This window comes from Lissotriton vulgaris, chromosome 4_1 (genome assembly GCF_964263255.1).
Source record: "Lissotriton vulgaris chromosome 4_1, aLisVul1.2, whole genome shotgun sequence".
Classification (NCBI taxonomy): domain Eukaryota; kingdom Metazoa; phylum Chordata; class Amphibia; order Caudata; family Salamandridae; genus Lissotriton; species Lissotriton vulgaris.
The window spans coordinates 5,817,831-5,962,009 of record NC_141691.1 but is presented as its reverse complement, the minus strand read 5'-3'; positions in this window follow the sequence as shown (position 1 = coordinate 5,962,009).

The window sequence follows — 144,179 nt, the reverse complement described above, 5'->3', positions numbered from 1 at the left end:
AATCGAATAAAGGAATTATATATATACTGTACCAGTCCAGTACATGCAGGTGGTGAAGCTCTTACTTTTCTATTACGGGTAGCACTGAGAATACTCTGTTACAAGGGCTATTGCTCAATTAATTTAGCTTTCACCTTACAGTGCCAATGACTACTAGAAAAGGAAAATGAAGAAGATAAATAATATGATTAGCTATCCCATCACAGGATATGTATTTGCTTATAAATGGGATGACTTTAGGTGCTTTGTTTTTTATTGAGTGAACACTGATAGGCCACACATGAATGACAGAGTTGTACTAAAATTAATAACAGAGGTAGTGAGTGGCCCCCGTAATCGCCAGATATATGCTGTGATTGCAATACAAACTACTGCTACTATTCATGGTAGTATTCGGAAAAATTACAACTTCTTTTCCTTGCCTTTCCTACACTGGATCGGAAGTGCGGGTGCGGTGTTAAATGCTCTTCAAAGTAACACTTAGTTCATCCAGTGACCGTCTACTCTCTCTACATACAAATATGCTATCTATGAGTCAGATACTACCATGATCCAGGCATCCATCCATTCAAAGTAAATGTCAACCATTCTTCTTAATGTCTCAACTGGACAAACCTTACATTTTCTCACGGGAAAACAACATTTTCATTTTATTTTGGAAACCGCAAGCCATGCATCCGTGCTTGACTTGCATTTGAATTTCAACCAATGGATATATTGTGCACACATACAGTTTCTGTTTCACCCACCCACCCAGGCAGTCCTCTCTCCTTTCTCCTTTCACCCATCCTTGCTTCATCCTTCAACCGGCCATGCATCATATTCCCAGCCACCTCGGGCAGCATTCAAAAACACCTATCATTATTTGCCAGTCATCATTACTTTTAACTCGCTCGTCTTTCCACACTTACTTATACCCTTCTTTCCCTTTTCGTTCATTCCATCCATCAAGTTAATCTCTGATCTGACTTGGATTCTTGAAAAAACTTTCACAGCTGAGTTGAAGTCAATTTAGAGGAGGCTACTACCTGGTTGATAAAAACTTAGTTCTAAATGTGTAAGTATTCTTAACAGTATAGTATACTTGTACTGTACAACATATACACCCGTGCAGAGAGCACAGTCTGCAGTCTGCATTCTCAATAAGTAAGGAATATAATAGCTTACCACTGTCCTCCACTACCGTGGCATCCCCTACAGCAGTTTCCACTGGCTGTTGCACCGCCTTCGCCCCAGGAGTGCCCACCTCCGTGCTGGCCCCGGCACCTGTGGATGGTTGTGCCGATGTTCCGCCTAGAAAATACATTTCAGATTCTTAGATGCCATAGTATTTTGTCTAGGAATGAAAACATTTCACCACGACTACACAAACAAATTGAATAATTTGTGACTGTCTAGTCAAAACTAAAAATGTCCCTTTTTTCAGGGAAGGGTATTGTCTTGCTACACTTTTTGGCACAACTGATGAATGCTTGCTTTTTAACACGCACTATTTTTCTCATAACAGACTGAAGCTTCCCTTCTTAGAACAAGAGCAACATCAGATCATCATCACTAAGACGGAGTCAGCAACAATTTAGCACCTCAAAGAAGATTTGAAGTTCAAACCAGGTGAGGGCTCGCCCACAATTAATGTGTGAAATCACTAAGAACTTTTCCATTTTCAATCCACCGTTTATGTTGTATGATGAACTTGATTTTAATAAATGTTTTTACTTTTAATAAAGCTTTAAAACTTACATAGACTCTGTGGTTTTTGGTCATTAGTGAGTGAGGGAAAGGGTTTGCAATTTGAAGCATGAGTCCGTGGCTCTGATAGTTCTGGACTCTGACTCCGTTGTCTTATGTCCTGGGTTGGATAATCATCATTCGGGATCAATCATCGATGAATTAGGGAGGTAAATGACTCTGCCACACTAGCTAGTCAGTAATGAGATTGGTGGTTTAAATTCTGTTATGACTGAGGTATGTGGAAAGTCTAACTGCACCTATTATATTTGATAAACAATGCACTATTTAGTGTCCATAGTTCTGTTTGCGCAGAATTGTCGCTGCAACAATAGTAGTATGGATTGTCCTCCTATTCAATCAAAAAGTAAACTAGTATCTTATTCTTTCTTGGTGGTCATTGTCATTTTATTGTTGGGAATTGTCAAAGCATAAACATTTAGAAGACTTCAAAATACATTATGGACAACCCAGAGGACTGCACTCAGTGCATGGAGCTATTGCTGAATAGAATGGGAGTTTCGTTTAACACCTTTTTCCAACTGTGCAAGCTTAGTTAGCTACACAGACAGACTAATAATAATAATCTAGTAGTACCACAGGGAGTCATAGTAGAGGCAGGATAAGGATTTAGAAACAGTCTACAAGAAGATCAAAGACGATTTAGAAAAAATTGAATGAGGAACGTTAGTAAAAAATAGGTACTCTAAAAGATCTGGAAGTATAATTATTAATATTAACATGAAAACGTACTGGGGCCAGCCGAGGAGCCCTCGCCGGACCGATCCTGGCCTTCCTGTTCCTTTTCCGCCGTCGCCACTACCTCCTCCTCTGTCCACTTGCCCCTGGGGGGAGCTGATGTACAACATGAAAGAAAGACCCAAACATGGATGATTGTTGTCAACCAAATCAAACATTTCAAAAGAAATATAACAAATTATTTCAAGGAAATAGCAAATAGACAACAATTGCACTACGTGTATTGACCTATATGATGTGATCTACTAGGATACTAGTATTACTGGATTCACGGACCGTCGACTTGGAAAGTTATGTAACTCACTAAACCAACTACAAAAAGGTTCAACTAGGACTGGTAGGCAGCACTCCGCAGCATGCGAAGTGACAGACAAAGTCCATTGTGATTGCAGACCAGTGAGAACACTAAAAAGTAAGTTTCCTACTACATAACCAGTCATTAAAATACTCAAACTGTCAATCCACCACCACTATTTCTTCTTATTGCCAGGTGTAAAAAGGAAGGACTGGACTTGAGTCTCTAGGTGCAGATTTACAAGCCCCTTGCAGCTCTTTTTCTCCGTCGTTGAGTGACTTTTGTGACGCAGCAGCAGCGCAAAAGAGGCGCCATGGTGCGGGGTATTTTAACAACGTGACACATCTGGGAGATGCATCAGGTTGTACAGCCCTGCGCCATCAGGGGGCGTTCCAGCGCAAGGGAGGGCGTTCCTGCTCAGGAACGCATCCTAAAAGTGGCTGAGGGAAATCTACAAGATTTCACTCAGTCACTTTTAGGCCAATGCTGCGTCGCTCAAAACCCTGCGCCTGCTTGAAGCAGATGTACGGCTTGATGCAGCATTGGGGAGATACGGCACCCCAGAGCATTGCTGGAGCTGCATCGTGGTTGCGACACAACTCCAGCAATGCGCCGCCTTTAGGGCACAGATGCGTGACGCTTCCGTGTCATTTTTGCCCCATGGTGCACTGCATTGTAAATGCGGCGCACCTTTGGTGGTGGAGGCGTTGCGCACAATTACTGGCGCATCCCTGCTAATTTACAGGGATTCACCAGTAATTGTAAATATGCACCTTAGTGTCTAGCATTACGCAGTTCTGTAAAGCACACTCATACATAATTACTCAGGCCAATGAAATGAGCACAAAATCAAAAACAAATAAGCATAGTAGCACCGCCACTGAGCAGGAGAGCAGTGCACCTGAAATGCAATCACAGAAGATTTTGAAACATAATTTACCTACAATGTAATCGGCAGCATTATGTGTAGTAGTTACCAAGAAGGCTGAATAAAGGGCCTTCACTTTGAATTTGAATTAAAGAAGAATAATTGATAAACTTAGGCAAGAATGGTAGCAAGTAGATGTGTGTATTTGTGGTTGTTGTGTTGATTGAGTGGAAGATGACTAAGGTGAAAAATTAGAGAGGTTGCAGAGATGCAAACTTTCCATTTCTTTGTAAAGGAAGTGGACGTTTAGTTTTCCAGTGCATACATATATTCACTGAAAAACAGAGGTTTCAGGCACGTTATAGTTAGGAATTAGCATTTGAAAAACCTTAGAAATTCACTGAAAAAAACATAGGTTTCAGCCACGTTATATTTAGGAATTAGCATTTAAAAAACCTTAGAAATTCACTGAAAAGAACATAGGTTTCACCCATGTTATAGTTAGCTTGACATTTCTCTCATACAAAACCATTGAAATTCCCCCGTTATAGTTAGTTCAGCTAACTATATCTCGCGTGCCCGCAATGCACTGCTGATGACGTCACATATTACATCACTCATGACATGTTCAGTGATATCACTCATCACATCATTGGTGACATATCAAATGAAATCACTGATGACCTCACTGATGACATCATCCTTGTGAAAGAGTGGCAGACCTCCTCTCATCCTAATATAACTTTTGATACACACATTCAAAAATAGAAACTAAAATTTTCAAAAAAATGGAGATACCAATACCAGTTACAACAACCTATTAGGTAATTCCAACATCTACATACACATCCACTCCTTTAGCAACAGTTCTATATAGTCACTCATACATGTACTCACTCATCATATGTACTCATACACCTATACATCCTGTTACACACCGATACTCATCCATAGAGTTACTCCCACACATACCCAAACATCAAACATCCATGTACTTGCATATACAGCTATACACACACACCACTACACTTACTTCTACAGAAACTTACACATACTTACTCTCTTAAACAACCACTTATAGAAACACATACTTATTTATACAGGAACTCCTCCAATATCTCACTCTCACACATACTCACTTATATACATCAGTACTCACATATACTAGTTTAAAACATATGTAGTTACTCATAAAGATACTATTGAGACAGTGATTCACTCACTAACACACCCATACACACACTCATCCACCCATACAGTCCTGCACAGCAGCTGTCTTCAAAACACATACAAACAGTGAGTCAGTCATTCATTCATCTGTGCCCTAAGTAAGACCCCCCACCAAACCATACAAACACTCATTCTGATACTCAAAAAAACAACTAATAACCAATATAGACACTCATGTAGCTACTCACCAACCAATGCAGGGGGGAATTTCAATTGTTTTGTATGAGAGAAATATGAGAGCAATGTCCAGCTAACTATAATATGAGTGAAACCTAAGGTTTTTTCAGTGAATTTTTATGGTTTTTTAAATGCAAATTCCTAACTATAATGTGGCTGAAACTTATGGTTTTTTCAGTCAATATATATATATATAAAACATATTTAAACTTCACAGAAACACACAGTCACTGGATGATCTCATCAGTGATGTCATCAGTGATGTCATTTGAGATGTCATCAGTGATGACATCATTGATGTCACTGTCCATATCATGAATGATGTCAAATGTGACATCATCAGCAGTGCATTGCTGGGGCGCAAGTTATAGTTAGCCCAACTAACTATAACAGTGGAATTTGTATGGTTTTGTACAAGTGAAATGTTCAACTAACTATAACGTCCCTGAAACCCATGTTTTTTTCTGTGAATTTCAAAAAAAATTAAATGCTAATTTGTAACTATAACCTCCCTGAAACCTATGTTTTTTTCAGTGACTTTGAAAGGTTTTTTAAATGCCCAGTTCTAATTATAATCTTCTTTAAACAAAGGTTATTTCAGTGATTTTAAATTATCATTCCATTCTCAACCTAGAGAAAACAGCTGATATTTCCAGTTTTCCAGCAATTGCTTCAGCAAAAAAAAGCCTCAAATGTGATCAACAAGAATATGCAGAGTACGCGTTCCCGTTCAAAAATAACACAAAAACACCACTTTCCGATATTTTCAACGAGCAGCCAAATCTGGGGTGCAATCCAAAAACAGGCAATGCGCTGTGTTAGTAGTTAGAATCTAACATTTGCCTTTTACTGGTATAAACCAGGACGGCTACCTACCGTGTTAAAGGGAGCCCAGCCCAGATTCACATAAGAAGAACTACACATGTAATACATGTAATACATGTGTTGACCAACTCCCATGAAGGCCACAACACCCACTACCACCAGCCTCAGTACATCCCCAAAGGACCATCCCCCTCCCTACTACCACCAAGGCAGCGCACAACAGGACAGCGGACCTTCCATAAACGGCATGGTCCTTCAGCCACACAATAGCTGCACGTTGGGAGATATGGAAACCAAGTATGTGAGAAGGACGCAAGACACCCATCAATAATAATGCACACAATACCAAGTGTACCGATGATGTGCTGGACAGTCCTCACTATGCAGAGCACAAATCTATCCATGTTTACATATGCTGCTGGTGCTTGTAGTGTTGTGGACAATAGATGCAACCATGTTACCTCAGGCAGTGGGGAATGTAGCTGTGTCATGTAGCTGTGTTGTCCCCCCCGTAAGCAAAAGCACAGTGGTCTGGTCCAATGTATGCCACGTCAGCAAAGACGTGTGAAGAAATAGGTCAGGGTTCTGGGCGTGGTTCACTTGTGTGAAGGTCAATGCATCTGTCAGAGCGGCGGCCCTCACCCTGCCACATGGCTGCCACCATGACAGCCAGCCTTCTCAACACAGGCATCCTACCCACAAAGCGGCACAGCACCGCAGACTTATGTCTGTACAGACTTCTGCCTTTGATCTACACTGCGGACAGCAGCCCTCACAATTCAGATGGAGTGGTGATTGCAGATGACGCAGTCCAGTACGCAAGACACAGTGCTCCCAGCGCGGCCCCCGGACCACGAATCATCGCAGGGTGCGCTCACGCTGAGCACCAAAGGTACCACTAACTCAGTGAACTCAGTGAACTCGTGGAGAAGTGTGGCTCAATGGTTAGAGTGGCGGACCCTGATGCAGAGGTCTAGCCCGGGACCAGGGTTCAATTCCCCGTCTCGGCGGGTCCTGGGGTCAAAATTCCACGGACCTGATAATTTTCACCTCGGTGCCTATTCCACTCATGGAGTCCCACTCGGCAACTTTGGGCAATAGCATGCTTAATCTCCACAACGGCCCCCACAACGCTAAGGATGCCTGGCCTTCACCCTGGGGGTGCCCAGGAGTGGACGCCTCACAGGGAAAGCCACGACGGGTTCCACAGCGGTATTCGTACATGCGCCTTGTGACCCTTGCGGGTGAGTAGTGCGCTATACAAGTATCAATTTACATTTACAGTGAACCAGAAGTCAACGCTACGTGGCCTTATTAGGGCAGAATTCATTAGACAAAAGACATTGCTCCCAGTCTGGCCCACCCTGACCACGCATCATTTCAGGGTGCGCACACGCTGAGTGCATCAGGTGCCACTAACTCACTGCACCATAAATCATCACCACGTGGACTTATTAAGGCAGAATTCAATAGGCAAAAGACATTGCTCCCAGTGTGGCCCACCCTGACCACGCATCATTGCAGGGTGCACACACGCTGTGTGCTTCAGGTGCCACTAACTCAATGCACCACTAATCATCGCTGGCTGCACACACGCTGAATTGCCAATAACTGTGCAGTTCAATGCAATGCCACATGGCCCTTGCTGACTGCTGCCCCCTGCCTACACTGTGGTCATCAGGGCTCCCAATTAAAATTGAGTCTACATTCATTATACAGAGTGCAGTAGTCAACTAATTATAACGTCCCTCAAATCCACACAATATCCTTTTAGTACCCCTGCCTCAAGATCTTGTATTATATCAGTTATATCTTTACTACAATGACTAAATTCATCTTGCAAGTCCAACCGAACACTAAATGGCAGTCTACACTGCGGACAGCAGGGCTCACAATTCAGTTTGAGTCGCGATTATACATGATGCAGTCCAGTAGGCAAGATAAATTGCATCATCGCTGGCTGCACATACGCTGAGCGCCACACCTACCACTAACTCTATGCAGCTCAAGTCAATGCTACATGGCTTTGAGCCCTTCCTGACCGCTGCCTCCGGCCTAAACTATGTTAAGCAGTGCTCACAATTCAAATTCAGTTACGTAACTAACTATAACGTCCCTGAAACCTACATATTTTGACAGTGTATTCCATAAATGTTTCATCTTTTGTTCTATACATCTACACTGTGGTCACCAGAGCTCACAATTTAACTTGAGACATGATTTATTTATTGTAGAGAGAATTTTACTCTATGTCCTCAAATGTTGTCAAGAGGAAGTGACTAAAGCATTCCTCGATGTCTGTGCTGACTACTGCCTTTGATCTACACTGTGGTCACCAGAGCTCACAATTTAACTTGAGACATGATTTATTTATTGTAGAGAGAATTTTACTCTATGTCCTCAAATGTTGTCAAGAGGAAGTGACTAAAGCATTCCTCGATGTCTGTGCTGACTACTGCCTTTGATCTACACTGTGGATAGCAGGGCTCACAGTTCACTTTTTTTAAAAATTCTTTTTATTGGGAATCAAAATGCATCACAGAGATAAAAAACAATAATGAATTTGTCCGGACGTAAAAACATGAAATGATCAACAAGCTTGATGAATAAATATTTTCTACAGATGATACAAAAGGTTCAATGAATAAATATTTTCTACAAATTGTACAAAAAGGTGCATAAAACCTCCGACAGTGAGTTGTACAGGGCCTGAGTCAACTTATTCATAGTTCATATAGCAAGACTTAGCTAAAACCTAATGATAAAAAGAACAGGTAAAGTGCAACGTTGCGTCTCAAGCGCTTAGCTTGGTCTGCCTCCGATTTGTAACCGGAGCCCAAAACCTTCTTCCAAAATCCTGCGTTTTTAACCCCTTTCGTTCGTAGAGACATGTTTCAATGTTATGAATTCCAAGAAGCCTAGAGAGCCACATTTGAAAGGAAGGTGCTACAACGTCCTTCCAACCTGCTGAAATCAAAATCCTGAGCACACGGATATAAACACCAAAGCTTCTTCCTCTTTCCCCAGATTTAAATTAGAGTCTGTGCCCAAGATCATCAGGGTAGGGGATAGATCGATCTTATGACCTAGCAGCCCCTCCCAAAATTTTTCTGATCTCATTCTTTACTGGGGTCAGGAGTCTGCAGTTGGAAAAGATATGCCATAAATCAGCTTGTCCATCCGCACATCTTGGGCACGTGTCATCTGCTCTAACCCCCATGCGAATAATTTCGCTGCTGTGTAATACAGATTAAAAACCGTTTTATAATGCTGGGCTCTCAAATTTGTGGCTCTAAAGATCTTTTTATTCAATAACAGGGCCAAGTCGACATCTGTATCTGGATTTCCCAGATTTCTAGACCAAGCTATCTCAGTCTTGTCGACAATGTCTTGGATCTCTAGGATAAGAATGTTATAAAGGATCTTGATTTTTTTACAACCACTCGTCAAAGCTTCTAGAAGGGGCCTGTTATCGGGAGGAGGAGGTCTTGGTTTTATAGCCTTCAAGGAACGAGCCAGTTGGACATAAACATACCAATGATCGCTTGGGATTCCCAAACAGTTTTGTAAGGCCTCGAAGCTTATAATTCCTTCTCCATCCATTAATTCCCACAATGTCTTGATGCCCAGCCCATTCCAAACTTTTAAGGTCCCTTCTGCACTTAACCCTGAAAACAGGCTAGCATTATAGATATGATTATATGGATTGATTTTGGGGATGTTACACAGGTTTCTACAGGCCTTCCAAACCCTCCAAACACCGTCAATAATCTTATACCTTGCTTTTTTATAAAATCTTCGATCCACCTCACAAAGCAACCAGCCCATTGCCTTTCTACCTAGCAATAGCTCAAATATAGAAGGGGGCTGTTGTCATGAAGAGCACGGTCATTTGGGTCAAAAGGCATGTCCAATGATATAGTCTTAGATTAGGCAACGCTAATCTACCCCTTTCTCTTGGGAGAGACAAAAGGTTTGTGGAACGCCTTACCTTCCCAAATTGCCAAATAAATTTAATAAATATAGATTCTAGGTTCGAAATCATTTTCTCCTCTAAAAATAGTGGTATGGCCCACAAGAGGTATGACATCTTAGGGAACATCGTCATCTTGACAGCATTTACCCTTCCAATCAAAGAGAGATGTAGCCGGTCTCATCTTCTCAAATCGGTCTCTATTGATTTAATGAGTGGTACATAATTTCCTTCCACTTTCTTCTCGACTGCGGCATTAATGGTAACCCCTAAATATACAGCGGCATCCACATATCTTGAGTCTAGTTTGACCACATTTTGTGTGCAGATAATCTGGGTCTTTGCTTCATTTAATAAGTACCCCGAACTAGCACCAAATTGTTTTATCAACTCAGACAGGATAATCATTGCCTGTTGGGGATCATAGGAGAATACAGCAAGATCATCTGCATATGCTAGAATCTTGTTCTCAAACCCATTAATAACTGCTGGTCTTAGTCTAGGACACCCTAAGATAGCCTGACTAAGCGGATTGATATAAAGAGAGAAAAGAATTGGGGAGCATGGGCACCCTTGACGGGTTCCCCTCTTTATAGAGATCAGATCCGATTTCTTGCCCATAACCGTAACTCTAGTGACTGGGTCTTGATACATCGCTCTGAGCGCTCTAATAGTTTTCTGCCCAAATCCTCTTCCTGCCAAAACCCCCCAGAGAAAGCTCCAGACCACCCGATCCAAAGCTTTCTCTGCGTTGAGCAGTATCATGGCCATCCCGTCTCCCATGGCAGCATGGGCGTCAAATAGAGCAATTGCTCTACTGGTATGATCCGTCGTGCCACGGCCGGGGACAAACCCATGCTGCCAAGGGGAGACGAGACCGCCAATAATCCTGCCCAACCTCGGAGCCCAGATCTTCGAATAAAGCTTTGTATCAGAGTTAATCAATGAGATTGGTCGGTAAGACCCCGGATTCTCACTAGGTTTCCCTTTTTTAAGGAATATAATGATGTTCGTCTCTTTCCACAAATCCGGGGTCAGCCCAGTGCAAACAATCCCAGTAAAAAGATCTACCAGCAAAACAATAATTTCTGATTCAATGCGTTTATATACTTCCAAGGGAATGCCATCGGGTCCGGCGGCCTTCCCTGAGGCTAGCTCTTGAAGGGTAGTCTTTACTTCAAATTCGGAGATGTCCCTATTAAGTTCTTCCTGAATTGAGGCTTCAAGGCGTGGACTTGTATCATCTATATGTGTCTGCTGTGCTCCATCTCTTGTCTCCTCATCATATAGTCTCTGATAAAAGTCTCTAAACACCTGTAGAATCTCTTTTTACTTCTGTAAATTCCCTACCCCTTTCAACTATCTTCGAGATTACATTTTTAGACTGCTTTTGCCTAAGACGGAGAGCCAGGGCTCTACCAGCGTGTTCTCCAGTGTCATACCAATTAGTTCTTGTAGCCTGGTATTCCCCAATTGCCTTCTGAGTTATAATTTTCTGAAGGTCTGCCTTAATGGCCGTAAGCGTATTATGACTACTGCTAGCATCCCCGCCCGTAATGATAGCCTTAACATGCTCTTCTTTAATAATAGTAAGCTTATCTAATAATTGAGATTCTGACAACCTATCCTCTTTCCTCAATTTCGCTGAAAAACTAATAGTTTCACCTCTCACAGCTGCTTTAAAATAATCCCATACTATATTGCGGGATGAGCTATACCTATTAGCAGAGATAAAGTCATCAGACCAACTCTTAATATGGGTAACAAATCTAGCATCCTCCAATAATCTCCTCTCAAAGGACCATGGTGATCTCACCTTTTCGCCACACATCTTTTTTTTCAAAACCAGTTTTATTAGAGGTTCAAGCAAATGCAGGCACAGCCCTCCACAGTCAGGAGGGGACTGTCATTAATAATCACAACAAAAGCAAAAGCAAGGCATAGCATCAAACCTCTCATATGAAGAAATTTCTATCAAAAAAGAAAGGGAACATACCGCCATCCACCACCCCCCAGAACGACCCCCAACTCCCAGCCACAACCCACCCCTTATCCCTCCCTAACCCCGTGCACGTGATCATTAAACACCCAGGACAAAAGATGTACATAGATAGGGCCGGCCACCGGCCTAAGGCGTAGGGTCCATGTCGTGAGGCAGTGCATCATCCATGTCCACAGGGGGATCGAGGGGGAGGCCCCTATAGTCCGCCCACCGTTTCCAAATTTTAAAATGTTTGCGGGGGCATCCCCGAGCCTCGAAAACAGGCTGCTCCAATCCCATAACGAAATCCAGGCCCGCCTTCCAGGCTCCAAGAGGAGGGGCGCGCTCACTTTTCCAGGCCTGCGCCAGGTCCCTCTTTGCCACCACCAGTCCCAGCAGCAGCAGGTGGCGCTTGTAGATGTTGCCCCCAATATTTTCCAGCACATGCAGAAGGCCCAGCCGAGGCGTACGGGGCAGTTCCCATCCCAGCACCTCAGACAAGCAATCCCAAACCCCGGCCCAAAATCGAGTCAGCCGCTCACAAGACCACACAGTATGAAAAAGGGTGCCTCTCTCCGAACCACACCGCAGACATTCAGGGTTTGCAATCAGGCCCGCCCACCACAGTCGCTCCCTCGTAAAGTACGCGCGATGCAGATATTTGAATTGAATAAAGCGGAGGCGTACTGCAATGGCAGTCCCCCTAGGGGATTCCAGTGCTTCGCGCCAATCATCCTCGTCCAACGGGCCAACATCGGCCTCCCACTGGGCCTTCAGCGCCGAGAGCGAGGGGGAGCAGTGTGTGACTAGGGAGCGGTAGATCTGAGAGACTTTTTTGGCACCCAGGTCGCCCATAAACAGCTTCGCTTCTATGGGACTGAAGTCCGGGAGCTGCTCCAGCCCCACCAGGCTAGGAGCAAGGGCATGTCGGAATTGGAGGTAGCGGAAGAACTGGGACCTGGGCATGCTGAATTCGGTGCTAAGCTCCGGAGAGGACATGCCCTAAGGACGAAACCCCGATTGCGTCCCACCCATCAAAGCCCTGCAGCGACGCCAGCGCCGGTAGCAGGCCATTGCGCCACAGCGGGGTCTCCGCCGTCAGTCTACCCCACCCCCCCGTACGGTGAAGGGCCCTCCGCCAAACGGCAAACACTAGCTGGGTAACACGCGGGAGCGCTCGCCTCTTCCTGGCCGAGTAAAGCAGAGTGTGAATGGAGGCATCACCCATCAAAAGGTGTTCCAGGGCGTAGGCCGGATCGCCACGGTCCCCATACCACCACTCATTAAGCACCAGGAGATGGGAGGCCTGATAGTAGGACAGCATGTCCGCGGTAGCCAGGCCACCGCAGTAGGTAGAGAGGAAGCACGTCCGGAGCGCCACCCGAGAGGCACCCCCCGCCCACAAGAACCTTCCCAGCACCGAGTCGACACTGCGGAACCACTGCGGGTCAATCGGATAGGGGTGATTCTGCAGCTGGTAGAGAAGGCGGGGCAGAGCCCCCATTTTGAAAATGGCCGACCGGCCATAGATGTTAAGGGGCATACGAGTCCATGTCTTGATGTCCAACTGGACCCGGTCCCAGACCGGCTGGATGTTCCGGCCCCATGCCTCCGTAGGCGAGGCGGAGAGGAAGACCCCCAAGTATTTTACACCTGCCACCGCCATCCGAAGGGACGCTGCCCATGGAAGGTCCTCTGCACCACCGCCCAACACCCATAGAGTCGATTTGCGCGGGTTAAGATAGAGGCCCGACACCTGGCCGAAGCCCTGCATTAGCTCCAGGACCCGGGGGCCCGTAATCCGAAGGTCGGTCATAAAGAACAGCACGTCATCCGCGTAAAGAGCAATGCGGTCTGTGTGGGTCGCACTCCAGATGAAGCCTCGATACAGCGCATCAGCGCCGACCCTGGCAGCCAGCGGTTCCATGGCCAGCGCGAACAGGTAGGGAGAGAGTGGACAACCCTGCCGCGTGCCCCGAGTTACCGGGAAGCGCGCCGAGGTCGCCCCCGAGATCCGCACCGAGGCAGTAACCTCCGTGTAAAGCAGGCGGATGTAGGAGACAAAGACCGGGCCTAAGTTCAGCAGTGGCAGAAGCGTGAACAGGAAGGTCCAGCTGACTGAGTCGAAAGCGCTATCAATGTCGGCCAGCAATAACGCAGCCTGGTCCTCCGACACCCCAATAGCGTCAACCGCCGCCGGCGCCCGCCGTATGTTGTGCCGAGTCGCCCGGTGCGGCATAAAGCCGGCCTGATCAGGATGGACAAGGGCGGTGATGTGGGGAAGCAAGCGGTTCACGAGTGCTTTGGCCAAGAGCTTGGCCTCAAAATGAATAAGAGAGATGGGGCGGTAGGAGTCGTGCCGGTCCGGGGGCCTCCCCGGCTTCTGGAACACAACGATCTCGGCATGTCGCCAATCCGGTGGGAGGCGGCCCTGCCCACGCGCCATCTCCAACGCACGCAAGTAATGCGGCCCGAGCTGCAGGTGGAACTTTCTATAAAACTCACTGGGGAAGCCGCTCGGTCCAGGGGCTTTGCCCGCATTCAATTGACCCAGCGCATCTCCAAGCTCCTCTGCCGTCAGGGGGAGGTCAAGAGCATCACGCACCTCATCAGACACTGTAGCCGGGGGGACCGAGGCAAGATATTCAGCGATGGCAGCGGGAGCGACCTCCTCCCGGGAGGCGTACTGACACCTATAGTAATGCGCAAAGCTGGCAGCCAGCGCAGCCGGGTCCGTGATGGCAACACCCGCATCGTCCACCAGGCCAGGGAGCGTAAGGGGCTGCAGGGTCCGTTGACACAGCCGGTGAAGCATGGTACAAGACTTGTCGCCCCACTGATACACCCGGCTACGGGTGGCCAGCCACGCCTGTCGAGCCTCATTCAGTAGGACCGAGGAGTGCGTCTGTTGCGCCTGCAGGAGTTGCCTCAGTGTGAGGTCATCCGCCCGAGTTCTGTGGCGGGCCTCCAAATCCTCCACCCGCTCTGCCGCGGCGGCAATACCCTCCTATTGTGCCCGTCGAGCCGATGTGCACCAAGCCAGGTCGACACCTCGCAGAGTGGGTTTCATGGCCTCCCAGACTGTCACCGCATCCACCCCCACACCCAGGTTATCCTGCCAGTACTGGGCGATAGCGCCGCAAATATGCTGGGAGTAGTCAGGCCGCTGCAGATGCCACGTGGACATCCGCCAGCGGAAGGGTTGGCGCGGTTTATGCAGGTCTATCCGGACTGCGACCGGGGAATGGTCGGAGAGCCCGCGAGGCCGTATAACTGCCCCCTTCACCCTTGCAAGGTAGGCCCGTGGAACGAAGATGTAGTCTAGGCGCGAGAGAGAGCCATGAACCGCTGAGACGTACGTGTACTCGCGGCGCTCCGCATGCAAATGCCTCCAGACATCAGTCCAGCCTAACGCATCCAACATAGCGCCCAACTGCGTAGGAGGGGGGGCAGGCGCCACCCCTTGCCTCCGCTGCCGGTCCATAGCCACGTTCACAACATCATTCCAATCGCCACCAATCACCGCCAAGGAATCAGGGAGGTCAGCCCATAGAGCGAGTATACGTTCGGCTAATGCCCATTGCAGAGGGGGGGGAGCATACACACACCCAAACACCACCGGTTCCACACCCACTCTCCCTTGGATGAATACAAAGCGCCCCTGAGGGTCAAGCCACTGGCGCTCGTGCGTATACGCCAGGCGCCTATGAACAAGGATAGCCACCCCTCTAGAACCCCTGGCAAACCCAGCATGGAATACCTGGTGAAAACCAAAACGCTGGAGACTGAGGGCCTTCGTGCCAAGCATGTGTGTTTCCTGGAGCATGAGCACATCCACAAGATCTCTTTTGGCCCAGCGCAGGACCGCCCCCGCTTGATCTTATCCAAGAGACCCCGGACATTCCAGCTAAGAATATGCATAGTGGCGCTAGGAGGCGCCAAACGAGTTGCATCAGCCATCATCCCGACACAACAAACCCCACTGACCCCGGCCCGGAGCCCCAGTCCCAATCCACTTAGCAGCAGTATTCAGAGAGATCACGTGCACCCCAAGAAACAGTACCCCACTACCCTCACCCCCCACACTACCAGTCCCCCCAACACCCCAACAAGCCATCCCGGACCCCCCACCCCCACCCCAATACCTCAAAAAACAATGAAGTACCTGTCGCGGCATACGGTAGTTTAGGTGCCAAACGAAGCACCGAAAGGTAGGTATGCCAATGGATCCCACTCAACCCTTAAGGACTAACCAAGCACACACCCCAAAACAAGAACCTCCCCAACCCCAACAGCAGGAGGCAGCCCACGAAACATGCCCCCACCTCCCCCCCAAGTTAGCATCAGCAATAACAGTACAAATACAGTGCAATTGTTCACCAGAGTCCCAATGAGGCCCGTAATGGCCAAGCAATACTGCACCAGAACCGGCCTGGGCCGTTGAGCTGCAATCCGCCGTCACAGCAGGTGGCCCCAAACGAAAGGCAGAAATCAAGTGTCAGCCATGGGGAATCACGACCCCCCGTCGGATTGATCTGTCGCAGGCTGCGTGTCGCCCAAGAGAGGGTCTCGAGACAAGGATCGCCGCCTCGATCGGGACTTGCGGTGCCGCTTCCCGTTGGCACGCTGGTCGCCCCGCTCCTGGGAAGAGCTACGGGAGGCGCCGGAGTGGAGCCCCGGCTGAACATGAGGGCGAAGCCGGACCGCCTCATCGGTCCAAGCAAAGACGGCCTCCGGGGTATCGAAGAAGTGCGTCTTCGAGTTGAAGATGACCCGAAGGCGGGCCGGATACAACAGGGAGTACTGAAGTTTCAGACCCCGGAGCTTGGCCTTGGCCGCCAAGAAGGAGTGTCGCTGCTGTTGGACCAACTTAGTATAGTCAGGGAAAATCATGATTTTGCTGTTGTCGAACAGTAGAGTGTCCTTGAGCCTCGCCTCCCGAAGGATGACATCCCTGTCGTGATAGTTCAGGATCCGGGCTATGATCGGGCGAGGCCTCTCTCCAGTCGGGGGCTTCTGTATCAGGGCCCGATGGGCACGTTCCACCACGAAACAGCTCGATAAAACGTCCGGAGGCAACCAACTCTCCAGCCACCGGGAGAGGAAGACGTCCATGGGCCCCTTTTCGCAGTCCTCCGGAAAGCCCACAAAGCGGAGGTTATTGCGCCGCGCCCGTCCTTCAGCGTCCTCCACCCGGAGCGTCAGGCCCCGCTGCGTCTGTTCCAGATCGGCGACCCTCTTCTTCAGAGCATCGACATCACCCTCCACCGTCGTGACCCGGGTTTCAGCCTCTGTGATGCGGGCCACCGCATTGCGGAGATCCTGGCGCAGCAACATTACGTCGGCGCCCACCGCTCCGATCTTCGCGTCCAACATGTCTCTGGATTGTGTGATGGCCGTGAGTAGCGTTGCATTGTCCGGGCCTGCCGGTTGACTCCCCCCGGCCACTCCAGCACCATTCCCCGGGCCAGTGAATTTGTCGATGGGCCCCTTCGTGGTCGCAGTGAGGCCGCCTCTGCCCCGCGTCATGGCCGCCGATGAGTTGGGCCGGAGGAAGGGCTCCGCTGCAGGGCACCTCGCTGAAGCAGGCAGCCGGAGGGACGGACCCAGATGCGGGCCGTTCCGCGTCGCCGGGAAGGAATGCAGACCCCGGAGTAATGGAAGACTCTCCCCGCCTCCGCGGCGCTGGGGCCACCAAGCCTGGGCCCCACACCGGAACCTCCGTCCCGGGCACGCCACAGCCCCGCTAGAGGCAAGACAGGGCAATCAGGATACGCCGCGGGTCCCCTTCACTGGTGCGCTGGAACCTTCTCCTCGCAGGGCACGGTCACGAGCCCCTAGCTTCGACTCCGGTGACTCCGCCCCAATAGGCCGCACAAAGATGGCTGCGGCCCCGCCGGCCACCAGCGGGCGAATGGAAAATCGAGGCCCCGGCTCGCCACGCGGCAAGTAGGCCCAGAATGGACGGCCCTCAATGGTCGCGCCAGCGGGCGCCTGGAGCGCAAAGAAGCACACCACCGGGATCCTCAGGACTCCAGCAAACTCCCACACTAGCTGAGACGGGGGAAGAGGAGGTAAGGCCAGGATAAATTAGCGGATAAGGAACGGGCTGGCAGGAGCTCTACAGAGCCTCGAAGCCACGCCCCTCCCGCCACACATCTTTTGATAAATAATTAATAAGAGATTTTGATCCGAGAGCACCCTTGGTAGCTTAGATATGACAACTCTATTAATTTCGGAAGAGGAAATAAACAAATAGTCCAACTTTGAATATTTCTGGGCTGGGTTTGAAAAATAAGTAAAACCAGGGTTTTGGGGCTCCTTAGTACCTCAAACGTCCACTGATCCCAGTGATTCCATCAGCGCTTTAATCGCTCTAAAAATCTGGGGCTTCCGACCAACATACCTTACATTCTCGCCCCAGTTAGCTGATATATTTAAATCTCCACATATTATTACCGGTGTCAACCAGCCAGCTAATTCAACCTCCAGAAAATCGAAAATCTCTGGGTTGTCACCATTTGAGCCATACATTACGCATAGGGTAAGGCCCAATTCAAGTTCTGCTATCACCCATCTTCCACAACTGTCTGCCTTCACCCTTTTAACACATCCCAGAGACTTCCTAACCAAATTGGCTACCCCTCTGATCATTGAGGATTGTGATGAATAGATAGCCAAGTCGAACCCATTTAAAGACAGAAGGTTCCTCTTTGCCCAGGGGAGGTGCATCTCCTGGAGACAAAGAACATCAATTTTATTAAATTTAACAAAGTGGGCCAATCTTTGTCTTTTCCTCCAGTCATTTAGCCCCCCCACATTTACTGTACAGATTTTAATGTCTGACATCTTGGCTTTTAATTTGACATACTAGTATGCCCTGTACCTTACGTCTATCAGTAATTATCATCTGCTCCCTGTGTCCGAATATATTCAATACCAATGTGATGCATTTTAAACTCCCTTTTTTTTTGTTTTTCAGCTTTTCACACCCCTCCACTAGCACGTCCCCCCCACCCCTCAACCTCACCCCCTACTAACCAATCCCCCCCCACTCAGTGAGGCGCACAGATCTTGTCTGTGCACGTGATGAACGTGCAGTTTTTTGCGGTGAGGACAGCAAAAGAACTCTTCTTTAGTACCAAAGAGCCCATATAAAAAAAAAGGAAAAAACAGAAAGAATAGCCCCGCATTTGAGGCCTATTTCAACCCGTTTTTCTTTCCCATATAAGCCATGCTGGATAACCCCCAAGTGGTCAATCTATTGCCTGTGTCTATTTGCCCAGGCTATCAAGATACTCCTTGGCCTTGACTTCCGATGAAAAGTATATTGTTTTTCCTTCATTGATGACTTTTAACTGTGCAGGATTTATCAAATAAGCCTGTAGTTTCTTGTCTTGAAAGGTCTTTATAAACCCCCTAAGACGCCAGCGTCTTTCCACAGTCACGTGGCAAAAGTCTGGGCGGACAAAAAACGACACCCCATCTCTATTCCTCCTGGCATCCTGTCTTGCCCTCTCCGCTATTGCCTGCCTTTGTACAAAATTGCCCAGAAATATCAGCACCGCACAAGGTTTGTCCCCTTCCTTAGCTTTCCTTCTTAATTTAAAAGGGGTGCAGTGCACTCTTGTAGCTCTTTCTGCCAGTCCCAACTAAACAGCTCCGGGAAGGCTTGCTGGAAAAGTTTTATAATATAGGCTATAATGTCTGATCCTTCCACTCCCTCCGGAATACCTAAGACTCTCAGGTTATTTCTTCGAAGCCTATTTTCCATCTCCTCCAGCTTCCACTGGATATCTATCACTTGGGAACATTGAGCATCGACCTTGGATACAGCCTCTGCCATCTCGGTTTCAGTTGCCACCACCCGCTCTTACACATTTGATACTCTGTCCCCTGTGGTGGCATGAGCCTTAGAAAGCTCTCGCACTACTCCCTGCATTTTTCTCATCGCAGCCTGTGATTTCTGACTGTCTTGGCGTGTTTCTTCCCTATGTGCTAGGATCTCTTGGTATATTGTCTCAAGCAGGGACATTTGAACCTGTTCTTTCAAGGGGCTACCTAGGAGGGGCTGGGCTGAGGAATGGTCCCAGCTCAGTTCCCGCTGCACCAAATTTTGACCCCAAACAGCCTTTTTTGATTTCATGGCCGTGGCTGGCAAATCATCCTCGGGGTCGGTATCTGATCCCACACAGGAGCTATGTTCCTCATCCTCTTTGCACCACCCTGCCCCTGCATCTGAAACGGAGAAGAAGGCTTCGTTTGGATCATATTCTTTTTCACTGCCAACCCCTCCTGTTGCCCCATCCAGCACTACTTCTTCGGCTATTGGGGATTCTAATGCACCAGTTGGTTCTTCTGCTTCAACAGCGATGTTATTTTCCCCAGTCTGTTTAACCTGCTTGTACGAGGCTCTAGCGGGCTGTTCCATCCTAAGGGAGGGCACCGTAGCCTCTGAATTCTCATTGCTAGTTGGCGCGGGCTTTTCCACCTCTGTTAGGTCAACGGGTACATTCAAGGGTATTTCTTCATGTACTTGGGTCAGGAGGGGTATGGTATGAGCCCCTAAAACATGACCCTCATCTAAAACATTACCCTCTCCCATATCCTTAGATCCCTTCTCCTTACCCGCTTTGACCAGCATTTCAAAAATAGAGGCAGTTGCCAGCCGAGTCTTGGGGGCTCCTTGCTGTCTCTTTCTTTGCTGATCCAGTTGGGGAAGTTCATCCCCACGTGTAGTATCTAATGCTGCATTATCCGCTTCCTTCCTTGGTGCTTTTTTTTTTTAATTGCCCGTTTTCAATCCTGGGTTCTGTTTCAGTGCCATCCCTCCTTGGGACCTCTGGAGCCGATTCCTCTGCCAAAATGCAGGTCGGCTACAATCACCGGCAAACTCTGAGTGCAGCTTCTCCTCTCTCCTGTGGTTGCTGCAGGACCGTCGGCTCCGTGTTGAGCTCAGCGTCCGATTGGAGCGCTGGCTCCGCCCTCCACCTGGAACGTAACGGCCAGGAACGAAAGCCTCCAGAGCCTGCAGAACCACCCTCAGTATCCGCTTCGATGCACCGTGACGGGTAAATGCCACCAGCATTGCGCTTAATCACGCTTAAACACTCTGCCCCAGCACAATTGAAAACTCAAACACGGGTACGTTATCATCCGTGGTTGTTAAAGCAGCAGGCTCCATCATGCGGTAAACTTTTGGGCTCTCATCGGGTCAGGGTCCTCATTGCAGTTCTGCACCGGCCACTCAAGCGGGCGCCGTCTTGTCTGAAAAGGCTCACAGTTCACATTGAGTTGCGATTGCAGATGACGTAGTCCAGTAGGCAACAGACTTTGCTCCCAGTGCGGCTCTTTGACAGTGGGTGAAAAGTTTGGTAATGTAACTTTGTCTCGGTCATTGTACAAGTTTGTACATGGAGAATGGATTATTAGAGTACTGCAAGGAAAGTGTATATTGAATGTAAAAGTGCGTGGGGATTGGCGGAGTGATTATATAAGTACATATGTTGGCGCAGCTTAACTCCGACAACAAGTTTGTTTCTAATTGGCTCCCCTCCATTTGCCAAAAACTGAAATGTGGGCTTTGCATGGCCCTGTATTGCTACAGCTACAACACTCCACTGAATGTGCAATAAACATTTATATCCACGCAGATTTGTCATGTCCACCCTCTTTCTTGTGTGGAACTATGGCTGAATGTAGGGTCAGTGATTCCCCGTATCTTTCATGTTGGCCATGTTGTGGGATTTGGCTCACGGAGTGACACATTGGCGCTTGCGACCAGTGTGACGTCAGCACAACAACACAGACACCCACTTCTCTTGCCAGATTTTTTAAGCATTCTCTAGCCAAAGCTAACCAAAAAGTAGCCCAAAGTAGCCCAATATTGCTACTTTAAGAAAGAAGGGGCAGTGTCAAGAAGATGGTGGAATTGATGTTGCAGCAGGCTGCCAAGTACCTATTTGTCTAATAAAGCGCTTTAACATACTACTTTGCTGGATCACTGTATATATATTTATATTTCACTGAAAATGTTAGATTCCTGCTGCTAATGCAGCTTATTGCCTGTTTTTTGATTGCACCCCAAATTTGGCTGCCTGTTGAAAATATCGGGAAGTGGTGTTTTTGTGTTATTTTTGCACAGGAACGCCTATCTTCATGTTATTACTGTTAGCTGTTGCTCTCATTTGTGGCATTTTTTTTTGCGGAAGCTATCGCTCGAAAACTGGGGACATCAGCTGGTTTCTCCAGGTTGAGAATGGAATGGTAATTTAAAATCACTGAAAAAAACATTGGTTTTTATAGGTTTTAGACATGTTATAGTTAGAAATTCGCATTTAAAAAACATAGAAATTCACTGAAAAAAACATAGGTTTTAGAGGATTATAATTAGTTGGAAATTCCACTCGTACAAAACCATAGATATTCCCCCATTATAGTTAGTTCAGCGAACTATAACTTGTCCGCCCGCAATGCACGGATGATGATGTCACATAGTACATCACTCATGACAAGGTCAGTGATATCACTCATGATAGGGTAGTGTTTTAGGGTTCATGGCGGTGCAGTGGTGTTTGGGTAGTGTAGGGAGTAGTATTTTAGGGTTTAGGGTAGTGCAGTGGTGTTTGTGTCATATAGGGGGTCATGCTCTGGGTAGTGTTTCACAGATTAGGGTAGTGCAGTCATGTTTGTATAGTGTAGGGGGTTGTGTTTTAGGGTATAGGTTATTGCAGTGATGTTTGCATAGTGTAGGGGATAATGCTGGGGTAAAGTAAACTTATACGTAAATCAAATGAATTTTGTTGCATGCACTGCATCCCCAAATGCAATGCAGTGCATGCAACAAAATTTGTTTGATTTATTTATATGTTTACTTACCTGAAAACATCCATTACTAACCCCCACCCTGCCCCTCCCCCTCCCAACGTCACCGCCCGGCAGGTACTCCCCTACCGACCGCGGCTGTGCAGTGGTGTTTGTGTAGCGTATGGAGTCATGCTGGGGGAAGTGTTTTAGTGTTTAGGGTAGTGCAATGTTGTTTGTGTGCTGTAGGGCGTTGTGCTGGGTTCTATTGTGTTAGGGTTTAGGGTAGTGCAGTGGTCTTTGTGCAGTGTAAGGGTAGTATTTTAGGGTTTAGATTTATGCAGTGGTATTTGGGTAGTGTTAAGGTAGTGCAGTTGTGTTTAGGTAGTGAAGGGTGTCATGCTAGGGGTAGTTTTTTAGGGTTTAGGGTAGTGCAGTGGTGTTTGTGTAGTGTAGGGTGTTGTGCTGGGGGTAGAGTTTTAGGGTTTAAGGCAGTGCAGTGGAGTTTGTGTAGTGAAGGGGGTCGTGCTGGGGATAGTGTTTAGGGTTAAGGGTAATGCAGTGGTGTTTGTGTAGTGTAGGGGTTTGTGCTGGGGGTAGATGTAGGGTTTTGGGTAGTGCTGTGGTGTTTGGGTAGTGAAGGGAGTCATGCTGGTGGTAGTGATTGAGGGTCTAGGGTAGTGCAGTTATGATTAGGTAGTGTGGGGTGTCATGCTGGGGGTAGTATTTTAGGATTTAGGGTATTGCAGTGGTGTTTGGGTACTGAAGGGGGTAGTGTTTTAGGGTTTAGGGTAGAGCAGAGGTGTTTGGGTAGTGTAGGGAGTCATGCTGGTGGTAGTGTTTGAGGGTTTAGGGTAGTGCAGTTATGATTGGGTAGTGTAGGGTGTCATGCTGGGGGTTGTATTTTAGGGTGTAGGGTATTGATGTGGTGTTTGGGTAAGGAAGGGGGTAGTGTTTTAGGGATTAGGGTAATGCACCCAACCGGCCACAATATCCATGGACAAAGGGTATCCTGACTCTTTTGAACGCTCCGCCAATTGAATCATGTGGGTCAAGGCCCTACCACGTCCAACTCTTATGATCCCTTATATACTTGGAGAAAACTGAACATATTTTCTCATCAATTTCAGGCATGTGTGCAACTTTCCCTTTCAGTGAGGGCCTGGGGCATTCTCCCCTCATCCTATTCCTGACCTCCCTTTCAAGGGGTTGATGGATTTTCTCCACCACATACTCTGCCACTTTGGCGTCAGGGGTCCACTCCGCCGACACTGGATCGTAAATTTGGGTAGGCTCAAACTTGTCCACGTGGACCCCGTCCCCAACCTGGGACTGAGAGGAGTGGGTCTCTGGGTACCAGGGACTCCCCGAGTCCTTATCCTCATCGGAGAATAAATCATCCTCTGATAACTCTCTCCCTCTAAGGGAAACCCGCCGTCGGAGTCGACAATAGTGGTGATAGAATCGCAATTTTCTCCGGGCTCCTCCTCCTCCCGGCAGGGTGCATGTATTAGCGTTTGCGCACTCTTGAGGAAGGTCTCCGTAAGTTCATCAAATCCTACCATGTGCCCTGCATTATGCTTAACTGCCCTTTTATTCCTCATCTGGGAGCTACTAGGACCTGCCACCACCATATCTGTGTCACTGAACAACGCCAGCGTATCAAACTGATCCCTAAGAGGAGCCAGGGCTCTACAAATAGCTAGAGAGTGGGCTTGGTCTACTGCCCGAGGGGGAAGTTGGGGGGCATTCCTCCTCCACTTCCTGGTAGGAGGAATAAAAATGGTCTCCTTAATTGCAGAGGGTATGAGCACAGAACAAATCTCCTTAAAATCCTTTTGCAGGGATGGAAGTAGCTGCTTATTCCCATGCATAATTCTATTGGAATGTAAAGAGTTGGCGGACACTACAAGAATTGATGAAGAGGAAGGTGATATGTTTCGTAAGAGGCCACAAGTGATTTATTTTGAAGACTTATCCCTGTGTTTACCAAAGAGAAATTGATATAGTTCTAGGATGTTTCTGGAGACTACGCCTTGGTTAGAATAGTTGTTCTCTATTCATCCTTGTCCTGAGGAGGCCAAGATTCCTGGAGGGCGAAAATCCTCCGCGTCGACATGCCATTTTCGACAAGAGGAGTCTGTTGATATTGTTCACCTGATTGAACTGTTTGGTTGAACACAATCCGGAATTTTGAATCAGAACTTTGTAGAACCGATTGTGTTTGTACACGACTTTCTCTTAGTGGACCCCCTGATTGAATAGGGGAGCACTCTCTTTGATTTAATAGTATCCTTAGGATGAAAACAGAACTTCTTTTTTGTGATAGAATTTTTGTTATATTTGAATTTAAAAATGTGTATTTAGGTGTTTTGCTGAAATAGAGATGTATATATATATGTGCATTTGATATGATAAATAACAGTTTGTAAAAAAAGTACGATTACTTGTGAAGTACAGATTACTACAAATAAAATTAGTAATCACGATGATGACCAGGTATGTAATCATTATACATTAGTTTCAAAATATTCTTGAGAATTGTGTTCTCCCAGTTAGGGAATTGATTATCCCTGACTAGTATAAGACTTTGGTATTGATCCCTCCCGACCATTTCTGCGCTTTGAAGTTTAAAATCCTTAAGGCAGCCCCTTCGTCAGTCCGCACGCCCTCCCCTCCACTGACTACATCCTCCTGGGAGACCTCAACTTCCACCTGGAGAACAACAACGACCGCAACACCAGCACCCTGCTCGCCAACCTCGCCAACCTTGGACTCAAGCAGCTGGTGTCCACCCCCACCCACCTCGCCGGACACACACTCGACGCAGTCTTCTCATCCAGCAAAGACATCGCCTTCAGCCATGCCACAGAGCTTCAATGGACAGACCACAGCTGCGTCCACTTCACCTTCAAAAGAACGACGACCCACCACCACCAGCAACAGGCTGCCCTCTGAAGCTGGAACAAGATCACAGCCGACCAGCTCGCCACCTCCCTGAGCCAGCACCCTCCTGCCAGCTCAGCAAACCCCAGCCAGGCCGCCGACAACCTCACGAAGAGGATCAGCAACTGCGCGGACGAGCTCGCCCCGCTGAGGACCCCGCCCAGCAGACCCGGCAGCAAGAAAGCCCCATGGTTCACCGACGAACTCAAGAGCTCCAAGAAGAACTGCCGAGCCCTCGAGAAAGTCTGGAGAAGGGAACCAACACCGGACAACATGACCACCTTCAAGCTTGCCACCCGGAAACACCACCAGCTGATCCGTGCCGCCAAGAAAACTGCATTCAAGGACCGGCTGGACAACAACGCACACAACTGCAAGGAACTCTTCAACATCGTGAAAGAGCTATCCAACCCCAGCGCAGGAAACAACGACATCAACGCAAGACCTCTGCGACTCCCTAGCCTCATACTTCCACAACAAGATCGCGGACATACACAACAGCTTCAACAACCAACCAACGCTCACCACGACCGAACCACCACCACCCTCAGCGCCTGGACCCCGATCAGCACCGAAGACACCGTCCGCACGATGAACTCCATCCACTCCGGATCTCCGACCGACCCTTGCCCCCACCACATCTTCAACAAGGCCAACGCTGTCATCGCACCCCACCTGCGAGACATCATCAACACATCCTTCGACACCGCCACCTTCCCTGAGAGCTGGAAGCACGCCGAACTCAGCGCTCTACTCAAGAAACCCACAGCGGACCCCACCGAACTCAAGAATTACCGCCCCATCTCACTCCTCCCGTTTCCAGCCAAAGTCATCGAGAAGACCGTCAACAAGCAGCTGGCCGCCTTCCTTGAGACGAATGGATCCCTCGACCCCTCACAGTCTGGCTTCCGAGCCAACCACAGCACCGAGACCGCCCTCATCGCCGCCACCGATGACATCCGAGCCCTGATGGACAACGGAGAAACAGCGGCCCTCATCCTCCTGGACCTCTCCGCGGCATTCAACACTGTCTGCCACCGCACCCTAGTTCAGCGCCTCAGCAACATCGGAATCCAGGAGAAGGCTCTGGAATGGATCATCTCCTTCCTCGACGGAAGAACACAGAGAGTCCGCCTACCACCATACAAGTCAGAGGCCACCGAAGTCATCTGCGGCGTCCATCAAGGATCCTCGCTGAGCCCCACCCTCTTCAACGTCTACATGAGCCCCCTCGCGGCCATCGCACACCAACACAACCTGAACATAATCTCCTACGCCGACGACACCCAGCTGATCCTCTCCCTGACCAACGACCCCGCCGCCGCCAGAGCCAACCTACACGAAGGGATGAAAGAGGTAGCCGAGTGGATGACGACCAGCCGCCTGAAATTGAACTCAGACAAGACGGAGGTCCTCATCCTGGGCTCCTCCCCCTCCGCCTGGGACGACTCCTGGTGGCCTCCAGCCCTGGGCACCGCACCCAAACCGACAGACCACGCACGGAACCTGGGCTTCATCCTGGACTCCTCCCTCTCCATGACCAGGCAAGTCAACAACGTCTCCTCGGCATGCTTCAACATCCTACGCATGCTACGAAAGATCTTCTGGTGGATCCCCACCGAGACCAGGAAGACCGTCACCCAGGCCCTCGTCACCAGCCGACTGGACTACGGCAACGCCCTCTACGCCGGTACCACCGCCAAGCTCCAGAAGAGACTCCAGCGGATCCAGAACGCCTCAGCCAGACTCATCCTCGACATCCCACGAACCAGCCACATCTCCGGACATCTGAGAGACCTGCATTGGCTCCCCGTCAACAAAAGAATCACCTTCCGCCTCCTCACCCACGCACACAAAGCCCTACACGACCAAGGCCCGAGCTACCTCAACAACCGAATCAACTTCTACGCTCCCAAACGCCACCTCCGATCAGTAAACCACGCCCTCGCCGCCGGCCCCCGCATCCGAAGAGCAACGACAGGAGGAAGGTCCTTCTCCTACCTGGCCGCCAAGACCTGGAACTCCCTCCCGACCGACCTGCGCCTGACCCAAGACCACCTCTCCTTCAGGAAGAAGCTGAAGACCTGGCTGTTCGAGCAGTAACGGCACCCCTCTCCCCCCAGCGCCTTGAGACCCTACGGGTAAGTAGTGCGCTCTATAAATGTCTTTGATTGATTGATTGATTGATTAAACAGCTGGGCTTTCCCTGAAGCTTTTATAAAAATAGATTGAGGCCCAATACCAATTACACACACCAGGTGGCGCTGGTCACTAATGTGGCTGTGTGGGGAAATAACCTTGTAGCTGTGTCAAAATTTAGGGGAGGGTTGGACGGGAATCAAGCAGACACTAAAGGAGTGACCGGATTCCCAAATGCGCGTAAAGACCACCGGGAGCGCTTAACAGAGCTGCCTCGCTTGGACCAGATGCGCCTGGCAGGATTTCACCATGCGCAGAGTGCACAGCGGGAGAAACTGCGAGGGGGAGAATGCGCTTGGGCAAGAACCTGCTGCATAGGGAATATGAAACAATACCAAGGAATTAATGCTAATAAATTGCACAAGAAACCGCTATACAAACAGCAACAACCTCAGATTAAGCCAAGAATGTAAGTAATGCACTTAACTGATGAGCAGTGAATAAAGAGGAAGCGGAAAAGACGTCACAATACTGTATACGATGGACTGTGATATGATTGGACTATAGTTGCCTTGGAGACTACCCCCCTAATGGTTCATGGGTTGTGTAGTCTTTTGTTTAATGATTGTTGTGTTACGTTTTCTTTGAACTGCTATGCAATTAAAATAAGGAAAGATATGCATAATCCTTGCCTTCATCCTGCCATAGAATCCATTCAACTTTATTCGATCTGATTTAGGAACATAGATTATAAAAGTGTACATAAAAACAGAAAATCCTCTTTCCTGATACAATACAGGGGGAATTAATTAAAAACAGTAGGTAAAACGGGTGTTAGAAAGCCTGGTTTAAAATAACTTCAGGTTAACAGAATCGTAAAGTTCAATGTTTCGCATGATCAATCTCATGTACATTGTGCAAAGTATGCAATAAGGGTCCAAGTAAGATGTAACGCTCCAATACCTGAGCAGTCTGCACTATATAGAACTGCAGAAAAACTAAAAATAAAAAGTGTTTTGCACACTTCTGTCATTGGGCTATATGTGGGCTATATATGGGTGATATTTGTGCTACATTTGGGCTCTTTCTTCTCTGGTGGCCATCTTGGGAGACTTATTTGTTATGAAGTTTCCACGTTTTCTCATTTACTGCAGTCTCCTCAGTAGAAAATGCTTTCAGATTTTTTAAAGTCATCGAGAAGACCGTCAACAAGCAGATGGCCGCCTTCCTCGAGACGAACGGATCCCTCGACCCCTCACAGTCCGGCTTCCGAGCCAATCACAGCACCGAGACCGCCCTCATCGCCGCCACCGATGACATCCGAGCCCTGATGGACAATGGAGAAACAGCGGCCCTCATCCTCCTAGACCTCTCCGCGGCATTCGACACGGTCTGCCACCGCACCCTAGTACGGCGCCTCAGCAACATCGGAATCCAGGACAAGGCGCTGAAATGGATCATCTCCTTCCTCGACGGAAGAACACAGAGAGTCCGCCTACCACCGTACAAGTCAGAGGCCTCCGAAGTCATCTGCGGCGTCCCCCAAGGATCATCTCTGAGCCCCACCCTCTTCAACGTCTACATGAGCCCCCTCGCGGCCATCGTACGCAAACACAACCTCAGCATAATCTCCTCCGCCGACGACACCCAGCTGATCCTCTCCCTGACCAACGACCCCGCCGCCGCCAGATCCAACCTGCACGAAGGGATGAAAGAGGTAGCCGAGTGGATGACGAGTGGATGACGACAAGCCGCCTGAAACTGAACTCGGACAAGGCAGAGGTCCTCATCCTGGGCTCCTCACCCTCCGCCTGGGACGACTCCTGGTGGCCTCCCGCCCTGGGCACCGCACCCAAACCGACAGACCATGCACGAAACCTGGGCTTCATCCTGGACTCCTCCCTCTCCATGACCAGGCAAGTCAACAACGTCTCCTCGGCGAGCTTCAACATCCTACGCATGCTACGGAAGATCTTCTGGTGGATCCCCACCGAGACCAGGAAGACCGTCACCCATGCCCTCGTCACCAGCCGACTAGACTACGGCAACGCCCTCTACGCCGGTACCACCGCCAAGCTCCAGAAGAGACTCCAGCGGATCCAGAACGCCTCAGCCAGACTCATCCTCGACATCCCACGAACCAGCCATATCTCCGGACATCTGAGAGACCTTCACTGGCTCCCGGCCAACAAAAGAATCACCTTCCGCCTCCTCACCCACGCACACAAAGCCCTACACGACCAAGGCCCGAGCTACCTCAACAGCCGAGTCAACTTCTACGCTCCCAAACGCCACCTTCGATCAGCCAACCACGCCCTCGCCGCCGTCCCCCGCATCCGAAGAGCGACCACAGGAGGAAGGTCCTTCTCCTACCTGGCCGCCAAAACCTGGAACTCCCTCCCTCCCGACCTGCGCCTGACCCAAGACCACCTCTCCTTCAGGAAGAAGCTGAAGACCTGGCTGTTCGAGCAGTAGCGGCACCCCCCCCCCCCCCCGCGCCTTGAGACCCTACGGGTATGTAGCGCGCTTTATAAGTGTCACTGATTGATTGATTACATTCAGATGTGTCACACATTAGCGATACATTCAGAATGTTAGCACTCTAGTTGTTCATTAGATCAATGTAGTAAAGCTACTGCTCAACAGGTAGTTAACTGGAAGTCTACTGCTGGTTTTGAAAGTGATTGTTTCAGTGTGCATGTCAGAATGTTCTAATGAAATAAAAGAGGATTTGAGATCTCACTTAAAACATGTCCTCATTGTTCTTTCTACAGCAATAACCATAATTTCTATGACAAAATTAACCGCCTCATGCTGTTCCTTTTTAAATAAAAAATTTTAAGAGTTACCATTTCATTCCAATCAATATGGCTTCAGGTGTGCCATAATTTTGTCATAAGTAAGACTTTTAGCGCTCTAGTTGATCTTTAGAACATTCTGGGTAGCTGCAATTGAACACAAAGGAATCAACAGACTCTGCCCTTGCTGCATGTACATGTTTTACTGAGAATGTCAGACTTCATTCTCACATGACTGAGAAATATAATGTGAATTTACAGAAAATATGCTCTCATTTTAGCTTCTGGAGCACCTTCCAAACCTCTATGGGAAAAGCATGAGAAAATAGTTTTCTCTCAAACATGATTCATGATATCCCAGCAGAAGGGTTTTCACGGGGGTAAAATAACCTTAGAGCACACCACAATTCCTGAAATTAGTATGGTACCATCAACAAATTAATTATTTGTAACTAAAGTCTGTTATCACCGTTTTATAGTTCTCCTTTTGGTGACCCTCAAAATCTTCGACTCATTACAATGCATTTCAATGGGGTTCAATCATGTATATTGGTCCAAAGATGGCTGCCTGCAATTCGAGGATGAAGTGCTGACAGCCAATCAGATCTCACAATGACATATGTGGTTAAGCTTCACCCAGATATCAATATTTTTACTTTTTCAAATTTCTCAGGAACTACTGAACAGATTTACACCATTTAAAAAAAGGTAGCATTCTGATCCAAGAGCTACCTTTTTGCCTAATTTGGTGTAATTCTGTTCAGCAGTTCGAGCTGTAGCCGTGTCTAAAGTTTCCTATGAGAATTAACATGGACAAACATTTTTGGGGGACCCTCCTTTTTTCTCGGCCCTGCTGCCTAATCACCCCAACACATTCAAGATAGGAACAGACCGGAGCGCATCTCGAGTTTTGAACATTTCACGTCAGATTCGTCAATTGGTGCCAAAGTTATTTGGAATAGAATGTTACGATGTTCATATGGTAACTAGGTCCTTACTATAACTACATTCTGGTGACCGCCAGTAGGTAATATGGCAACTAGCACAAAACAAAATTTTACAGCAGATCCGGGAAAAATATAGCCCAATTGTGTGTGATCTAGCCCAATCTGGTAACAATTCCAGCATCATAGCTACGGAGTCAATCTTCACAGCCTCACACATGACTGGCAAACACCAGGCCAGCCCACTCCGCTTATGCTTACAAGGAAGGACAACAATGCTACATGGCACAAATTTTCATTGTAGTGATCTGCTGGTCACATTTCTAGTTGTCAGTATGCCACAGCCACTTCCTAATGGCTGGTATACACCCACACCACACCCAACCAGCACAGGCGTCACATAACACGTGACTCTACCAATAAAAAAGACCGGGTGCATGTGCTCTACGCCATTTTAGAATTGCTCGCACAGGATGCACTGCGGCCGGCACAAGCACACCACCACGGTGATGGCCTGTTCCAGGGGTCTGAACACCTCATGTTTTGTGTGCCCTGCTGGACCGCAGTGTCAGCCTGAGCCATGCAACAGCAGGGGCCTCACTGGTCACTTAGTTAGTGGCACCGCAAGGACTGAGCGGGAGTACAACCTGCGATGACGATGGGTGCACAAGTATATCCTCTGCCATGGAACAATCAAACGCAGCATCAAATGTAAGACTTGTAGGCTTGCAGAGTGGGCTTCATGGTGTGGAGGTTACCCTGTCCAAGAAAAGGTGAGCAGTGAGGCCTGGGTGCACAGCGGCAGGCTGATAACCCTGGGCGGTGGGAGTGGATGGGGTACAGCAGCCTAGATGCACAAAGGCAGCACAACAATGTAGGCGTACGCAGTCGTAAATACTATGCCATTACTTAATCTGTACTATGTTTCAGTTGTGGGATCTTGAGGCTCCACTAGGTCCCAGCACGTGGTTGGAGACACAGCTGTGGCATAAAGGTGAGCTGTGATGGTTTTGTCCACAGAATGGGCACTCAATGCCCCTCCTCATTTCTTTCTTTCTCTCCCTCACACTCTTTCCCTCTCTTCCCATCTCTCACTGTTTCTCTCTTTTTTGTCTCTTCCTCTCTCTCTCTCTCTTTCTCTCTCTCTATCACTCTTCCTGTACTTCTCTGTTCCTCTTTCTAACACTCGTTCCCTCTTTCCCTTTCTCTCTCTCACTGTCTTGCTCTCTCTTTGTCGTTTTTCTCTTTCTCTCTGTCTTCCTCTCACTTTAATTTCCTCTCTCTTCCTCTCACTCTCACTCTTTTTCTCTCTGTCTTCTTCTCACTCTTTCTTTCCTTTTCTCTCTCTCTCTACCTCTCTCTCACACTGTTTCTCTCTATCTCTAACTCTTTCTCTCTCACACTCTTCCTCCTGTTTCTCTCTTCCTCTTACTGTCTTTCTCTCTTTGTCTCTCTCACTCTTTCTCTCCTTCTCTCTGTCTTCCTCTCACTCTTTATTTCTTATTCCCTCTGTCTTCCTCTCACTCCTTCTTTCTCTCTTCTCTTCTCTCTCTCCCTCTATCTCTCTCCTTTGAAGGATGCATGACGCACAATCTTATCTTGCTTTTTATCTAACAGGCTGTGATTCACATATCAACATCCATCCCAACACTACCAGAGCTGAATGCGTGTAAAACCTGCGATGATGTGTGGCCGTCCTGACAACAGCTGAGAAGGTTCCTTTGGTACATGGTTAATCCTCTTACACACATTCCGGTGAGAGAGGCTTCTTTCTGCAGCAGGGATTCACCTCTGGGCGGTGGGAGTGGATAGTGTGCAGCAGTCTGGGCGCAAAAAAGTGCACAGACACCTCCGAGCAGTGAGAGTGAATGGAGTGCAGCAGCCTGAGTGCGCATTGACAAAACAGAGAATTACACTTGTGCAGTTGTACTAAATCTATAACTTCTTATTTGTCCAGCCTCACAAGCATCTTCTTATTAATAATTGTACAAAATTGCCCAATTTTTTATGTTCCAGAATCCCTAACGTGAATGGCACATTTGTTTGTGAGTGGTGGGTGTGAGGGGGTGATGGCGGACAAGGATCTCCTGCTGGGGGATGTCAGAGCAGTGTTGGGTGACCGACCTGCATGATCGTTGCCCATCCATTGCATCTGTTCTCAGAGACTTACGAACCGACGGGCTGGCTCATAGATGAAGGACTGCAAGCAAACTGGCGGGCTCATAGAGGGAGAACTGCGGCCTGTCAGTTCACGGAGGGAGAGCTCCAGGCCAGCTCACAGAGGAACACTTGCGGGCTGACTGGTATGGGGAAAGGTGCAGGCCGAAAGAATATAGTGAGGGTGGTCAAAAGGGCATATTTAACGACCAGGACAACTTAAGCCCCTATAACAACTAGAAAAACACAAGAAAGTAGCCTGGTACAAATTACTGTAAGTGTGCCATGTTGAGTCTAGAACCATGAAGCCATTAATCACACTAAAGTGATAGCACAGGGCTAGAAAAAATTCCCATCAGCCCACCCATCTGGTGGAGTATCGTCACGTGGGAGATTTATCATAAATCCAAATCTTGATCAAGGCACCTAATAATGATGCGGAGATGGATTTCGTAGATATAGTCTTAGACCAGAGTGCTTCACTGGTGATGCCAATGGAGTGCAGTGCAAGTGAGAGGTGAAAGTGAAGATAAAATTGACTCAAAGGACCAAAAGTAAGTTTATTAGGTATGGTGCTAGGGTCAAACTTAAAAACAACGCCTAATAGTTTTAAATAATAACTATATCAAGGCATGGTGTATTGAGGTCGACATGTTTCAGCTAGATGGACAATTGGTCCTAGCTTTCTTCAGGACCTAGTGAATACTGCGACTGCAAACTAAAGTAAACAAATTACAAAATAGTGAACTTGTACACTCAAAATGGATAAATCCTACCAGTTACTCTGAACCCAGATGTGTACTGGTGGTAATCCAATCATGCGGTCTCTCCTAGTGCAAGAAAAAAAGTGTACAACTGAATTAACGTGTATAATGGTATCAAGGACACACCAGACAAACAACAAACACACAAACAGTACGGAAGAGAAAGTCTCTCCGTCACTCAGTAGTCATAAGGTTCTACCGTATTAATGTGTATAAATCACAAACAGTCAAAACATATAGACTCACCCAGCGTTCTGTGGGAGTATGCCTCACCTCACCCGGCACCCACTCGGGAAAAAGGAGGCCCCGCTCTGTTAGAGTGGAAATGAAATAAGGACCTCAGAAAAATATCAGAGGTACCAAGATCCATATAGTAATACATTTCCAGTATTCTACTAACAAAAACTAGTTGTAAAAAAGGGAGATTCAACCTCTAATAAACACATGACATAAACTATGCAGGGAAGTCAAGACAGAAGCCAAAAACTAAGCAGTCTATGCAGAGGGTTTTGGCTTGTATGCATGGCAATATGATGACAAGAAAGTGCCAAAACAGTTAAAAGTTTATAGTAAATAACTGGGGCAACACAGTGAAGTGCAATATGATGACAAGAAAGTGCCAAACCAATTGACAAGTTATAGTAAATAACTGGGGTAACACAGTGAAGTGTCCCACCTGTCCGTCGGTACCTCTACACCAACATCCGAGAGGGAGTGGAGGTAGCTGACTCATGTACGCGCCTGTGCTTTTATATCCAAGTCAATTGACAAATTGGCGTCAGCTGTTCAAGGTCGGCTTGTTGGCGTTTTTTAGATTGTCAAAAAAAGACGCTTGTTGTTAAAACGCGCTCGCGCCATATGGAATGCTATATTGGCCGCGCATGCGCGATAAGAATGTAGCGTCTAAGTGCGTTACGCGCAGGATCAGCAATAGAGGCAGTGTTACCAAAGCGCGCCTGCGCTGTTTAAGATATTACCAAGGCTGTGCATGAGTGTACTGTCTATGCGCATGCATTGTGCAGTTATTTAGACCACTAACGGGGCGTGTATTGTTAAATCACAAAGAAAGACGACCAGGATTAGTTGGCGCATGCGCCGTTTGAAATACTGTGCCAATTGTGCATATGCTACCTAGGAGATATTCTAATGTAGCTTTTAGGAGTTTATACAAATGTTGTACAAAATCGGTAGACAGAAAGATATTACAAAGGCGCGCTAGCGCCATGTTGAGTGCAATAGCTATTGCGCCCGCATAAACTAAGGAACATACGGGTTTAGTGTTTATGCATACGCTTCAAGCAGTTTTAATGTCCTTGAAGCTATATGCTTAGGGTACTAATAGCAGAGATGTATTGGACTCATTTAGAGAGAGGAGTGTGAGAAATATCGCGGCTCTTTAACTTATGGTGTGATATACTCAAATTCACCCAGTCAAATAACTAGACATCCATGGACACAGTAGTTGTTTACAGTGATGTCCAGGGTGAATCACTGACAGATTATCGATTTCTAAAAAATCGACCTACTATAACATCGAGTCTCTAATATCGATAGCACTAATATCGACACCCTATACTTAACATGAAAACTACAATAATATCGAGCAAACTATATCGATGCACAAAAATATCGTCTACAGAAATATCGTTAGCATTATTTTCGATTACCATAATATCGACACTCAATACTACATATAACACATTACAATAATATCGAATACAAAAATTTCGATAGCACTATTTTCGTCTATATCAAAATATCGATAGCTAAATTATACTCCATTTTTTATATATAACACCAATAAATCTATTCTCTAAGTAATACACACATTTCTAATGACTTCACTAATGTATTTTCAAATTATTAAGTAACATTTAGTGTACAAAATTGTGTTTTCGCAAACTGACGAAATTTGTATATAAACTCTTTGTAAACATACTTATTTAATACTTAGTACTCATTTTACATAACCTTTATTTATTACTAGAGTTTTTTTTAACATAAATATATCATTTCAATTCCTCAACATAAACTATATAAGAAGATATATCTTAAATGTTTAACTTAAAAAAAATTCAAACTAACCAATAGTAACTCGTCTTTACATATCTGACCAATCAGATGGCTGACTTAATTACACATAGACTATATAAACCAATCACAAACAGCCATACAAGTTGCAGGAAATATTCTTCGTGACCACATACTGCCAATTTTGGGAGCACCATCTATATTCTTCTCTTCAAGAAAATTCGTCCTGAAACTACAAGTAAGTAATCATATAGCTCTGTTAATAAATTCTAATGTTTTTTGTCTATTAATTATAGACCAAGATTTGTAACCTATTTTGTTATTTCTTTATGTACTTTACCTTTAAACAGACTCTACAAACAAATCAAGTTATACTTCTACTTCAAGATACAGGACACTTTAAATTTAAAAAAGGTATCTACATATGTTTAACATTTACTTAACGTTATTTGCCAATTATTGGCCTAATTTAAAACTCTATACTTTGTTTCTTAGCCTGTAAATCTTAATACATAGTGTGAATCCAGAATTTTTTGAGGAAAAAACGTTACAATGCTGTGTAAAAAATGTTTTCTTCCTGTTCTTAAATATGTTTTAATGTGCTTTTACTCATAATACATGTGTCATCCTCGGTTCTTTTTAGCAATTAAGCAACAATGCTTTATAACAAATGTGTATTATTTATATAACATATAAACGCATTAGTAATTTTCATCAACTTTCTCTCTAAACAGAACTCAAAGGTACAGAAAAGAGATAATTCACATCAAAGAACAAACATTCTGCTACTACTATAATTCTCTTGGTAAGTTCATAAATAAAACATAACTAGTCTTTATAAACTCTATGGAATGTACTAGAAATAAAATGACTCTTTTTATGCATCTGTTAGTATAATCTTCCTGTTCTTAAATATGTTTTTTTGTGCTTTTACTCATAATACATGTATCATCCCCGGTTCTTTTTAGCAATTAAGTAACAATGCTTTATAACAAATGTGTATTATTTATATCACATATAAACGCATTAGTAATTTTCATCAACTTTCTCTCTAAACAGAACTCAAAGGTACAGAAAAGAGAGAATTCACATCAAAGAACAAACATTCTGCTACGACTATAATTCTCTTGGTAAGTTCATAAATAAAACATAACTAGTCTTTATAAACTCTATGGAATATACTAGAAATAAAATGACTCTTTTTATGCATCTGTTAGTATATTCTTCCTGTTCTTAAATATGTTTTTTTGTGCTTTTACTCATAATACATGTATCATCCCCGGTTCTTTTTAGCAATTAAGTAACAATGCTTTATAACAAATGTGTATTATTTATATCACATATAAACGCATTCGTAATTTTCATCAACTTTCTCTCTAAACAGAACTCAAAGGTACAGAAAACAGATAATTCACATCAAACAACAAACATTCTGCTACTACTATAATTCTCTTGGTTAGTTCATAAATAAAACATAATTAGTCTTTATAAACTCTATAGAATGTACTAGAAATAAAAATGACTCTTTTTATGCATCTGTTAGTATAATCTTGGAAATTTCTCTTTTTAAATTCAAATAAACAAAACTATTTTTAGAGACGTTATAACGTAAAACAAAAGTTACCAAAAAACAAATGGTAACTTTTCCTATAACATACTTAATTATTTCTCAACAGACCGTGGCAATAGACGAACAACATCTAACTCAACAAGCATCTACTTTCGATAAATAGAACATTACTGGTGGTAAGTAAATTACTAGAAGAATACTAGCTTTATTTAAAATCTTTTATACATTTCAGATTGTATTAATATTTGTATATTAACTTTTCTAGATACCAGAAGTCAAGAATGAGTGATGATGCAACATTTATTACATCTCAGAAAGGCACATTTTTGTTATGCTATATGGGCTACATTTATACTCAGGAGAAACAAAAAGACCTTAAAGTGAATTGGAAGTGTACAAAATATTACTCCAATAAATGCTATGGCCGTGCTACAACAAGGGAAACTAGTGTTATAAATACCACTGAACATAATCACCCACCAAACATCTCGGAAATAGAAGTGAGATCCACTCTTGAAAATATCAAGGAATTAAGTACCAGATCAGAACTACCTACCAACGTAATTCTGAAAGAATTACTACCTAAAGTTCCCAAAGAAGCAAGAGGTCAGCTACCATCTATTGCTACCATTAAAAGAACAATAGCAAGAGCAAAACAAGCATTGGAAATGCAATAGGTCTCGCAGCATTAGAGTTATTGCTTTTAGAATTGTTTATGGGTTTTTTGTTGTAAATCTTTAGCATGTTTGTTTCCTGTAGCCAATGCTAAAGAATTACAAATAAAAAAAGCCATAAACAATTGTAGAAGCTCTAACTAAAAATCCTCCGAGACCTATTGCACTGTGTGAGGGTGAGGGGTTGAGGGTGAGTGAGGGTGAGGGTGAGTGAGGGTGAGTGAGGAGTTGAGGGTGAATGAGGGGTTGAGGGTGAGTGAGGTGTTGAGGGTGAGTGAGGGGTTGAGGGTGAGTGAGAGTGAGAGTGAGTGAGGGTGAGGGTGAGTGTGAGTTAGGGTGAGTGGTTGAGGGTGGGTGAGGGTGAGGGTGAGGGGTTGAGGGTGAGTGAGTATGAGTGAGGGTGAGTGAGGGGTTGAGGGTGAGTGAGGGTGAGTGAGTGAGGGTGAGTGAGGGTGAGTGAGGGTGAGTGAGGGTGAGTGAGGGTGAGGGTGAGTGAGAGTGAGTGTGAGTGAGGGAGAGTGAGGGGTTGAGGGTGAGTGAGGGGTTGAGGGTGAGTGAGGGTGAGGTGTTGAGGGTGAGGTGTTGAGGGTGAGGTGTTGAGGGTGAGGTGTTGAGGGTGAGGTGTTGAGGGTGAGGTGTTGAGGGTGAGGGGTTTAGGGTGAGGTGTTGAGGGTGAGGTGTTGAGGGTGAGGGGTCGAGGGTGAGTGAGGGTGAGTGAGTGAGGGTGAGGGGTTGAGGGTGAGTGAGTGAGATTGAGGGGTTGAGGGTGAGTGAGGGTGAGGTGTTGAGGGTGAGGGGTTGAGGGTGAGGGGGTGAGGTGTTGAGGGTGAGGGCGAGTGAGGGTGAGGGGGTGAGGGGTTGAGGGGGTGAGGGTGAGGGGTTGAGGGTGAGTGAGTGAGGGTGAGGCTGAGGTGTAGAGTGTGAGTGAGAGTAAGAGTGAGGGTGAGTGAGGGGTTCAGTGTTAGTGAGGGTGAGGTATTCAGGGTGAGTGAGGGGAAGGGTGATTGAGGCATTGAGAGTTAGTGAGGGTGAGGGGTTGAGGGTTAGTGATGGTGAGGTGTTGAGGGTGAGTGAGGGTGAGGGGGAGTGAGGGGGAGGGGGAGGGGTTGAGGATGAGTGAGGTGTTTAGGGTGAAGTGTTGAGGGTGTGGGTGAGGAGTTGAGGGTGAGGGAGGGTGAGTGAGGGTGAATGGTTGAGGGTGAGTTGTTGAGGGTGAGGGGTTGAGGCTGATGTTTTGAGCGTGAGTGAAGGTGAGATGTTGATGGTGAGTGAAGGTGAGGTGTTGGGTGAGGCGTTGAGGGTGAGTGAGGTTGAGGGTGGTTGAGTGAGGATGAGTGAGAGTGAGGGTGAGTGAGGAGTTGAGGGTGAGGTGTTGAGGGTGAGTGAGTGAGGGTGAGGGGTTGAGGGTGAGTGAGGGTGAGTGAGGGTGAGTGAGTGAGGGTGAGTGAGGGTAGGTGAGTGAGGTTGAGTGTTTGAGGGTGAGGCATTGAGCGTGAGTGAGTGAGGGTGAGGTGTTGAGGGTGAGGGGTTGAGGGTGAGTGATGTTGATAGTTGTTGAGTGAGGATGAATGAGAGTGAGTGTGAGTGAGGTGTTGAGGGTGAGGTGTTGAGGGTGAGGGGTTGAGGGTGAGGCGTTGAGTGTGAGGGTGAGAGAGAGTGAGGGTGAGTGAGGGTGAGGGTGAGTGAGGGTGAGTGTGAGTTAGGGTGAGGGGTTGAGGGTGGGTGAGGGTGAGGGTGAGGGGTTGAGGGTGATTGAGGATGAGTGAGGGTGAGTGAGGGTGAGTGTTTGAGGGTGAGTGAGGGTGAGATGTTGAGGGTGGGTGAGGGGGTGAGGGTGAGGGTGTGGGTCAGTGGTGTGAGTGTTAAGGGTGTTGTGGATGAGGGGTGTTAGTATGAGGGAGTTGAGGGTGAGGGGGGTGAGGGTGAGTGTGAGGGGAGGGGAGGCAGAGTGAGGGATGTTGAGGGGGTGAGGGAGTGTAAGGGAGAGTGAGGGTGAGGCTGAGCGGGTGAGAGAGGGTCAGTGAGGGAGTGTGTGAGAGTGTGAGTCATGCATGTGGTAAAAGAGGTCCTGTCAGGTTCCACCATACAGGGAACCCAGGATGCCAGAAGTGAAAGACCACATTCAACACAATTGTTGCCTGGTAATATCTGACTGCCATGGGACATTCCCGCCCAGATTTCTCACAAAGTAGAAACGTAATAGGCTTGTTGTCACTAACTTTATCGTCATGCACTTGCTCGTGTGTTCTTTTGGAAATGATTTATATTTATTTATTCCGTGCATCCACGAAAGAAATGAGACCAGCGTGCTAATGTTTTTCTCCAGTTCCACAATGAAAAGTCAAGTTGAACATCAAGGGGGAATTTGCTACCTTGAACTAGCTTCTGAAAAAAACGACGGAAGTATATTCCGATTTGTTGGTTTGCTTTTACTGTGTTAACATAACTTCGGCACAGAGGGGTGGGGGGGGCAAGAGTGAGGCCAGAGGGTGGGGCAAGAGTGAGGCCAGAGGGGTGGGGGGTGGGGCAAGATTGAGGCCAGAGGGGTGGGGGAAGAGTGAGGTCAGAAGAGTGGCGAGGGGGGCCGAGAGTGAGCCCTATTTGAGCACGTGGTACACACCCGTGCTCTGTAATATAAAAATACTTTGTGTCGAATGTTCCCCCCCCACACTTTTACGGCATAATTTACTCGTCCTACTATATTATTTGGCCCTCCCCTGCCGCACGATTCCTGTGACCATTAAATAATAGTAAATATTTCCTAAACATCCATCGTGAGGGGGGGGGGGAGAGATTTGAAACTAGCATGCCCTGATTAGATGCAAAAGTACTGCTAAACTTCTATCTGAAAAATAAATACGTTAAGTAAAAGAACAACCGACTGCTCTGCTCAGGTCTACACAAATGCCACGCAGTAAGCGTGCTAGCGTTCTGGGCGTGGTCACCAAAAATACGATGTACGTCCACAACGTAGCCTGTCTCTAGCATGGCGGCTACGTAAAAAAAAAGTCTAAATTTGCAGGGGGCGTGATACAGAACGTGGGGATGCTTTTCGCGCGCTGTTTGATCACGTGGTAATGCGTGCCCTTTAAACCCAGCGCGGGAAACTACAGCGCTTTACAGATTCAGATCTGAGCCGTACGTGCATTGGCATATAGTACAGGGGTTGCTTTTACAGCTGCGGGACGCCAAGCGAGAACACCGGTTCTGCTACTCCATATTACACAAGCCCCCCCCCAAATAAAAAGCGCAAACTTGAGTTGACCCCTCCATAACCAAAGATCGACATGGGATAAAGGAAAAGTAAAATAACTAGGAAGGGATAATACGGCAATTGCTCCTCGGCGTTCAGAATTAGGCAGACACCTCTAGTTTCAAGTTCGAACTGTGTTAAACTTAATTTCTGCGTACAAAATGTACGGCAGAGATGGGACTTGTGCAGTAACTACAGTGGAACACGAGTGTTTAGGGCATTATAACTACACATCGCCACTTGATTCATGCTGTGTTAATAAGGAGCGCAGTGCATTGAAGTAATTTGTTACCGGGGATATTAAAGCGAGTGTTACAAACGAGAATCGACCCATAAACTACGGAACTGAGTGTGCTGGCTCGTTTTTGGCGGGCTGCAGAGTGCCAGGATCGTACACACAACAAAAACATACAACAAGACGGAGGGAAGAGAGGGGAGGGGGGAGGAGAAATGCGACACGGCGGGAAGGGGAGGGGGCGGAGCGGGCGGAGGGAAGAGAGGGGAGAGGGGAGGAGAAATACAGCTGCGGGACGCCAAGCGAGAACACCGGTTCTGCTACTCCATATTACACAAGCCCCCCCCCCCAAATAAAAAGCGCAAACTTGAGTTGACCCCTCCATAACCAAAGATCGACATGGGATAAAGGAAAAGTAAAATAACTAGGAAGGGATAATACGGCAATTGCTCCTCGGCGTTCAGAATTAGGCAGACACCTCTAGTTTCAAGTTCGAACTGTGTTAAACTTAATTTCTGCGTACAAAATGTACGGCAGAGATGGGACTTGTGCAGTAACTACAGTGGAACACCAGTGTTTAGGGCATTATAACTACACATCGCCACTTGATTCATGCTGTGTTAATACGGAGCGCAGTGCATTGAAGTAATTTGTTACCGGGGATATTAAAGCGAGTGTTACAAACGAGAATCGACCCATAAACTACGCAACTGAGTGTGCTGGCTCGTTTTTGGCGGGCTGCAGAGTGCCAGGATCGTACACACAACAAAAACATACAACAAGACGGAGGGAAGAGAGGGGAGGGGGGAGGAGAAATGCGACACGGCGGGAAGGGGAGGGGGCGGAGCGGGCGGAGGGAAGAGAGTGGAGAGGGGAGGAGAAATGCGACACGGCGGGAAGGGGAGGGGGCGGAGCGGGTAAACAAGGACGGACGTGAACACGCTTTTAAGCTCAATGCGCATGCGCATTGAGCTTAAAAGTTACGGGCACTGCAAGGAATCGCCACGATTCCTTGCAGTGTGGATAAAGAGTAGATAAGTCCCAATACTCTCGCCTTGCTCGATGCGCATGCGCATCGACAGGCGAGACCTAAAAAGCAAGTAGACCCAATATACCAACTCCTAAAACTTTTGAAGAAGTCATAATTCCGCCAGAGCTTGTAATTACTCATAATGACGAGCCATTTATATTTTATGATAATCATAGCAAGGACAAAAGAATAATCATGTTTGCAACTAATAACAATATAAAAAAATTAACTGAAAGTACTACTTGGATGATGGATGGTACTTTTTCTATATGCCCAAAACCTTTCTACCAGTTATACACAATTCATGGGCAATATCATAATACCTGTATCCCCTTCATATACTGTTTATTACCGAACAAACAAGCCACAACTTACTCAGAAATCTTACAAAAAATAAAGGAACAAAGTTCTGACTACTTCCCAATGAAAATCATCATAGACTTCGAGCAAGCTATGATTAATTCTATTTTGAAAACTTACCCACACACATCCATTCAAGGATGTTATTTTCATTTCAATCAATGTCTCTGGAGACATTTACAAAAATCTGCCCTTAGTGTTGAGTATGCAACAAATATAACTTTTGCATGCCAAATCAAACATCTCATTGCTCTGGCATATGTACCAGTAACTGATGTGGCCGAACATTACAATTTGTTAATTGAAAGTCCTTTCTACACCCAAAATGAGCAAAGACTCGCCCCACTTTTAGATTACTTTGAGGACAACTGGGTAGGAAGACTACATAGGTCAGGCCACAGACGCCAGCCAAAATTTGCAATTCCCTGGTGGAATGTCTATCCACCAACACTCAACCAAGAGGCAAAAACGAACAATGCTGTTGAAGGTTGGCACAATGCCTTCCTCTCTTCTACTGGACGTACAACACCCACATTACACAAGCTAGTCACAGCTATACAAAAAGAGCAAAGCTTTCAGGAACTACGTATGCAGCAATCAGTCATACAACTGAAACCAAAACTCTCTAGACAAACTGCTCAAATGTATTTATATCTTCAACAGCAAGTCCAACTATATCCTACAACAAGAGGACTGGAATATTTAAAAATGATAGCCAAAACATTGAACTAATTGCTATAACTAAATTAATTGATAGAGATCAAACAATATCCTTAATCTTAAAAAACACATATTTTAATATAATAAAAAAATATTTATTTAGTCTAATTTATTTTTTAACACTATTCTAAAAAGACTAAATAAATATATTATTATATCACAATATTTGTTTTTAAAAACTGCTTTCATCCAAATAAAATAACATATATTTATAACTTACCTTTAAATAGAACATCATAAAGATAATCCTTTACCTCAATACAATGTGTAAATATCAAAGACTTAATCCAACAAATCATTATTTATGTTTTCTTTAACTCTGCAAAAACTATCCATCATCCAAATTAAATGACTATTTAAATGCCATTTAAAATAACGACTGTTATCTTAAAGTGTGAAAAATATTTCACAGAACGCAAAATATAAAGGAAGAATGTAAATCATCTCCGTTCTAACAACTGAAACACACTTCCTTTCCCCCCCAAAAAAATAATCGGAAACGGAAATAGCTGTTTCAAAATACGAGAAAAAAAAACAGCTAAACAATCCCACCGACATAACACTAACAAGTATCCCAGAATATATAAACATAACATTCCTGTTTATTTTTAACTTAATTAAATTATACCACATACTCATTAACTCCAACTATTTTAAATGGCTCAAAAAGTCGTGAACGAAAATACGTATTGATTCCACTCCATTATATGTAAATAGTCATACTTTAATTACCAACCCCAAAATAACAAAATATAACCTTTAATTTTAATTTACAATACTTTAAAAATATAAAAGTAGATTTGTACCTACTCAAAAGTGAACCTGCTTCCAACCGCGACTTTCCCTTTACCAAAATAACGCAAAAAGACAAAGAGTGGTTACAAAATAAACGATCCAAATTATATGTAACTGTGAAAAGTACTACTATAAATGTCCATTATTGTTATATATATGGTTCGAAATTATGTGTAATGTTAAAAAAATTGTATAGTATATTGTGAATAGAAAATGTTTTTGGCTGTATATTAATTATATATTACATACTTTTAATATTTATTACATTAAGTATGAAAATATAAAAATATTTAATGTAATATTTATTAAAATTGTTATATAACTAAATGTGTAATATTGTATTTGTTTATCAGATTTAATTGTTTACAATATGACTAATATGTGAAAATTGTTATTATTAAAACGTATTTATTAATAATAATAATCATACATAAGAATATTGTTATGTTAAAAGAATCATTGATGATGATGTACATGTTCTAATTAGGATATTTATATTATATTATAAATGTAAAAGTGTTCATATGTTAATATCATCATCAGTATATCACTATATGTATTAAAAATTTGTGAGTTATGTTTTTCATTACACATGTTGATGTTTTATTAAGAAACAATAATAGTATTATGTATGTATAATATCATACATTGCATTATGTGAACTAACCATTTTTCCTCTACAAATTAAAAGTACTTGTCAAGAAAATTACTGTAAAATGTGATTATTAAAAGAACATTGTCCTCCATTTTTGTTTATATGTATACCAAAGATAGCTTAATAAAATGTATATATGTTCGTATATTTCAAGTGTTGAATAAAAAAATGTACAGGAAAGAAAACTGGTGTCATTATTTTGTATTACCTAAGACAAAATCATTTTTATGTATTTTTGCAAATGTATTATAACTGTAATGTTCTATCTATTTCTATATACCACATGTAAATAAATAACATACTATACACTGAAGTTATAACAATTATTAATCATACACCCATATACATATAATATCAATATTTGAAAGACACATAATTACATTTTTAAATATTCCGACTCCAATAACCATTTACTTTAGGTAATTGCTTCTCAAAAACCGTGATTAATTTACAATTAGAAATGCAATCACCATTTAATTAGAGCAAGTGCAGGACACAGAACATATTAAATTTACTCTTCCAACTCCAATTAACAATTAATTTAAGTAACTGCAGGACATTAAATAATAATTAATTACTATAAAAAATAAAATGTTAAAAAATGAATAATGTAATATCATTAAATTTAATTTAATATAATTAATTTAATTTAAATAGAATCTTAATTTATGTTTTCCCTGTACCCCTATAACTAAAAACTGACCCTGAAACCTAAAAATACCCCTTCACCCACAAACTAAAAACTGACCCTGAAACCTGACAAAACCCCTTCACCAACAAACTAAAAACTGACCCAGAAACCTAAAAATACCCCTTTACCCACAAACTGAAAACTGACTCTGAAACCTCACAAAACTCCTTCACCCACAAACTAAAAACTGACCCAGAAACCTAAAAATACCCCTTTACCCACAAACAAAAAACTGACCCTGAAACCTACAAAACACCTTTACCCACAAACTAAAAACTGACCCTGAAACCTAAAAATACCCCTTTACCCACAAACTAAAAACTGACCCTGAAACCTTACAAAACCCTTCACCCACAAACTAAAAACTGACCCTGAAACCTAAAAATACCCCTTTACACACAAACAAAAAACTGACCCAGAAACCTAAAAATACCCCTTTACCCACAAACTAAAAACTGACCCTGAAACCTTACAAAACCCTTACCCACAAACTAAAAACTGACCCAGAAACCTAAAAATACCCCTTTACACACAAACCAAAAACTGACCCTGAAACCTAAAAATACCCCTTTACCCACAAACTAAAAACTGACCCAGAAACCTAAAAATACCCCTTTACCCACAAACTAAAAACTGACTCTGAAACCTCACAAAATCCCTTTACCCACAAACTAAAAACTGACCTTGAAACCTTACAAAACACCTTTACCCACAAACTAAAAACTAACCCAGAAACCTTACAACACTCCTTCACCCACAAACTAAAAACTAACACTGAAACATTACAAAACTCCTTCACCCACAAACTAAAAACTGACCCTGAAACCTAAAAATACCCGTTTACCCACAAACTAAAAATTGACCCTGAAACCTTACAAAACTCCTTTACCCACAAACTAAAAACTGACCCTGAAACCTTACAAAACACCTTCACCCACAAACTAAAAACTGACCCTGAAACCTAAAAATACCCCTTTACCCACAAACTAAAAACTGTCCCTGAAACCTTACAAAACTCCTTTACCCACAAACTAAAAACTGACCCTGAAACCTTACAAAACACCTTCACCCACAAACTAAAAACTGACCCTGAAACCTAAAAATGCCCCTTTACCCACAAACTAAAAACTGAACCTTAAACCTTACAAAACCCCTTCACCCACAAACCAAAAACTGACCCTGAACACTTAAAATACCCCTTCGCACATACACAAAAAACAGACCCTAAACGCACAAAATGTACCTTTGATAAAACTACCCACCCTGATCCACTATAAAGTCTACATCCCACTCCTAAAAATATGATACATTTATTTATATAATATCTACTACATTATATATGTTTGATTCTTTTTACTACATACACAAAATACCTCAATTTAGAACAACATAATAGTGTTCATAATTTCGTATTTAAATAATATTTATATAAAATTTCGAATCGAAACTAAAATTAAATACAAGGCGAAATTTTTACTTCTATGATTAGAGTATACTTTGTTTATACACTACCCACCCTTATCCCCTTGAAAGTATACATCCCACTCATAAAATAATTAGACAAATATTTTTAGCAAATATATAAAAATATTATAATTACAAATCTATTTTAGTACATACACAACAGCAAACTTAAAAAATAAGTACTATATTCCAATACAATCGATATCATTTCGCATAATTCGAAAAATTAAATTAAATTTTAGAAATTTCGCAAATTTATATGAAATTGCGAAATTTTAATTTATATAATTACCCTATATATTTTTAAAACACTACCCACCCTTATCCCCTATAAACTCTACATCCCGCTCCTAAATTTATTGTACAAATATTATAAAAATATAATGTAATATTTTAATATTTATAATTCTTTTTTGTACATACACAAAAATTAATCATAATGTTTTATGTACTCCCTAAATTTCGATCAAATTTCGACTACTACAAAAAATTTTTAAAAATATCGAAAATTTGAAATCTAAAGGAAATGCGAAATTTACAATTTTACAATACCACTATACTTTTTTAAAACACTACCCACCCTTATCCCCTATAAACTCTACATCCCGCTCCTAACATTAATATACAATTATTTAGTTAAAAATGAAATATTTAGATATATTTACACAATTTAATAATATATATACAAAATCAAAGAACAAATAATTTAACAATACTCAATAAATTTATATAAAATTTCGCTTTTTTAAATAATTTGAATAAAATTTCGCAAATTTAAAATTTTAGTTCAAATGCGAAATTAATTATTCCATTTTTACACTATACTTTTTTAATACACTACCCACCCTTATCCCCTATAAACTCTACATCCCGCTCCTAGACTTCTAACTAAAAATAATAAAATTATATGTAAAAATGACCTTATATATAAACAACATTTAACTAGATCATTACTTAACATACTTTAAAACATCACTGTTACATATCGATATTTTTGACAATCGATATTTTCAGCATCGATATTACTGATTTCGAAATTCATGTCTTCGATATTTTTGACACACACATAAATCGATATTTTCTACGACGATATTTTTGTTTGCGAAATTTCTTACCATCGATATTTTGGACTCGATAATATGGTACATCGACATTTATAACTCGATATTTTGACTGTCTACCGTCCAGGGTATGTCATCATTAAGACCCTGAATATGGCTTCTACGAAGAAAAATCCACTTCTGTTCCTTCCTAAATACAAACTTCGACACATCGCTAATGTGGGGAGGGATGTAAGGCTGCTCTAAGATCAACCACTTCATTTCTTCAGCCATATGTCTGAGATCAAGGAAATGATTCGTAAGATTGGTGGCCTGTTTGCGACATCGGATGGTACTTTTGTGTTCCCCAATTCTCAGTTTGATTTTTCGGGTAGTGTAGCCAATGTATCTTAAGGAACAAGGGCAGGTAATCATGTAAATGACGTTGTCGGTTTTGCAATTTGTATGTTTCTTAAGGACCCACGTCCTACCTGTCCCTATGTCGACTGTGTTGGTTTTGGCCGTCTGAGGGCAGACACTGCATGATCCACACGGATGATGACCAGAGACAGGTGGAAGACCCCATAAGGTTGCCGAACTGTCAGTGTTGAATGTCCGAGGTCTAGTATGGACCAGGGTGTCTCGCAGGCTTGGTGCCCTTTTAAACGCAAAAAGGGGTGATGGGATGTTGGCATCGGTAGTATTCAAAATCCCCCAATGTTTGCGAACTGATTTTTGAATATTGTTTGAAAATGCATTAAATGTGCTAACAAACGTGAGTTGTTCCATTGGTGGTTTAGATGGACGTCTTTCAATCAATGCCTCACGGTTATTATTTGATGCACGTTTCCATGCTCTTTTTACAAGGTGTGTTGGATATTGACGTTCCTGAAGTTGGGTGGCTAATACAGTAGCTTGTTTGTTAAACAGATTTCTTGATGAACAATTTCTCCTAACTCGGAGGAATTGGCCTACCGGGAGATTCTCCCTTAGGGAACGTGGGTGGTGACTGTTGAAGAGTAAAAGTGAGTTTCTCGCCATAGGTTTCGTGAAGATCTCACTTTGAAGGCAACCAGCTTCTGGAAAGATAGACAAATCCAGAAAGGAGAGTCTTTCATGACTCTACTTTAGCGTAAAGTTAAGATGTTGATTTCGTTCATTGAGCCATAGATGGAATGACTGGACTACTGTTACGGACCCCCGCCATACCACCAGAACATCATCTATATACCTCTTCCATAGCACCAGATGATCAAAAAATGGGTTGCTATGGTTGAGGATATAGTTTTGTTCAAATTGGTGTACTTGCTTAATGATTACAAATTTGCAAGTAGAGTGTAACGCCAAAGCGTATCCATAACTTGTGCGCGGGTACGTGCAGAGGACGATTTACTGTACAATGGACGGTATGATCACCGTACGCATACGGTACAAATACCGAAAAAAAACAATTAAAAAGGAATTATATAGAATATAATTGTAATATATTGAAAACAAAATGTAATTAATAAAAAAAATATTTTTGAATTTAGTTGAATTATTTTACATTAAGAATGTGAAATATAATTTCAAAATAAAATAAATATAAATATTTATAATAAAATGTAAGAAATTAGTATAAAAAGAAAGAAATATAATAATTAATGCATTTAAAAATTATCATTTACAAAACCTTTGAACTTCATTGAAAAAACAATAGGTTTCACATTTGTTATAGTTAGCTCTACATTTCACTCATACAAAACATTTGAAAGTCCCCCGTTATAGTTAGTTCAGCTAACTATAACTTTTGCGCCCGCAATGCACTGTTGATGACGTCACATATTACATCACTCATGACTAAGCATGGGCGGAAAATCCGTTTCGCTCGCGGATTTTGCGGATTTTCGGTAAATCCGCAATCCGCGAGATTCGCGAATCTCCCGCAAAATCCGCAAATCCGCGAGCAGCGGATTTTATGGCTTGCTCGCACTGTTCGCGTGAGTTCGCGGCTTCCCAGTACAACTTCGTGCCCCGCGAATAAGCGCTAAATTGCAGAAATACGATCTTAGCAAAACTGAAACTACTTACCAGGTTCAAAAGTTCAGGCTCATCATTAGTAGCCATTTCCTGTAGTGCTTCCTGGGGGGCCCCTCCAGAGTTCACTTGCCAGTTGCAACTATTATGTGACCCTGCTCTGAACCTCAGAATAGTTACACATATGCCACAAAGGTCCTGAATTACAGCTAAGGGAGACAAGCAGGAGCCAGGCTGGAAGTTCAAATCCATTAATCAGCCCCTAATTCATAATTGTCAGTTGGGGCAGGGCAGGTGTTGTAACTAATTTTGCAACAATGAAAGCACTTAGCAAGTGCAAAAGATCACTAATCAGGAAGCACTAAGGAAGCAGGTGCCAGCTAAAAAAATATTCTGTGACACATTAATCAGCCCCAAATTAATTCAGGTCACTTGAGGCAGGGAAGGTGTGCTTTGCTTTGCCACAATAATGTACACTGACTGGACAACCAGAGGGTGCTGTGATGAAACAGAGGGTGGCATGGGTGGGCCAGAGGGTGGCATGAGTAGTCAGAGAGTGGCAGTGGTGACAGAGAGTGGCAGTGATGAAGAAGAGTGTCCCAAACAGGCTGGACACGTAGAAACAACAAGTTCGCAAAACTTGCGACCCGACAGGTAAGTTCGCGTTTGCGAAATTGTACAAAACCCTCGCGAACTGGCAGAAACCCGTGCGAACACAAAAAATAAAATCCGCAAATTCGCGAGAATTCACGGATTTTGCGGATTGCGAGTTCGCAAATCCGCAAAATTTGCGAACGCGAGATTCGCAAAATTCGCCCATGCTTACTCATGACATGGTCAGTGACATCACTCATGACATCACAAATAACATCACTGATGACATCCCTGATGACATCATCCTTATGAGAGAGTGGCAGACCTCCTCTTACCCTAATATAGCTTTTGATACACAAAATGAAAAACAGAAACTACAATTTTCAAAACAATGGGCACACCAATGCCAGTTAGAACAACCTATTCAGTAATTCCAAAACCTGCATATACATCATATACATCCACTCATTCACCAACAGTTCTATATAGTCACTCATACATATACTCACTCCTCATATGTACTCATACACCTATACATCCTGTTACACACCTCACACACATACTCACACATGCAAACAAACTATCAAACATCCATTTACTTGCATGTACAGCTATACACACACCACTACACTTACTTCTACAGAAACATATATATACTCTCTTAAACAATCACTTATAGAAACGCATACTTATTTATACATGAGCTCTTCCAATCTCTCACTCTCACATATACTCACTTATATACATCAATACTCACATATACTAATTTAAAACATATGTAATTACTCATAAAGATACTATTGAGACAGTCATTCACTCACTAACACACCCATACACGCACTCTTCCACCCATACAGTTCTGCACACATGCTGTCTTCAAAACACACACAAACAATGAGTCACTCATTCATGCATCTCTGCGCTAAGTAGTACCCCCCAACAAACCATACAGACACTCATTCTGATACTAAAAAAAACAACTAATAACCCATATCAACACTCATGTAGCTACTCACCAACCCATGCAGCCGCTTATACACAAAGTGAGACACTGATACAGATATTTACATATTTAAACATTACTCGCTAATACATGTATTCACTAAGATACACTTTGTAAGTCAGTTATGCAATCTTTTTTACAACAAAAACCCATCAATTTTGACACTTATTTACCCATGTATTCCTCTATGACTTTTAGATATACATATATAAAAAATATTTATTTTTCAGAAAAACACACATTCACTGGATTATGTCATCATTGATGTCATCAGTGATGTCATTTGAGATGTTATGAGTGATGTCATGAGTTATGTGACTGACCATGTCATGAGTGATAATATATGTGACGTCATCAGCAGTGAATTGTGGGCGCACGAGTTATAGTTAGCTGAACAAACTATAACAGGGAAAATTCAACGTTTTTGTATGAGTGAAATGTCTAGCTAACTATAACATGTGTGAAACCTATGTTTTTTACAGTGAATATATACATATATAAATATATATATATATATATTACCTGATAGTCACCAGTAGGTAGTTATAGTTAGGACCTATTTTCTTCAGGAAATCCGCAACATTCTATTCCCAATAACTTTGGCGCAGATGGATGAATCTTAGCAAAATTTTCAAAACTTAAGGCCAGCTCCAGTCCGCTCCTATCCTGAAAGTTTCACAGTGATGATTTTACCTTCTTTCATTCCCTTGACCTCATAGGATAATACTCTCCTGCTGAAGGCACACGCCGTGCACCTTCCGCAGGGTTAGAACCATCTCATTTCTTGCAGTGTTCCTTTTTTTACTGGGATAGCATCTAAATGGCTGTGTACCAGACTGTCTTTCAATGAACAAGCCTTTTTGAAGGTGATGAGTGGGGCAGTCAGGATGTCAGCACCAATAATGGTGTCATATTTCAACACATGCCAATTCTTTTCGCAATATGTTCCTCAATGTGTTAGCATCTTGAGAAAATGTAGTTATCAGCCAAAACGTACCATTTTCCTTTCTCTGTGTCTTATGTTTCAGTATATCATCTCTGGGTAGTAGTTTTACTCTTTTGAGGGTACTTTCTTAAAGACCCGGATTGTATCCTCTTGCTATGAACCTTTTTAAGCTGTCTTCAGCTGCTAAACCAAAGTCACACTCTCTAGAGCAGTTCCGCTTCAACCTAAGAATTTCCCCATAGGGGATCCTATTTTTTCGTTTTTGCGGATGACTGCTAGACGCATGTGGCGTGCTATTTCCTGCAGTTAATTTTCTAAATAAGGCAGTGGTGACTTTTCCTTCTTTAATTTCAATATTTAGGTCCAGATGGATTGCTACCTCTGCTCTGACCTCACCTGTGAATCATAAATTCATTTTGTTGTTATTCAAGATTATCACATACTCCTCTGCCTTACTTGTTGAGCCATCCCATACTAGAAAAAGATCATCGATGAACCTATAACACAACACTATATTGGTGGTCCAATCCTTGTTAATGGGTGCCCAGGCCACCTGCTCCTCACACCAGCCAATGAATAAATTAGCATCACTGGGGGCTAGAAGGTGCCCATGGTTGTCCCAGTCACCTGCCTGTAGAGATCTCCCTGAAAGAGAAAAATATTGTTATGCAGGCAGAATTCAATTAGTTCCAGTAGCATGCTATTATGTGTTGCAAATTTCAAAGGACGTTTCTGTAGAAAATATTGTACTATGTGCAACCCTTGCTGATGGTCAATGCAAGTGTATAGACTTGTGATGTCCAAGACTATTAGACAGTAAGAGGGCTGCCACTCTAATGCCCCTATCCGGCCAATGAAATCTGTTGAGTCATTGATATATGATTTCAAGCCTAGTACAGCTTCAAACAAGAAGTGATCTAAAAACCTGGAGAGATTCTCAGTTAAGCTGCCCATTGAAGAAACTATTGGTCGTCCAAGTTGGCCTATTTTTATCTTTATGCACTTTGGGTAGGTGATAAAAAGATTCCTTATTTGTCTTAATGCTTCTTCCACATAGTGCTCCCGAGATAATAAAACAATATTTCCCCCTTTGTCTGAGGGTTTGTAGATGATAGATGTATCTTCTTATAGATTCTTTATAGCCAGTCTCTGAGTTCTAGTGAGATTATCTTGCTTCCTCTGCAAGGTCTTTTGCCCTCTTAGTTCAATCAAATCTTTGACCACTAAATCTGAGAAAGTGTCTATGGCATCAGATGGCATTTGGGGAAGAAATTGGGATGGTGATTTTAGTCCACTTGTGGGTGCATCTTGTCCTACATCTACTCGCCTGGTTCGTTGGGTTAATGTCATAGGGTGTTCTAAGGCCTCTATGGTATTCTCCTGGCGTAGATCTTCAAGTATTTCCAGGGCTGTCAAATCATTGACAGTAAGTAGATCTGTGTCCTTGTTCTGTAGTTTGTGGAATTTGGCTTCCTTTGTAGTGGGTCTCAAATTGAAGAATGTGTGTAACTTTAGCTTACGAATAAACTTGAATAGGTCGATTCTTGTTTGAGTATATTCCATGCGACTGTGTGGGCAAAAAGTGAGTCCAAGCCTCAAAACAGATTCTTCTGTAGTTGTAGACTTTTGAGGAGAGTTTGATTATGGTTAGTTGATCTTTCTCTGTTACCATGTCCCTCCACATTTGCTCCGAGTTACCCTGGTTGTCTGTTTGGGCTTTGCCCTTCCTTTTCCGGCTGCCCCTTCTGGTTTTCCTTCTTCCTCCTGTGGCTTGCTCTTCCCTCCTCTTAGGCATGATTGGCGAATGATATTGAACTCCTGCTGAAAAGGAGTTTTCTGTTGTCTTCCAGAGGGACCTGCTGTTTCATCACCAGATTGTTCATTCTCTGTTATATCTGATTCTGAAGTCTCTACCCTCGGAGCTTGATCGTTGACCGGTATTTTGCTCTTATTTCCTAATTCTTTGCGTGATTGTTCAAGCCTCGGTTAAATGTCTCCTGTTTAGGCTGTTTGATTTAAATTTCATATTTATCAAGCCGTTTCTTCATGGCTACTCTTAGATGTTCCTGCTGTTCTTTGTCAGCATTTGACTGTAATTCTTCTTCCAGGGCCTCAATCTCCTTAAGGGCTTTGTCTCTGTCACTCCACGCAGAGTGCACTAGGATCTCCAGCATTCCTTTACAAGAAAGAGCCGTATGCGCCGCCCATGCCTCCAAAAGCAGCAGATCTGGGTTTTTGTACGCTGGAATTGTGTATATTTGTAGACCCCTGGAGACCCTTTCCACCTCTACGTAGCTTTGCAATGAGATGGCCTCCCACCATTTGCTGACTTCTCTCTCATAGAGTCTCTCCAATTTTGTGTAATGCATTGTCAATTAATTCGAGACATCACTCGTTCCTTTTGTCTCAATTTGCCTTTTGCTTGTCCAAGACGGTGCTCTTGTCAAATATGAAACTATGACAGGGTGACAAGCAATCTCTTGTAAGAGGGTGCAATTGCCGATCCACAACAAGATTAACAACAATTTTTTTGCAGTTGATGTAGATCTTGCATAAATCCAATATCGGTTAATTTTATACTCTAAAGAATTCAAATCTAACTGTAATACATTTGAAAAGTGTGATAAGTATATACTTTCAAGATGGCGCGTGCTATGTGGCATTCAGGCCAGCCCTTTTTTGTTTCAATAATAAAAAGTTTCTATGCTTTTAAAATGGCGCTGCGTTTCGTGCTGCTTGTTGACATTGACGAAGGAATTGCTTTCGAAACGCGTCTGTCTTTAGCAAGATAAAAACACCGCTAAACTAAGTCCAGTGAGTGCTGTTTTCCTTTTTGGAAAGAAAGAGGATTGTGGAGCATTCATATTGTTGCGGGGCACCACCGCAACATGGCACCCACCTGCAGAGTGACTCCAGCCGTTCGGTGCAACAGGAGCTGGATGTATTTGGTGAGAGCACCATCTTGGACAAGCGAAAGGCACTGAGGGAAACTCTTTGCGATATGAAAAAGCGATCTGCCAGCGCTGAGGGCGAACCACGATTATGCCGGTAATACCCTAAAGATTGTATGCGCTACTTTTAAATCGTTTCCGAGATAGGGCGAGGGACTCGCTGAAAGAGGTTTATTGAAAAGTTGAGCCCAGGACCGGAGCTGCACTTTACACAAATCTTGCGATTATGTTCAATGTAATGGAGCGCCGTGAGGCGGCAGCCGGCATGTTTAAAAAAACTAATACAGAGAGAAAACAAATTGAGACAAAAGGAACAAGTGATGTCTCAAATTAATTGACAATGCATTACACAAAATTGGAGAGACTCTATTGTTGTAAATGAATCTAGGACCCTAGTGTAAATATTCCCGATTCATGCCCTTATATACTTTAACATATCCTTATATAGGCATAGAAATCACTACCATATTTGGCCTAAGCCTTGCAGCCCAAATACGGCATGGCTACTTTCAGTAAGTTCTGAGAATCAGCAACAATTTCTTGGAAAAACTCGCCTTCAGCAGCCAGGGACTTCCCCCTGCTTGAATATTGAGTTCTCCAAGAAATCCTAGAGTTTTCAAAGAATTTGGCCTTTGAGTGACTTTATTAAGTCCAATCATGCGTCAAACTCTGCACCTTCAAAGTAAAAATATGCCTAGGTTTGCCCAGACAAACACACAGTGGTTTGGATCAAATTGACTATTTACTTGCCCGACGCCCTGCAGCAGCAAGTGCCAAAGGAAGCCAACCCTGCAGCTGATGCAATGAGAGACGCTGTCTTTTCTCTTGCTGAGAAATCCAGCTCCAGTGTTTCCAGGCTACCCTTGCGGGTTGCTAGGATATTGAGTACTGAGAGAGTGATACAAGACCTGCTTCATTCTAAAACCAAGGTACAGAGCGGATTAGACCCTTAGAGAATTTTTGATTAGATCCTTGGCAGAGAAATACTAAACTGAAGTTTCTCTTCACTTACTCCTTCCCTTGTACTAGACTTAGGTTAGGTACACCGGGGTAGGCGAATTTTAGAAGCACCAGTTGAGTACTTTTAGCCATCATTTTAACTTTGCATGTGTTTTATACGTTTTAGGCAATTTATGGCTTAGAAACCCTATCATGCTTTTACAGTACTACTTTATAAAACTTTTTGTATTATATGCCTTGTACTATATAACAAGTATTACGATTGTAGCAGTACATTTCTTATGCTTGAGAAAGAAGACTGTTCATTAAATACTTTTATTGAAAACGCCCGTCTCTCTATTTTCTCAGCACCTCTGGTGAAAGGAAGCATGCACAATTGACTGAGTAAAACAGCTTTCTATTGTTTCCGCGACTCTAGAGATTGATTTCTTATTCTTGGGAAACAAAGTTGTCATGTTTATGCGGTTTTCAGAAATGAATCCCTTTTTGTTTATTCGAGAAAGTTTCTAGTGACCTCAGAGCTAGCTGGCACTCACAATTAAGTTTAATATATACGATAGAGCCCTGGCAGACCTCAGTCCTATGTCTAATCTATAGTATATGTTATTCCAATGCGCAGAGCCTATTGGGAATATAGGAACTACACTACATGGTGCCCAACGTTTGGTAAGGCGATCATTTAATGCTAGATACTAGAGTAACTCAGTCGTGCTTTTCACACAGTCCCCTTTCTCCCGTAAAATACTCCATTAGACTTATGGGGTGGGGAAAAGGTTAATATCTGCCAAAACTGAGTAGGACGAAAATCCTATGTATTCGTTTTTGGTTTATTCAACGTTGAAGGATACAGTGTTCCAAATTATTGTGCACCTAATCTTTGTTTCCTTGAAACTTTGCTCTGCAAAAACGACGAAAGGGAGAGAGCTGCAGCAGCAGCTCAAGCAGTCTTAGATAACACAAATCTCCAACAAAATGAAGCGGATGCAATAAAAATCCCGGTAAATGTAAAAAAAAAAAATATAAAACTTATAGAAAATGGGTTATCATCGAGAATCTTTGTTATAGAAGTACATGAATAATTGGTTCAATATGTCATGCCGACTTTAACAGTCCAACCAGCTGTAAGGATTCCACAGCACACCCCTCACCAGGGGAACACCAACAAAATTACACCACAGACTATACAATCAGTCATTGGTAAATTACCCGCAAAGAGGGAACAAATTCAGTTCAGGTTAGCTCAAAAAATTACTCAAATAGAGGCAGTATTCCCTGATAGTACACCTCATGAAAAACACAGAATTCTAACAGTCTCTTTACCAATGGGGATAGCACCACATGTGGAGGACTATGACACTTGGGGTACAGTCTTTGCTTCAATCTACACAAAAAGACATGGTGTACCGTCCATGGCGGTAATACCAGACATTCTGAGGCAGATTAAAAATGAATACGGTCCACAACCAGCCTTAAACCTAGGTAAGAAATTACTGAAAGATTTCAAACAGGTCTCAGCTATATTATTAGCTAACATTAGAGGTGAAGCAGCATCCGTTGCAATCCGCCAAAAGTTAAAAGAAACAGATATAACAGACCAACCATATGAACTTGCTAGAATTATTGAAAAATCTTATGAAGAACTAGGTAGAGATAGTTTGGGTGGGAAACCGGTAAAACCCAAATTAAAAAAAATCCCGAAAAAGGGTTTATTAAAAAGAATCTCACTACTCCTAAAAAGAAGTGGCAAAACACTAAACAGACTGTTCCTAGAGAGAAACGTTCTCAGTCCAGAGGAAGATCTCCCCAAAGGGGAGGTAGGTTTCCCCAACGGGAGCCCTCTGAAAAAAGGTATAACCTTAGGAATAGGGATAATTTGAAAAAACCTGACAGATATCAAGATAATGATACATGTCCCTCTCGATCTTTTCAGACTTCCTGGCAGAAATCGGAAAGAAGAGGATGGTCAGAACACAAGGAAGAATGTGTCAAGTCCAAAGACAAACAACCCGTTCACCAAAGCAAAAAAGCTCAATTCACCAAAAAGGTAGCAAGCATAAAGATCAGACATGCCGAGGATCTTGAGGACGCAACTCAAGAATGGGGAGGGGGCTCAGACAATGCTAGACAGCGCAGCAGAGCTCACCATACTTCGCAGGATCCTGAAGGATCATTTGGAGACAGTGGACTTGAATGAATCCATTCAAGATGAAACTGCAGACACCAGGGTTAGTGTATCCCACACGTTATATGAAGTAACACTCCGGATGGAGGGGGACATAACTAGAAAAATAAGAGCACTCTTTTTGGAGAAGCTCTCTAAGGGCTATGACATACTTCTAGCTGAACAATACTGGCCACCTGAATTTGTCAAAGAGTGCCCACATGGTGAAGAGATAATTATGCCAGCCTTCTCAAATTACATTCCAATTCATAAAAAATACACATATGCCAGAAAATGGGCATTATATAAAAATCACGTAGGATGGGATGAGGACTCTCCTCGCCATAAAATCCAGTTAAAAAATCAACCTACTGCACAGAGTCAGTATCCAGTTAAGCAAGAAGCGAAAAAACAAGTCAGGGAGATTTTAAATCAACTCTGAAAACATGCTCCCTGTCATGCTCTCGGATAGCGATTGAAGTCTCCTTCACTACTGGGGGTCCTTAGGGGCTAACTGGCCTACCTGCTTACTCCAGTAAACCCCAAACAGTAGGATTGCTGAGAGGTGGACACAGGCCACGCCCCTTATTTCAACACTCTGAAAACACTTTGGAGTATCTCATTGTGCATGGAAAGTTTCAGGGTGATCCGTCAAGAGGGTTCGGAGGAAAAAATGGGTCAGAAAAGGTACATTTCCTATGTAAATTCCCATAGGACTTTTACATCAGATATTCTTTACACAATATTTCTTTAAACACCCAAAGCTCCTTATGAAGCAGGCTTTGTCTTAACAAATGATCCAAAGCAAAACTCTGTAAAGGATATTGAGAAGGATTTATTTTCTATAAAACCATCTACAATATTGTGAGAAAAAGTTAATATTAATTTGTCAAGAAGTCCACAGTCTGACTTTTTATATGCAGAAAATTAGTGAGTCACCAAATGGCCCTAAGGAAATCTTCACGTTTGATAAATCCTATTTATATCCTAGTGTATGTAAACCTGCCATTACTTCCTCCTTAGACCTTTGAGTACACTTGTCTGACTTCTTTCAGCAGGCACTTCCAAAGAACAGAACTCATGGGGAGCTGGTTGGTGAAGTCTGTTGTCCCTGGGACTTCAGCAGGAGGCAAGCTCTATCTCAAGCCCTTAGAGATCCTTTACAAGTTGAATTGAAAGTAGCTAAAGTAATTTCTTCTTTCTTTGGCAGTCAGGTAACCACTGCAAGCCAATCCCATAAACAGCACTCAGCTTAGGGACAGTCTCCTCCTACGTTTCTCTGGTGCCTCTCCTCAGCAAAGCTGGGATGGTGCAGTGAGCTAAAAAATGGTGATGAATCAAGCCCAGATCTGTTGACTGGGTAGGAGTGTTCTGCGTAATTCAGATACTCTGTCCATCACCACCCCCCTTTTCTGAATCGTTTTGTCCACCATAAGCGTGGAAGGCTATGCTCAGATGTGAGTTCCTTGCTCACTGCACCATCAGGATTCAAGCAAGCCGGGCCGAAGATGGTTGTAATGCCAGAAACCGGTCCCCGGAAGCTTGTTTCCTTTCCAGTAAAAGAATTAGTTTGGTAGTTTGGTCTGCCTTGTTCCCATGATGCACTGGGCCAGGGACAGACTGATTTGCATGTAGCCAGGTTCTGAGCTGGGATGGTGCAGAGAGCTAAAAAACAGTGATGGATCAAGCCCAGATCTGTTGACTGGGTAGGAGTGTTCTGCTTAATTCAGATACTCTGTCCATCACCACCCCCCTTTTCTGAATCGTTTTGTCCACCATAAGCGTGGAATGCTATGCTCAGATGTGAGTCCCTTGCTCACTGCACCATCAGGATTCAAGCAAGCCGGGCCGAAGATGGCTGTAATGCCAGAAACCGGTCCCCGGAAGATTGTTTCCTTTCCAGTAAAAGAATTAGCTTGGTAGTTTGGTCTGCCCTGTCCCCATGATGCACTGGGCCAGGGACAGACTGATTTGCATGTAGCCAGGTTCTGAGATGGGATGGTGCAGTGAGCTAAAAAACGGTGATGGATCAAGCCCAGATCTGTTGACTGGGTAGGAGTGTTCTGCTTAATTCAGATACTCAGTCCATCACCACCCCCTTTTCTGAATCTCCTCAGCAAAGGCTCTTCTTGTTTCCCAAAAGTTCTTGAGTCTGGTTGCCAATATTTATACTAGCAAATCCTTTGTCTCCGAGGGTCCTGTTCCAGTTCTGGTCCGGGTCCGGCTCCAGTTCTGTGCAGTCCTGGAGCACTTTATTGACAAGACTCCGTCTTTCCTTTGACAGTGTGCGCCAGGGACATCAGACACACCACAGAAGGTAGAGCCAGCGTTGTGGAAGGCAGGCACAGCCCTATTCAGGTCGCAGGTGCCCATCTCACACCCATCTACCTGAAACTAGCTCTATTCAGCCCTGTGCTAACTCACCCTGTCTCCTGGAATCCCCCAGCCCCTTGTCACTCAAGCTCCAGACAAGGAATACACAACCTAGCAGAGGCAGGCTTGGACAGTTAGGAAAGAAAATACCTACTTTCTAAAAGTGGTATTTTCAAAAACAGTATGTTAAAACCATATTTACTCAAAGTTGTATTTTATCATTCTGAGTTCAGGCATACTAAACTCGAATTTCTACCTGGTTCCCTGAGTCAGTTAGGATTATAAGATGTTATAATCAAACTGCCCATTCTGGCCTATGGGGCACAGTTATCTTTCAAATAGTGAACAACTAAAATGGCTGTAATTCACTATTAGGACATGTCTACCTTTTACCTACAAAGCATCCTGCCCTTGGCCCAACCATAGGGGTGACAAATATTTTAAAAAGGGAAGGTTTAGGGAGTGGCAAGTGGGTGCACTTGCCCAGTCAACATGGCAGTTACCAGACTGCACACAGGCTCTGCAATGAAAGACCTACACACGTTACAGGCTGCTTCTGTGGGTGGCACTACCAGTGCTGCAAGCCCACCAGCAGCATTTGATTTATAGGCCCTGGGAAAACGTAGTGTACTGTACTAAGGTCTGACAAGTAAACCAAACAGGCCGAATCATGGAGTCACTAATCCAAACATCAATTTAACATAGAGAGCATATGTACTTTAGCACTTATCAACAGTGATAAAGTGCCCATAGTCATAAAACAGCCAACAACAGGTCATAAAAAATACAGGAGGAAGGCAAAAAGTTCAGGGATGTCCCTGCACAAAGGGCCAGTCCAACATACTGTTTGAAGTGTTGCACAAATACCTTACAAATTGCCTCTTAAGTTAAGCCTGACTGCTCTGTGCCAAGCTACCTGAGGGTGAGCAAACGTTAATCTAGAATGTGTCTGTGACTTACCCTAGTTTGGATTTTGGTTCCTGCTTGGACGGGGGCATACCTCAGCCAATCAGAAATGCAATTTCTAACATTCACTAACATTAACTTATGGGATTTTCAGTTAAAGTTCTGTTTCACAGCCCTCACTTGTTCTAATCTTATTTGTTTTCCCATCTTGTCTCTGTTGATTATGCAATGCACTTGAATGCATAAAAACAGTGAACAGAAAGGGTCTTCTTTACTTGTTGTGTATGTTGTATATGGACAACGATTCCAATTTGTTTGATATGAGCTTGCTCATAGAGAAGAGTGAAGTAAAATAGACTGTGGGGCACATTTATCAAGGGTTTTGCGCCACCCTTGCACCATGCAAAGGCTCACAGGGTCTCATAAAACAGAGAATGAAATGTACCAAGATATGCAACGTTACCTTGTGTGGCTCTGAGTGGCTTGGTAAATCTGGAATAACTAAAGGTGTCCCAAGTCACTGCCTCGCATTACTCTGCTCCAGGGAGGCTTCCATGGGTGGAGTGTGAGCGTACCGAAGTACCCACCCATGTATTCTGAAGCAATCCCAGATTTACCATCAGTGGAAGACCTCGGAATGTGTCAGAGTGTTATGACTTCAAAGGGGAGGCATAACAAGGAGAACTACCTTTATGTCAGTGTGAGAAGGGCCCGGGGATTGAGGAGAAACTTACCGGACTAGCACCGGGCGGAGAGACACAATCATGGGTTCCGTCTCAGCAACGGCACATAGGACTTCCACAACCATCCTCCTCTACTATTTCTCCACAGGAACGCGTTGGTCGGCGTAACCCGGAAGTGACTCCTACGCAGGTAGGAAGTACTCGGGAGGAACCAATGACAGACGGCGGGGTTCAGAGGGCAGTGGCAGACGGTGGTGGCGCGAAAGGAGTGGAGGAATACTGAAGAAACGAAGAGCGGAGAGAAGACGCGCGACCCGATACACCGAACGCCAGATCACCAGGGAGCCAGGAGTACGGAGAGGAAAGCTGGTGCGAGGACTGGTGGTGTCCGGAGGAGGCTGGGGAGCAGCCTAAACTCTGGAGAGTTGCGGAGGAGCCTGTGAGTAATACCGTCTCAAGGGTATTAGAAAGGGAGGAAGCGGGAGGGAGTGCAGGGTGGGACTAGTAAAGAAGAAGATTGCTAAATGTCTGCATGGTCTGACCCTATTGAAACAATATGGCAGTCTTTTTTTTTTTTTTTTGTGAATGTATGACCCTTTGAAAGCCTCACCATCTTGACAACATATATACTATCGAGCACTCTTGTACCTTTCCCTAAGCACAGACCCCCAAAAAAACCCTTCTTCCCCAATTCCTTCTTTCTTTCTTCCCTATTCCTAAACTCGATTTGGGCTCCACGGTCCTTTCACTCATCTCAATCTTGCAGAAACCAAACCTAGAGCACAACGGTGTGGTGAAGGAAGAGATAACCCAACATCATTATAGCCTCATACTTACGGTTCCCTTATTTGTTTTTGTCATCCTCCTGTGAGCCTCTGGGAAGAACATTGTGGTAATAAGGATAAGGACATCAAGCCAACACCTCTACCTCTGTCTACCCCCCCAGCTCATCATCGGAGTCATCCGAAGAGGAGGAACCCAAGGGACAATTAAGCCACCAATTCACAACCCCTTCTGTTCTTAATAAATCACCTACTTTTAAACCACTTATTCAGCCTACTCGCTTGCATATCAAACCTGCCCTCCCACAGTCAGCACATGTAGAACGAGGAAAAGGCCTTAATTGATTTTTTTGGTGCAGGAAGGTGTCTCTTCCTGCTCATAAACAACCCTGCCTGTAATGCAGGAACACTTGGACGGTGGTACAAGGGTGCCTGTATTGGAGCTAAGCCGCACTTTGTGGTGCAGTGCAAGGAGAGAGCAGGAATATTCCATATCTTGATAGATATGCTGTGTTGCTTCTCTATCAATTTCAGCACAGCCAGGTGTGTTGTTACCTTGCATTGCATGAAATATTGCTATATGTGATCCACAATGTCTTGGGAGCTGGGGAGATATTCACTGATTGTTACACACATTTTTTCTTGCACACTTGCATCTTATAGTTTATCTGCTTTCTCCATATGTAGTTCAATTAGTGGTAGGAGGAAATATCAGCGACCATACTGGGATCAAGATACTTATTTACAAGAAGCTGTAATTAGACACTTCTGTTCATCTGATGGCTTGTGAATAATAATGGCCAAACACCATCCCAGTGGGTTTATGACTGACAGTGAGGGCAGATCCTACTCTTAACCCAGAGGAGACTGCAGTGAGAGGAGAGAGAAGCACCACCACTCACAGGGGCAGATACTATTCTTATCCCCAACAGAATGTAGACCTGAGAGGATGGATAAACCCCCAGACTCCGATATGTGCATCCTGTTCTTACCCCTGACCCGGGACAACCTGAGAAAATAGACATAAATTTCTACTCACATGGATAGATCTTGGACTTAACCCAGCAAGATTTTAAACACACACACTGCCACTAAGAGACACAAGGTCTCACCAATCTTTCCTTACCTATGACAGGCGGCTTGCTCTGGTCTCTCCCTGTAGCTGATCTCACTCAGTGTCACTCCAGTGTAAACATCAACAATGCCCCCAAGAAGAAGCTGCCCAGGTGTGGAGAGGGCTTCCAGCTCCCAGGACTGCAGAGTGCAGGCAGATCTCACCAGTGACTTCAAAGTGCAAAGGATGAATGTGATGATCAGATACCTATTGAGCTCCATTTGATGGGGTGCCTCAGAGCTGCAAGTCCATGACAAGCCTCTCTAAGGAGGATGTATGACGTGAATTAGGCAGTAGTGTCAGAATGGCTGAAACCGCCAAAAGAGTCTGCTCTGATGCTCAAACCTGTCTCTGAGTTACAGCCAAACTTCCGAGATGTGCCCAATATCATCATAGGCTGATGGTCCACTTCAACCTCAGAATAAGGCTAAAATTACACCACTCCCAAGCACCAGTACAAGCATCTTATAAAGGCAAAATAATGACACATTGGAGGTCCCTATTTCCCTGAGAGGCGAACACAGTTATTACAGAGGTGTGACCAAAACTCCCTCATGAGAAGTAACACTCACCTGTAATTTGCAGAAATTGTGGCTCTCACCTGGGGCCCGAGAAATTAATTCTCTGATGAGGATGCAGATCATAACAGCCCAAACTCAGCTGAATGTAGAGAAAAATCCATGAAGTTCACGTAGATACCTACAATGAATGCAGTTAGATTAATAAGCACAGGTGCACCACATATAGGGATTGTGCAAACTAGGTCACAAGCTTGACACAAGATAAACCAAGAATCAATTCCAAAACGGTTTTTATCAAAAGGGTCTTTTCTTTATTAGTCCATTTGTCAAAGAAACACAGCCAACGCGTTTCGAACCATACGGGACTTCTTCAGGGCAAAATAAAATGAAAGGGCTCCTTAAGTAAAGCAGCAAATCGTTGGAGATGAGCAAGTGCGCAGCCGATAGTTGTGTTATGTACAGTCTAAAGGTATATATAGATGCACGTTATGTTCGCGAGGGAAACACAATTTCTGTAAATATTACGACGAACGGCAAATTTGAACTGGTATAATTTCCAAGCAAGGAAACAATGTCTGTATGAATCCAAAGGTAAGAAGCCTCGATATATTTCTTAATGTACTGAGCCTTATTGCAATGGCTCCGATCGGCTGTCCCCTGTTTAGGACCCGATAACAGCCGGAAATCCGTGGCCGACTCGCGGACAAAGATTGATGATGAATATGCGATCCCCCTCTTGTCTTCTCCAGTACGTATAGCACCTGGTAGGGAATGGCCAATAGCAATGAACTGTATCTTAACTTTCATGCTTTTTGCACTTTGATGAAATAGCGCTTTTACTGATTTGATTATGACTATGTAGTCAATATTGCCTCACCCATGCACCAGCATCTACATTAAGGGCTATATTTATTGCCACATGACGCAGTGCAGCAAGCCACCTTGCTGCTGTGTGCTGTGTGACAGGGAAAGGACTGGAATGCACGGTATTTTAAAGAATACAGTGCACTCCAGTCATTTTCCCTGCGCTGGTGCCATTTCAGGTACCTACTGCCAACGGAGGTACCCTTCTACCATGGTGCAAGGCGGCTCAAATTAGTTTTTTTTGTTCTTTTTTTTATTTTTTATTGACATCACATAAGGATAATATACATTAGTTCATCACATGAATTCAGTTATATGCATAAAATCAACAATTCGGAAAAAAGTAAAAATTATTATAACATAACCAGACATGAAAAAGAATTAATATAATCCTCATCAGCAGGTAACCTACCTAAGCTGGGAGATTCTAATCCTTAAATTATAATAATAACCTTATTCATCAGTGATAGCCGATATCGAAAGATCCATAGGCTCCCATATTTTCACATTCTTGACCATAGAGTCTGTACCCCTAGCTTTGGCCAGGGCAAATTCCACGCCATAATTCACTTTAATAATAGACCACCAATCATGAATTTTTGGTGGTAACGGAGAAACCCACATCCGGGCGATAGCCAGCGTGGCTGCTACCATCATGATGGTGAATGGCCGTGATAGAGCAGGTTTATCTACCTTATACCCTAACATGATTTCTAAAGCAGTAAATGTAGGTCCCATTCCAAAATTGCTATGAAACACTAGGCCACTCTTCTGCCATTAGAGTTGTAATTTCGTCAGTCTATAAACATATGTATTAGATTTGCAGCTTGAATTCCACATTTAGGACATTTAGTCTTTTCCTCTCCACTATTACCTCCTGCCCATCTACTAATCCTTTCAGGTGTATAGTACCACATACCAATTGTATGAAATTGTTGTAGTTGCAGACTCACAGAGTGGACTGAGTCACCAATATTGCCCAACGCCTGTGCGATCATACCAGATGTTATTATCAAGTTCAACTTTTGACTCCATTGTAGTGCTAGCTTTTCACACCCTTCGGCTTTCAAACTGGTCAGCAGCTTATACATAATACCTATAAGAGATTTAGTTTTCTCCTCATATAAAAGATCCCAAATCAAAGATTTTGGAAACAAAATTGAGTCCACATTTTTCTGAAGATAATCCTTTATCTGTACATATTTAACCAGGACAGGAGGTTAGTAGGCAGTTTATGTTGGAGTTGTAAATCTTCAAATGATTTAATTCCTCCAACATCGTACATATCCCCCAAGTATAGAATCCCATACTTAGACCACGATCTAACTATATAATCATGAAACATTTCTGGTAGCATTGGATTCCCCCAAAGTGAGAACTTGGTGTGAATTACTGACAAAGTACATTTGAATTTAACATGTTTGAAGTAATTTGGATCGTTAATACGATATAAAAAAATAAGCTGTCGTCCCCCAAGAACAGTCAATATAGTGTATCCTTCTGATCAATCCCCAAATGAATATGAAAACGCCCGGCAAACGATGACGAAAAATAAAATGGAAAATCTGATAACCTAAGGCCCTTTGGTTATAGGGTAATTTGAGTGAGTCAATAGCCCGGCGAGCCTCGTGAAAGCCCCAAATGAAACTGCTCAGGATTCCATCCAATTTAAAAAATAAAAATATTAGAGAGACGTAGAGGAATGGACCTGAACAGATATAGAAATTTGGGGCGTATTTTCATCTTTTTCAAATTACATCTACATATAAGCCCTATAAGGAGTTTATGCCATTTTTTAAAGATTTTGGCAGTTTCAGTTACTAAAGTTGTGTAATTTAAAGATATTATTTGACCTATTTTGGCAGAAATTTTGACCCCCAAGTACGTAAATGAAGTACAGCTCCCCAAGATTGGAGGGCTAGATTCAAAATTAAGAAGCACCTGTGTCTTGTTAATGTTTAGTTTATATCCTGAAACTAGTCTAAATTTAGTTGCTGCCTTCTCAATAGCTGGAACAGCTTCTACAGGATTTGTGGAAAAGATTGCCAGTTCATCCGCATATGCTGTTATTATTTTAGCTACTAAGCTACTACAGGTAGTCTTTAATGGCCTAATATTCTTGTCAGCTTGTAAAACACATATAAATGGCTCTATGTAAATGCCAAATAGCAACGGGGAAAGAGGGCAGCCCTGTTTTTTACCACATAAGATGTCAAATGGTATAGAATATGCACCAGAATATGAGAGCTTAGCTCTAGGTATGCAATGTAAGGCATGAACCCATTGTCTGAACTGTCTCCCGAGGCCGAATGCACCTAATGCAGCCCATAGAAATTCCCACCAAACCTTGTCAAAAGCCTTTTTGGCATCTAAAAGGATCATACCGAGACCCACCCCCTCTTTTTCTGCATAATCGAATGCCCCAGCCACCATATTGACATGAGATGTAGTATCTCTGCCAGGTATAAAATCATGTTGAATATCGGATACCAAACCTGCCATCATTGGGGCAAGACGATTAGCAAGGAAAATATCTTGGCGTCTGGATTTATGAGGGAGATGGGTTGGTATGATCCAAAGTCAGTAGGGGTTTTGCCCTTTTTAAGAAAAAAAACAGTCTGGTATCTTATTATCTGTACTAATATGTTGAAAAACTACGCTAAATTGCTCTAGCAAAGTGTTCTTAAACACCTTGTAAAATTCGAATGGTAGAGAATCTACCCCTGCAGCTTTGCATGAAGGTAATGAAAAAATAGCTATTCCTATTTCTTCCATCAAAATAGTATTATCTAATAAATTTGCCTCATCTTCACTCAGAGCCGGAAGGTTACTCTCAGTAATATAGTGTATAGCGTTTCCTATATCAACTGTAACAGAAGTTGGGTAGAGGTTCAGATAAAAAAGTAAAAACTGTTCCAAAATCACTGCAGTATGACTATCAGCAATACCGTCTGCACTTATAATTGATGTAGTTTTAGTTTGAGCCCTAGCTTCTGCAGATTGGAAGGCTAACACTTTACCAATATGTTCAACATCTTCATGCTGCTCCAAGCGGTGTTTATTATACTACTCTGCAACTTTCTCTCCAAATATTTTTTTCATTTCAGTTCTGGCATCCAGCAAAAGAAAAAATAGTTGATCCTGATCTGGTTGACCTCGTATTATCACCTCAGCATGTTGTTCTTCCCTGCTTTGTAAGGTCAAAATCAGTTTGTCTATATCGCTTTTCCTCTATTTATTCCAAATGTACTGTTGGGTCACTCCCCTAGCAAAAGCTTTCATGGCATCCCAAACCATCAAAGGAGAAGCTGTCCCTACATTCAATTAAAAAAGTCTCAAACTGTTGCTTCATATGTGAAACCTATTTCTCATCGGTTATGCGGAGCTGAATAATAGATGTAGCCTGGAATAAGTGGGTATAGCTCCCCCCAAACATCCTGCAGAGACTGTAATCGGGCCATTTCAAGTATAGCTGCCCTAACTTTTCGCATTTTGCTAATTTTAGTAGAATCAATATTGTAATCAATACCACAGTTAAAGTCACCCATTATCAGACGTTACCCATCCCAATTCAGCAGTTCTAAATTAAGTAAATCCAATATCGCAGGGTCATCTACATTACATCTGAATATTGGACCAAGTACATATGTCTTGCCAGAATTTCTATATGAGCTTTTGCCCAGCAGCCCTTTGGATCAGCCATAACCTTAATAATTTTACAGCAGAACCTCTTATCTCTTAGTATAGCAGTCCCTTTCATGGAAATATTTTAAGTGCAACAAACAATAAGTTCATATCCCGGATGTTTAAACAAATGTTGATATTTATAGCTGATTCAGACAAGACGGAGGTCCTCATCCTTGGCTCCAACCCCTCAGCCTGGGATGACTCCTGGTGGCCAACATCACTAGGAATAGCCCAAGAACCCACCGACCACACACGTAACCTGGGATCATCCTCGACTCTGCCCTCACAATGACCAAGCAGGTCAACGCCATCTCCGCTTCCTGCTTCAACACTCTCTGAATACTCTGCAGGATCTTCAAGTGGATCCCCTCCAACACGAGAAAAAAAACCAATCACCCAGGCCCTCGTCACCAGCAGACTGGACTACGGGAACAATCTCTATGCAGGGACAACAACCAAGCTCCTGAGACGGCTCCAACGCATCCAGAACGCCTCAGCACGACTGGTCCTTAACGTCCCCCAATGCAACCACATCATACCCCACCTGAGAGACCTGCACTGGCTCCCCGTTAACAAGAGGATCACCTTCAAACTCCTCACCCACGCACACAAAGACCTACACAACGCCGAACCAGCATACCTCAACGGTCGACCCAGCTTCTACACCCCCATCCGCAGCCTCCACTCAGCCAACCTCGCCCTCGCCACAGTTCCATGCATCCAGAAAGCCACCACCGGCGGCAGATCCTTTTCCTACCTCACCACCAAGACCTGGAACACCCTCCCTACCAGCCTACGACAGACCCAGGACCTGCTGGCCTTCAGACAATTTCTCAAGAACTGTCTTTTTGAGTAGCGGCAGCCGCCCCCTCCGGCGCCTTGAGACTCTCACGGGTATGTAGCACCCTCTACAAATGATTGTTGATTGATTGATTTTTAGGCCAAACGAGTTTCAATCATCAAAACCAAGTGCGTTATAGATAATTTTAACTTTTCCTGTACCAATTGTTGTTTGCTAACACTGTTATGACCGGACACATTCCACACCATACATTTTATCCAGGCCACATTGAGTTACATTTTCTTTTCAAAATCCCTTTACAAAAAAAATTACCCTACAAAAAAGTATAAAGAAACTGATACATAATGATTAACTAGTATACTCTTGTCATAGTTAAATTTCACCCTAGTGATGTCTTTTTTTGAATTTTTGCACCCCCCCCCAAACCACCTCCATCCCTCTGTCACCCCCTCTGACCTGTGAGGCCTTGGAGGACCCACACCCCTCCGGGTTCCTTAAAGGAGGAATCCTCCCTTTAACTAGCTGCCGCTAACTTGGCAGCCCTCTAGAGCCATCATCGCGGGAAGTTGCCCTCACACCCAAGAATATGAAAAAGCAGAAAACCAAAAAAAGGCCCTTGGAATAAGCATTGTCATTGCCCAATCCCATTCCCATTCCCAACCTAATGGCCATATCCTTGAAGGAAATTTGTATCATCATTTTTTATGAGTAGCTTCCACTTGCCACTTAGAAATAGCTAGCTTTACATTATAAAGTAATAAGACCGCCCATCTTTGAAGATCTTCAGACGTGCCGGTTCCAGTAGGTAGACTTAGGCCCCCAAAGCTTTGAGTGGATCAATTGACTGTCGGAGCTGCCAACGTCTATCCATAGTGATTTTACACAGATCCGACCTAGCAAAGAATGTAACAGATTCCACGGTGACTGGTGCCGTAGGTCTAGCTTTAAGAGAAACTGCCTGCATCAATAAAAATTTCCCAAAAACACTATGAATGGAAGAGAGTAACTGCTTGCCTGATTACGTTTAGCCATTGGGAGCCGATGTGCACTTTGCAATTGAGAATCCCAATCCCGGTCAGATAAATCTGGGAATGCCCTCCGAAATAGCTGTACCAAATGAGCTCTGGTATCCGCCCCTTCCACTCCTTTGGGGATACCAAAAATGCGCAGATTGTGGTGACGTTGGCGGTTTTCCAAGACTTCTAGCTTGAGCTGGAGAGTCGAGTTTTGAGTCACCTGCTTCTGTACCATAGTGTCTGTAAGACTTACAGTATGCTCTCTCTCTCCCACTCTCTGCTGCAGATCTGATAAATCATTAGCAAGGCCACCAACTTTTACTGTAACCTCCTGTAGTAGTTGCAACATCTTGTCTGTATCTGATTTTGCCTGTGCAAAGTGGCCTTGAGTTTCCATTCGTTGATCTCTCAGAAACCGCATTATTGAGGCAATTGTCAGGTCAGAGTCTGCCAAAATGTCCGAATTCTGAATTGCTTCCATTGAAAGCGAGGGTGCTGCAGTAGATGTTAATTGAGCACCCATCTCCCTCTGGATTTCAGTAGGGCAGTCTCCCTTCTCCACTTGTTTTACAGCAGGACTGTTGCCCATCATTTTGCAAGTTGTGTTGTCCTCATTAGGGCTATTGCCAGTAATACTGGAGACCATACTTTTTACTCCTCCCTTTGCTTGCACCCACTTCCGTAGGGAGTTATTTTCTGAATTGCATTTTCCATACGTATTATTTTGAGACCGGCTCTGCTGAAAGTTATCCTGCCTCTGAGGTGTCTTCTTGTTCTTGACTTTAGCCTTAGTTCTCTTCCTCGGAGGAGTCGTAGTATATCTGCCACCAACTGTTGAGACAGACGGGCGGCAATGATTGCTGAACTCTCATCGCTATGAGATGCCAACTCCTCCCTCTCCTCTAAAGCATTATCATGTTTTTCTCTCCCATCCTTATTAATAGCATCTCTAGTTGCCGCTCCCAAATCATTATTGACAAGGTTAACGCCTTTTAGCTCTATTAGGGACTGATCCATTGCATCCCCCATATCTGGTGAGCTCATTATTGTAGGGGTGACCTGGCTGCCCTCTATGAATATATCAGCCTCTGCTTATATTTGTACACCAGCAGTATTTTTAGACACAGTATCGGCCCTAGTCTCCAGACTATTATGTATCCCTAATTGTGATATATTTTTAGTTCCACTTTGATTTGGCGGTGTAGCTCGAGTAGTGTCTCCGATAATTTATTGCTACTATCCGTGTGACTCATAGAGCTGGTTGTGAGCAGCTCAGAAGCTTTCCCTGTCTGGAATAGTCGTAATATGGGCTTACCGACAGCAGATCCTTCAGCCTTGCTCTAAGCGGCAGTAATAGCAGCAGCAGATGTAACTTCTTCATTCACATCTCCTGTTTCAGTGATAGCGAGGGCACGGCCAGCTCGCGTCCCTCGCGGAAGTTTTTTTGGTGGCACCATATCTCTCTGCTGGGGTTGCTGGCGTTGTCAACACTGTCAATAAGCCGTATGCAAGTCCCAACCAGTTGCTCACAGAACAACGCCTAGACAGCCAACGCAGCAGCCTGAATGCTAACAGCCTGCATCTGCCTCCAGCGATGTCGGTCATCAACATAGGCTCCCAAGTTCTGAGCCTCAAAGCTCCTGGGTCCAATTTTCGATCAAAGTCAGTAAAAGTCTGTCTTTTTTTTTATACGAATACGAATGGGAAAATAAACAAGTTTCACTCCATCATGTTGCCGCTACTTTTTCTCCTCTTCGGAGTTCAACAAGCTTCAGTATACAGCCGGGGTGGGAAGGCACTCTCTCCTACGGTGTGCTCCATGGCGGCATCAGCCCGCCATCTTGCTCCTCCCCACAAATAATTATTTCTGAGGATGGTTTCTAGGCTGCTCAAATTGATAAGGAGGATTATTTTGGTGAATGAAGTGGCACCTTCTTCCAAACAAAATATCTCCTGAGTCTATGCCTCGACATGCCTACAACTTCCATGATGCATTGTGTGTATGAGGGGAAACATGGACTGGAGTTTGACCTGTACACTGGGGTTGGACGGGGGCATGTGCAAAATTGAACATTACTTAGCATTGTATGGTTGCATACATCTTGCCTTGTGTGGTTCTAGCTGTGCCGGATGTGTCCAGCTGGGTCTCTCCCACCTACTACTTCTAGCTGGATTGTGGCCTCTACTAGGTCCTCCAGGGCTGTATTGTCAGATACGGTAGATGGGCCCCCTCCTGTGCTCCTGGCCTCCTTCAGCCTTTCTGCAATTCTCTTCTTGGCATAGCTGCGCAGGTCGTATCACCTCTTCTTGAGGTCATCTATCCTACGGTGTGTGACACTCACAGCATTGACCTTGCTCTTGATATGCAGCCATATCCTGCATTATTCTTCCTCTGGCACTTTAAGTTAAAGGTTCCCAAAGAGCTTGTCATGGCTCTTGGACACCTCTTTAATGAGGTTTTCCAGTTCTCTTTCACTGAATTTCAGGTGTCTCTTCCTGTGCGTGGCACTCTTCCCTGATGTTATCTGGCCCATTCTGGTGCACAGAAAGTTAGAGCAAACAATCTTGGGAGATGAGTCAGATCAGCTCCAGCACTCTGCTTCCTCCTCTCTCCTGCTCTGAGCATTGAATGAAGCATGCGTTGGATTACTTCTTGGCTGTGATGTCGTCAGCATGCTTCCAAAGCGACTCATTTTTTGAGATTTCGCAATTTGCGATATACCTATTTGCAAAATTGCAAAAAGCGAAATCGCAAATTTAAGCAACTCTTCTGTGTAGTCGCTATTTTCATTTGGGATTATTACTGATTCCGTAATTTTCGCTAACGGGTTCATGGATTGCAGTAAGCAATTTCTAAATAGAGATTCCTAATTTTTCGCTATTTAAGAAGCACTAAAAATGATTTTGATGCATGTACCCGTTTGTCTTAATCTGACATACATGAAGATATCCATCTATGCCGGCACCACCCCCTTAAAGAAGTGTTCCTTTGTGTTGAATTTCTCAGTTATATATAGGTCTCCCCAGTTCTTGATGTTAACCTTACATAGCAATTGGCAAAATCTTGGTTCCTGGGTCACCTTCAAATCAGGATGACGAGAAAGTGGAAGAAGGGGTAAGTACAACATTGGTGTGTCTAGTCTTGTTGCAATTTTCTGCCAGGCACTCTCAGTACATGCCACTGTAGTGGGGTTGGCATCTCTCTCCGGGGTTTGCAGTAATATAATCCTAGCAGCAGTGTTGGTGCCATATAACATGACTCAACTGCAAAATGTGGCATGTATGGGGGGTGTGAACCAGTATGCTGCAAAGTGGGCCTGTGTTTCAATGACAAAACCAACAGGTGATGGACCAAATGTGGATCAATGTCACACATTCAACCCAGTCCAAAGATCTGGGCCCAAATCCATCGTTTTTTTGCACTCCACACCACCCTGAGTTAGACAATGGCGATATGCAAATCAGCTCTGACCCTGTGCCCCATGGGAACAGTCCAGTCCGAACTACAAAAGCCATGTCCTTCCCAGAACGGAATCAAGCATCCGAGGACCGGACCGGTTTCGAGGTAACACCTCTCATCAGCCCGGCTAGCTTGACTCCAAGTGGTGTGGAGTGCCTGGGACCCACGTCTGGGCATCCCAAGGGCACTTATGGCGGCAATTGCAAAAACAACAGGTGATGGACCGAATGTGGATCAATGTCACACATTCAACCCAGTCCAAAGATCTGGGCCCAAATCCATCGTTTTTTTGTACTCCACACCACCCTGGGTTAGACAATGGCGATATGCAAATCAGCTCTGACCCTGTGCCCCATGGGAACAGTCCAGTCCGAACTACAAAAGCCATGTCCTTCCCAGAACGCAATCAAGCATCCGAGGACCGGACCGGTTTCGAGGTAACACCTCTCATCAGCCCGGCTAGCTTGACTCCAAGTGGTGTGGAGTGTCTGGGACCCACGTCTGGGCATCCCCAGCGCACTTATGGCGGCAATTGCAAAAACAACAGGTGATGGACCGAATGTGGATCAATGTCACACATTCAACCCAGTCCAAAGATCTGGGCCCAAATCCATTGTTTTTTTGCACTCCACACCACCCCGGGCTAGACAATGGCGATATGCAAATCAGCTCTGACCCTGTGCCCCATGGGAACAGTCCAGTCCGAACTACAAAAGCCATGTCCTTCCCAGAACGGAATCAAGCATCCGAGGACCGGACCGGTTTCGAGGTAACACCTCTCATCAGCCCGGCTAGCTTGACTCCAAGTGGTGTGGAGTGCCTGGGACCCACGTCTGGGCATCCCCAGCGCTCTTATGGCGGCAATTGCAAAAACAACAGGTGATGGACCGAATGTGGATCAATGTCACACATTCAACCCAGTCCAAAGATCTGGGCCCAAATCCATCGTTTTTTTGCACTCCACACCACCCTGGGTTAGACAATGGCGATATGCAAATCAGCTCTGACCCTGTGCCCCATGGGAACAGTCCAGTCCGAACTACAAAAGCCATGTCCTTCCCAGAACGGAATCAAGCATCCGAGGCCCGGACCGGTTTCGAGGTAACACCTCTCATCAGCTCGGCTAGCTTGACTCCAAGTGGTGTGGAGTGCCTGGGACCCACGTCTGGGCATCCCCAGTGCACTTATGGCGGCAATTGCAAAAACAACAGGTGATGGACCGAATGTGGATCAATGTCACACATTCAACCCAGTCCAAAGATCTGGGCCCAAATCCATCGTTTTTTTGCACTCCACACCACCCTGGGTTAGACAATGGCGATATGCAAATCAGCTCTGACCCTGTGCCCCATGGGAACAGTCCAGTCCGAACTACAAAAGCCATGTCCTTCCCAGAACGGAATCAAGCATCCGAGGACCGGACCGGTTTCGAGGTAACACCTCTCATCAGCCCGGCTAGCTTGACTCCAAGTGGTGTGGAGTGCCTGGGACCCACGTCTGGGCATCCCCAGCGCACTTATGGCGGCAATTGCAAAAACAACAGGTGATGGACCGAATGTGGATCAATGTCACACATTCAACCCAGTCCAAAGATCTGGGCCCAAATCCATCGTTTTTTTGCACTCCACACCACCCTGGGTTAGACAATGGCGATATGCAAATCAGCTCTGACCCTGTGCCCCATGGGAACAGTCCAGTCCGAATTACAAAAGCCATGTCCTTCCCAGAACGGAATCAAGCATCCGAGGACCGGACCGGTTTCGAGGTAACACCTTTCATCAGCCCGGCTAGCTTGACTCCAAGTGGTGTGGAGTGCCTGGGACCCACGTCTGGGCATCCCCAGCGCACTTATGGCGGTTATTGCAAAAACAACAGGTGATGGACCTAATGTGGATCAATGTCACACAGTCAACCCAGTCCAAAGATCTGGGCCCAAATCCATTGTTTTTTTGCACTACACACCACCCTAGGTTAGACAATGGCGATATGCAAATCAGCTCTGACCCTGTGCCCCATGGGAACAGTCCAGTCCGAACTACAAAAGCCATGTCCTTCCCAGAACGGAATCAAGCATCCGAGGACCGGACCGGTTTCGAGGTAACACCTCTCATCAGCCCGGCTAGCTTGACTCCAAGTGGTGTGGAGTGCCTGGGACCCACGTCTGGGCATCCCCAGCGCACTTATGGCGGCAATTGCAAAAACAACAGGTGATGGACCTAATGTGGATCAATGTCACACAGTCAACCCAGTCCAAAGATCTGGGCCCAAATCCATTGTTTTTTTGCACTACACACCACCCTAGGTTAGACAATGGCGATATGCAAATCAGCTCTGACCCTGTGCCCCATGGGAACAGTCCAGTCCGAACTACATAAGCCATGTCCTTCCCAGAACGGAATCAAGCATCCGAGGACCGGACCAGTTTCGAGGTAACACCTCTCATCAGCCCGGCTAGCTTGACTCCAAGTGGTGTGGAGTGCCTGGGACCCACGTCTGGGCATCCCCAGCGCACTTATGGCGGCAATTGCAAAAACAACAGGTGATGGACCGAATGTGGACCAATGTCACACATTTAACCCAGTCCAAAGATCTGGGCCCAAATCCAACATTTGTTTGCACTCCACACCACCCTGGGTTAGACAATGGCGATATGCAAATCAGCTCTGACCCTGTGCCCCATGGGAACAGTCCAGTCCGAACTACAAAAGCAATGTCCTTCCCAGAACGGAATCAAGCATCAGAGGACCGGACCAGTTTCGAGGTAACACCTCTCATCAGCCCGGCTAGCATGACTCCAAGTGGTGTGGAGTGCCTGGGACCCACGTCTGGGCATCCCCAGCGCACTTATGGCGGCAATTGCAAAAACAGCAGGTGATGGACCGAATGTGGATCAATGTCACACATTCAACCCAGTCCAAAGATCTGGGCCCAAATCCATCGTTTTTTTGCACTCCACACCACCCTGGGTTAGACAATGGCGATATGCAAATCAGCTCTGACCCTGTGCCCCATGGGAACAGTCCAGTCCGAACTACAAAAGCCATGTCCTTCCCAGAACGGAATCAAGCATCCGAGGACCGGACCGGTTTCGAGGTAACACCTCTCATCAGCCCGGCTAGCTTGACTCCAAGTAGTGTGGAGTGCCTGGGACCCACGTCTGGGAATCCCCAGTGCACTTATGGCGGCAATTGCAAAAACAACAGGTGATGGACCGAATGTGGATCAATGTCACAAATTCAACCCAGTCCAAAGATCTGGGCCCAAATCCTTCGTTTTTTTGCACTCCACACCACCCTGGGTTAGACAATGGCGATATGCAAATCAGCTCTGACCCTGTGCCTCATGGGAACAGTCCAGTCCGAACTACAAAAGCCATGTCCTTCCCAGAACGGAATCAAGCATCCGAGGACCGGACCGGTTTCGAGGTAACACCTCTCATCAGCCCAGCTAGCTTGACTCCAAGTGGTGTGGAGTGCCTGGGACCCACGTCTGGGAATCCCCAGCGCACTTATGGCGGCAATTGCAAAAACAACAGGTGATGGACCGAATGTGGATCAATGTCACAAATTCAACCCAGTCCAAAGATCTGGGCCCAAATCCATCGTTTTTTTGCACTCCACACCACCCTGGGTTAGACAATGGCGATATGCAAATCAGCTCTGACCCTGTGCCCCATGGGAACAGTCCAGTCCGAACTACAAAAGCCATGTCCTTCCCAGAACGCAATCAAGCATCCGAGGACCGGACCGGTTTCGAGGTAACACCTCTCATCAGCCCAGCTAGCTTGACTCCAAGTGGTGTGGAGTGCCTGGGACCCACGTCTGGGCATCCCCAGCGCACTTATGGCGGCAATTGCAAAAACAACAGGTGATGGACCGAATGTGGATCAATGTCACACATTCAACCCAGTCCAAAGATCTGGGCCCAAATCAATCGTTTTTTTGCACTCCACACCACCCTGGGTTAGACAATGGCGATATGCAAATCAGCTCTGACCCTGTGCCCCATAGGAACAGTCCAGTCCGAACTACAAAAGCCATGTCCTTCCCAGAACGGAATCAAGCATCCGAGGACCGGACCGGTTTCGAGGTAACACCTCTCATCAGCCCAGCTAGCTTGACTCCAAGTGGTGTGGAGTGCCTGGGACCCACGTCTGGGCATCCCCAGCGCACTTATGGCGGCAATTGCAAAAACAACAGGTGATGGACCGAATGTGGATCAATGTCACACATTCAACCCAGTCCAAAGATCTGGGCCCAAATCCATTGTTTTTTTGCACTCCACACCACCCCGGTGAAGTATTTCGGGGTTCCCAAGGCCTACACGCTCCAGAGATTACCCACTTACACAAGAACTGTTGGCACGGAAACTGTAAAATGCAAAGAACAAGTTTATTAAAACCCCATGGGGTGGTGGTACACTCAAACAGCACCCTTCGGTAATGCAAGAGGTATCACACCGAACACCGGTGTGACCCCGTTTATATACAAGTTTGGGGCAATAAAAGATAGGCGGCACAAGTTAAGACACAGTTTTAGAGACATATATGGTCATGTTTTGGAATACTGCCAGCTCATTGGAGAGTTTCAAACCCACTGGTCAGTTAGCGGCACATTCCTGAAGGTTTACGGGTCAGTGAGAACTGCGCATGTGTGGCTTGACCAGTACTAAAAATAGCCTGTTGCTGGGCAGATGAGAGTGGTCAGTGGAGCGGACAAAGGACTAAAGGGCACGTCGGCCACGAGGCCGCTCATGGTCTAAGATGGCTGCTGCAACATTCAAAATGGCGTTTATCGTATATAGCCAAGTTAAGGAGGACAACGTGTAGGTTCAGCTAATCGCTAATCCGAACGGGCCAATTACGACAGACGACCCTTTTAGCGTTTAGCTGAATCTACCTCATAATGAACATAGTCTGGATGTTCGTCCTCGATGTCTATTAACATAATTTGTGTCACCTCTTTGTGTAGCATCATTTTGTCATGGGCAAGAGCTCGTCTCGATGGTAAGCAAGCTGATAGACACATTGAACATAAGGCAGGGCCACATTGGATACACAAACATATAAAGAACATTGCTCCCACAAGTATGCAGAGAATTGTCAACAGTTTCCAGCCCCAAGTTGCAATCATGGACCAGAACCATCCAGAAAGTGTCCAAGTTCCATTGTCCGGGTGTATTTCGGCAGCTATTTTATGCAGCTTGGAAATCGCATCATACACAGATGGAGAATTATCAGGGACGTAAACACAACAGCTGCTTCCGATGATTCTACATGCCCCCCCACGATCAGCCAAAACAACGTCCAGCACCATCCGGTTTTGGAGGGTGACAATTCTGGAAATCTGCAGTTCTTCGGTAATATTCCCCAGGGCAATAGCAGTGTCATTTGCAACAGCCTCGACAACGCGAGTCAGCCGTCTGATTTTCCGGCTGTTCAATGCAGCCCCCACAAAGGAGAATAGTCCCAGGTTGAAATCCACATATTGTTGTAATGCAGTGTCCGTTTGATCAATGTCCTCTAGAGCAACAGTTCGCTTAACTCTGTTCAAAACAAAATCGTGGTACAGAGTATAGTCGTTGTGGTACATCGGAGGGGCAATGAATACAGGAGGTAGCACAAACGATACATAACATGTGCCCAACCACCCCACTGGAAGCTGATGGTACCCCTTCGTTCCACAGATGAAGTAGGTGTTTCGAGATGCAACAAATGAAATGCCATTCGGGCTATCAAACGTGAGAGTAATATTACATTCGCTTTTCCCCACTGCAATCGTGCCCTTGTTTCGGATACATAAATCGGCTTTTGTGGCAATGACATTTATGACATGAGCACTGGATACATTCACATTCCGCTGATTGCTATATATTCGTGGAGCAGATACATTATCAGGCCTGTATTCTTCCCACTCAAAACGTGTACCCTCAGCCTGGGGAAACCCATCCTTGTCATGGGAACATACTTTATTCAAACGGAAAAGCACCCCCCCTTTGGTTGGCCATCTCAAAGTAAAGAGGAGGGTGTACCAGGCATTGCATGACCCATTGTGCGAAAACGGGAGTGGAATAAGTGGGGTGCCCCCTCTCTTCTGGTGCCCAGGCAACATTCCACACACCCAGCAGTTAGAGGTATTGGTCATATTATGCGTGTGGTGAAGAATCTGAATGAAGCTGTTATTTAAGTACGTTTGGCGATGGCGTTCTTCATGGAATGGCAATGTAAAATGGAAATGTTCAGACGGTGCCGGGGTAGTCGGCAGCAAATGTTCTCGTACAGGCACCACAAGTTCGACTACCCAGGCTATAACAGCTATCACCACAATAGTTAGAACAAAGAGAAAGGCACCCAATATTTTCTTGTCACGGGATGCCGTTGATGCCATAGTTCAAGAAAGTTTGTACAGAGTCTCAAGTAGCACGAATTGTTCACAAATTGTTCACAAATTGTCCCAGATACACGTGCGTGTATACCTAAAAAAAAAGAAAAATGCGGTGCTGAACTCCGAGGTAGCCGTTGTTTTTTTCTCCGGGCCAAGACGGGTGTCGCTACTCTGGCAGAACTGATCCCTCCCCCTTGGAATTCCCGGTTTCCGTTTCACAAACCTGGAGCGGTAACCAACCAGTCATAAAAAAGGAACAAAAATCTTCTTATCGCGGGCGTAGATTGTAGCGCTCTCTTCCGGTAGCAGATTGGTCCGGGAAGACTCCCTCCACTTCGGCCGACGTCACAGCTGGGCTCTTTTCTTTCTCCAGGATCTCCTTATAGTCAGTCAGCACAGCAGGAGTCACCAGGTCCGGAGAGACACGGCGACAATGGGTCGAATGCACCCACCGCTTCCTGTTCGTCACTCGTACTGCGGTGCGGGTCGCCAAGAGGACCTGCTCGGGGCCTTTCCACCTGGGCTCCAAACTGCTTGCTCTCTCAAACGAGCGGATCATCACGTGGTCCCCAGGACAAAGATCGTGGCCTTCTCCAGTGGAGTTATCATGGAGCGCTTCTCGAACCTGTTGATGAATAGAGAGCAAATCATTTGTTAATCGTGCCAAATAATCATTCATCATAACACAAGGCACATCATGTATTAATCGCGGCTTGGGCACCCCCCAGATATTCATGGGGCGGCCAAACACCACCTCATAGGGCGTAAGGCCAGTTCGTGAGTGGGGTACTGATCTAAGAGAGAGCAGTGCTAGCGGCAATGCATCTGGCCACTTCAACGATGTAGACGCCACGATTTTGGCCAGCTTAAGCTTCAAGGTGGCATTGTACCGCTCGACCAAACCTGCTGACTGAGGGTGGAATACAGCGTGGAACTTTTGCTGAATCCCTAACCCCTTCAGTACATATTCCACAATCTTTCCAACAAAATGGGGCCCATTATCGCTCCACAGAAATTTACAGACTCCAAAGCGAGGAAAGAATTCCTTAAGCAACACCTTAGCTGTAGTCAAAGCCGTATTGTCTTTCGTGGGGTAGGCCTCAACCCATTTGCTAAAAGCACACACCACCACTAGGACGTACTTCAGGTTATTGCAGCGCTCGAGTTGGATGTAATCCATTTGAAGCACTTCAAACGGTGCAGAAGGTGGAACGAACCCTCCTTTCGGAGTATGGGCCCCCTTCCCAGGATTGTGTTGTAAACACACCAGGCAGGTCTGCACTACTCTCTTTGCAGTATTTGCAATCTCAGGATGTTCCCAGACTCGTGTTAAAAGCCGAGTTATTGCAAGAGCTCCGACATGGGCCAGTCCATGAGTCATCTGGACCATCGCCTGTAAGTAAGCCGCAGGCAATTTCCACTTCTCCATGTCTTTGCTTCTCCAACAACCTTCGTCATCTAGCACCCCATCTGCTGCCCAAGCCGCAAGCTCAGATTCTGTAGCTGATTTTTGAATATCCCGTATCTCTGCTCTAGCATCACTCCATCTCTCGGCCTGTGATTGTACCACGTACATAGGGGAGCTAGTTCGGGACATAGCCGTCTGCCGTGCTATGCTGTCTGCAAAGGCATTTCCTTGACCCACTTTATCCGTGATCTTTTTATGGGCACTGCACTTCACTATCGCTACTTTCTTGGGGCAAAGCAACGCGTTTAGGAGATCACGCACTAACTCTCCGTGCATAATGTGCTCTCCGTGTGATGTCAGAAACCCACGTTCCCTCCAGAGAAGTCCGAAGTCATGGGCCACTCCAAAGGCATACCGGCTGTCTGTGTACATGTTCACACATAGGCCAGCACTCAATTCGCAGGCTCTTGTTAAAGCTATCAGCTCTGCTGCCTGAGCCGATTTTTGTGGTATTCTAGCTGTTTCAACCACCGTCTTAAGAGTCGTGATCGCATATGCTGCGGAAGTCGTACCATCTGGTAGCCTCAAACACGATCCATCAACCCACAGTTCCCCATCCACATCAGGAAGTGGCACATCCTGTAAGTCAACACGACCCTTTGTCTGTTCCTCAGTCAGGAAAACACAGTCATGATGTTTTTCTTCCTGACCCTCCTCGGCCGGATAGGGCAATAAAGTCGCGGGGTTCAAAGTAGCGCATCTTTTCAATGTTATGTGTGGCGCTAAAAGTGTCAGCTCATATCCTGTAAGTCGTGCGCTCGTGAGGTATTGGGTCTTTGTTTGGTTAGACAGGGCATCTACTGCATGAGGAACTAACACCAACAGTTTGTGTGATAACACTATGCCCTCACTCTGTCGTATGGCTACTGCTGTTGCCGCTACCGCTCGAAAACACCCAGGCAACCCTCGTGCTACAGGATCCAAAATGGCAGAGAAGTATGCACATGGTCTCTGCTTATCCCCGTGTAACTGCACTAACACTGACAACGCGCACCCATCATTCTCGTGCACGTACAATGTGAAAAGTTTCGTGTAATATGGTGTTCCTAGCACAGGTGCAGAACAAAGGGCCTGTCTCAACTGCTCAAAGGCTTTCTGACATTCGTCTGTCCACTCAAGAGGCATCGGTGTAGTTTTGGACAATAATGCTAGCAAAGGTTTTATGATATGTGAAAAACCCATGATCCATTGTCTACAAAAAGATGTCAACCCTATGAAGGCACGCACATCTCTCTGCGTGCGGGGGACTGGTGTGTCTAAAATTGCCTGAATTCGATCAGATGTTAATGCCCGCCCCTCCTTAGACAACAGATGACCGAGGTAGGTCACCTGGGGTCTACAGTATTGAAGCTTTTTCTTGGAAACCTTGTGATTGTTTTGTGCCAAAAAGGAAAGCAACGCAAGCGTACTCTGTTCACATTGTGCATAGGAGTCGGCGGCGAGCAGAAGGTCATCCACGTACTGGATGAGTGCCACACCAGACTGCAATTTAAAGGAATCTAGTTGACGTTTCAAAGCCTGGCTGTAGATGCTAGGGCTCTCAGTATAGCCTTGGGGAACACGACAAAATCTATACGATTTATTATTGAGCGTAAAACCAAACAGATATCTGCTATCTGGGTGAACAGGGATAGAAAAGAACGCATTCTTTAGATCAATAACGCTAAAAGTGGTGGCTGTCGGTGGAACCAAAGTAAGCAAAGTCGTGATATCAGACACCACTGGGTATTGGGGAATGACAATTTTATTTATTTCACGCAAATCAATAATAAATCGATAGATCTTGCCATCTGAGTCTCTTTTAAGAATCGGTAGAATAGGGCTGTTACAAACATTATAAGGGACCTCCTCCACCACCCCTGCAGAAATCAAATCCTGAACAATATGCGTCAGTGCAATTTCACCTTCCTTCGAGATCCTATACTGTGGCACTCGTGGTAGAGGGGCCCCCTCCTTAACAGTAATGTGTATTGGTGGAACGCGCATCTCTCCCACATCCGTATCTGATGTCGCCCACAACGTGTGCGGCAGAGAGGCCAAAGCGGGAATATCTAAAATGACACAAAATCTGTCAGGGTCAGGGCAATCATCAGGGTCAGGGTAGTTGTCATTCAGAATAACCCGCACTCCCTCTGGAGCGCAGCGTATTGTTGCTCGAAAATATTTAAGCAAGTCAATGCCCAAGATATTATCTGGGGTATGGGGCGATAACAAAAATTGGCCAAAACTAAAGTATTTGTCAATGCATAGTGCAAGGGGCTTGGACAATGGGCTGGGGGAGGGTGTGCCATCAAACCCTACACACGTAATCATTTCGCCAGACAGGGGAGCCCTCGGAACCAAGTTTTTCGACAGAGCGCTACGAGTAGCTCCTGTGTCGACTAGAAACTGATCAGTAGAACCCAAAATACCCGCTGTTACATATGGACCTTGCTGATCTACTGGCACTTCAACTGATTCCTTACCCCATCCTACGCAATCCTATGCATGCACATAATCCTGATGTTCCACATTCTCTCCTTCCAAAATCTGATATTGATTCCGTCTATCAAACGTATTTCGTTCGTCCTGGCCACGGCCCCTCTCCTCAACCTGTCTACGATCACCTCCGCCACCTCTCATTCCAGTATAACCTCCTCTTGACCTTCCACTACCTCGACCACGCTGACTACGCTGTTCACGAAGTACCGGACAATCGTCGGCCCAATGCCCAAACTCCTTACAATAAGCACACTGATCCTCCGCAATGTCCGTACGACCATACGATGCGTTACCTCCACCTCGTCTACCTCTCTCATTCCCTCTACCCTGTGTTCCCCGAACCTGTGCCAACATCACCTTCGTTTTCAATTCCTTCGTCTTTTTCTCTACACTTTCTTTAGCCTCCACTTCCTGCCGCTCATAATACTGAGCCATAGTTAACAAGGACGCAGGGGTCGCCGTGGCCCAGGAACTCTCACTCGACTTCAATCGCTTTGCAATCTCTGGTAGGAGATTAGCCACATACTTATCTACAAACAAATGCCGACCCGTATCGTCAGTTAAATATTGACCACTGTAATCATGAAATGCCTCCTCGAAGCGTGTAAAGAAATCTGAGACCGTTTCATCAAGTTTCTGCTTGCACGACGTTAACATGGTCCAATCTATCTTTTTAGCAGGAACAAGCGTTTTCAATTTATGCAAAATAGCTGCCGGAAGATCTAGAATTAGCTGACAAGGCTTACATGCTGGTTCTCTATCTAAATCTGCAGCATTTATCTCTTTCCATGTCCCCCCCAAAATCGTTTCGTCATTAGTCTTACGAATTTGCCTCCACATATCAGGTGGTAAAATCAGCCCAAAAAACAAATCTATATCTACAAGAGTCATCACACAAGACGATATAGCCCCCTCCACCCCTTCATAAAATGCCGCCGGATTCTTCCGAAGGTCAGGTAAAGAATTTTTCAAGGCCATCACATCTGCTCTATTCCACGGCGTATATACCCAATTATACACAAAATACCCTTTCGCATCCTTCGACAACTTATCATCATCCGTACCTTCCCCTTTTGGTGGAACATACAAAGGCGCGGCTTCACGCATAGGCATAACATGCAACGCAGAATTCTTATCTGAACCACGAAGAGAACACTCCTTAGCCTCCCCGCTATTTCCCGGCTCGGACTCCTTTTGCCTCCGTTTTCGTTCCTGTCGCAACTGGGTTGTCTCATCCCGCAGCTTGATCAATTGCTTGAACAGGTCGTCAACATCTGTAAGATCAAAATCACCTTTAGCTAAATTCTCACGATACACCGACAACACTTTAGGCTCAAGCGTATCAGAAAGTTCACGATATGCGTTTACAACTTCATCCGCCAAACTAGACAGAAAATACATTAATTCAAGATCCGACCACCCTTTCTTCTCTGTTAACAACTGCTCCTGAGTAACACAATGCTTATTCACTTTACGAGCCCAACTACGTAAATGAGCGGACCTATCCGCAGTAAACCTGAGAGCAGATACACCCTTTTGGTTCGACTTATCCTGTCCATCATCCTCGGAATCCGCAGCCGGAGCCGTCGGCAGAACGTACGGAGGCGGTGACCGATCTAACAAAGAAAAATCATCAATTTCATTATTAAGGACAGGATAGAGTGGTCGGCGAATAGGAAATTGACCAGTCGTTTGCAATTTACGCTCCCGTTCCTCCCTTTCTTTTTTCTCCTGAGCCTCCTTTTCCTCAAGCTGTAAAGCCTTATCCCGAGCAGCCTTCTTCTGCTCTTTGTCCGCCAAGGCAACCTCACGCTTCATTCGTTCACGCGCCGCTTTCTCCCACATTCGCACACAATCAAACATGTTTTGTCTAGACCTGCGCTGAAACATACATTGCTCCACAAATTGGATTTTACTCAAATCGTATGACCCGTGTAGGGGCCATTGCAATTCGGGATCGGCCTTAGTGTACTTATGCCACAATTTACTGTACATAATAGGGGGGAGGCCAAACTTAATATACATTTCCCTATTTGGAGTCCCCTCTGGGGGAGCCGGCTGTGATTCCGCTAACCTAATTGAGGTACCGTCTCCAAAACAACACATTCCTCGAAGTGTCCTAAAAACAGGCATGTTCGAAAAGTATCACGAAAGCGTGACACCAGGAAAAATGGCACTTACAGTTCTCCACACGATTGTGCCGCTCAAGGGGAAAAAACAAAGTTAGAGAAACATCTCTACATGCCTGCCTATGTGAAGTGCACTACACATATAAGTTCAAAGGTCACAAATTCACAATGATAGCTAACTCAAATCAAAGTTCATAGAATTCGGCAAGCGTCCTCACCGATCACAAAGCACAGATTTTCAGTAAGCGTCCGAAGACTACCTTACCGAACACAATTCGTAGGACTTCAGTAAGCGTCCGAAGACTACCTTACCGAACACAATTCGTAGGACTTCAGTAAGCGTCCGGAGACTACCTTACCGAACACAAAGCTTACCAGATACTCAACTGTCCAGGTTCCAACTGCCAAGGTCTTGTAAGCCAAATCAGCCAAACGGCACTCTCTCAGTGATGCGGACACTTCGAAAACTCAGTCGGAGACCGGCGCCACCTGGAAGGTCAGATCGGAAGGAAAGGAAAAAACACCGTGGCAGCCAAGACTCGGGTCACTCGTGGCAGCGCGCGCCCATGGCGGATTTCCAAGCCTTCGTCACGACCTCTCCTTCGGGCATCCGAGTCGCCGATGAGTCCCTTCGTGGTCGCCAATTGAAGTATTTCGGGGTTCCCAAGGCCTACACGCTCCAGAGATTACCCACTTACACAAGAACTGTTGGCACGGAAACTGTAAAATGCAAAGAACAAGTTTATTAAAACCCCATGGGGTGGTGGTACACTCAAACAGCACCCTTCGGTAATGCAAGAGGTATCACACCGAACACCGGTGTGACCCCGTTTACATACAAGTTTGGGGCAATAAAAGATAGGCGGCACAAGTTAAGACACAGTTTTAGAGACATATATGGTCATGTTTTGGAATACTGCCAGCTCATTGGAGAGTTTCAAACCCACTGGTCAGTTAGCGGCACATTCCTGAAGGTTTACGGGTCAGTGAGAACTGCGCATGTGTGGCTTGACCAGTACTAAAAATAGCCTGTTGCTGGGCAGATGAGAGTGGTCAGTGGAGCGGACAAAGGACTAAAGGGCACGTCGGCCACGAGGCCGCTCATGGTCTAAGATGGCCGCTGCAACATTCAAAATGGCGTTTATCGTATATAGCCAAGTTAAGGAGGACAACGTGTAGGTTCAGCTAATCGCTAATCCGAACGGGCCAATTACGACACCGGGCTAGACAATGGCGATATGCAAATCAGCTCTGACCCTGTGCCCCATGGGAACAGTCCAGTCCGAACTACAAAAGCCATGTCCTTCCCAGAACGGAATCAAGCATCCGAGGACCGGACCGGTTTCGAGGTAACACCTCTCATCAGCCCGGCTAGCTTGACTCCAAGTGGTGTTGAGTGCCTGGGACCCACGTCTGGGCATCCCCAGCGCTCTTATGGCGGCAATTGCAAAAACAACAGGTGATGGACCGAATGTGGATCAATGTCACACATTCAACCCAGTTCAAAGATCTGGGCCCAAATCCATCGTTTTTTTGCACTCCACACCACCCTGGGTTAGACAATGGCGATATGCAAATCAGCTCTGACCCTGTGCCCCATGGGAACAGTCCAGTCCGAACTACAAAAGCCATGTCCTTCCCAGAACGGAATCAAGCATCCGAGGCCCGGACCGGTTTCGAGGTAACACCTCTCATCAGCTCGGCTAGCTTGACTCCAAGTGGTGTGGAGTGCCTGGGACCCACGTCTGGGCATCCCCAGTGCACTTATGGCGGCAATTGCAAAAACAACAGGTGATGGACCGAATGTGGATCAATGTCACACATTCAACCCAGTCCAAAGATCTGGGCCCAAATCCATCGTTTTTTTGCACTCCACACCACCCTGGGTTAGACAATGGCGATATGCAAATCAGCTCTGACCCTGTGCCCCATGGGAACAGTCCAGTCCGAACTACAAAAGCCATGTCCTTCCCAGAACGGAATCAAGCATCCGAGGACCGGACCGGTTTCGAGGTAACACCTCTCATCAGCCCGGCTAGCTTGACTCCAAGTGGTGTGGAGTGCCTGGGACCCACGTCTGGGCATCCCCAGCGCACTTATGGCGGCAATTGCAAAAACAACAGGTGATGGACCGAATGTGGATCAATGTCACACATTCAACCCAGTCCAAAGATCTGGGCCCAAATCCATCGTTTTTTTGCACTCCACACCACCCTGGGTTAGACAATGGCGATATGCAAATCAGCTCTGACCCTGTGCCCCATGGGAACAGTCCAGTCCGAATTACAAAAGCCATGTCCTTCCAAGAACGGATTCAAGCATCCGAGGACCGGACCGGTTTCGAGGTAACACCTCTCATCAGCCCGGCTAGCTTGACTCCAAGTGGTGTGGAGTGCCTGGGACCCACGTCTGGGCATCCCCAGCGCACTTATGGCGGCAATTGCAAAAACAACAGGTGATGGACCTAATGTGGATCAATGTCACACAGTCAACCCAGTCCAAAGATCTGGGCCCAAATCCATTGTTTTTTTGCACTACACACCACCCTAGGTTAGACAATGGCGATATGCAAATCAGCTCTGACCCTGTGCCCCATGGGAACAGTCCAGTCCGAACTACAAAAGCCATGTCCTTCCCAGAACGGAATCAAGCATCCGAGGACCGGACCGGTTTCGAGGTAACACCTCTCATCAGCCCGGCTAGCTTGACTCCAAGTGGTGTGGAGTGCCTGGGACCCACGTCTGGGCATCCCCAGCGCACTTATGGCGGCAATTGCAAAAACAACAGGTGATGGACCGAATGTGGACCAATGTCACACATTTAACCCAGTCCAAAGATCTGGGCCCAAATCCAACATTTTTTTGCACTCCACACCACCCTGGGTTAGACAATGGCGATATGCAAATCAGCTCTGACCCTGTGCCCCATGGGAACAGTCCAGTCCGAACTACAAAAGCAATGTCCTTCCCAGAACGGAATCAAGCATCAGAGGACCGGACCAGTTTCGAGATAACACCTCTCATCAGCCCGGCTAGCTTGACTCCAAGTGGTGTGGAGTGCCTGGGACCCACGTCTGGGCATCCCCTGTGCACTTATGGCGGCAATTGCAAAAACAGCAGGTGATGGACCGAATGTGGATCAATGTCACACATTCAACCCAGTCCAAAGATCTGGGCCCAAATCCATCGTTTTTTTGCACTCCACACCACCCTGGGTTAGACAATGGCGATATGCAAATCAGCTCTGACCCTGTGCCCCATGGGAACAGTCCAGTCCGAACTACAAAAGCCATGTCCTTCCCAGAACGGAATCAAGCATCCGAGGACCGGACCGGTTTCGAGGTAACACCTCTCATCAGCCCGGCTAGCTTGACTCCAAGTAGTGTGGAGTGCCTGGGACCCACGTCTGGGAATCCCCAGCGCACTTATGGCGGCAATTGCAAAAACAACAGGTGATGGACCGAATGTGGATCAATGTCACAAATTCAACCCAGTCCAAAGATCTGGGCCCAAATCCATCGTTTTTTTGCACTCCACACCACCCTGGGTTAGACAATGGCGATATGCAAATCAGCTCTGACCCTGTGCCCCATGGGAACAGTCCAGTCCGAACTACAAAAGCCATGTCCTTCCCAGAACGGAATCAAGCATCCGAGGACCGGACCGGTTTCGAGGTAACACCTCTCATCAGCCCAGCTAGCTTGACTCCAAGTGGTGTGGAGTGCCTGGGACCCACGTCTGGGCATCCCCAGCGCACTTATGGCGGCAATTGCAAAAACAACAGGTGATGGACCGAATGTGGATCAATGTCACACATTCAACCCAGTCCAAAGATCTGGGCCCAAATCCATCGTTTTTTTGCACTCCACACCACCCTGGGTTAGACAATGGCGATATGCAAATCAGCTCTGACCCTGTTCCCCATAGGAACAGTCCAGTCCGAACTACAAAAGCCATGTCCTTTCCAGAACGGAATCAAGCATCCGAGGACCGGACCGGTTTCGAGGTAACACCTCTCATCAGCCCGGCTAGCTTGACTCCAAGTGGTGTGGAGTGCCTGGGACCCACGTCTGGGCATCCCCAGCGCACTTATGGCGGCAATTGCAAAAACAACAGGTGATGGACCGAATGTGGATCAATGTCACACATTCAACCCAGTCCAAAGATCTGGGCCCAAATCCAACATTTTTTTGCACTCCACACCACCCTGGGTTAGACAATGGCGATATGCAAATCAGCTCTGACCCTGTGCCCCATGGGAACAGTCCAGTCCGAACTACAAAAGCCATGTCCTTCCCAGAACGGAATCAAGCATCCGAGGACCGGACCAGTTTCGAGGTAACACCTCTCATCAGCCCGGCTAGCTTGACTCCAAGTGGTGTGGAGTGCCTGGGACCCACGTCTGGGCATCCCCAGCGCACTTATGGCGGCAATTGCAAAAACAGCAGGTGATGGACCGAATGTGGATCAATGTCACACATTCAACCCAGTCCAAAGATCTGGGCCCAAATCCATCGTTTTTTTGCACTCCACACCACCCTGGGTTAGACAATGGCGATATGCAAATCAGCTCTGACCCTGTGCCCCATGGGAACAGTCCAGTCCGAACTACAAAAGCCATGTCCTTCCCAGAACGGAATCAAGCATCCGAGGACCGGACCGGTTTTGAGGTAACACCTCTCATCAGCCCGGCTAGCTTGACTCCAAGTAGTGTGGAGTGCCTGGGACCCACGTCTGGGAATCCCCAGCGCACTTATGGCGGCAATTGCAAAAACAACAGGTGATGGACCGAATGTGGATCAATGTCACAAATTCAACCCAGTCCAAAGATCTGGGCCCAAATCCATCGTTTTTTTGCACTCCACACCACCCTGGGTTAGACAATGGCGATATGCAAATCAGCTCTGACCCTGTGCCCCATGGGAACAGTCCAGTCCGAACTACAAAAGACATGTCCTTCCCAGAACGGAATCAAGCATCCGAGGACCGGACCGGTTTCGAGGTAACACCTCTCATCAGCCCAGCTAGCTTGACTCCAAGTGGTGTGGAGTGCCTGGGACCCACGTCTGGGCATCCCCAGCGCACTTATGGCGGCAATTGCAAAAACAACAGGTGATGGACCGAATGTGGATCAATGTCACACATTCAACCCAGTCCAAAGATCTGGGCCCAAATCAATCGTTTTTTTGCACTCCACACCACCCTGGGTTAGACAATGGCGATATGCAAATCAGCTCTGACCCTGTGCCCTATAGGAACAGTCCAGTCCGAACTACAAAAGCCATGTCCTTCCCAGAACGGAATCAAGCATCCGAGGACCGGACCGGTTTCGAGGTAACACCTCTCATCAGCCCAGCTAGCTTGACTCCAAGTGGTGTGGAGTGCCTGGGACCCACGTCTGGGCATCCCCAGCGCACTTATGGCGGCAATTGCAAAAACAACAGGTGATGGACCGAATGTGGATCAATGTCACACATTCAACCCAGTCCAAAGATCTGGGCCCAAATCCATCGTTTTTTTGCACTCCACACCACCCTGGGTTAGACAATGGCGATATGCAAATCAGCTCTGACCCTGTTTTTCATGGGAACAGTCCAGTCCGAACTACAAAAGCCATGTCCTTCCCAGAACGGAATCAAGCATCCGAGGACCGGACCGGTTTCGAGGTAACACCTCTCATCAGCCCGGCTAGCTTGACTCCAAGTGGTGTGGAGTGCCTGGGACCCACGTCTGGGCATCCCCAGCGCACTTATGGCGGCAATTGCAAAAACAACAGGTGATGGACCGAATGTGGATCAACGTCACACATTCAACCCAGTCCAAAGATCTGGGCCCAATTCCATCGTTTTTTTGCACTCCACACCACCCTGGGTTAGACAATGGCGATATGCAAATCAGCTCTGACCCTGTGCCCCATGGGAACAGTCCAGTCCGAACTACAAAAGCCATGTCCTTCCCAGAACGGAATCAAGCATCCGAGGACCGGACCGGTTTCGAGGTAACACCTCTCATCAGCCCGGCTAGCTTGACTCCAAGTGGTGTGGAGTGCCTGGGACCCAAGTCTGGGCATCCCCAGCGCACTTATGGCGGCAATTGCAAAAACAACAGGTGATGGACCGAATGTGGATCGATGTCACACATTCAACCCAGTCCAAAGATCTGGGCCCAAATCCATCGTTTTTTTGCACTCCACACCACCCTGGGTTAGACAATGGTGATATGCAGATCAACTCTGACCCTGTGCCCCATGGGAACAGTCCAGTCCGAACTACAAAAGCCATGTCCTTCCCAGAACGGAATCAAGCATCCGAGGACCGGACCGGTTTCGAGGTAACACCTCTCATCAGCCCGGCTAGCTTGACTCCAAGTGGTGTGGAGTGCCTGGGACCCACGTCTGGGCATCCCCAGCGCACTTATGGCGGCAATTGCAAAAACAACAGGTGATGGACCGAATGTGGATCAATGTCACACATTCAACCCAGTCCAAAGATCTGGGCCCAAATTCATCGTTTTTTTGCTCTCCACACCACCCTGGGTTAGACAATGGCGATATGCAAATCAGCTCTGACCCTGTGCCCCATGGGAACAGTCCAGTCCGAACTACAAAAGCCATGTCCTTCCCAGAAAGGAATCAAGCATCCGAGGCCCGGACCGGTTTCGAGGTAACACCTCTCATCAGCCCGGCTAGCTTGACTCCAAGAGGTGTGGAGTGCCTGGGACCCACGTTTTGGCATCCCCAGCGCACTTATGGCGGCTATTGCAAAAACAACAGGTGATGGACCGAATGTGGATCAATGTCACACATTCAACCCAGTCCAAAGATCTGGGCCCAAATCCATCGTTTTTTTGCACTCCACACCACCCTGGTTTAGACAATGGCGATATGCAAATCAGCTCTGACCCTGTGCCCCATGGGAACAGTCCAGTCCGAACTACAAAAGCCATGTCCTTCCCAGAACGGAATCAAGCATCCGAGGACCGGACCGGTTTCGAGGTAACACCTCTCATCAGCCCGGCTAGCTTGACTCCAAGTGGTGTGGAGTGCCTGGGACCCACGTCTGGGCATCCCCAGCGCACTTATGGCGGCAATTGCAAAAACAACAGGTGATGGACCGAATGTGGATCAATGTCACACATTCAACCCAGTCCAAAGATCTGGGCCCAAATCCATCGTTTTTTTGCACTCCACACCACCCTGGGTTAGACAATGGCGATATGCAAATCAGCTCTGACCCTGTGCCCCATGGGAACAGTCCAGTCCGAACTACAAAAGCCATGTCCTTTCCAGAACGGAATCAAGCATCCGAGGACCGGACCGGTTTCGAGGTAACACCTCTCATCAGCCCGGCTAGCTAGACTCCAAGTGGTGTGGAGTGCCTGGGACCCACGTCTGGGCATCCCCAGCGCACTTATTGCGGCAATTGCAAAAACAACAGGTGATGGACCGAATGTGGATCAATGTCACACATTCAACCCAGTCCAAAGATCTTGGCCCAAATCCATCGTTTTTTTGCACTCCACACCACCCTGGGTTAGACAATGGCGATATGCAAATCAGCTCTGACCCTGTGCCCCATGGGAACAGTCCAGTCCGAACTACAAAAGCCATGTCCTTCCCAGAACGGAATCAAGCATCCGAGGACCGGACTGGTTTCGAGGTAACACCTCTCATCAGCCCGGCTAGCTTGACTCCAAGTGGTGTGGAGTGCCTGGGACCCACGTCTGGGCATCCCCAGCGCACTTATGGCGGCAATTGCAAAAACAACAGGTGATGGACCGAATGTGGATCAATGTCACACATTCAACCCAGTCCAAAGATCTGGGCCCAAATCCATCGTTTTTTTGCACTCCACACCACCCTGGGTTAGACAATGGCGATATGGAAATCAGCTCTGACCCTGTGCCCCAGGGGAACAGTCCAGTCCGAACTACAAAAGCCATGTCCTTCCCAGAACGGAATCAAGCATCCGAGGACCGGACCGGTTTCTAGGTAACACCTCTCATCAGCCCGGCTAGCTTGACTCCAAGTGGTGTGGAGTGCCTGGGACCCACGTCTGGGCATCCCCAGCGCACTCATGGCGGCAATTGCAAAAACAACAGGTGATGGACCGAATGTGGATCAATGTCACACATTCAACCCAGTCCAAAGATCTGGGCCCAAATCCATCGTTTTTTTGCACTCCACAACACCCTGGGTTAGACAATGGCGATATGCAAATCAGCTCTGACCCTGTGCCCCATGGGAACAGTCCAGTCCGAACTACAAAAGCCATGTCCTTCCTAGAACGGAATCAAGCATCCGAGGACCGGACCGGTTTCGAGGTAACACCTCTCATCAGCCCGGTTAGCTTGACTCCAAGTGGTGTGGAGTGCCTGGGACCCACGTCTGGGCATCCCCAGCGCACCTATGGTGGCAATTGCAAAAACAACAGGTGATGGACCGAATGTGGATCAATGTCACACATTCAACCCAGTCCAAAGATCTGGGCCCAAATCCATCGTTTTTTTGCACTCCACACCACCCTGGGTTAGACAATGGCGATATGCAAATCAGCTCTGACCCTGTGCCCCATGGGAACAGTCCAGTCCGAACTACAAAAGCCATGTCCTTCCCAGAAAGGAATCAAGCATCCGAGGCCCGGACCGGTTTCGAGGTAACACCTCTCATCAGCCCGGCTAGCTTGACTCCAAGAGGTGTGGAGTGCCTGGGACCCACGTCTCGGCATCCCCAGCGCACCTATGGCGGCAATTGCAAAAACAACATGTGATGTTCCGAATGTGGACCAATGTCACACATTCAACCCAGTCCAAAGATCTGGGCCCAAATCCATCGTTTTTTTGCACTCCACACCACCCTGGGTTAGACAATGGCGATATGCAAATCAGCTCTGACCCTGTGCCCCATGGGAACAGTCCAGTCCGAACTACAAAAGCCATGTCCTTCCCAGAATGGAATCAAGCATCCGAGGACCGGACCGGTTTCGAGGTAACACCTCTCATCAGCCCGGCTAGCTTGACTCCAAGTGGTGTGGAGTGCCTGGGACCCACGTCTGGGCATCCCCAGCGCACTTATGGCGGCAATTGCAAAAACAACAGGTGATGGACCGAATGTGGATCAATGTCACACATTCAACCCAGTCCAAAGATCTGGGCCCAAATCCATCATTTTTTTGCACTCCACACCACCCTGGGTTAGACAATGGCGATATGCAAATCAGCTCTGACCCTGTGCCGCATGGGAACAGTTCAGTCCGAACTACAAAAGCCATGTCCTTCCCAGAACGGAATCAAGCATCCGAGGACCGGACCGGTTTCGAGGTAACACCTCTCATCAGCCCGGCTAGCTTGACTCCAAGTGGTGTGGAGTGCCTGGGACCCACGTCTGGGCATACCCAGCGCACTTATGGCGGCAATTGCAAAAACAGCAGGTGTTGGACCGAATGTGGATCAATGTCACACATTCAACCCAGTCCAAAGATCTGGGCCCAAATCCATCGTTTTTTTGCACTGCACACCACCCTGGGTTAGACAATGGTGATATGCAAATCAGCTCTGACCCTGTGCCCCATGGGAACAGTCCAGTCCGAACTACAAAAGCCATGTCCTTCCCAGAACGGAATCAAGCATCCGAGGACCGGACCGGTTTCGAGGTAACACCTCTCATCAGCCCGCCTAGCTTGACTCCAAGTAGTGTGGAGTGCCAGGGACCCTTCGTCTGGGCATCCCCAGCGCACTTATGGCGGCAATTGCAAAAACAACAGGTGATGGACCGAATGTGGATCAATGTCACACATTCAACCCAGTCCAAAGATCTGGGCCCAAATCCATCGTTTTTTTGCACTCCACACCACCCTGGTTTAGACAATGGCGATATGCAAATCAGCTCTGACCCTGTGCCCCATGGGAACAGTCCAGTCCGAACTACAAAAGCCATGTCCTTCCCAGAACGGAATCAAGCATCCGAGGACCGGACCGGTTTCGAGGTAACACCTCTCATCAGCCCGGCTAGCTTGACTCCAAGTGGTGTGGAGTGCCTGGGACCCACGTCTGGGCATCCCCAGCGCACTTATGGCGGCAATTGCAAAAACAACAGGTGATGGACCGAATGTGGATCAATGTCACACATTCAACCCAGTCCAAAGATCTGGGCCCAAATCCATCGTTTTTTTGCACTCCACACCACCCTGGGTTAGACAATGGCGATATGCAAATCAGCTCGGACCCTGTGCCCCATGGGAACAGTCCAGTCCGAACTACAAAAGCCATGTCCTTTCCAGAACGGAATCAAGCATCCGAGGACCGGACCGGTTTCGAGGTAACACCTCTCATCAGCCCGGCTAGCTTGACTCCAAGTGGTGTGGAGTGCCTGGGACCCACGTCTGGGCATCCCCAGCGCACTTATGGCGGCAATTGCAAAAACAACAGGTGATGGACCGAATGTGGATCAATGTCACACATTCAACCCAGTCCAAAGATCTTGGCCCAAATCCATCGTTTTTTTGCACTCCACACCACCCTGGGTTAGACAATGGCGATATGCAAATCAGCTCTGACCCTGTGCCCCATGGGAACAGTCCAGTCCGAACTACAAAAGCCATGTCCTTCCCAGAACGGAATCAAGCATCCGAGGACCGGACTGGTTTCGAGGTAACACCTCTCATCAGCCCGGCTAGCTTGACTCCAAGTGGTGTGGAGTGCCTGGGACCCACGTCTGGGCATCCCCAGCGCACTTATGGCGGCAATTGCAAAAACAACAGGTGATGGACCGAATGTGGATCAATGTCACACATTCAACCCAGTCCAAAGATTTGGGCCCAAATCCATCGTTTTTTTGCACTCCACACCACCCTGGGTTAGACAATGGCGATATGCAAATCAGCTCTGACCCTGTGCCCCAGGGGAACAGTCCAGTCCGAACTACAAAAGCCATGTCCTTCCCAGAACGGAATCAAGCATCCGAGGACCGGACCGGTTTCTAGGTAACACCTCTCATCAGCCCGGCTAGCTTGACTCCAAGTGGTGTGGAGTGCCTGGGACCCACGTCTGGGCATCCCCAGCGCACTCATGGCGGCAATTGCAAAAACAACAGGTGATGGACCGAATGTGGATCAATGTCACACATTCAACCCAGTCCAAAGATCTGGGCCCAAATCCATCGTTTTTTTGCACTCCACAACACCCTGGGTTAGACAATGGCGATATGCAAATCAGCTCTGACCCTGTGCCCTATGGGAACAGTCCAGTCCGAACTACAAAAGCCATGTCCTTCCTAGAACGGAATCAAGCATCCGAGGACCGGACCGGTTTCGAGGTAACACCTCTCATCAGCCCGGCTAGCTTGACTCCAAGTGGATGGAGTGCCTGGGACCCACGTATGGGCATCCCCAGCGCACTTATGGCGGCAATTTCAAAAACAACAGGTGATGGACCGAATGTGGATCAATGTCACACATTCAACCCAGTCCAAAGATCTGGGCCCAAATCCATTGTTTTTTTGCACTCCACACCACCCCGGGCTAGACAATGGCGATATGCAAATCAGCTCTGACCCTGTGCCCCATGGGAACAGTCCAGTCCGAACTACAAAAGCCATGTCCTTCCCAGAACGGAATCAAGCATCCGAGGACCGGACCGGTTTCGAGGTAACACCTCTCATCAGCCCGGCTAGCTTGACTCCAAGTGGTGTGGAGTGCCTGGGACCCAAGTCTGGGCATCCCCAGCGCACTTATGGCGGCAATTGCAAAAACAACAGGTGATGGACCGAATGTGGATCAATGTCACACATTCAACCCAGTCCAAAGATCTGGGCCCAAATCCATCATTTTTTTGCACTCCACACCACCCTGGGTTAGACAATGGCGATATGCAGATCAGCTCTGACCCTGTGCCCCATGGGAACAGTCCAGTCCGAACTACAAAAGCCATGTCCTTCCCAGAACGGAATCAAGCATCCGAGGACCGGACCGGTTTTGAGGTAACACCTCTCATCAGCCCGGCTAGCTTGACTCCAAGTGGTGTGGAGTGCCTGGGACCCACGTCTGGGCATCCCCAGCGCACTTATGGCGGCAATTGCAAAAACAACAGGTGATGGACCGAATGTGGATCATTGTCACACATTCAACCCAGTCCAAAGATCTGGGCCCAAATCCATCGTTTTTTTGCACTCCACACCACCCTGGGTTAGACAATGGCGATATGCAAATCAGCTCTGACCCTGTGCCCCATGGGAACAGTCCAGTCCGAACTACAAAAGCCATGTCCTTCCCAGAACGGAATCAAGCATCCGAGGACCGGACCGGTTTCGAGGTAACACCTCTCATCAGCCCGGCTAGCTTGACTCCAAGTGGTGTGGAGTGCCTGGGACCCACGTCTGGGCATCCCCAGCGCACCTATGGTGGCAATTGCAAAAACAACAGGTGATGGACCGAATGTGGATCAATGTCACACATTCAACCCAGTCCAAAGATCTGGGCCCAAATCCATCGTTTTTTTGCACTCCACACCACCCTGGGTTAGACAATGGCGATATGCAAATCAGCTCTGAGCCTGTGCCCCATGGGAACAGTCCAGTCCGAACTACAAAAGCCATGTCCTTCCCAGAAAGGAATCAAGCATCCGAGGCCCGGACCGGTTTCGAGGTAACACCTCTCATCAGCCCGGCTAGCTTGACTCCAAGAGGTGTGGAGTGCCTGGGACCCACGTCTCGGCATACCCAGCGCACTTATGGTGGCAATTGCAAAAACAGCAGGTGTTGGACCGAATGTGGATCAATGTCACACATTCAACCCAGTCCAAAGATCTGGGCCCAAATCCATCGTTTTTTTGCACTCCACACCACCCTGGGTTAGACAATGGCGATATGCAAATCAGCTCTGACCCTGTGCCCCATGGGAACAGTCCAGTCCGAACTACAAAAGCCATGTCCTTCCCAGAACGGAATCAAGCATCCGAGGACCGGACCGGTTTCGAGGTAACACCTCTCATCAGCCCGGCTAGCTTGACTCCAAGTAGTGTGGAGTGCCAGGGACCCTTCGTCTGGGCATCCCCAGCGCACTTATGGCGGCAATTGCAAAAACAACAGGTGATGGACCGAATGTGGATCAATGTCACACATTCAACCCAGTCCAAAGATCTGGGCCCAAATCCATCGTTTTTTTGCACTCCACACCACCCTGGTTTAGACAATGGCGATATGCAAATCAGCTCTGACCCTGTGCCCCATGGGAACAGTCCAGTCCGAACTACAAAAGCCATGTCCTTCCCAGAACGGAATCAAGCATCCGAGGACCGGACCGGTTTCGAGGTAACACCTCCCATCAGCCCGGCTAGCTTGACTCCAAGTGGTGTGGAGTGCCTGGGACCCACGTCTGGGCATCCCGAGCGCACTTATGGCGGCAATTGCAAAAACAACAGGTGATGGACCGAATGTGGATCAATGTCACACATTCAACCCAGTCCAAAGATCTGGGCCCAAATCCATCGTTTTTTTGCACTCCACACCACCCTGGGTTAGACAATGGCGATATGCAAATCAGCTCTGACCCTGTGCCCCATGGGAACAGTCCAGTCCGAACTACAAAAGCCATGTCCTTTCCAGAACGGAATCAAGCATCCGAGGACCGGACCGGTTTCGAGGTAACACCTCTCATCAGCCCGGCTAGCTTGACTCCAAGTGGTGTGGAGTGCCTGGGACCCACGTCTGGGCATCCCCAGCGCACTTATGGCGGCAATTGCAAAAACAACAGGTGATGGACCGAATGTGGATCAATGTCACACATTCAACCCAGTCCAAAGATCTGGGACCAAATCCATCGTTTTTTTGCACTCCACACCACCCTGGGTTAGACAATGGCGATATGCAAATCAGCTCTGACCCTGTGCCCCAGGGGAACAGTCCAGTCCGAACTACAAAAGCCATGTCCTTCCCAGAACGGAATCAAGCATCCGAGGACCGGACCGGTTTCTAGGTAACACCTCTCATCAGCCCGGCTAGCTTGACTCCAAGTGGTGTGGAGTGCCTGGGACCCACGTCTGGGCATCCCCAGCGCACTCATGGCGGCAATTGCAAAAACAACAGGTGATGGACCGAATGTGGATCAATGTCACACATTCAACCCAGTCCAAAGATCTGGGCCCAAATCCATCGTTTTTTTGCACTCCACAACACCCTGGGTTAGACAATGGCGATATGCAAATCAGCTCTGACCCTGTGCCCCATGGGAACAGTCCAGTCCGAACTACAAAAGCCATGTCCTTCCTAGAACGGAATCAAGCATCCGAGGACCGGACCGGTTTTGAGGTAACACCTCTCATCAGCCCGGCTAGCTTGACTCCAAGTGGGTGGAGTGCCTGGGACCCACGTCTGGGCATCCCCAGCGCACTTATGGCGGCAATTGCAAAAACAACAGGTGATGGACCGAATGTGGATCAATGTCACACATTCAACCCAGTTCAAAGATCTGGGCCCAAATCCATTGTTTTTTTGCACTCCACACCACCCCGGGCTAGACAATGGCGATATGCAAATCAGCTCTGACCCTGTGCCCCATGGGAACAGTCCAGTCCGAACTACAAAAGCCATGTCCTTCCCAGAACGGAATCAAGCATCCGAGGACCGGACCGGTTTCGAGGTAACACCTCTCATCAGCCCGGTTAGCTTGACTCCAAGTGGTGTGGAGTGCCTGGGACCCACGTCTGGGCATCCCCAGCGCTCTTATGGCGGCAATTGCAAAAACAACAGGTGATGGACCGAATGTGGATCAATGTCACACATTCAACCCAGTCCAAAGATCTGGGCCCAAATCCATCGTTTTTTTGCACTCCACACCACCCTGGGTTAGACAATGGCGATATGCAAATCAGCTCTGACCCTGTGCCCCATGGGAACAGTCCAGTCCGAACTACAAAAGCCATGTCCTTCCCAGAACGGAATCAAGCATCCGAGGCCCGGACCGGTTTCGAGGTAACACCTCTCATCAGCTCGGCTAGCTTGACTCCAAGTGGTGTGGAGTGCCTGGGACCCACGTCTGGGCATCCCAAGTGCACTTATGGCGGCAATTGCAAAAACAACAGGTGATGGACCAAATGTGGATCAATGTCACACATTCAACCCAGTCCAAAGATCTGGGCCCAAATCCATCGTTTTTTTGCACTCCACACCACCCTGGGTTAGACAATGGCGATATGGAAATCAGCTCTGACCCTGTGCCCCATGGGAACAGTCCAGTCCAAACTACAAAAGCCATGTCCTTCCCAGAACGGAATCAAGCATCCGAGGACCGGACCGGTTTCGAGTTAACACCTCTCATCAGCCCGGCTAGCTTGACTCCAAGTGGTGTGGAGTGCCTGGGACCCACGTCTGGGCATCCCCAGCGCACTTATGGCGGCAATTGCAAAAACAACAGGTGATGGACCGAATGTGGATCAATGTCACACATTCAACCCAGTCCAAAGATCTGGGCCCAAATCCATCGTTTTTTTGCACTCCACACCACCCTGGGTTAGACAATGGCGATATGCAAATCAGCTCTGACCCTGTGCCCCATGGGAACAGTCCAGTCCGAATTACAAAAGCCATGTCCTTCCCAGAACGGAATCAAGCATCCGAGGACCGGACCGGTTTCGAGGTAACACCTCTCATCAGCCCGGCTAGCTTGACTCCAAGTGGTGTGGAGTGCCTGGGACCCACGTCTGGGCATCCCCAGCGCACTTATGGCGGCAATTGCAAAAACAACAGGTGATGGACCGAATGTGGACCAATGTCACACATTTAACCCAGTCCAAAGATCTGGGCCCAAATCCATCGTTTTTTTGCACTCCACACCACCCTGGGTTAGACAATGGCGATATGCAAATCAGCTCTGACCCTGTGCCCCATGGGAACACTCCAGTCCGAACTACAAAAGCTATGTCCTTTCCAGAACGGAATCAAGCATCCGAGGACCGGACCGGTTTCGAGGTAACACCTCTCATCAGCCCGGCTAGCTTGACTCCAAGTGGTGTGGAGTGCCTGGGATCCCACGTCTGGGCATCCCCAGCGCACTTATGGCGGCAATTGCAAAAACAACAGGTGATGGACCGAATGTGGATCAATGTCACACATTCAACCCAGTCCAAAGATCTGGGCCCAAATCCAACATTTTTTTGCACTCCACACCACCCTGGGTTAGACAATGGCGATATGCAAATCAGCTCTGACCCTGTGCCCCATGGGAACAGTCCAGTCCGAACTACAAAAGCCATGTCCTTCCCAGAACGGAATCAAGCATCCGAGGACCAGACCAGTTTCGAGGTAACACCTCTCATCAGCCCGGCTAGCTTGACTCCAAGTGGTGTGGAGTGCCTGGGACCCACGTCTGGGCATCCCCAGCGCACTTATGGCGGCAATTGCAAAAACAACAGGTGATGGACCGAATGTGGATCAATGTCACACATTCAACCCAGTCCAAAGATCTGGGCCCAAATCCATCGTTTTTTTGCACTCCACACCACCCTGGGTTAGACAATGGCGATATGCAAATCAGCTCTGACCCTGTGCCTCATGGGAATAGTCCAGTCCGAACTACAAAAGCCATGTCCTTCCCAGAACGGAATCAAGCATCCGAGGACCGGACCGGTTTCGAGGTAACACCTCTCATCAGCCCAGCTAGCTTGACTCCAAGTGGTGTGGAGTGCCTGGGACCCACGTCTGGGCATCCCCTGCGCACTTATGGCGGCAATTGCAAGAACAACAGGTGATGGACCGAATGTGGATCAATGTCACACATTCAACCCAGTCCAAAGATCTGGGCCCAAATCAATCGTTTTTTTGCACTCCACACCACCCTGGGTTAGACAATGGCGATATGCAAATCAGCTCTGACCCTGTGCCCCATAGGAACAGTCCAGTCCGAACTACAAAAGCCATGTCCTTCCCAGAACGGAATCAAGCATCCGAGGACCGGACCGGTTTTGAGGTAACACCTCTCATCAGCCCAGCTAGCTTGACTCCAAGTGGTGTGGAGTGCCTGGGACCCACGTCTGGGCATCCCCAGCGCACTTATGGCGGCAATTGCAAAAACAACAGGTGATGGACCGAATGTGGATCAATGTCACACATTCAACACAGTCCAAAGATCTGGGCCCAATTCCATCGTTTTTTTGCACTCCACACCACCCTGGGTTAGACAATGGCGATATGCAAATCAGCTCTGACCCTGTTCCCCATGGGAACAGTCCAGTCCGAACTACAAAAGCCATGTCCTTCCCAGAACGGAATCAAGCATCCGAGGACCGGACCGGTTTCGAGGTAACACCTCTCATCAGCCCGGCTAGCTTGACTCCAAGTGGTGTGGAGTGCCTGGGACCCACGTCTGGGCATCCCCAGCGCACTTATGGCGGCAATTGCAAAAACAACAGGTGATGGACCGAATGTGGATCAATGTCACACATTCAACCCAGTCCAAAGATCTGGGCCCAATTCCATCGTTTTTTTGCACTCCACACCACCCTGGGTTAGACAATGGCGATATGCAAATCAGCTCTGACCCTGTGCCCCATGGGAACAGTCCAGTCCGAACTACAAAAGCCATGTCCTTCCCAGAACGGAATCAAGCATCCGAGGACCGGACCGGTTTCGAGGTAACACCTCTCATCAGCCCGGCTAGCTTGACTCCAAGTGGTGTGGAGTGCCTGGGACCCAAGTCTGGGCATCCACAGCGCACTTATGGCGGCAATTGCAAAAACAACAGGTGATGGACCGAATGTGGATCAATGTCACACATTCAACTCAGTCCAAAGATCTGGGCCCAAATCCATCGTTTTTTTGCACTCCACACCACCCTGGGTTAGGCAATGGCGATATGCAAATCAGCTCTGACCCTGTTCCCCATGGGAACAGTCCAGTCCGAACTACAAAAGCCATGTCCTTCCCAGAACGGAATCAAGCATCCGAGGACCGGACCGGTTTCGAGGTAACACCTCTCATCAGCCCGGCCAGCTTGACTCCAAGTGGTGTGGAGTGCCTGGGACCCACGTCTGGGCATCCCCAGCGCACTTATGGCGGCAATTGCAAAAACAACAGGTGATGGACCGAATGTGGATCAATGTCACACATTCAACCCAGTCCAAAGATCTGGGCCCAAATCCAACATTTTTTTGCACTCCACACCACCCTGGGTTAGACAATGGCGATATGCAAATCAGCTCTGACCCTGTGCCCCATGGGAACAGTCCAGTCCGAACTACAAAAGCCATGTCCTTCCCAGAACGGAATCAAGCATCCGAGGACCAGACCAGTTTCGAGGTAACACCTCTCATCAGCCCGGCTAGCTTGACTCCAAGTGGTGTGGAGTGCCTGGGACCCACGTCTGGGCATCCCCAGCGCACTTATGGCGGCAATTGCAAAAACAGCAGGTGATGGACCGAATGTGGATCAATGTCACACATTCAACCCAGTCCAAAGATCTGGGCCCAAATCCATCGTTTTTTTGCACTCCACACCACCCTGGGTTAGACAATGGCGATATGCAAATCAGCTCTGACCCTGTGCCCCATGGGAACAGTCCAGTCCGAACTACAAAAGCCATGTCGTTCCCAGACCGGAATCAAGCATCCGAGGACCGGACCGGTTTTGAGGTAACACCTCTCATCAGCCCGGCTAGCTTGACTCCAAGTAGTGTGGAGTGCCTGGGACCCACGTCTGGGAATCCCCGGCGCACTTATGGCGGCAATTGCAAAAACAACAGGTGATGGACCGAATGTGGATCAATGTCACAAATTCAACCCAGTCCAAAGATCTGGGCCCAAATCCATCGTTTTTTTGCACTCCACACCACCCTGGGTTAGACAATGGCGATATGCAAATCAGCTCTGACCCTGTGCCTCATGGGAACAGTCCAGTCCGAACTACAAAAGCCATGTCCTTCCCAGAACGGAATCAAGCATCCGAGGACCGGACCGGTTTCGAGGTAACACCTCTCATCAGCCCAGCTAGCTTGACTCCAAGTGGTGTGGAGTGCCTGGGACCCACGTCTGGGCATCCCCTGCGCACTTATGGCGGCAATTGCAAAAACAACAGGTGATGGACCGAATGTGGATCAATGTCACACATTCAACCCAGTCCAAAGATCTGGGCCCAAATCAATCGTTTTTTTGCACTCCACACCACCCTGGGTTAGACAATGGCGATATGCAAATCAGCTCTGACCCTGTGCCCCATAGGAACAGTCCAGTCCGAACTACAAAAGCCATGTCCTTCCCAGAACGGAATCAAGCATCCGAGGACCGGACCGGTTTTGAGGTAACACCTCTCATCAGCCCAGCTAGCTTGACTCCAAGTGGTGTGGAGTGCCTGGGACCCACGTCTGGGCATCCCCAGCGCACTTATGGCGGCAATTGCAAAAACAGCAGGTGATGGACCGAGTGTGGATCAATGTCACACATTCAACCCAGTCCAAAGATCTGGGCCCAAATCCATCGTTTTTTTGCACTCCACACCACCCTGGGTTAGACAATGGCGATATGCAAATCAGCTCTGACCCTGTTCCCCATGGGAACAGTCCAGTCCGAACTACAAAAGCCATGTCCTTCCCAGAACGGAATCAAGCATCTGAGGACCGGACCGGTTTCGAGGTAACACCTCTCATCAGCCCAGCTAGCTTGACTCCAAGTGGTGTGGAGTGCCTGGGACCCACGTCTGGGCATCCCCAGCGCACTTATGGCGGCAATTGCAAAAACAACAGGTGATGGACCGAATGTGGATCAATGTCACACATTCAACCCAGTCCAAAGATCTGGGCCCAATTCCATCGTTTTTTTGCACTCCACACCACCCTGGGTTAGACAATGGCGATATGCAAATCAGCTCTGACCCTGTGCCCCATGGGAACAGTCCAGTCCGAACTACAAAAGCCATGTCCTTCCCAGAACGGAATCAAGCATCCGAGGACCGGACCGGTTTCGAGGTAACACCTCTCATCAGCCCGGCTAGCTTGACTCCAAGTGGTGTGGAGTGCCTGGGACCCAAGTCTGGGCATCCCCAGCGCACTTATGGCGGCAATTGCAAAAACAACAGGTGATGGACCGAATGTGGATCAATGTCACACATTCAACCCAGTCCAAAGATCTGGGCCCAAATCCATCGTTTTTTTGCACTCCACACCACCCTGGGTTAGACAATGGCGATATGCAGATCAGCTCTGACCCTGTGCCCCATGGGAACAGTCCAGTCCGAACTACAAAAGCCATGTCCTTCCCAGAACGGAATCAAGCATCCGAGGACCGGACCGGTTTCGAGGTAACACCTCTCATCAGCCCGGCTAGCTTGACTCCAAGTGGTGTGGAGTGCCTGGGACCCACGTCTGGGCATCCCCAGCGCACTTATGGCGGCAATTGCAAAAACAACAGGTGATGGACCGAATGTGGATCAATGTCACACATTCAACCCAGTCCAAAGATCTGGGCCCAAATCCATCATTTTTTTGCACTCCACACCACCCTGGGTTAGACAATGGCGATATGCAAATCAGCTCTGACCCTGTGCCCCATGGGAACAGTCCAGTCCGAACTACAAAAGCCATGTCCTTCCTAGAACGGAATCAAGCATCCGAGGACCGGACCGGTTTTGAGGTAACACCTCTCATCAGCCCGGCTAGCTTGACTCCAAGTGGGTGGAGTGCCTGGGACCCACGTCTGGGCATCCCCAGCGCACTTATGGCGGCAATTGCAAAAACAACAGGTGATGGACCGAATGTGGATCAATGTCACACATTCAACCCAGTTCAAAGATCTGGGCCCAAATCCATTGTTTTTTTGCACTCCACACCACCCCGGGCTAGACAATGGCGATATGCAAATCAGCTCTGACCCTGTGCCCCATGGGAACAGTCCAGTCCGAACTACAAAAGCCATGTCCTTCCCAGAACGGAATCAAGCATCCGAGGACCGGACCGGTTTCGAGGTAACACCTCTCATCAGCCCGGTTAGCTTGACTCCAAGTGGTGTGGAGTGCCTGGGACCCACGTCTGGGCATCCCCAGCGCTCTTATGGCGGCAATTGCAAAAACAACAGGTGATGGACCGAATGTGGATCAATGTCACACATTCAACCCAGTCCAAAGATCTGGGCCCAAATCCATCGTTTTTTTGCACTCCACACCACCCTGGGTTAGACAATGGCGATATGCAAATCAGCTCTGACCCTGTGCCCCATGGGAACAGTCCAGTCCGAACTACAAAAGCCATGTCCTTCCCAGAACGGAATCAAGCATCCGAGGCCCGGACCGGTTTCGAGGTAACACCTCTCATCAGCTCGGCTAGCTTGACTCCAAGTGGTGTGGAGTGCCTGGGACCCACGTCTGGGCATCCCCAGTGCACTTATGGCGGCAATTGCAAAAACAACAGGTGATGGACCAAATGTGGATCAATGTCACACATTCAACCCAGTCCAAAGATCTGGGCCCAAATCCATCGTTTTTTTGCACTCCACACCACCCTGGGTTAGACAATGGCGATATGGAAATCAGCTCTGACCCTGTGCCCCATGGGAACAGTCCAGTCCAAACTACAAAAGCCATGTCCTTCCCAGAACGGAATCAAGCATCCGAGGACCGGACCGGTTTCGAGTTAACACCTCTCATCAGCCCGGCTAGCTTGACTCCAAGTGGTGTGGAGTGCCTGGGACCCACGTCTGGGCATCCCCAGCGCACTTATGGCGGCAATTGCAAAAACAACAGGTGATGGACCGAATGTGGATCAATGTCACACATTCAACCCAGTCCAAAGATCTGGGCCCAAATCCATCGTTTTTTTGCACTCCACACCACCCTGGGTTAGACAATGGCGATATGCAAATCAGCTCTGACCCTGTGCCCCATGGGAACAGTCCAGTCCGAACTACAAAAGCCATGTCCTTCCTAGAACGGAATCAAGCATCCGAGGACCGGACCGGTTTTGAGGTAACACCTCTCATCAGCCCGGCTAGCTTGACTCCAAGTGGGTGGAGTGCCTGGGACCCACGTCTGGGCATCCCCAGCGCACTTATGGCGGCAATTGCAAAAACAACAGGTGATGGACCGAATGTGGATCAATGTCACACATTCAACCCAGTTCAAAGATCTGGGCCCAAATCCATTGTTTTTTTGCACTCCACACCACCCCGGGCTAGACAATGGCGATATGCAAATCAGCTCTGACCCTGTGCCCCATGGGAACAGTCCAGTCCGAACTACAAAAGCCATGTCCTTCCCAGAACGGAATCAAGCATCCGAGGACCGGACCGGTTTCGAGGTAACACCTCTCATCAGCCCGGTTAGCTTGACTCCAAGTGGTGTGGAGTGCCTGGGACCCACGTCTGGGCATCCCCAGCGCTCTTATGGCGGCAATTGCAAAAACAACAGGTGATGGACCGAATGTGGATCAATGTCACACATTCAACCCAGTCCAAAGATCTGGGCCCAAATCCATCGTTTTTTTGCACTCCACACCACCCTGGGTTAGACAATGGCGATATGCAAATCAGCTCTGACCCTGTGCCCCATGGGAACAGTCCAGTCCGAACTACAAAAGCCATGTCCTTCCCAGAACGGAATCAAGCATCCGAGGCCCGGACCGGTTTCGAGGTAACACCTCTCATCAGCTCGGCTAGCTTGACTCCAAGTGGTGTGGAGTGCCTGGGACCCACGTCTGGGCATCCCCAGTGCACTTATGGCGGCAATTGCAAAAACAACAGGTGATGGACCAAATGTGGATCAATGTCACACATTCAACCCAGTCCAAAGATCTGGGCCCAAATCCATCGTTTTTTTGCACTCCACACCACCCTGGGTTAGACAATGGCGATATGGAAATCAGCTCTGACCCTGTGCCCCATGGGAACAGTCCAGTCCAAACTACAAAAGCCATGTCCTTCCCAGAACGGAATCAAGCATCCGAGGACCGGACCGGTTTCGAGTTAACACCTCTCATCAGCCCGGCTAGCTTGACTCCAAGTGGTGTGGAGTGCCTGGGACCCACGTCTGGGCATCCCCAGCGCACTTATGGCGGCAATTGCAAAAACAACAGGTGATGGACCGAATGTGGATCAATGTCACACATTCAACCCAGTCCAAAGATCTGGGCCCAAATCCATCGTTTTTTTGCACTCCACACCACCCTGGGTTAGACAATGGCGATATGCAAATCAGCTCTGACCCTGTGCCCCATGGGAACAGTCCAGTCCGAATTACAAAAGCCATGTCCTTCCCAGAACGGAATCAAGCATCCGAGGACCGGACCGGTTTCGAGGTAACACCTCTCATCAGCCCGGCTAGCTTGACTCCAAGTGGTGTGGAGTGCCTGGGACCCACGTCTGGGCATCCCCAGCGCACTTATGGCGGCAATTGCAAAAACAACAGGTGATGGACCGAATGTGGACCAATGTCACACATTTAACCCAGTCCAAAGATCTGGGCCCAAATCCATCGTTTTTTTGCACTCCACACCACCCTGGGTTAGACAATGGCGATATGCAAATCAGCTCTGACCCTGTGCCCCATGGGAACACTCCAGTCCGAACTACAAAAGCTATGTCCTTTCCAGAACGGAATCAAGCATCCGAGGACCGGACCGGTTTCGAGGTAACACCTCTCATCAGCCCGGCTAGCTTGACTCCAAGTGGTGTGGAGTGCCTGGGATCCCACGTCTGGGCATCCCCAGCGCACTTATGGCGGCAATTGCAAAAACAACAGGTGATGGACCGAATGTGGATCAATGTCACACATTCAACCCAGTCCAAAGATCTGGGCCCAAATCAATCGTTTTTTTGCACTCCACACCACCCTGGGTTAGACAATGGCGATATGCAAATCAGCTCTGACCCTGTGCCCCATAGGAACAGTCCAGTCCGAACTACAAAAGCCATGTCCTTCCCAGAACGGAATCAAGCATCCGAGGACCGGACCGGTTTTGAGGTAACACCTCTCATCAGCCCAGCTAGCTTGACTCCAAGTGGTGTGGAGTGCCTGGGACCCACGTCTGGGCATCCCCAGCGCACTTATGGCGGCAATTGCAAAAACAGCAGGTGATGGACCGAGTGTGGATCAATGTCACACATTCAACCCAGTCCAAAGATCTGGGCCCAAATCCATCGTTTTTTTGCACTCCACACCACCCTGGGTTAGACAATGGCGATATGCAAATCAGCTCTGACCCTGTTCCCCATGGGAACAGTCCAGTCCGAACTACAAAAGCCATGTCCTTCCCAGAACGGAATCAAGCATCCGAGGACCGGACCGGTTTCGAGGTAACACCTCTCATCAGCCCAGCTAGCTTGACTCCAAGTGGTGTGGAGTGCCTGGGACCCACGTCTGGGCATCCCCAGCGCACTTATGGCGGCAATTGCAAAAACAACAGGTGATGGACCGAATGTGGATCAATGTCACACATTCAACCCAGTCCAAAGATCTGGGCCCAATTCCATCGTTTTTTTGCACTCCACACCACCCTGGGTTAGACAATGGCGATATGCAAATCAGCTCTGACCCTGTGCCCCATGGGAACAGTCCAGTCCGAACTACAAAAGCCATGTCCTTCCCAGAACGGAATCAAGCATCCGAGGACCGGACCGGTTTCGAGGTAACACCTCTCATCAGCCCGGCTAGCTTGACTCCAAGTGGTGTGGAGTGCCTGGGACCCAAGTCTGGGCATCCCCAGCGCACTTATGGCGGCAATTGCAAAAACAACAGGTGATGGACCGAATGTGGATCAATGTCACACATTCAACCCAGTCCAAAGATCTGGGCCCAAATCCATCGTTTTTTTGCACTCCACACCACCCTGGGTTAGACAATGGCGATATGCAGATCAGCTCTGACCCTGTGCCCCATGGGAACAGTCCAGTCCGAACTACAAAAGCCATGTCCTTCCCAGAACGGAATCAAGCATCCGAGGACCGGACCGGTTTCGAGGTAACACCTCTCATCAGCCCGGCTAGCTTGACTCCAAGTGGTGTGGAGTGCCTGGGACCCACGTCTGGGCATCCCCAGCGCACTTATGGCGGCAATTGCAAAAACAACAGGTGATGGACCGAATGTGGATCAATGTCACACATTCAACCCAGTCCAAAGATCTGGGCCCAAATCCATCATTTTTTTGCACTCCACACCACCCTGGGTTAGACAATGGCGATATGCAAATCAGCTCTGACCCTGTGCCCCATGGGAACAGTCCAGTCCGAACTACAAAAGCCATGTCCTTCCTAGAACGGAATCAAGCATCCGAGGACCGGACCGGTTTTGAGGTAACACCTCTCATCAGCCCGGCTAGCTTGACTCCAAGTGGGTGGAGTGCCTGGGACCCACGTCTGGGCATCCCCAGCGCACTTATGGCGGCAATTGCAAAAACAACAGGTGATGGACCGAATGTGGATCAATGTCACACATTCAACCCAGTTCAAAGATCTGGGCCCAAATCCATTGTTTTTTTGCACTCCACACCACCCCGGGCTAGACAATGGCGATATGCAAATCAGCTCTGACCCTGTGCCCCATGGGAACAGTCCAGTCCGAACTACAAAAGCCATGTCCTTCCCAGAACGGAATCAAGCATCCGAGGACCGGACCGGTTTCGAGGTAACACCTCTCATCAGCCCGGTTAGCTTGACTCCAAGTGGTGTGGAGTGCCTGGGACCCACGTCTGGGCATCCCCAGCGCTCTTATGGCGGCAATTGCAAAAACAACAGGTGATGGACCGAATGTGGATCAATGTCACACATTCAACCCAGTCCAAAGATCTGGGCCCAAATCCATCGTTTTTTTGCACTCCACACCACCCTGGGTTAGACAATGGCGATATGCAAATCAGCTCTGACCCTGTGCCCCATGGGAACAGTCCAGTCCGAACTACAAAAGCCATGTCCTTCCCAGAACGGAATCAAGCATCCGAGGCCCGGACCGGTTTCGAGGTAACACCTCTCATCAGCTCGGCTAGCTTGACTCCAAGTGGTGTGGAGTGCCTGGGACCCACGTCTGGGCATCCCCAGTGCACTTATGGCGGCAATTGCAAAAACAACAGGTGATGGACCAAATGTGGATCAATGTCACACATTCAACCCAGTCCAAAGATCTGGGCCCAAATCCATCGTTTTTTTGCACTCCACACCACCCTGGGTTAGACAATGGCGATATGGAAATCAGCTCTGACCCTGTGCCCCATGGGAACAGTCCAGTCCAAACTACAAAAGCCATGTCCTTCCCAGAACGGAATCAAGCATCCGAGGACCGGACCGGTTTCGAGTTAACACCTCTCATCAGCCCGGCTAGCTTGACTCCAAGTGGTGTGGAGTGCCTGGGACCCACGTCTGGGCATCCCCAGCGCACTTATGGCGGCAATTGCAAAAACAACAGGTGATGGACCGAATGTGGATCAATGTCACACATTCAACCCAGTCCAAAGATCTGGGCCCAAATCCATCGTTTTTTTGCACTCCACACCACCCTGGGTTAGACAATGGCGATATGCAAATCAGCTCTGACCCTGTGCCCCATGGGAACAGTCCAGTCCGAATTACAAAAGCCATGTCCTTCCCAGAACGGAATCAAGCATCCGAGGACCGGACCGGTTTCGAGGTAACACCTCTCATCAGCCCGGCTAGCTTGACTCCAAGTGGTGTGGAGTGCCTGGGACCCACGTCTGGGCATCCCCAGCGCACTTATGGCGGCAATTGCAAAAACAACAGGTGATGGACCGAATGTGGACCAATGTCACACATTTAACCCAGTCCAAAGATCTGGGCCCAAATCCATCGTTTTTTTGCACTCCACACCACCCTGGGTTAGACAATGGCGATATGCAAATCAGCTCTGACCCTGTGCCCCATGGGAACACTCCAGTCCGAACTACAAAAGCTATGTCCTTTCCAGAACGGAATCAAGCATCCGAGGACCGGACCGGTTTCGAGGTAACACCTCTCATCAGCCCGGCTAGCTTGACTCCAAGTGGTGTGGAGTGCCTGGGATCCCACGTCTGGGCATCCCCAGCGCACTTATGGCGGCAATTGCAAAAACAACAGGTGATGGACCGAATGTGGATCAATGTCACACATTCAACCCAGTCCAAAGATCTGGGCCCAAATCCAACATTTTTTTGCACTCCACACCACCCTGGGTTAGACAATGGCGATATGCAAATCAGCTCTGACCCTGTGCCCCATGGGAACAGTCCAGTCCGAACTACAAAAGCCATGTCCTTCCCAGAACGGAATCAAGCATCCGAGGACCAGACCAGTTTCGAGGTAACACCTCTCATCAGCCCGGCTAGCTTGACTCCAAGTGGTGTGGAGTGCCTGGGACCCACGTCTGGGCATCCCCAGCGCACTTATGGCGGCAATTGCAAAAACAACAGGTGATGGACCGAATGTGGATCAATGTCACACATTCAACCCAGTCCAAAGATCTGGGCCCAAATCCATCGTTTTTTTGCACTCCACACCACCCTGGGTTAGACAATGGCGATATGCAAATCAGCTCTGACCCTGTGCCTCATGGGAATAGTCCAGTCCGAACTACAAAAGCCATGTCCTTCCCAGAACGGAATCAAGCATCCGAGGACCGGACCGGTTTCGAGGTAACACCTCTCATCAGCCCAGCTAGCTTGACTCCAAGTGGTGTGGAGTGCCTGGGACCCACGTCTGGGCATCCCCTGCGCACTTATGGCGGCAATTGCAAGAACAACAGGTGATGGACCGAATGTGGATCAATGTCACACATTCAACCCAGTCCAAAGATCTGGGCCCAAATCAATCGTTTTTTTGCACTCCACACCACCCTGGGTTAGACAATGGCGATATGCAAATCAGCTCTGACCCTGTGCCCCATAGGAACAGTCCAGTCCGAACTACAAAAGCCATGTCCTTCCCAGAACGGAATCAAGCATCCGAGGACCGGACCGGTTTTGAGGTAACACCTCTCATCAGCCCAGCTAGCTTGACTCCAAGTGGTGTGGAGTGCCTGGGACCCACGTCTGGGCATCCCCAGCGCACTTATGGCGGCAATTGCAAAAACAACAGGTGATGGACCGAATGTGGATCAATGTCACACATTCAACACAGTCCAAAGATCTGGGCTCAATTCCATCGTTTTTTTGCACTCCACACCACCCTGGGTTAGACAATGGCGATATGCAAATCAGCTCTGACCCTGTTCCCCATGGGAACAGTCCAGTCCGAACTACAAAAGCCATGTCCTTCCCAGAACGGAATCAAGCATCCGAGGACCGGACCGGTTTCGAGGTAACACCTCTCATCAGCCCGGCTAGCTTGACTCCAAGTGGTGTGGAGTGCCTGGGACCCACGTCTGGGCATCCCCAGCGCACTCATGGCGGCAATTGCAAAAACAACAGGTGATGGACCGAATGTGGATCAATGTCACACATTCAACCCAGTCCAAAGATCTGGGCCCAAATCCATCGTTTTTTTGCACTCCACAACACCCTGGGTTAGACAATGGCGATATGCAAATCAGCTCTGACCCTGTGCCCCATGGGAACAGTCCAGTCCGAACTACAAAAGCCATGTCCTTCCTAGAACGGAATCAAGCATCCGAGGACCGGACCGGTTTCGAGGTAACACCTCTCATCAGCCCGGTTAGCTTGACTCCAAGTGGTGTGGAGTGCCTGGGACCCACGTCTGGGCATCCCCAGCGCACCTATGGTGGCAATTGCAAAAACAACAGGTGATGGACCGAATGTGGATCAATGTCACACATTCAACCCAGTCCAAAGATCTGGGCCCAAATCCATCGTTTTTTTGCACTCCACACCACCCTGGGTTAGACAATGGCGATATGCAAATCAGCTCTGACCCTGTGCCCCATGGGAACAGTCCAGTCCGAACTACAAAAGCCATGTCCTTCCCAGAAAGGAATCAAGCATCCGAGGCCCGGACCGGTTTCGAGGTAACACCTCTCATCAGCCCGGCTAGCTTGACTCCAAGAGGTGTGGAGTGCCTGGGACCCACGTCTCGGCATCCCCAGCGCACCTATGGCGGCAATTGCAAAAACAACATGTGATGTTCCGAATGTGGACCAATGTCACACATTCAACCCAGTCCAAAGATCTGGGCCCAAATCCATCGTTTTTTTGCACTCCACACCACCCTGGGTTAGACAATGGCGATATGCAAATCAGCTCTGACCCTGTGCCCCATGGGAACAGTCCAGTCCGAACTACAAAAGCCATGTCCTTCCCAGAATGGAATCAAGCATCCGAGGACCGGACCGGTTTCGAGGTAACACCTCTCATCAGCCCGGCTAGCTTGACTCCAAGTGGTGTGGAGTGCCTGGGACCCACGTCTGGGCATCCCCAGCGCACTTATGGCGGCAATTGCAAAAACAACAGGTGATGGACCGAATGTGGATCAATGTCACACATTCAACCCAGTCCAAAGATCTGGGCCCAAATCCATCATTTTTTTGCACTCCACACCACCCTGGGTTAGACAATGGCGATATGCAAATCAGCTCTGACCCTGTGCCGCATGGGAACAGTTCAGTCCGAACTACAAAAGCCATGTCCTTCCCAGAACGGAATCAAGCATCCGAGGACCGGACCGGTTTCGAGGTAACACCTCTCATCAGCCCGGCTAGCTTGACTCCAAGTGGTGTGGAGTGCCTGGGACCCACGTCTGGGCATACCCAGCGCACTTATGGCGGCAATTGCAAAAACAGCAGGTGTTGGACCGAATGTGGATCAATGTCACACATTCAACCCAGTCCAAAGATCTGGGCCCAAATCCATCGTTTTTTTGCACTGCACACCACCCTGGGTTAGACAATGGTGATATGCAAATCAGCTCTGACCCTGTGCCCCATGGGAACAGTCCAGTCCGAACTACAAAAGCCATGTCCTTCCCAGAACGGAATCAAGCATCCGAGGACCGGACCGGTTTCGAGGTAACACCTCTCATCAGCCCGGCTAGCTTGACTCCAAGTAGTGTGGAGTGCCAGGGACCCTTCGTCTGGGCATCCCCAGCGCACTTATGGCGGCAATTGCAAAAACAACAGGTGATGGACCGAATGTGGATCAATGTCACACATTCAACCCAGTCCAAAGATCTGGGCCCAAATCCATCGTTTTTTTGCACTCCACACCACCCTGGTTTAGACAATGGCGATATGCAAATCAGCTCTGACCCTGTGCCCCATGGGAACAGTCCAGTCCGAACTACAAAAGCCATGTCCTTCCCAGAACGGAATCAAGCATCCGAGGACCGGACCGGTTTCGAGGTAACACCTCTCATCAGCCCGGCTAGCTTGACTCCAAGTGGTGTGGAGTGCCTGGGACCCACGTCTGGGCATCCCCAGCGCACTTATGGCGGCAATTGCAAAAACAACAGGTGATGGACCGAATGTGGATCAATGTCACACATTCAACCCAGTCCAAAGATCTGGGCCCAAATCCATCGTTTTTTTGCACTCCACACCACCCTGGGTTAGACAATGGCGATATGCAAATCAGCTCTGACCCTGTGCCCCATGGGAACAGTCCAGTCCGAACTACAAAAGCCATGTCCTTTCCAGAACGGAATCAAGCATCCGAGGACCGGACCGGTTTCGAGGTAACACCTCTCATCAGCCCGGCTAGCTTGACTCCAAGTGGTGTGGAGTGCCTGGGACCCACGTCTGGGCATCCCCAGCGCACTTATGGCGGCAATTGCAAAAACAACAGGTGATGGACCGAATGTGGATCAATGTCACACATTCAACCCAGTCCAAAGATCTTGGCCCAAATCCATCGTTTTTTTGCACTCCACACCACCCTGGGTTAGACAATGGCGATATGCAAATCAGCTCTGACCCTGTGCCCCATGGGAACAGTCCAGTCCGAACTACAAAAGCCATGTCCTTCCCAGAACGGAATCAAGCATCCGAGGACCGGACTGGTTTCGAGGTAACACCTCTCATCAGCCCGGCTAGCTTGACTCCAAGTGGTGTGGAGTGCCTGGGACCCACGTCTGGGCATCCCCAGCGCACTTATGGCGGCAATTGCAAAAACAACAGGTGATGGACCGAATGTGGATCAATGTCACACATTCAACCCAGTCCAAAGATCTGGGCCCAATTCCATCGTTTTTTTGCACTCCACACCACCCTGGGTTAGACAATGGCGATATGCAAATCAGCTCTGACCCTGTGCCCCATGGGAACAGTCCAGTCCGAACTACAAAAGCCATGTCCTTCCCAGAACGGAATCAAGCATCCGAGGACCGGACCGGTTTCGAGGTAACACCTCTCATCAGCCCGGCTAGCTTGACTCCAAGTGGTGTGGAGTGCCTGGGACCCAAGTCTGGGCATCCCCAGCGCACTTATGGCGGCAATTGCAAAAACAACAGGTGATGGACCGAATGTGGATCAATGTCACACATTCAACCCAGTCCAAAGATCTGGGCCCAAATCCATCGTTTTTTTGCACTCCACACCACCCTGGGTTAGACAATGGCGATATGCAGATCAGCTCTGACCCTGTGCCCCATGGGAACAGTCCAGTCCGAACTACAAAAGCCATGTCCTTCCCAGAACGGAATCAAGCATCCGAGGACCGGACCGGTTTCGAGGTAACACCTCTCATCAGCCCGGCTAGCTTGACTCCAAGTGGTGTGGAGTGCCTGGGACCCACGTCTGGGCATCCCCAGCGCACTTATGGCGGCAATTGCAAAAACAACAGGTGATGGACCGAATGTGGATCAATGTCACACATTCAACCCAGTCCAAAGATCTGGGCCCAAATCCATCATTTTTTTGCACTCCACACCACCCTGGGTTAGACAATGGCGATATGCAAATCAGCTCTGACCCTGTTCCCCATGGGAACAGTCCAGTCCGAACTAAAAAAGCCATGTCCTTCCCAGAACGGAATCAAGCATCCGAGGACCGGACCGGTTTCGAGGTAACACCTCTCATCAGCCCGGCTAGCTTAACTCCAAGTGGTGTGGAGTGCCTAGGACCCACGTCTGGGCATCCCCAGCGCACCTATGGTGGCAATTGCAAAAACAACAGGTGATGGACCGAATGTGGATCAATGTCACACATTCAACCCAGTCCAAAGATCTGGGCCCAAATCCATCGTTTTTTTGCACTCCACACCACCCTGGGTTAGACAATGGCGATATGCAAATCAGCTCTGACCCTGTGCCCCATGGGAACAGTCCAGTCCGAACTACAAAAGCCATGTCCTTCCCAGAAAGGAATCAAGCATCCGAGGACCGGACCGGTTTCGAGGTAACACCTCTCATCAGCCCGGCTAGCTTGACTCCAAGTGGTGTGGAGTGCCTGGGACCCACGTCTGGGCATCCCCAGCGCACTTATGGCGGCAATTGCAAAAACAACAGGTGATGGACCGAATGTGGATCAATGTCACACATTCAACCCAGTCCAAAGATCTGGGCCCAAATCCATCATTTTTTTGAAATCCACACCACCCTGGGTTAGACAATGGCGATATGCAAATCAGCTCTGACCCTGTGCCGCATGGGAACAGTCCAGTCCGAACTACAAAAGCCATGTCCTTCCCAGAACGGAATCAAGCATCCGAGGACCGGACCGGTTTCGAGGTAACACCTCTCATCAGCCCGGCTAGCTTGACTCCAAGTGGTGTGGAGTGCCTGGGACCCACGTCTGGGCATCCCCAGCGCACTTATGGCGGCAATTGCAAAAACAGCAGGTGTTGGACCGAATGTGGATCAATGTCACACATTCAACCCAGTCCAAAGATCTGGGCCCAAATCCATCGTTTTTTTGCACTCCACACCACCCTGGGTTAGACAATGGCGATATGCAAATCAGCTCCGACCCTGTGCCTCATGGGAACAGTCCAGTCCAAACTACAAAAGCCATGTCCTTCCCAGAACGGAATCAAGCATCCGAGGACCGGACCGGTTTCGAGGTAACACCTCTCATCAGCCCGGCTAGCTTGACTCCAAGTGGTGTGGAGTGCCTGGGACCCACGTCTGGGCATCCCCAGCGCACTTATGGCGGCAATTGCAAAAACAACAGGTGATGGACCGAATGTGGATCAATGTCACACATTCAACCCAGTCCAAAGATCTGGGCCCAAATCCATCGTTTTTTTGCACTCCACACCACCCTGGGTTAGATAATGGCGATATGCAAATCAGCTCTGACCCTGTGCCCCATGGGAACAGTCCAGTCTGAACTACAAAAGCCATGTCCTTTCCAGAACGGAATCAAGCATCCGAGGACCGGACCGGTTTCGAGGTAACACCTCTCATCAGCCCGGCTAGCTTGACTCCAAGTGGTGTGGAGTGCCTGGGACCCACGTCTGGGCATCCCCAGCGCACTTATGGCGGCAATTGCAAAAACAACAGGTGATGGACCGAATGTGGATCAATGTCACACATTCAACCCAGTCCAAAGATCTTAGCCCAAATCCATCGTTTTTTTGCACTCCACACCACCCTGGGTTAGACAATGGCGATATGCAAATCAGCTCTGACCCTGTGCCCCATGGGAACAGTCCAGTCCGAACTACAAAAGCCATGTCCTTCCCAGAACAGAATCAAGCATCCGAGGACCGGACTGGTTTCGAGGTAACACCTCTCATCAGCCCGGCTAGCTTGACTCCAAGTGGTGTGGAGTGCCTGGGACCCACGTCTGGGCATCCCCAGCGCACTTATGGCGGCAATTGCAAAAACAACAGGTGATGGACCGAATGTGGATCAATGTCACACATTCAACCCAGTCCAAAGATCTGGGCCCAAATCCATCGTTTTTTTGCACTCCACACCACCCTGGGTTAGACAATGGCGATATGCAAATCAGCTCTGACCCTGTGCCCCATGGGAACAGTCCAGTCCGAACTACAAAAGCCATGTCCTTCCCAGAACGGAATCAAGCATCCGAGGACCGGACCGGTTTCTAGGTAACACCTCTCATCAGCCCGGCTAGCTTGACTCCAAGTGGTGTGGAGTGCCTGGGACCCACGTCTGGGCATCACCAGCGCACTCATGGCGGCAATTGCAAAAACAACAGGTGATGGACCGAATGTGGATCAATGTCACACATTCAACCCAGTCCAAAGATCTGGGCCCAAATCCATCGTTTTTTTGCACTCCACAACACCCTGGGTTAGACAATGGCGATATGCAAATCAGCTCTGACCCTGTGCCCCATGGGAACAGTCCAGTCCGAACTACAAAAGCCATGTCCTTCCTAGAACGGAATCAAGCATCCGAGGACCGGACCGGTTTCGAGGTAACACCTCTCATCAGCCCGGCTAGCTTGACTCCAAGTGGGTGGAGTGCCTGGGACCCACGTCTGGGCATCCCCAGCGCACTTATGGCGGGCAATTGCAAAAACAACAGGTGATGGACCGAATGTGGATCAATGTCACACATTCAACCCAGTCCAAAGATCTGGGCCCAAATCCATCGTTTTTTTGCACTCCACACCACCCTGGGTTAGACAATGGCGATATGCAAATCAGCTCCGACCCTGTGCCTCATGGGAACAGTCCAGTCCAAACTACAAAAGCCATGTCCTTCCCAGAACGGAATCAAGCATCCGAGGACCGGACCGGTTTCGAGGTAACACCTCTCATCAGCCCGGCTAGCTTGACTCCAAGTGGTGTGGAGTGCCTGGGACCCACGTCTGGGCATCCCCAGCGCACTTATGGCGGCAATTGCAAAAACAACAGGTGATGGACCGAATGTGGATCAATGTCACACATTCAACCCAGTCCAAAGATCTGGGCCCAAATCCATCGTTTTTTTGCACTCCACACCACCCTGGGTTAGATAATGGCGATATGCAAATCAGCTCTGACCCTGTGCCCCATGGGAACAGTCCAGTCCGAACTACAAAAGCCATGTCCTTTCCAGAACGGAATCAAGCATCCGAGGACCGGACCGGTTTCGAGGTAACACCTCTCATCAGCCCGGCTAGCTTGACTCCAAGTGGTGTGGAGTGCCTGGGACCCACGTCTGGGCATCCCCAGCGCACTTATGGCGGCAATTGCAAAAACAACAGGTGATGGACCGAATGTGGATCAATGTCACACATTCAACCCAGTCCAAAGATCTTAGCCCAAATCCATCGTTTTTTTGCACTCCACACCACCCTGGGTTAGACAATGGCGATATGCAAATCAGCTCTGACCCTGTGCCCCATGGGAACAGTCCAGTCCGAACTACAAAAGCCATGTCCTTCCCAGAACAGAATCAAGCATCCGAGGACCGGACTGGTTTCGAGGTAACACCTCTCATCAGCCCGGCTAGCTTGACTCCAAGTGGTGTGGAGTGCCTGGGACCCACGTCTGGGCATCCTCAGCGCACTTATGGCGGCAATTGCAAAAACAACAGGTGATGGACCGAATGTGGATCAATGTCACACATTCAACCCAGTCCAAAGATCTGGGCCCAAATCCATCGTTTTTTTGCACTCCACACCACCCTGGGTTAGACAATGGCGATATGCAAATCAGCTCTGACCCTGTGCCCCATGGGAACAGTCCAGTCCGAACTACAAAAGCCATGTCCTTCCCAGAACGGAATCAAGCATCCGAGGACCGGACCGGTTTCTAGGTAACACCTCTCATCAGCCCGGCTAGCTTGACTCCAAGTGGTGTGGAGTGCCTGGGACCCACGTCTGGGCATCACCAGCGCACTCATGGCGGCAATTGCAAAAACAACAGGTGATGGACCGAATGTGGATCAATGTCACACATTCAACCCAGTCCAAAGATCTGGGCCCAAATCCATCGTTTTTTTGCACTCCACAACACCCTGGGTTAGACAATGGCGATATGCAAATCAGCTCTGACCCTGTGCCCCATGGGAACAGTCCAGTCCGAACTACAAAAGCCATGTCCTTCCTAGAACGGAATCAAGCATCCGAGGACCGGACCGGTTTCGAGGTAACACCTCTCATCAGCCCGGCTAGCTTGACTCCAAGTGGGTGGAGTGCCTGGGACCCACGTCTGGGCATCCCCAGCGCACTTATGGCGGCAATTGCAAAAACAACAGGTGATGGACCGAATGTGGATCAATGTCACACATTCAACCCAGTCCAAAGATCTGGGCCCAAATCCATCGTTTTTTTGCACTCCACACCACCCTGGGTTAGACAATGGCGATATGCAAATCAGCTCTGACCCTGTGCACCATGGGAACAGTCCAGTCCGAACTACAAAAGCCATGTCCTTCCCAGAACGGAATCAAGCATCCGAGGACCGGACCGGTTTCGAGGTAACACCTCTCATCAGCCCGGCTAGCTTGACTCCAAGTGGTGTGGAGTGCCTGGGACCCACGTCTGGGCATCCCCAGCGCACTTATGGCGGCAATTGCAAAAACAACAGGTGATGGGCCGAATGTGGATCAATGTCACACATTCAACCCAGTCCAAAGATCTGTGTCAGGACCCAGCGTAGGTCTAATTGCCTGGCTCCAGGTCCTTCCCTTAAGATTGGTGCTGTGCGCTTATTTCCACTCTCCTTATGGAGTTGGAGACAGCGTTTGGCAGCTACTTGGGCAAACTAATCCTCTTCCTGATTGTCCCTAGGCGCCGGTTGGTCAGCGCTCTAGTTCATTTGTTTGTCGGCCATTTCGTGCGCTCGCGTTCTAAACGCGGCGCACTTCAACTGAAGCATTCCCGCGTACGGAGGTGTTTTCCGTGACGCGTCTGTTTTCTCTGAGGAGAATTCTGTAGTTTGTGGCAGAGTTTCTGTTAGCCTTCCTTGAGGCCTCCGCTTTTCCCATTTTCCCCGTTCAGCAGTTTTCCCCGCCATTTGCCCCGCTCCTGAGACGCCTATCTTCAGCGGAGCTTGCTGTCAGCGGTGTCAATAAGCAGCGCGTTGGAGCTTGCTGTCAGCGGTGTCAATAGCAGCGCGTTGAGCAGCTGTCAGTGACGCTAGCGTTCAGTCGGCGCCAAGTACATTTGCAGTTCTTCAGTTTGGCGGTAAGAGGACTATTTTCATTGTGTAGAGAACAGTCTCCAGTAGTTGGGAGTTCAAGTCCTTGAAAGTGTATCCAGAGAGTTTCCATTGGATTTATGAGACTTTCCAGACAGCAGCCTAGAGTCAGTTTGTAGTACTTTATAGACTGGAACAATATTCATCATTCGCTAGTGAATTAATTGGTGAATTGCAGAGACAGAAGTCATACAGCAGTGTTCTATGGAGGACCGGCCAGCAGCCAAGTAGACAGGGGTATTATTATATGCATATGATATATACATTTGTTTACCACCTTATCATCTGCACCTTGAACCTACCTGCGTGGAATATCAGCATTCTTACAACGTCTTCCATACTACGAACATTGCTTTCCATCTACAGAGAGAGGCAAAGATTCACACTAATACAGGTATATAACGCTAAGGGGGGGAGAGGTTTCTGGTAAGCTTTAGTACTTAGTCTAGAAGGGAATAGTACTAAGTCTGCTTATTGTTTTAGGTGATTGCTGCCAGCCCTGCTGAGTAGACGAAGACACCAGTGTGACAGTCTCTCTCATATCCACTTCCCCTTTCCCCGTCATTCCTGGTCTTGGAGAGATTCGGGTCCAGGGGTGTGGGGGAGCTGGGAAATCAGCATCAGGGACAATCTTCACGTCGTCCGCTCCCACGGAATCATTGGAGTTCAGGTACGCTTCTTGACAGATTGAAGTGCCAGTTCTTCCTTCCGTCTGAGCAGGATGACTGAAGGGTTTGATGTTAAGGCTTTGGCATCCATTTTGGAGGGGTTGCAGAAACAACTCAGTGAAACCAGGGAGGAGGTTCGTAAGTCTAATCAGGAGGCAAGTTTTTTAAGACAAAGAATAGATGAACTCTCTGCCAGTCCGAGTCCTAACTTTGGGGGGCTTAAGTCTCCAACTATGACCCCCTCTTCGTCCTCGTCCTCTGCTTTAACTACACAAGTAGTGCATGCCATGTCCCCTACGATTCCTTTGGCCCCACCAGAAAGATTCCAGGGGGACCCACATAAGGCTCAGATCTTTTTGACACAATGCTCTTTGCATTTTCTTTGCAAGCCAATTCTGTTTAAGGAAGACCAGTCCAAGGTGGCGTTCGTGCTGTCTTACCTCAGCGGTGATGCAGCCGCGTGGTCCCTGCCTTTGGTATCCTCTAATGATCCAGTTTTGTATAAGTTTGAAGATTTTAAAGCTGAATTCCTGCACATCTTTGATCGTCGAACTGTGTCCCAGACCACAGATAATGAGTTGCTGGACTTAAAACAAGGAAACAGAGATTTGGTGGCATATCTGGCCCAGTTTAACAAGTTAATCGTTGAGACCAACTGGCCTGCGGAAAAGAGAGCGGCAATTTTTTATCGCGGTCTAAAAGATGAGTTAAAGGATGGTCTGGCTCAAATCCCAAAGAGACCAACCGAAGTGTCAGCATTAATAGATCTGGTCCTGCAAATCGATCAACGGCAGTCGGAGCGTCGGAGTGAGAGGCGAAGGGATATCAAACCTATTCCGCCTCGATTTGATCGAGTCCGTTCAGATCCTCCTAAGAACAGTGATGGGAATTCCAGTGAGGAGCCAATGCAGATCGGAACCGTCAGAGGTCCTCTTTCTCAGGAAGAGAGAGAGAAAAGACGTCAAGGCAAACTCTGTATGTACTGTGGCCAGTCCGGTCATTTTGTCAAAGAATGTCCAAGAAGACCCAAGACCAATCCTTCAGTAAAAGACAAGCTCCACCAGTAGACGGAGTTGCTCTGGTGGGAGCGGCACATGAGTCAACTCCCAAGCCTCAACAGTTGGCAAATACTATGCAATTGGAAGCTCCGCATTTGATCCTGTCCTGTGTAATCAGATTTGAGGAGAGTCGTGAGGAAAGAGTATCCGTAATGATAGATTCTGGGGCAACTGGAAATTTTTGTGACTTACAGTTCGCCAAGGAGTTGCAGATTAATTTTGTGAAGAAATTGAAGCCCGAACCGGTGCGTGCAGTAGATGGCACAGAGCTGTCCTCTGGTCCCATTGCCTTTGATACAGAAGTCATTACCGTCGTAGGTCCAGGAGATCATCGAAGCTACTTGAGTTTCAATTTAATTGATGCTCCTCAGTTTCAAATGATATTGGGATTACCATGGCTTACTGAACATAATCCTCAGATAGATTGGGCCAAGCGATCTGTGGTAATGAATTCCAATTTTTGTACTGAACACTGTTTTCATGATCTATGGGGTCAATCTCAACCGTCAGTGTCTGCAAGTTTAGCCAAACAAGTGCAAATGATCTGTACCATAGAAGTTCCTGAAATTCCAGAGGAATATTTTGATTTGAAAGAAGTCTTCAATGAAAGAGAGGCCTGTAAATTACCTCCTCATAGGGAGTATGATTGTCGGATTGAGCTTGAACCTGGAGCTTCACTACCTTGCAGCCGCATATACGCTCTCTCTGAACCAGAGAATTTACATTTGAAGGAGTATATTGAGCAAAATTTGGCGAGAGGTTTCATCCGACCTTCACAGTCCCCAGTGTCTTCTCCACTCTTCTTTATTCCGAAGAAGGATGGGTCTTTGAGAACTTGTATTGACTACAGGGCCTTAAATCAGGTCACCAAGAAGAACCGATATCCATTACCCCTCATTCCGGAGCTGCTCGATCAAGTCAAGAATGCCAGTATCTATACTAAGTTGGATTTGAGGGGGGCCTATCATTTGGTGCGGATGGCTGAAGGAGAAGAGTGGAAGACAGCATTCCGAACCCGGCTGGGGTTGTTTGAATATCAGGTAATGCCTTTCGGCCTTTGTAACGCCCCAGCCGCTTTCCAACATTTCGTGAACGATCTACTTCGGGAATGCCTGGATCGTTTCGCTGTCGTTTATATAGACGACATCCTCATTTTTTCAAAGAATTTTGAGGAACATGTCCATCATGTGCGCATCATTTTGGAGCTTTTGCTGAAGAATCAATTGTATGTCAAACTGGAGAAATGTGTTTTTCATGCTTTTGAAGTGGAATTTTTGGGGTTTATTCTTTCCCCAAAGGGAGTCTTTATGGATGATACCAAATTACAGGCAATAAAATCCTGGCCTGCTCCAAGATCTGTCAAAGAGATACAAAGTTTTTTGGGATTCGCCAATTTTTATCGGCGGTTCATTCAGAATTTTTCTGAGAAAGTAAGTCCCATCACCCGCTTGTTGAAAAAGAACGAGCGATTCATTTGGAGTGAAGAGTCTGAAGAAGCCTTCCAATTGTTGAAGAATGCCTTCATTTCAGCACCAGTTTTGCAGCATCCAGACTTAAGTGAACCTTTCTTTGTGGAAGCGGATGCTTCCAATTTGGCAATTGGAGGAATCCTGTCACAGCGACAGAAACAGACTGGTCAGTTGCATCCAGTGGCATATCATTCTCGAAAGCTATCCCCGGCAGAAATCAATTACTCAATTGCTGATAAGGAACTTTTAGCAGTTAAGGATGCTTTTAAAGTATGGAGGCATTATCTACATGGAGCGAGACATGTGATCACTGTGTTCACAGATCATCGCAATTTGCAGTTTCTTAAGTCGGCCAGAACTTTAACTCCACGCCAATTAAGATGGTCCCTTTTCTTTGCAGATTATGATTTTGTTTTGACATACAAGCCTGGATCTGCCAATGGGAAGGCAGATGCTCTATCCCGTCTCAGTCTGGGAGATAATTCTGAAAAGGTAGAAGAAAGCTTCATCATCCCGCAGGAAAAGATTGTGGCCGCCATTGTGGAAAGTGACTTGGAAGATCGAGTTCGAGAAGTATTTCAAGGAAGTGAATTCTCAAATTGGGAGATGGAAGGTTCTGATCGCGAAGTCAAGGATGGGAAACCATACTTTCAAGGGAAGTTATTTGTTCCTAGTGAAGCGTTACAGAATCAAATCCTCCAGCAGTTTCATGAGCACCCATTGGCAGGGCATAAAGGCGCAGTGAAGACTTTGGAACTGGTGAAGAGAACCTTTTTCTGGCCTGGGATGGATGCGCAGGTGAGACAGCACGTCGCAACTTGTGAGCAGTGTCTTAAGGGCAAAAGTTCTAGACAGTCTCCCCAGGGATTGCTTCAGCCATTACCAGTAGCCCCAGCCCCCTGGCATACCATCTCAATGGACTTCATAGTGGATTTACCCTCTAGTCAGGGATATTCAGTCATCTGGGTGGTGGTGGATCAGTTCTCTAAGATGAGCCATTTCATTCCTTTGAAAGGGTTGCCCACAGCTCCTCAATTAGCTACACTTTTTGTCCAACACATAGTCCGATTGCATGGGGTTCCAAAGATAGTGATCTCTGACCGGGGTGCACAGTTTGTTTCCCGTTTTTGGAGGTCCTTTTTAAAAGGTCTAGGAGTAGATTCCCGTTTGTCGACCAGTTTTCATCCGGAAACGGATGGACAGACGGAAAGAGTAAATCAGGATTTGGAGCAGTATCTCCGCATGTACTTGATGGAGCAGGAGGGAGAATGGCCCTCTCTATTGGGTACTGCGGAGTTCGCGTACAACAACTCAGTTCATTCAGCTACTGGATATTCCCCTTTCTTCCTTAATTCTGGTAGGCATCCAAACATGCTAGTGGGAAAATCTGAGGTAGAGGTCCCAGCTGCGGAAGAGGTGATTCAAAATCTACAGAAAACTTATCAGTCTGCTTCTCTTAATCTCTCCAAGGCAAAAGCAGATTACAAAAGACAGGCCGATAAGAATCGCAGGGAGGCTCCAACTTATTTGGCAGGAGATTTGGTCTGTGTATCCACCCGCCATATGCGGTTGGTGGGAAATAGAAAATTTCAGCCTAGATTTGTGGGTCCATATCCAGTGGTTAGGATGGTGAATCCAGTCAGTGTCAGGTTGGCTCTACCTAAGTCCATGAAGATTCATCCCACTTTTCATGTATCTTTGATAAGACGAAGCCCGCCAAATCTGAGGAGAGATCTTCCACCAGTCCCAGTTCAGGTCCAATCTGCTGAAGAGTTTGAGGTAAAGAGAATTCTGGACTCAAGATGGAGAAAGGGCAGTCTGTTCTATTTAGTGGATTGGAAGGGGTTTGGCCCAGAGGACCGGTCTTGGGAGCCTAGTAAAAACGTTCATGCTCCCAGATTGGTCTCGGAATTTCACAAGACGTTTCCACAAAAGCCTAGGGAGGGGATTTTAGTGGGGGGTACTGTCAGGACCCAGCGTAGGTCTAATTGCCTGGCTCCAGGTCCTTCCCTTAAGATTGGTGCTGTGCGCTTATTTCCACTCTCCTTATGGAGTTGGAGACAGCGTTTGGCAGCTACTTGGGCAAACTAATCCTCTTCCTGATTGTCCCTAGGCGCCGGTTGGTCAGCGCTCTAGTTCATTTGTTTGTCGGCCATTTCGTGCGCTCGCGTTCTAAACGCGGCGCACTTCAACTGAAGCATTCCCGCGTACGGAGGTGTTTTCCGTGACGCGTCTGTTTTCTCTGAGGAGAATTCTGTAGTTTGTGGCAGAGTTTCTGTTAGCCTTCCTTGAGGCCTCCGCTTTTCCCATTTTCCCCGTTCAGCAGTTTTCCCCGCCATTTGCCCCGCTCCTGAGACGCCTATCTTCAGCGGAGCTTGCTGTCAGCGGTGTCAATAAGCAGCGCGTTGGAGCTTGCTGTCAGCGGTGTCAATAGCAGCGTGTTGAGCAGCTGTCAGTGACGCTAGCGCTCAGTCGGCGCCAAGTACATTTGCAGTTCTTCAGTTTGGCGGTAAGAGGACTATTTTCATTGTGTAGAGAACAGTCTCCAGTAGTTGGGAGTTCAAGTCCTTGAAAGTGTATCCAGAGAGTTTCCATTGGATTTATGAGACTTTCCAGACAGCAGCCTAGAGTCAGTTTGTAGTACTTTATAGACTGGAACAATATTCATCATTCGCTAGTGAATTAATTGGTGAATTGCAGAGACAGAAGTCATACAGCAGTGTTCTATGGAGGACCGGCCAGCAGCCAAGTAGACAGGGGTATTATTATATGCATATGATATATACATTTGTTTACCACCTTATCATCTGCACCTTGAACCTACCTGCGTGGAATATCAGCATTCTTACAACGTCTTCCATACTACGAACATTGCTTTCCATCTACAGAGAGAGGCAAAGATTCACACTAATACAGGTATATAACGCTAAGGGGGGGAGAGGTTTCTGGAAAGCTTTAGTACTTAGTCTAGAAGGGAATAGTACTAAGTCTGCTTATTGTTTTAGGTGATTGCTGCCAGCCCTACTGAGTAGACGAAGACACCAGTGTGACAGTCTCTCTCATATCCACTTCCCCTTTCCCTGTCATTCCTGGCCTTGGAGAGATTCGGGTCCAGGGGTGTGGGGGAGCTGGGAAATCAGCATCAGGGACAATCTTCACGTCGTCCGCTCCCACGGAATCATTGGAGTTCAGGTACGCTTCTTGACAATCTGGGCCCAAATCCATCATTTTTTTGCACTCCACACCACCCTGGGTTAGACAATGGTGATATGCAAATCAGCTCTGACCCTGTGCCCCATGAGAACAGTCCAGTCCGAACTACAAAAGCCATGTCCTTCCCAGAAGGGAATCAAGCATCCGAGGACCGGACCGGTTTCGAGGTAACACCTCTCATCAGCCCGGCTAGCTTGACTCCAAGTGGTGTGAAGTGCCTGGGACCCACGTCTGGGCATCCCCAGCGCACTTATGGCGGCAATTGCAAAAACAACAGGTGATGGACCGAATGTGGATCAATGTCACACATTCAACCCAGTCCAAAGATCTGGGCCCAAATCCATCATTTTTTTGCACTCCACACCACCCTGGGTTAGACAATGGCGATATGCAAATCAGCTCTGACCCTGTGCCCCATGGGAACAGTCCAGTCCGAACTACAAAAGCCATGTCCTTCCCAGAACGGAATCAAGCATCCGAGGACCGGACCGGTTTCGAGGTAACACCTCTCATCAGCCCAGCTAGCTTGACTCCAAGTGGTGTGGAGTGCCTGGGACCCACGTCTGGGCATCCCCTGCGCACTTATGGCGGCAATTGCAAAAACAACAGGTGATGGACCGAATGTGGATCAATGTCACACATTCAACCCAGTCCAAAGATCTGGGCCCAAATCCATCGTTTTTTTGCCCTCCACACCACCCTGGGTTAGACAATGGCAATATGCAAATCAGCTCTGACCCTGTGCCCCATGGGAACAGTCCAGTCCGAACTACAAAAGCCATGTCCTTCCCAGAACGGAATCAAGCATCCGAGGACCGGACCGGTTTCTAGGTAACACCTCTCATCAGCCCGGCTAGCTTGACTCCAAGTGGTGTGGAGTGCCTGGGACCCACGTCTGGGCATCCCCAGCGCACTTATGGCGGCAATTGCAAAAACAACAGGTGATGGACCGAATGTGGATCAATGTCACACATTCAACCCAGTCCAAAGATCTGGGCCCAAATCCATCGTTTTTTTGCACTCCACACCACCCTGGGTTAGACAATGGCGATATGCAAATCAGCTCTGACCCTGTTGCCCCATGGGAACAGTCCAGTCCGAACTACAAAAGCCATGTCCTTCCCAGAACGGAATCAAGCATCCTTTGGACTGGGGTGAGTGTGTGACATTGATCCACATTCGGTCCATCACCTGTTGTGTTTGCATATTCCACCCTAAGTGCGCTGGGGATGCCCAGACGTGGGTCCCAGGCACTCCAAACCACTGGAGTCAAGCTAGCCGGGCTGATGAGAGGTGTTACCTCGAAACCGGTCCGGTCCTCGGATGCTTGATTCCGTTCGGGGAAGGACATGGCTTTTGTAGTTTAGACTGGACTGTTCCCATGGGGCACAGGGTCAGAGCTGATTTGCATATCACCATTGTCTAACCCAGGGTGGTGTGGAGTGCAAAAATACGATGGATTTGGGCCCAGATATTTGGACTGGGGTGAGTGTGTGACATTGATCCACATTCAGTCCATCACCTGTTGTGTTTGCATGTGTTTCAATGAGGCACAGGGTCAAGACTGATTTGCATTTTGCTGGGTCCAAACTGGGGTAGCATAGTGGGCAAAAGAACGATGGATTTAACCCGATCTCTTGACTGGGGAAGAATATTTGAATCATTCAGCATACTGTGCATCATTTGTTGCAGTTACACTTTTTGACCTAAGTGGGATGGGTATGCCCAGCCTTGGGTCCCTTGCTCGCTGTGCCACTGGATTCAAGCTAGCCTGACTAATGAAGGGTGATATACCCGAAACCAGTCCCAGGATGCTTGGTTCTGGTCCAGGGAGGACCTGGCTTGGCAGTTCGGTCTGGTCTGTTCCCATGAGGCACAGGGTCAAGACTTATTTGCACATGGCTGGGTCCAAACTGGGGTGGCGTAGTGGGCAAAAGAACAACAGATTTAACCCACATCACTTGACTAAGGGAGAATGTTTGAATCATTTAGCATTCTGTCAATAATTTTTTGCAGTTACGCAAAGTGGTCCTGGGCAGAGAGATAATACAACTCCAAGTCAGGAGCTTCAAACTTACACCACAAGAATGGTAGTGTCAGTGTTTCCAGTTTAATCTGGGCTGCTTACCACCTCAAGTTAATTCTATTACTTGAGATTTCAGAGTTTTAAAGAAATTGCAGCCTGTGTTTGTAAGGTATATTGATGAGTAAGTATAGTACCTTAGGAAGAATCACCAAATTCATCAGGGAGATTTGTCCCGCTGTAGACAGAGGAAAGGCAATCCATCTCGTAATGGATGCCCTCAGGCTCTCCAGAGACCTCCCATAATTAGATCTGATTAATTCCGCTCAGTCTGTAGAGGAGACTATTTACAGATAGTCTCATCTACAGACCAAGCTGAATTAATCAGACATAGAGATACAGACACATCAGAGGGAAATCATATATTCAGATAATCCAGTGCATAAGGGAGGGCGCTGTCCATGAGGGGAAATATTTGAGATTATTCCCAGTTAATATTGACCCCTGACAGTGCGCCAAAGGCTTTGAATTAACATAATATGGGGTTAAGACTGATCTGTGGTTCCCAAACATATAAGGTGACAGCGTCCTTATAGAGGGATACCAGAATGTGTCTGGTGGGGTAGCGGTAAGCCCATTTGAGATGATATTTACATAATTTAGCCACAAGTGGCTCAATGGCCAATTCAATCAACAGGGGTGAAAGCTGACACCCCTTTTGTTTGCTGCGTGTTTGCTGCGTGCAATAAGAAATGGGGGCGTGTACTCCGTTTATGAGGACTCTCTCTGTCGGTTGTTGATACGGTTGTCATATACATGATAAGACGTCATGTGGTATTCCCATTCCTTGGAGTATTCTAAAGAGATAGTCTCACTCCAACGAGTTGAATGCTTTTGATGCATCCAAAAATCCTCCAACAGCCGCAATCTCTGGGTCAATGTCCTGCATTATTGCAAAGAGAACGCGCAGATTATGCGAGGTATTGGGCCCAGGAATAAAGACAGTCTGGTCTGAGAGCACAAGCAACTTTATGAGAAGGCTCAACTTGTTGGATAATACTTTAGCTAAGATTTTTATGTCACAATTAATCATAGCTTACATAACTTACATTTATTAGCGGGCTTCCCCGGCTTTAGTAGCAAAATGATAGCCACTTCTTACATAGTTGTGGGGAGAGTTTCTATATCCTTGGCCTCCTCATATACTTTCTTCAATATGGAGACTAGGTATTCTATATATGTTTTGTAGAATTCAGCCTGTAGTGATCCAGTCCAGGGGCTCAGCTCGACCTGAGCTTCAAGATCGCTGCCCGGATCTCATCCCTCTCCATCGCCGTAGAAAGGAAGCTCTTTGCGCCTCTCCCAATCAACGCAAGGCAACCTGCTCGAGTAATGGTGACAGTGCGACTGGTTGCTGTCGGTTTGTGGAGTGGAGAAAAGAGTAATAATTTGTGAATGTTTGGAGAATATTGGAAGTGTCCTGAAGGGTCACGTCCCCCGGTCCCTGAATTTCCGTTACATAATTAGAGAATCAGGTTTGCTAATCTGGTCAGCTACTGCGCTTTCCGGCCTTTCCCCCTCGCCATAAGGGTAGGCCATCAATTATTTACCACAAAATAGGCATTCATACTCTGCAGTAGCTGTACACCTGCTCATTTTATCTCCAAGTTGTGTTGCTGTTGTTGGGGAATGGGCAAGATCCTTCTCCATCTACTTTATTTCCTCTTTTAGCCGATTCAGTGTGGATCACAGGTCTTTCAAGATCCCCCCTCCCTTGGCTATGCAGCTCCCTCTAATTGTTACAATAAAAGCCTCCCATACTGTTTTTAGGAGTTCAACTGAGTCTATGTTATGTTGAAATAATTCTTGCATTTCTTGCAATGTCTCTGTATGGAAGACTGTGTCTAGTGGTGTAGCTGGGCTTGTCTTGTCGGTATTGAGCTTTCTCACCCGTTTGAGACAGTTGCCAAATTTATAATCCCACTTAAAGCAGTTAATAAACATTTAGTAAAGGGACGATACATAAAAAAGTTTAGGAATTACAACTTTATTTAGTCTGTCTAGCTGCCAGTACTATGTTGTGCTACCAGCGGTACTGTTTATAAGAATAGTCTAATATAGCTGTTTGTATTATAAAAATAGCAGTTCTAAGTTAATTTAAATATTGGTAGGGTTTGTCGTATATAGAGAATGTTGCAATCAGTTTCAATTGTAATAAACTGCACTGTATTATGTTGGAAATATTACATTTGCATATGATGTAATGTTATATTTTACACTGTGAGGTACATTTGAATATAAGTGAAGACAGGTGTTATACTGTGAACCTGTTCATAATGTGCACAGATTACATGGAGAGTAAATGGAGAAAGTAAACGTACATGTTGTTTTCTGTATGTATGCATGTTTGGAATAATTTGATGATGCTTTAAGATATACTCTAAATAGTGTTTGTGCTGCACTGTGTTAGTAGTTACTGAGTAGATGCTGCTAAAGAGATTATTTATTGCTCGTTGTTCTGAAATAAAGGTGGAAAGGGGCGTTTATTTAGAATCAATCAATCAATCAATCAATCAATCAATCAATCAATCATTTGTAAAGTGCACTAAGTACCCGCGAGGGTCTCAAGGCACTCGGGGGGGGTGGCGCTACTGATTGAACAGCTAGGTCTTGAGTATCCTCCTGAAGGTCAGCAGGTCTTGGGTCTGCCGTAGGATCAGTGGGAGGGTGTTTAATATCTTGGTGGCGAGGTGGGAGAAGGATCTCCCACCGGTGGTTGTTCTTCAGATGCGTGGGACGGAGGTGAGTGAGAGGTCGGCAGAGCATAGCAGGCGGTTGGGGATGTAGAAGGCGAGCCGTCTGTTGAGGTAGGCTGGGCCGTTCTTGTGGAGTGCCTTGTGTGCGTGGGTGAGGAGATTGAAGGATATCTTCTTGTTGATGGTGAGCCAGTGCAGGTTTCTCAGGTGGGGGGTGATGTGGCCGTGGCATGGCACATCGAGGATCAGTCGTGCCAAGGCATTTTGGATGCGTTGTAGTCGTTTCATGAGCTTGGTCGGGGCTCCCGCATATTGGCGTTTCCGTAGTCGAGTCTGCTGCTGACGAGGTCCTGGGTGACTGTCTTTCTTGTATCGGGATCCATTTGTAGATCTTGCAGAGTTGAGGATGATTCCCAGATTGCGTGCGTGGTCGGTGGGTGTCGGGGCTGCCCCCAGCGCTGTCGGCGACCAGGATTTGTCCCAGGCTGAAGGATTGGAGCCGAGGATGAGGGCCTCCGTCTTGTCCAAGTTCAGCTTCAGATGACTGGTCTTCATCCAGTCGGCGACGGCCTTCGTTCCTTCGTGGAGGTTGGTTTTGGCTGTGATGAGGTCCATGGTGAGGGAGAGTATCAGCTGAGTGTTGTTGTCATAGGAGCTTATGTTGAGGTCATGCTGGTGGGCTACGTGTACGAGCTGGGCCATGCAAATGTTGAACAGCGTCGGGCTGAGGGAGGATCCCTGGGGTACACCACAGATGATCTCGGAGGCTTTGGAACAGAATGGGAGAGGCTGATGTTCTGGGTTCTGCCAGAGAGGAAGGAGGTGGTCCAATCCAGAGCCTTGTCTCGGATCCCTGCGGCGTGCATGTAGTGTGCGGTGGCTGACTGTGTTGAAGGTGGCAGAGAGGTTTCACCGTTGTCCAGCAGGGTCCTGATGTCGTCAGTGGCAGCGATGAGGGCAGTCTCCGTGTTGTGGTTGCTGTGGAATCCTGACTGGGAAGGGTCCAGGATTCTGTTTTCTTCAAGGTATCGGGTTAGCTGTCTGTTGACGGTTTTCTCAATGACCTTGGCCGGGAATAGGAGCAGAGAGATGGGCCGTAAGTTCTTGAGTTCTCTCGGGTCTGCTTTAGGTTTTTTGAGTAGGGCATTGATCTCGGCATGTTTCCAGTAGGGGTGGGTGGAATTAGCGTAATCTCGTTACGCAAATCTCCGCGAAATGTTAAAAAATCTCAGCGAACGTGCAGAAATTCTGCGAACACATGGAATTGCTTGTTCGGGATGCTTTTTTACTGTTCGCAATCACTTTTTGTGTGCTCGGTGGGAAATATTTTGCAAACTTGCATTTGAGAATTGGAACAAGCAAAACAATTTGCGAAGTGGCGGAACGCAGAATTTTGGGCAATTTTGAGTTCTCTGTGGAACGCAAAATTACCCAAACTCCACAAATTCCGCAAGCGGAACGGAATTTACTGCCTAGGCCTAGTTTCCAGATCTTTGGGAAGGTTGCGGTCTCGAGGGAGAGATTGATGACGTTGCGCAGGTGGGGTGCAATGGAGCTGCTTGCTCTGTTGAAGACGTGGTGCTGGAATGGGTCTGACAGAGAGCCGGAGTGGATTGTGTGCATGGTCTTGATGGTGTCAGCGATGCTCTCGCTGGCCCAGGCTAGCAGGGGGTCATGGTAGATGGTGTCTGTTGTATTGCTGTCTTTTGGGGCTGTCTGGGTGTTGAAGCTGTTGTGAATGTCTGCTATCTTGCGATGGAAGAAGGTGGCGAGAGAGTTGCACAGGGCTTGCGATGGCGGGATGTCGTTGGTGTTGGAGCTGGGGTTGGAAAGTTCCATCACAATGTTGTTGTTGAGGCGGTCTTTGAAGGAGGTCCTCTTGGCCGCCCTGATTAGGTGGTGGTGGTTGCGGATGCCGTCCTTGTGTGCTGCGTGGCTGTCCGGAGTTTGTTCACTGTGCCATTTCTTCTCTAGTTTCCGACAGGCTTGCTTGGAGGCTAGAAGTTCTGGGGTGAACCAGCTGGCCCTCTTGCTGGTGTCGCTGTGGGGGGTTTCTACAGCGGGGTGAGGGTGTTGGTGCAGTCCTCGATCCAGCGTCGGAGGCTGTGGGCAGCGTCGTCAGTGTTGGAGGGTTTGGTGGGTGGGCTGATAGCGAGGTTTGCGTGTAGTTGGTCTTCGGTGATTTTGCACCAGCAGCAGGGGGGATCTGTTAGATGCGGTGGTGTGTGGTGGATTTCTGGTAGGCGGAGTGGATGCAGTGGTGGTCGGTCCAGAGGAGTTTTGCAGACTTGAGGAGAAGACGGGGTTGAGCGTGTGGCCAGCGGAGTGGGTGAGCCTTGTGACGAGTTGCTTCAGTTCAAGGTTGGAGAGGTTATAGATCAGGGTTGTGGAGTTGTTGTTGTTGTTCTCAAGTTGAAAGTTCAGGTCTCCGAGGAGTATGTAGTCGGTGGAGGTCAGGGCGTGCGTGCTGGTCAAGTCGGCGTTAGAGTTACGGTCAGTTACGGTCAGTTTGGATCTGGAAATGCATGTGTTTGGCCATGCTGAGCACGTCGTTGGTGCTAGTCGAGACCCTGATGCTGTTCTTGTGGATGATGGCGATTCCTCCTCCGACTCCGTTGGTGCCGGCTCTCCGGGTGATCTTGTAACCGTCTGGGATGGCTGTGGCGATGTTGGGTGCAGAGGAGTCATTAAACCAGGTCTCTGTCAGGAAGGCGACGTCTGGGGATGTTGTGTGGAGCAGGTCCCAGAGCTGGACGGCATGCTTGCGTGTGGCGGGAGTGTTCAGTAGTATGCATCGGAAGTGGTTGGGATATTTTTTGGCGGGTGGTTCATCGGCTCTGAGGCTGGTGTAGCTGCAGTTCTGTCAGGTGAAGGGGCCGTGTGTGCTTTTCGGGACGGCCTTGAAGCAGGTGTGGCTCCGTCCAGAGTTGAGAGCGTGCAGAGTGCTGTTGTCATAGTGGTGGTGGTGGTCGTGGCGGGTGCGGGGGCCAGTGATTTTGGTGTTGGGCATGGTCCAGGAGCGGATTGGCCCAGACAGGCTTGCCTTAGGTGCGCCTTTGGCGCGCCAGCGACGCGTCCGCGCAGCTGCCGGCATATATGTATATATGGAGAGGTGGGAGGGAGGAGCAGCAGGGAGGCGGGCAGCGAATGGGCAGTGGGCAGTCAGGGGGGCGGGGCCACAGGGGACGCAGAAGAGATATTTTATAAATGTATGAGCGATACAAAAAGAAAAAATATGTTTTAATACATTTTCCGTACAGTTTTTTTCACACTAGTAAATTAACTGTCATTATAAGTGATGCACATTGTTAATTTGTGTCTCTGTGCTGCATATTCACAGGCCTTTAAGTGGGCTTGGTCTTAGCTGGGTCTTAGCTGTGCTGTACACACCAGTGCCTTTCAGATATCCAAATTTTTTTTATCCTACTCAAAGCCCTGAATATACCTATAATTGGGAATCGTAGAATAAAAGTTTAGTAATTACACCTCTGTTCACTCTCCTCATCTCACATTCTCCTTTTAGTGCACCCAACAGTAGTGTTTATAAAAATTATAAAAATTAAATAATAGAGCTTTATCCAGTATAAAAATAGCATTTATACTTTTATTGGCATGTTGGTGGGATCTGTGTAAAGAGAAGGTTGTAATGAGTTTGAATGAAACAAAAGGGACGTGACATATGTTTAAAAGATTACATGGTTTTAGGACTAAGCTGTCCCTCTGCGATTCCTGCTGCCCACAGTTCCTGCAAGGCAACACTGGGCTCTCTCTATTAGATACCTCCATCACATTTCCTCTGGCCACATCACCGTCCCGTACCTAACCCTTTACAAGTGGACGGCCTGTACCTCTCCCTATACTAGTCGGCCCCCAGCTGTTCCTGTGTGAGCCGGCCCGCAGCTCTCCCTGTTTGAGCCGATGGACCACAGTTGTTGCTCTAACAGACAGCCAGTCGGCTCACAGGGTCTTGCTGTATGAGGTAGCCCGCCGACTGGCAGCTGTCCCTCTTCAAACTACCAGTCCACTCGCAGTTGTTCGTCTGCGAGCCAGGTAACTGTTGTATCCCTGCAAGTGAACACTAGAAATATGCTGGAACTTTCTCTCTACGAGATACTGACTACACGTTCCCTCTCCCAACATCACCGTCCCGTACCTCTCCCTTTACAAGTGGACGGTCCGCACCTCTCCCTATAATAATAATGCATTTATAAGCACGCAGCTACCCCAATGGGGTGTCCTGGCACTATCACAGAAAAAAAGAGGGCCACTGACCAAGCTTACACTAGTCCTGACGACTGAATAGTTTTAAGGGATTTGCGGAACAAGGGTCCCGACTGAATGAGGCGCAGGTACAGGGGAAGTTTGTTCCAACATTGAGTGGCGCCCACCTCAATTGGTTTACCTCCAGATCTAGCTTTTTGGAATCTGGGGGTGACCAGCCGGAAATGGACCGAAGAGTTCTGGTCTGAGCATATGGGCAAAGTCTCCTTCTGAGATAGACTGGCCCTAGCCCTTTGCCAGCACGGATGGCTAGAGTCAGGGCCTTGAATTTGATTTGCTTAGCGATAGGAAGCCAGTGAAGTTGTCACAAAAAGGGGGAGATGTGTTGTTTGAGCGGAGCGCCACAGACAAAACGGACCTCTGTGTTTTGCACTGTCTGCAGTCTGCAGATCAAACCAAGAGAAAGACCCAGATATATTCCATTTGCATAGTTTAGATGAGAGGTAATTAGTGCATGGACTACCATTTTGCATGTAGGGTTCGGCAGGTAGTTAATACATTTTCATTGGTTTTGATTTTTCCAAAACAGGCGGCTGCGACTGTTTGCACCTGAACTCCAAGGGATAGCTGTTTGTCCCGTCTAACACACAAATCCCTGACCGAATCTTTGGGAAGTGGGACGTGCCCAGTTCCTCAGGCCACCACAGATTGCAGGAAAGAGGAGAGGGTTGATTACAAAATAAGAGCTTCGTCTTATCTGCATTAAGTTTCAAGATGTTGCGGTCAATCCAGGCTGCAATGTTCTTAAGATACGCATTGAGGGGGTCAAAGGTGGTGACAGATACCGCCTTAAAAGTGAACAATAGCTGGGTATCTTCAGTGTAGGATATAATTTTGATCCCGGTTTTAGAGATCATCTCCGCTAGTGGGGTTAAGTAAACAATAAAAAGAAGCGGGCTCAGGGCAGAGCCCTGTGGCACGCCCCATTTAGGAGGTTTATCAGGAGACGTAATGGGGTGGGTCCGGACCTGTTGTTTGTGGTCAGATAGAAAGGACGTTATCCAGGTTAGTACTGTGCCCTGAATTCCTATAGTCTTAAGTCGATTCAGAAGGATAGGGTGTGAGACAGTGTCAAATGCTGCAGACAAGTCTAAAAGTACTAACACCGCCTTTGAACCTCCATCTACTGCCCAGCGTATCGAAATCACCATTTCAATTAATGCTGATTCCTTGCTATAGCCTGCCCGAAAGCTGGATTGAGACTCGTGAAGAAGGTCTTTAGACTCAATGAAGCCGGCCAGCTGTTGATAAGTTGGCTTCTCTAAGACCTTCACGGGGCGGGCATTAGAGAGATGGGTCTGTAGTTACCAGGGACTACCAGATTTGCATTCATTTTTTTTAGGATTGGCTGGAGAAAAGCATGTTTCCAGGACATCGGATACATTCCTGATCTGAGTGATAAATTCCAGATGGGATTCAGGTGCGGGTTGAGAAACCCCTCCCCCCCGGGCTTTATATTGTTTAGCTGGCCAGGGGTCACTCGGGAAACCAGATTTGCATTACTGCAGTTCCTGGAGAGAAGCTTCCTCTGATACTTCTGCAAACTCAGAGAGGACTAAACTGAAGACCTTCCCTGGGTCCCGATCAACAGAAATCTGGGATTCTTCCCCTGGTTCAGAGAACTCAGAGTTTTTGTTGCATAAACTCAGTGAAGGAGGGTGAGTGTGGGTGAGGGCTAAAGGATCGGTGAAGGATTTAACAATTTTTAAAATCTCCCTGGAAGCGCTTTTAGCATTGTCAATTCTCTTCCCTAAACACTCTCTTTTATTTTTTGTGAGCATTCTACGTTATTCTAAACTGTCTTGCTTTCCACAGACTACGTCAGCCTCCAACTGCGTTCTAGTATTTTGTATTCCGCTTTTTTTGTCTAAGCTCCTCTGAAAACCTTGGTGGATCTGGGCGATTTCGCTACTTTCAATGGAGCCAGGGCCTCAAATGCACCTCCAACCCACTTGTTCAAGTTTGAGATGCTGACCTCCAGATCATTGGAGAGGACGGGTTTAGAGTCCTTTGTTAGTTGCGTTATTGAATCCAAGCTCATATTACTCCAATTCCTTCTAAATTCTTTAGGAATAAAGGAGGCTTTCTCTGGGCTGGACAACATGAATTGAAAAGGGATCAGACAATGAACTGACCATATGACAGGTAGGGGTGCATGTACTATGATGTCGAGCAGATCAGGTCCAGGATATGGCCTGCTTTGTGAGTTGGGGTGGAGACGTGTTGTGTCAGGTTACATCCTGTTACAGTGTGGGCATGAGATATCATCCACATGTAAATTCAGGTCACCTAACATAGTAAAATTAGTGTAATGTATATTAGCTTGCGCGATGTATTCAGCATGCCTCGCAATTTCGTTAACGCTGGAGCTCGGCTGTCTATGAAGCAAAAGACCAGAGCAGGAGGTGATTGCAGAGAGCCTGATACAGAAAGTTAGCCCCTCCATAGAGTCCACCAGCTGAAAGGGAGACACTGTGATCTCCCAGTTTGTTTTATAAATAATGGCCACCCCCCTTCCAATTTATCATTCTGCCTGTTGGCACACACAATGCCATAGCCATCCGGGATGGCTAGAGACAGAGCGGGATTGGTGTCCTCCCGAAGCCACGTCTCTGTCAGAAATAACAGATGCCAGTTATTATCTGTGATAGACTGGCAGATATCCAATGCATGTTTGACCAGAGACCTGCAATTGATCAGCCCGGCATTTAGTGTCACCTTCAAAGGGAGAAGTGTGGCTCAATGGTTAGAGCAGCAGACCCTGATGCAGAGGGCTAGCCCTGGACCAGGGTTCAATTCCCCGCCTTGGCGGGTCTTGAGCTCAAACAAAAATTCCACGGACCTGATAATTCTTGCCTCGGTGCCTATTCCAATCATGGAGTCCCACTCTGGGCAATAGCTTGCTTAATCTCCACAACGGCCCCCACAACGCTAAGAATGCCTGGCCTCCACCTTGGGGGTGCCCAGGAGTGGACGCCACACAGGCAAAGCCAGGATGGGTTCCACAGCGGTATTCGTACAAGCGCCTTGAGACCCTTGCGGGTGAGTAGTGCACTATACAAGTATCAATTTACAATTTACGAGGGGCCGAGGGGGGTTGTAAAAATCGGGGTAAATTACATCTGTGAGGACTAGCTATATTTAAGGAGAACCCACATTGAAGACACGTGTAATCTACCTTAGTGTCTCCAAGAGTCAGGATGGGCGGAAATGGGCATGGAGGGGGCCTAAGAGAGATCAGCTCTAAGTGATAATAAATGTGCCTGGAAGCGATGCTGGAACGTGCAGCGTCCAGCCACGGACGGGCGTAGACGGGATTGCCTTTTGCGCACCTTTGGCCCACCAGGTGCGCGCCCGCTGCACGTTGGTGCCATGCTACGGAGAAATAGTCTGGGGATCAACAACCACTGGAGGGTCACCCTGCCACAATGGCCACTCTAGTGTGCCTAGACAGTGTCCCTATACTAGTCAGCCCACATCTGTTCCTCTGTGATCCGGCCCGCAGCTGTTTCTCTGTGATCCAGCCCTCAGCTCTTCCTCCACAAGCCAGCCAGTCAGTTCGCAGGTCTTCCTCT